The sequence below is a fragment of the Hemibagrus wyckioides genome, linkage group LG11, assembly GCF_019097595.1.
Source record: "Hemibagrus wyckioides isolate EC202008001 linkage group LG11, SWU_Hwy_1.0, whole genome shotgun sequence".
Taxonomy (NCBI): domain Eukaryota; kingdom Metazoa; phylum Chordata; class Actinopteri; order Siluriformes; family Bagridae; genus Hemibagrus; species Hemibagrus wyckioides.
In genome coordinates this window covers 30,197,828-30,319,723 of record NC_080720.1, presented here as the reverse complement: position 1 = coordinate 30,319,723, position 121,896 = coordinate 30,197,828, and the positions used below count along the sequence as shown (strand labels likewise).

At 38.8% G+C, this 121,896-nt stretch overlaps 6 protein-coding genes across 9 annotated transcripts; 3 read left to right on the top strand and 3 right to left on the bottom strand.

Moving 5' to 3' along the window:
* Positions 1 to 218: 218 nt before the first annotated feature.
* Positions 219 to 15,028, top strand: ldlrb (low density lipoprotein receptor b). Its single transcript, XM_058403324.1, has 18 exons — positions 219 to 439; positions 5,194 to 5,316; positions 5,442 to 5,564; positions 5,645 to 6,013; positions 6,179 to 6,301; positions 6,441 to 6,563; positions 7,187 to 7,306; positions 7,557 to 7,685; positions 8,079 to 8,250; positions 8,600 to 8,827; positions 9,044 to 9,162; positions 9,402 to 9,541; positions 10,171 to 10,312; positions 10,399 to 10,551; positions 10,906 to 11,103; positions 11,206 to 11,280; positions 11,382 to 11,545; positions 11,764 to 15,028. Exons 1-18 carry the CDS (start codon positions 355 to 357, stop codon positions 11,803 to 11,805), a joined length of 2,628 nt encoding a protein of 875 aa, XP_058259307.1. The 5' UTR covers positions 219 to 354; the 3' UTR covers positions 11,806 to 15,028.
* A 5,021-nt stretch (positions 15,029 to 20,049) lies between these two features.
* ap1m2 (adaptor related protein complex 1 subunit mu 2) lies at positions 20,050 to 34,976 on the top strand. Its single transcript, XM_058403848.1, has 12 exons — positions 20,050 to 20,287; positions 25,378 to 25,534; positions 26,092 to 26,159; positions 27,043 to 27,173; positions 27,487 to 27,634; positions 28,444 to 28,570; positions 28,708 to 28,850; positions 28,957 to 29,028; positions 31,061 to 31,219; positions 31,855 to 31,980; positions 33,450 to 33,525; positions 34,641 to 34,976. The coding sequence occupies exons 1-12, from the start codon at positions 20,246 to 20,248 to the stop codon at positions 34,661 to 34,663; spliced, it is 1,272 nt and encodes a 423-aa protein (XP_058259831.1). The 5' UTR covers positions 20,050 to 20,245; the 3' UTR covers positions 34,664 to 34,976.
* Positions 34,977 to 35,266: 290 nt separating this feature from the next.
* cdkn2d (cyclin-dependent kinase inhibitor 2D (p19, inhibits CDK4)) lies at positions 35,267 to 38,640 on the top strand. 3 transcript variants are annotated; one of them, XM_058403850.1, is made up of 3 exons: positions 35,267 to 35,455; positions 35,895 to 36,063; positions 37,825 to 38,640. In XM_058403850.1, exons 2-3 carry the CDS (start codon positions 35,923 to 35,925, stop codon positions 38,194 to 38,196), a joined length of 513 nt encoding a protein of 170 aa, XP_058259833.1. In that variant the 5' UTR covers positions 35,267 to 35,455; positions 35,895 to 35,922; the 3' UTR covers positions 38,197 to 38,640. The 3 variants fall into 3 exon arrangements, with proteins under 3 accessions (XP_058259833.1, XP_058259832.1, XP_058259835.1); XM_058403849.1 differs by having other exon boundaries at positions 35,269 to 35,450; XM_058403852.1 differs by lacking the exon at positions 35,267 to 35,455 and adding an exon at positions 35,461 to 35,573.
* A 3,487-nt stretch (positions 38,641 to 42,127) lies between these two features.
* si:zfos-323e3.4 (volume-regulated anion channel subunit LRRC8E) lies at positions 42,128 to 49,101 on the bottom strand. Its single transcript, XM_058401906.1, has 3 exons — positions 48,893 to 49,101; positions 47,389 to 47,534; positions 42,128 to 44,671 (listed from the first exon to the last, which is right to left on the bottom strand). The coding sequence occupies exons 2-3, from the start codon at positions 47,527 to 47,529 to the stop codon at positions 42,383 to 42,385; spliced, it is 2,430 nt and encodes an 809-aa protein (XP_058257889.1). The 5' UTR covers positions 47,530 to 47,534; positions 48,893 to 49,101; the 3' UTR covers positions 42,128 to 42,382.
* A 3,690-nt stretch (positions 49,102 to 52,791) lies between these two features.
* Positions 52,792 to 70,590, bottom strand: keap1b (kelch-like ECH-associated protein 1b). 2 transcript variants are annotated; one of them, XM_058402858.1, is made up of 7 exons: positions 70,438 to 70,590; positions 65,758 to 66,924; positions 61,826 to 62,071; positions 59,757 to 60,433; positions 57,791 to 57,996; positions 57,159 to 57,335; positions 52,792 to 55,177 (listed from the first exon to the last, which is right to left on the bottom strand). In XM_058402858.1, exons 2-7 carry the CDS (start codon positions 66,067 to 66,069, stop codon positions 54,987 to 54,989), a joined length of 1,809 nt encoding a protein of 602 aa, XP_058258841.1. In that variant the 5' UTR covers positions 66,070 to 66,924; positions 70,438 to 70,590; the 3' UTR covers positions 52,792 to 54,986. The 2 variants fall into 2 exon arrangements, with proteins under 2 accessions (XP_058258841.1, XP_058258842.1); XM_058402859.1 differs by lacking the exon at positions 70,438 to 70,590 and adding an exon at positions 68,707 to 69,502.
* A 5,291-nt stretch (positions 70,591 to 75,881) lies between these two features.
* Positions 75,882 to 80,016, bottom strand: s1pr5b (sphingosine-1-phosphate receptor 5b). The gene is made up of 2 exons (XM_058404217.1): positions 79,864 to 80,016; positions 75,882 to 78,483 (listed from the first exon to the last, which is right to left on the bottom strand). Exon 2 carries the CDS (start codon positions 78,207 to 78,209, stop codon positions 77,043 to 77,045), a length of 1,167 nt encoding a protein of 388 aa, XP_058260200.1. The 5' UTR covers positions 78,210 to 78,483; positions 79,864 to 80,016; the 3' UTR covers positions 75,882 to 77,042.
* Between the last annotated feature and the right edge of the window lie 41,880 nt (positions 80,017 to 121,896).

Below are 121,896 nucleotides of genomic sequence, written 5' to 3'. Positions count from 1 at the left end.
ATCCTCACGTTATTGTCAAGGGGGCGTGGTGCAGAGCGGAGAGGGCGGTAACTCTCAGCCGACTCTCATCATTACGTGACGTATTCCAGTAACCCCGCCCACAACATCACCAAACGTACTTTATTTCAGACATCACGCCACTGACTAAGCACCGCCCCCTTCCCCCCGGCACGAGCTCCTCTTATGAGATGGATGGGATTTGATGCGAGAAGAATTTTGCACTGTGCGCTCGCGCTCTCTCGGCATCACACTAAATACTACACTCTTCAGAGAGGCGTACTGTAAGATATATTCTGAGTATATATATATATATATATATATACCAAAAAAAACCCTTATAAATAAACCTGTTGAATGCGGGGGAAGATGCTGTTAAGGAAAAGCTGCAGTCTAGTTTTGAGCTGCATTTTGCTCGGGATCATCTCTCTACCTTTAAACCGTAAGTACCATTAATCTGTTAAAATTATTCCTAGTGACTGAATATTCATCCACATTTAATGGAAAATTAAATTCTGTATATGTGACATAAGTTTTATAGCATTATAAGCATTATATATTTGCTACAGTTTAGTTAAACTTTCCACTTCTACACACACACACCTATATATGTACTTATTCTTGCGTATGCATCACTAGGTTTATTGATGACATTACATATATAATGATGTCATTACATAAGCTGCATTTGATATATAATGAAATATACAATATATATATATATATATAATATATGCTTCTTTTGCTAAAGGTTGACTGGGACATTTATTTCCGGTCATAAAATTTTAGTGTTTTCTACTAATTCTAGTGAGCGGTACTTGTTGATAGTGAGCCGGACACCAGGTATTAAATCTGTAGAGTAAACATCCCTCAATCGTTCAGATTTCACATCAATTTTTACATAATGAAAAATGTCTTTAAAAAAACCCGGACCTAAATAATAAACTATGGATCTTAAACTATAGACAAGAATGAATGGGATTCATACCGACAGTTTTGATTGGTTAGGCGATGACAGCGTGTGCTGCATCGTCCAATCAGAAGAGAGCTCTTAGTTTGGTTGCGTTAAGCATGATGCGTGAATAACTAGAGGGCGTGGTCCAGACCGGTTTCATTGACTCGGGTGCGGCGTGTCCTGACTTTTCCTTTACAATTCATTCTTGTTAGATTCTGCATTATAACATCTCTAATCCAGGTTACAATAGTTATTTTAAGCTACATGTACTGTAATAATTTGAGCTGAACCATTATGATTAGTTACACTGATACTGTACTTCCTCACTTTGAGGATTGTGCAGGATTTTTAACAGTTCAGTTGTTACTGTACCACCCAGATAATTTAATAACATACTGTCATTACTGATAAAAGACAATCTCATCCTCCCTCCCTACCTCTGCCTCCCTCCCTGTCTCTCTCTCTGCGCCCCCCTTCCTCTCTCTCTGTTCCTCTTGCTGCCCCCCCTTCTCTCTCTCTCTCTCTCTCTCCCTCTCTCTCCCTCTCTCTCTGTTCCTCTTGCTGTCTCTCCCCCCTCTCTCTGTGCCTTTCTCTCTCTCTCTCTCTCTCTCTCTCTCTCTCTCCCTCTCTCTCTGTTCCTCTTGCTGTCTCCCCCCCCTCTCTCTGTGCCTTTCTCTCTCTCTCTCTCTCCCTCTCTCTCTGTTCCTCTTGCTGTCTCTCTCCCCCCTCTCTCTGTGCCTTTCTCTCTCTCTCTCTCTCTCTCTCTCTCTCTCTCTCTCTCTCTCTCTCTCTATCTCTCTCTCTCTTCTTCTCTCTCTGTTCCTCTTGCTCTCTCTCTCTCTCTGTGCCTCTCTCTCCCTCTCTCTCTCTCCCTCTCTTCTTCTCTCTCTCTGTTCCTCTTGCTCTCTCTCTCTCTCTCTCTCTCTCTCTGTGCCTGTCTCTCTCTCTCTCTCTCTCTCTCTCTCCCCCTCCCTCTCTGAAATCCTGCCTTGTCATCTTTTGTACAAAGTCGATAAACTTGTCTGAGCAGTGCTGCCACTTCAAACAACATTCAGAGCATTCCTTTCTCTCACCTTACAGATGCACCGAAAGACAGATACCTAGATCTTCAAACCTATTGTAGAGTACAGTCTTCCAGATGCACTGCTGTTCCAAAGGTTTTAAACACCATTATTTTAATTCCTTTACAATGAAAAAAGTAAGGCCAAGGTCCTTAACCGTCACCTGCTCAGTTGTATAAATGACATCAATGTAAATGTCAATAGAAGGGATGATTTTGATGAGTAATATCTTTCCTTATTTGTTGTCATACTGTGAACACATTATGAGAGAGTTACAGTATGATTGCGTTGCTTTCTGGGTTAGTAAAGCGGTCGTGTTCAAAAACACAAACATATTCAGTGCACAGGATGGTCTGGTTTTAAATTTACCTTCCAGCAGAGAGATAGGCAGTAGTGCAGTAAACAGAGCGCTCATGCAATCCCATAAAAGGCAGGGGATGAGGCTGAGAAGAGGATTGTTATGGAAGAAAAACGATGTTGAGAAGTGTAGTCGGTCAAGTCTTATAGAAGCCATATTCACCTTTATAAGCAGTCTGTGAGCATGGGTTTTTGCGTCAGGTGGCCCGAAACAAAATACACTTTAAATCAGCCATATTGTACCTTACAAGCAGAGAAGGTCACTAAGTAGTAGATTCTGATTGGTCTTGATTAATTCTCTATAACAGCAGTTTTGTTAATAGACTTGCCTGCAAAGTTTATATTAATGTCCTCATGCCCAACTAACACGGAGACATATATGGTATAGCAAAGTTTGCTTTTAGCAGTGTAAGAAAAATAAAATCTCTTGAGAGAATGCCTGTTTCTAGCAGCGACACCATATGTGATAACTTTCCAAACCGTTAAATGTAACTATAAACGGATAAAAAGTTTGACATACTCCTGTAATACAAATTTTAACTGTTGCGAAATTGCTGTGGCAAACACTAAATAATAATAAAAATAAGAATAAAACACTCTGGGAAAACTTTGTTACCATTAACAGCCTGTCTTGCTGTGTTATTCGTTACTTAGCTGACATGTAGGTTCAGGATTAAGGTTGCAAACCTTGTAGGACCCTGTGATGCAACTTTAGCTTACTTGGGATAAATAACCCGGCCGATTGCATTGCTGTATTCGGCAAATAGAAAATAGATCTTGCGAAGTCGGTGTTTTGTAATTTGTAGCTGTGCATATAAGAAACTGGGTTTTGTCTTCAGGGAACAAATGAAATGAAAGGTTATTTTGAGTGAGTAGAGTTTACTTTATCACACAAAAGGTATATAAAAATAGTTCTCGTGTGACGTAGATGCCAGAAGTCAGAATGGCGTGTAAAAATAGAGAGAGATTTTCAATTGATTAAAAGCGCACGAGGTTCAGTGGTGACATTTTCCTCAAGAACCAGTTTTAATACCGTTCAACAGCAAAAAACACACAAACTGAAACAAAAGCCCATTTTTACAATAGAGCAGATTTTCAACATTCACCTGATTTACCTGGTGCAAAGGGGAAGTGACTCTTTCTGGGTGGAATCTTAAAATTCCTTGACTCCCTTTACCTCTCTCTATGGTTGAAGGTCAGGTTTACGCTTAGTGTTTTTTTATAGATTAGGACATGACCTTGTTTTTTTTTGTATGAATGGAGGAATGAACATATGGAAATCCCCAAAGTGAGCGTGCGGTCTGTGGAAAAAGTGTGCTATATTTACTTTTTGCTTCCTGTGTGAGTGTATAAAGCTGTGGGATGTGGAGAAAAGTAAGCATGGCTTTGTGAGTTTTCAGTTAAATAGAAATGAAAAATATACCTCATACACAAATCTTTCTTTCTTTCTTTCTTTCTTTCTTTCTTTCTTTCACCGCTCTTTATAAGTGTAGCTTTGAAATGCAAATTTTTCTGCAGGCTAGAAGAGGACAACCTCAAAGCCAGGGATGGTCACTGTATTTCCTGGATTTGACGCACCAGTTTAATCTCGGGTTGTTTTTTATTGCGAAACACTTTTGACTAATACCCCGTCTGCTGTCATTTGCCAGGAATTCCCAGGCTTTAGAAAAACTCAGATCGCTACAGCATCTGTCCAGTTCCCCGATACAGTCCAGATAAGGTTACCATTCCCGAATTTCTCCGCCTCCACCGTTGCCTGCGTAGTATTTAAATTATGCAGAACATCCTCTGAGACAAATGAGCAACTGGTGGGGTGATTATTAAACTCCTCCTCACACCATTGTCTTAAAGAGGCAGGCAAAAATGGCATTGGCTTAAACAAAAAGCTTAATACTGTAACCAAAAACAAACAAACAAAAACCCATAAGAATGTGGTTGTGACGGTCTGCTTACTTCTGACCTGAGCAAACCGTGCCCTCATTCTCTACTTCAGGGTTCTCTCTCTCTCTCTCTCTCTCTCTCTCTCTCTCTCTCTCTCTCTTTCCCACATTCTCTGTTTCTCATCTTTTCCTCATGCTATCATGATACTTTAGGGCTTCTTTAGGGTTCTCTCTCTCTCTCTCGCTCTTTCTCTCTCTCTCTCTCTCTCTCTCTCTCTCTCTTTCATCAAGTTTTTCTTAACAAGCAGTAATTCATACCAACTGTCACACCTGGCTGCCTGGTTACATTACTGCAACAGTAACAACAGTTACAGGACGTGGAGATAGGGTGTGTGTGTTTGTGTGTGTGGGTGTGTGTGTTTGTGTGTGTGGGTGTGTGTGTGTTTGTGTGTGTGGGTGTGTGTATCTGAATGTGAGTGTGTCTGGACTTCATGGTCATCTGAGTCCAGATAAACTTTATAGCTTCCCATGATTAAAGTTTGTGATGTTGTTAATCATTAATGCTTCAACATCATTAGACACTATCAGCTTCCTGCATGTTTTTTTTCCATGCTTTAGAGTCGGACTTAAAAACACAGGAAAATGTAGCTATTGAAGTGTTTAGAAAGTAAAGCAGGACGCTGTAAGTGATTATTTAAAGGTGCAGTGTGGAATATTTAGCCTTTCTAAAAACAATTTACAGCTTCTGGAATGCAGAGTTTTCTGGGCCAGAAATAATATTTGCCAGCCATGTAGCTTCTCTCCTAGGTTTTAATAGTTTCAGCATTGGGAGTATGGTTGATTTATGGGAAGGGGGAAAAAATGTTTTGATTGCAGTTCACCTCACAGACCACAGAGAGCTGAAAAATAACAAATCGCTCCTTTAATGCTTGCTTTGCTGCAGATGCTGCTACATGTACAGAGAGTCAGTTTCAGTGTGGGAACAAGAAATGCATCACGAATCGTTGGGTGTGTGACGGGATGGACGACTGCGGCGATGGAACCGACGAACTACCGGCCTCCTGCAGTGAGTCACATGTGTTTAATCTCCCATTGTTATTAGATCATTAGATTAGAGTCATTAAACTGCTTGCTAAATTTCTGTTTGTATTTAACAATCGCTGTTCTAACGATGACTCCTCTCATGACCAGATGAAAAGAAATGTCTGCCGTCGGAGTTCACCTGCAGTGAGAGCCCTGTTCAGTGCGTGTCCTACAGGTGGCGCTGTGACGGAAAGGCCGATTGTGAGAACGGAGCAGATGAGCAGGGCTGCGGTATGTCTTCATCGATCATGTACCAATGTCGCTTATCCTTTAACATCAGTGCTCACCCCTCACCTCATATCTCTCCTCAGCCTTGAAGAATTGCTCAGCAGACGAGTTCCGCTGCGCAGACGGCCAGTGCATCTCTTCCTCGTTCGTCTGCGACGAGGACGCCGATTGTTCGGATGGCACCGACGAGGCCACTTGCCCCAAGCCTACCTGTACAGCTGGCTCTTTCCAGTGCAACAGCACGGTGTGTATTCCACAGCTGTGGGCTTGTGACGGAGACGCAGACTGTACAGATGGCTCAGATGAGTGGAGTGTCCACTGCGGCCACAAACCGACACCAAGCCCTTGTAGTGGACAGGAGTTTCAGTGTAGCAACGGCGAGTGCATCCAGGGCATATGGCGCTGCGACGGAGGCTTCGACTGCCCCGACCAATCAGACGAACACAACTGCAGTGAGTCTTAACAGACACATCAGTAATGTATTATTCTTTAAGCTACAGGTAATGGGGTCAGATTTATGGACCCTACAGTGAAATTGTCAGAGATGTATATTCCTCTTGTAAGCTTTTTCATGAAAACAGTCAAGTCACCTTCAATATGTTTGTTTTCACTGGTAGCTGTGGCCACTTGTCAACTGGATGAGTTTCACTGTGGTGATGGTAGCTGTATCCCCGGCATCCGCCAGTGTGACGGCGAGTTCCATTGCAAGGACCAGAGTGATGAAAAAGACTGTGCCACAGGTGAGAATATTTTCTCTCATGGATGTGACGCTACGGCTACGTACATCCTGCTTGCTACTGCTTATTTGCTACTACGCATCTTTCTTCAAACATTAATGTTTAATAACGATTAATATCTGATGCTCTTGTCTGTCTCCAGCGAGTAAATGTGACGGTCCGGACACTTTCCAGTGCCGCAGTGGGGAGTGCGTCAGCATCGATAAAGTGTGCAACAAGCAGCGTGACTGTAGGGACTTGTCTGACGAGCCTGTTAAAGAGTGCAGTAAGTGCAAAGATCGTATAACCATCTGCATATATACATACCAGAGTCTCAGAATGGTTAGCTTACTGGAACTTTACATCACACAGACAAGGCTAAATAAAGCCTAGATGAAGCAACAGAAAGAGAGAAATGTGCAGACATAGGAAGAATGATTTTGAGTCAGCAATTTTATGCCAGAATAGAATTCTCAGATTCCAGGAAAGGTGAGGAAAATATCTGCTCAGGAGAAAATCTTCAATCCCAGGAGAATAAAACAAACTGCAAACCACCAACATCCAGTCAATCAGAACTAACAGACAATAAGCCTAGAAATGTGTTCTCCTGGGACTCTTTAAATAGAAGAACCTTACATCTTTTTATATGTAACCTTTATTTATTATAGAGGGTCAATCCTGAGGTCAGTTTGTGCAGTGACCACCTGATTTTGGACTAATATTTGTATGTTGTGGCTGTGTACGTAGCTTTGAAGGAAACATTGATGGGAGGGGCTGAATTTGTTTGGCTTTTGAGTATCAAAACAGCTGACTTCGCCCAAAATCGCCGACTCTATCTTTAAGCAAAGGAGAAGCACAGAGTGATGTCAATTTCTAAATGAAACAACTCATTTTTATCCTTTTCCCCAGATATCAATGAATGTCTTGAAAGTAATGGCGGCTGCTCTCACATCTGTAATGACCTGAAGATCGGCTACGAGTGCCTCTGCCCTACAGGCTACCGCCTGGTGGACCACAAACGCTGTGAAGGTAACTCCACTGTTCTAGCAGTCCAAATTTGACAACCCCGATGTAAAGAAATGGTCAAAAGGAACAGGAAATACAATGATAGTAGTGCTTTGCTTCACTCTTGCTCCATTTCCAGATTAGCTTAGATTTTTCCCTGTTACATGATGAATAATAATCCAGGTCTTTGTTGCTTTCTTTGCTGCCTAAGAAGAGTGAAATAAGTGGAAGCTCTAGCATTTGTATTTGACATCAAGTCTGTTTTCTGCTGCAGACATTGACGAGTGTGCTGATCCTGACACCTGCTCTCAGGTGTGCCTGAACCTGGTGGGCAGCTTCAAGTGTGATTGTCAAGATGGCTATGAGATGGACCCCATGACCAAAGAGTGCAAAGCGGTTTCTGGTACGTCAAAAACTTTCGCTAGAATATCCCTAGTACACTAGAATTGGAAACTGACAGGAAGCTGAAAATAAACCAGTAAATTGGCTGAACTGGAAGCAAGTGAGAGTGGGTCAGTTTGCGTCAAAATGCTTGAAACTTATTTACACTTCTGCTTTTTCTGAACACGCGTAAACGAAGTCCTCACTAGGTAGCAAACGATGTGTTATTAGCGTGGTCACATACCGAAATCTGTGATAAGCAAACTTATGAGCAAACACGAACCAGTGGTCTGGGATTCAGAGAATTCCATCACATATCATTAGTAGCATTTTCGAAGCACCACCTTAAACGATATAAAATGTGAAGAATGCATATTTATCTCTAACTCCTAGCATTTGGTTTCTTGTCCTGCAGGTAACATACCTTACCTGTACTTCACCAACCATCACGAGGTGAGGAAGATGACACTGGATAAGAAAGAGTACACATGTCTGATCCCACGACTGAAGAACGTGGTGGCGCTTGACATGGATGTGTCCAGTGGGACAATCTTCTGGTCTGATCTTTTCCACAAAAAGATCTACAGGTGAGTGGGTTCATCATATCAATTAAGAAAAAAAACCCTATTATTTAATATTTATATGTGAATTTGTTTAACTGGTTCATTTTATTTCCCCAAGTGGTTCAAATATTTTAAGCAACAAAATGATTAAAAACATATCAGATTCCTGACAAGCCCTGAATGCTCTCTGCAGGTCCTTAATGCAAACCTGGGCTTTATTTGCTTATTCAAATCCAATACACTTTGATGTGTTTTCAATTTGTGCCTTGGTCCACCAGCCAAAGAAATGAACACAGCCTGAGATACAGCTTTGACCCTTATTGTGCAGTTAAAGTAAACTTTTGGTCCTAAACCTGATTTGCTTATTTCCCAGCTCTCCCATAGACAAGGCTGCTTATCTGTCGAACCACGTCACCTTGATTGGCAACCAAATCTCCTCTCCCGAAGGCTTGGCTGTTGACTGGATTCACGGCAACATCTACTGGACCGACAGTTCCCTTCACAGCATTTCTGTGGCAACAAAGGACGGGTCCAAGCATAAGACTCTTATCAAAGAAGGCTTGGACAGACCACACGCTATTGCTGTAGATCCAGTGCACAAGTAAGCTATGGTTCCTATGCTATAATATAAATAAACGTGATGGGTAATGATAAACGGGTCTCAAGTTCTTTCCTAACACACCAGATCCAGTTCATCAGCTAACTATCATGTTGTTCATGAGCTGGATCAGGTTTGTTGGAAGCTGAGGAAACTTAAAACTGTGGAGATCCCCTGGTCTATTAAGGTAATGACCTGTGTGTTTTATTGCCACTGTAGCTTCATGTACTGGACCGAGTCAGGAAACCCTGCCAAGATAGGGAAGAGTGGCTTAAACGGGGCAGATCGTACAGCTCTGGTAACTGACAACATCGCCTATCCCACTGGCATCACGCTAGGTGAGTAAAAACCTACTTTCTTTTCACTTTGCAACTTATATACAATGCATTAATCATATGAATGCTCCACTGTAGCTTAGTTTATATACTATATAACTGGAGGGTTTCTATTACCTACTACCACTGATCTATATTATATTTAGCATTGCTTTTGGGCTCATTGTGGCTTTAAAATCTGAGAAATACTGGAAATGGTACATGACTGTCTATATGATGAATGTGCGTCTGTTTTTGCTCAGACTTGGTGAATCAGCGACTGTACTGGCTGGACGCTAAACTGCACATGCTTTCCAGCATCAGTGCCAACGGTGGTTTGCGTCATGCGCTCATCGTTGACGAGAGGCAGCTGGCTAATCCGTTTTCGCTGACTGTTTTTGAGGTGTGAGCATGTGTTATCTTGTGGGGCTTTAAAGAAGCTGTAATCCATGCTGTTGCAAAAGCATCTACAGTAAATGAAACAAAAGTTCCTGTGAGAATGAAATTTGAGGTCCCTAATTTTCCACTTTCCTATTTGGCAGAAATAAGAAGTCATCAGCATTCACGTTTGCTATGTTTTGTTAGCTCACCAGCTAGCTAACCTGCCACATTTGTGGGAGAAGATTTAAGTCATCTTTTAATAAATATTATTACTATTCACTGTTACTGTTAACAATGCTAGCTAGCATAAGCTAACCTGACAGGATTTCTTAGAGGATTTTTAAAAGCTAGCTACATTGTGCACAGGTTAAAGCTTGCTAGCTAGCTATCAAGAGCTAGCCTGACAGAAGTTTAGAAAGTATATTTACGATATGTTCATCAATTAATTTTCTGTTTCTTTTTTTTTTTTTAAAGATAAAGCTAAGTAGACAGTGAACACGAGTTAACCTGACAGGAAGAGGCTTTTTAAGTTTTATTATCAAGCTAGCTAACATGAAGTAACCTGACAGGAATTCTGATTCAGTTTATTTAGGGATGGATTTTATTTATTGTTTGTTTTTGACCCTGGGTCTTATGTACTGTGTTACGCAGGAGAAAGTGTTTTGGACAGACACATTCAGCCAAAGCATCCTGAGTGCTAATCGTCTGACTGGAAAAAACATAACCAAAGTAGTGGAGAACCTCATGTCTCCCAGGGACATTGCGCTGTACCACAACCTCAAACAGCCCAGTGGTGAGGGATTTAAACCTATAGTCACAACAGAATACCTCCATATTGTTTGTTTTGCATGTTTCATTAAATGTTGGTTTGCTGTCCAGGTACAAACTGGTGCGAAGAAGGCAACCAAGTGAACGGTGGCTGTGACTATCTGTGTCTTCCGGCTCCACAAGTCAATCAGCAGTCCCCCAAATACACTTGCACTTGCCCCGATCACATGGTCCTCGGCTCTGACATGAGGAAATGTGTAGAAGGTATGTGTGCCATTTTGTGAAATGATTTGGCAAAGAATCTAATGTACACTGTTTTTGCCTTATGTTCCATATGGTCAAGAATCGACTGGTGTCCAATATTTGCTTCATTATTTTATGTAATGTAACAGCTGACCTGTTAGAAGGGTGACATGCTAGCAGGGTGGATTAAAGCATAAATTATGTGGATTATAATAATATGCACACACTTAGAACTTTGCTACTTTACTATTATCTATACGTTTACTATTACAGAAATGTTTCTTTGTAAATGCGTGAAAAGTTAAAATAATATTTCCAGAACATTGTTTGGCTTTATATCAATTTAACGTTGTGTTCCCACATTTGTTCACACAGCTGTAAAGCCAGTGGCCACTACAGTCGTGGTTCCACCCCCAGTTCCAGCTAGTACTGCACCAAAATTGCCCACCACCACACCTGCCCTAAAGACAACCAAACAAACACCCAGAACTACAGGCTCAATGATTTCCTCAGGTGCTGCTGGGTTTCGCAAGAACGTCCCAGAAACCAAGACTGAGATCACTGCAAATGAAGGTACTTTCTAAATGTACATGCGTGCCAAACAGCACTGTCTCGTATATCACGTGTTACAATGCTATTACAGTATTGTAATAGTATTTTTTCTTTCTCCTGTAGGTTCAAATGATGTGCACATTGCAGACACCAGCCCTTCACAACACTCTGTTGCTCTCTATATCATCCTCCCTATAGGTTTGTATGCAAACTACATGTTTAACATATGACAAATGATATATACCCATGCAGTTTATTCCATTTCTACAATATTTCTGTCCTTTTCTCCTGCTGTGCAGTGGTGATATGCCTGACTGTGTTTGGCGGTATGCTCATGTGGCGTCACTGGAGGCTGAAGAACACAAACACCATCCACTTTGATAACCCTGTGTACCAGAAAACCACAGAGGACCAGGTGCACATCTGCAGGAGTCAAAGCCAAGATGGCTACGTCTACCCGCCGGTAAGATGACATAATATCTCATTTAGACATCCTGCTGCGATGTATTTGTCAAACACAAACAGATTCAAGTTACCATATATGGTATTACAGTAATTCCACGTTAATCTGTTCATTTTTACATATAGACAGTAAGATACTACGTCTAAATCTGCAAGACACGATGGAGAAATCTTTACCTCTTTATGACCTTTCCAGTAAACTCCCTTCTCTTTTCTCAGCATCAGATGTTATGCTTGGACGATGAAGAGGACATTGCGTGATGTCTCTCACGGAATGACGCAAACAACCCCATCGGAAGTCTAATCTGAAGTACAAGAGAGACTCAAAGGTTAGCAACGGACTCTGGATGATGCTCACATGCTTTGAGTTTCTTTTTTTTTCTGCTGCACAAATCTGAATGTGAAGGAAAAATCCACTACATGAAGCTTTCTTTTACTCGAAGCATGGACACAGAAGAATGTCATCATATATATATATTATAGGGTTTTTTTTAATGCTTTCAAACCAAAAGCCAGCAGATTTTCTTGTCTGTAGAAGATATAGCATTGACACCACATCTTGCAGCCAAAATGTAGTGACATATAGATTAGATTCCAGATTAGAATATGAAGAACCTCAGCGCCTTGAAAGAAGTTTCGGGTAAAACTTTTTCGAGAAGCCCTGCACACGGATTTGTGAATTAGAAGCTGCAGAATGCATATACTTATGAAGAGCCCTTGCTCTGACCGCATCTAGTGCACGTTAATGGAAGTATATTAAAGGAATACTTTAGAGTTGATCAACGTCATCTCTTTCCACCTCATCTGTACCATATATCTGATTACCATGGACAAGAATTTAAATCTCTCTGTCCTGAAAAGAGAACAGAAAACCTGTTTACTTGAAACCGGACTTGTTATGGAATTCTAATAAAAAAGGGGCAGTTGCTGAATTGTGAAGCTTTAAAACAGATTTAAAACAATTACAGTAAAAACTAAAGGCAGAAGATTCCATATATAAATATTAATTGATTATTTGACTGTCCTATCAACGGCAGCATGGTAGCTCAGTGGTTAGCACTGTTGCCTCACAGCAAGAAGGTCCTGGGTTTGAATCCCGGGGGCCTTTCTGTGTGGAGTTTGCATGTTCTCCCTGTGCCTGTGTGGATTTACTCCAGTTTCCTCCCACAGTCCAAAAACATGTACATTCGGTTGATTGGTCATTCTAAATTACCTATGTGACCCTGTGATGGACAGGTGACCTGTCCAGGGTGTACCCCTGCCTTTTGCCCAATGTGTGTTGGGATAGGCTCCAGCAGACCCCGTGACCCTAATTAGGAATAAAGTGGGTATAGACGATGGATGGATGTCCAACTTCATTATAAACATGCTGGGCATTTTTATCAAGGCGGAGAAACGTCAGAAATCCTTGTCTATGGTAATCACATATTTTCTACGGACACTACAGATAAATTTTGATAACCACGTTGAATAACTCTGGAGTATTCCCTTTAATGGAGTGTGTGTGTGTGTGTGTGTGTACATTTGCAGAGTGTAAAAATGTCTACAATTGTCCACAGATGTTCATAATCACTAATTGTGTTTTTGTATTATAGCCATTGCTGGGCTTTAGACAAAAAGTGTTACCTGCATTTAGACCTTGAATTGTAAATAATAATTTTTCTCGATGTGAAGATTTAACTTTGCCTTGCACTACACTTCTTCTTTTTTTGTTTTTCCCCCGATCGTCGTAACTTTCTGAACGACGAACTAGATCGCAGTACGAAGATATATTGCACAGTCAGAAGAGACCTCGTTTAGAAGTTTATATAGAGAGAATTGAAGCATCCTGAGCCATGACAGCCATTTTATATATATATATATATATATATATATATATATATATATATATATATATATATATATATATGACGGTACACTACCATGACTTGCTTGGCAGGACAGTCTGCTGTCCAAAGTCATCTAGTCATCTTTCCAAAGAACTATTCAGGGATAAATAAATAAATAAATAAATAAAAGAAATCCATACAGGTTTGTTTTTACGATGCTCGCACTTGAAGAGAACAGTATGTTACCTCTCGTTGAAGAAAATGCAGACAGAACAGAAGCTTTATGATATTCGTGGTTTGCCGAATGATTGACAGCATGCCAGCTCATGTGCTTTTCGGAGAACTATGTGCCTGTACGATGCCTTCCTCTGTAGATTCGTTAGATAAGTGTCTTATCTGTTTGTTCTTGATTGAAACATGATTTACAATTGAGAAGAATTTTTTTTGTGCGCCTTAATTCTCAGGTTTTCAGAACATACTACAGATTAACCGGGCCAGAATAATACAACTTGATCTCTTTAGTATATGTAAAATTTTTCTTTTTGAGACTGTGTAATCAACGTCAACTCATGTATATCGACTACGCTGCTGCTGTTTTGCTTTGTTTTTTTGTACACTCCACAAATATCTATTTTGCAAGCTTGTTACAGTAGAAGTCGTAAACTGAAGTCAATGTAAAATCTGTACATAATGCTTGTGTATATACCTTTTCTGTCATTCATTTCTTTTCTTTTTCTTTTTCTTTTTTAAGTTTGTATATTTCAAACCAGAGATTTTGTAAATAAGGAGAAAATGCTTTATTTATTGTAACATATCTATAAGTGTCATTTTATTTTCTCGACTATTTGTGGAATACAAGGCTGTTCTTCGGCCATAAAAGCGGTCATACTTCATTTATTCTCTAATACACAGGTACCATACTCGAGGGTGTACAGTCCCTTTTTTCTCTAACTACTCAGAATACTTACACTGTTATAGATGGCTTACATGACAAGCATATCTTCATCAACTTCACTTTTGGCTTGTTACTGTATGGAGTGCTGCTTTTCGAAGGTTTTTTATTGTATTTTGTGTGGAAGTTACACCGCACGCGAACGGAGATACTAGATACTAGATACGGTTATTTCGATTCTGTAGGCATGTTACAACTCAAATAATATCTACAGGAATCCTTTTTATAAAGTTCAACTGTAATGTGCTAATCTAAATCCATCTCTAACAGCACATACCATGAAATTCCAGTACTTTATAATTTCTTCGTGTTTCACTTTATGTGTACCGCTAACGTGAAATGGCACGAAGAAATCCACAAAAATACTACTATACTGAGCCATGTTAACACCAGACATGTCATACTGAATAAATGGCATCAAAAACCATTCGACAGAAATGAACTTGTAACAACGTTTGTGCCTTTCTATAATCTTACCAGGCCTTATCTAAGCTGAAGAATTTATTGTTATTATTATTGTTATTGTTTTTGCAAAGGAGTCTGCAAAAATCTAATAATAATATCTAATTAAGATAAATGAATTTTGCTTTAGCTTGCTTTAAGAGAAATATTAGTCTGTTATAGACTAGACATAAGTATCGGAATGGTTCGAACCAAGGAAACTGTGTTTTGTGTTTAATAAATGACTTTATCAATCTCTGAACGTGTTTAATATTCATGGATTTTGTATAAAGATCCTTTGCTGATCCAGGTTACTTGTTGAAATAAAAACGCAACACAGGTTATGAAGTACAGCTTTAAGTACAGGGAACTCACACTGAATTATATTAATATTAATTTTTTTTTTATCATATTCATCATATCAGCAATCATATTAATTGCTGGCAAAAAAAAGAAGAAGAAGAAGAAGAAGAAGAAGCAAAAGCTGGATGTCTTCTCTGGTTCTGGAGTCTATTTGTCTAAATTGTATTCATTAGCCAAACTCTTCTCCTTTAACCTTACAGATCTAATCCAATCACAGATGACCATGCGAATTCTAGTGATATCATCGATGATGTTTTCCTATCATGTCACACCTAGCCTTAAACCTAATGCTAATTCTGGAATTTACTCGCAAACTTTCAAAGAAAACTGAAGGCACATGAGCTAAAAGCCACCTGCTAAACATTTTCAGTAGGAAAGTCCCACCAATACCCACACATGGACATTTACCTTTTTAGTATGAATCTACGAATCACTTTTTGTTTCAACTTTTTTACTGATTAGGTTTCGTATGCTAGTTTATACGGTTATTGCTGTCATACCCTAATTAGCATACAAAGTACAGAAGTAGCCATGAAACCTGTTTCTTTTCTGAATAGAGTGGGAAAAAAAATCTGTGGTTGAACCTAATGGCACTGTGTGTTAAAAACCTGATGAATAATAGAAAGGTAAGAGGATGTTTCACCCAAAGAGACCCTCCCAGAAACCCCTCTTTCCCCTGACACTCCTTTCTTCTTCCTGTCTGTAAGCAGGATAATTGTAAAAGAAAATCATAGACAGTTTTTTAAACCATTACAAAAAATATCACCATGTAACACCATGATCCTGAAGGAACTGACAGAATATTCTACTTCACTTTTCCTGCTAACAGACAGGAAGAAGATTGAGTGGAGGGACGGTGATTCATCACTACTGGGCTTCTGTGTGTGTCTGTTTTGTCAAAGCATCCTATCGACATGCTCTCAGCCCTCTATTATTCATGAGGTGCCATTAGGCTGACCCCCAGTTTTACTCCATTCAGAAATGGAAGAGGCTTTGCTAATTACGCTAATTAGAGGTTGCTACTTCCATATTTTGTAGAGCTTCTGCTGATTTGGCAATTATTCCAATAGAAATCCTGAGAGACGATGTTGTGAAATGTGTGAAGTTGTGAAATGTGTGAAACGTTTAAACAAACAAACAAAAAAAAGGGTTTTATTTCCCCTTTTTAGATCTAAAAACTGAGCATCTATTCACAGTTTCAATGGTGAGAATGTTTGCCAGGCGTCGGCTTTCACTTTATGCACTTTATTTTGAAAATGTTTTTAACTGATATATTATTTTATCACAAAAATAAGGGCCAAGGTGTATTTTCTATGAAATACTGTTAATACCCCCAACTAGCATGAGTGTTTGACCCTTTTTCACGTTTATTATTCCAAGTGTTCATCGATTGTGATTGCTGGCCTTGTCAATGCGTCAATAAGGTTCCAAACAGAAACTAAAAAAATGCCACACTTTATGTACTTTCAGGTGGCGATAAGCTGGTTAAGACGGTCCAGTTATTTTACTCATCTCTAAGCTGATACTGCTGGACCAGTGTGTTCTGTGAACATGGTCACGGTTGGAATGTAGTCAGACGAGAACCTCACTGAGTCACACATACTTCCAGATACGGGGTCAACGTGCCTTCTTAAATGCCTCGCTGTTTTAAGGTTTTCACCGCGAACATATTTCCATCGTCATCAGCAGATGTACCGATACATCCATGCAGGTGGACACACTGCTTGTTCAGCATTATGGCTTGATTTGCATATTCTAATCTTCTCGTCCCTGATTGGTCTGCTTCCTTGCCATGGGCGACTCTTAGCCCTCACGCCACTTTGGAAGGTGTGTGCTCGTTAACTGCCATCGCAAAAGAATCCGTTTCGACACACTTCAGAGCCCTGAGCTAAAGCACTTGTGGTTAACTAATAAATCCCTCCTGTGCTTATTAATCAACCCTGCCTTACAAACAACACAAAATATTCTGAGGAGGAGTGCAGATGCAGTGAATTAAACAGTTGGCCTTAGTCAATGTTTTACCCTTTACTTTCCCCAGAAGAATACGTGCCCTAAACGTGCTCTAGGCGTTATTTAGTTGCTATAGAGGTGTGGAGTTATGAAAAGCAATTGTGTGTCAGGTGGCCATCATGTGGGACTGTCTCTGCACCCGGGGGAATCCGACTCGACCCCGGCAGCTGACTGAGACCCAACTCCAGTTTCATTGCCTCTGAAATGTTAATTACGGTTTCCACGGACACACGGCTAACAAAGCCATGATATTAGCAAGCCATTTACTGTAAGAGTTTACTATTGCTGCTCTTTCTTCCTGGTCTCAAATGTCATTAGTGAGGTTTTTTTTTTTTTTAACTGATCAACAAACAGATTGGTCTGGAAGGAGAAATTTGGATACTGTAATAATAAAAACTGAATGTTATATTTAATGAGTGTTCACAAAGTTTAAACACTTATAGAACTAGACTTAAATGCCCTAAAAGTAAGAATGCGAATGAGACAGAGCCACTGAAAATACCTCAGGGTCTGCAGCCATGTGTAAAGTGGCTACAGGTTGCTAATCTCTACAATTTAGTGTCCTAACTCACAGCCATTCAAGCATTTGTCCCCATACCTGTCACCATCTCCAAATGTCATTCTAACTGGAACCAGTTGTTCCAGATCTCAGCTTATTCACCAGCCAAAACCCAGTATTTGTGCTACAAGAACCAATTACCAACACAGCCTTTTTTAAACTAAGCTGATTATTTGCAAATAAAAACATGAGATGAGGAAGTGCAAAAGCAGGGAAAGCAGTGGATGCCTGTGATATATTGGATGTATTTTGCATATAAGCGCAGGAAACCCAGATGGCTGGTTATAGAGCTGGAGAAAAATAAAGCCATAAAGTTCACTACATCACAGACACAGTGCATTAAAACAATAATAAACTGTGACGTGTTATCCTAGGACTGATAAAAAACAAATTGATTATTTGTAATTCGGTAGCAAAAGTAAAAGATCTTGACAGCAACATTAACAAGCCTCGGGTAATGTTTTAGATATTTTTAAACCATATCTTGTTTATAACTCATTTGTTGACGCACGAAAGGCTGAAGTTTATGACTCCTTGTAAAAGTAGCCATAAAATATTACACGCTTCTGCAAAGAAAAGAAACAATGAGCTCCACTCCTTATCTCTGTGTGCTGGGAGAATATCTACCTGGGAATCAAGGATGTTTCTTTATGATTTTAATATTCCATATCTGCCCTGGGGCCTGTTAGTTGGCTCATATTTAAATGAACTTGTATATATTGTGTAGGGAAAAATTGTTCTAATTTCACTTTAATCACTTTAAAAACTTGTTTATTTTGTTTTTGTTCGAAATGACTAAACATTGTTTGTGTTCTAATAAACAGCCTTTGCACAGATGAAAAAAAACAAAAACAAGAACAAATAAGGAAGGAGAAATAGGACAGAGGACATGGAGCTTAGGTTAACAGTGTGATAAAGTGAAGTGATCTCAGTGTGAATTAGCTCATAAACACTCTGAGACCTTTAGGAAAATGGAAATTTCCACTGCAGATCAGTTTAGTGTTTGGACTAAACTAGTAGCAGAGTGTATTTGTAACAGCACACTGCCCCCATGTGGCTATTTATATGTACTACAATGTTATTTGTAAAATACCATTTAATTAAAATTTATTTAATAATAATAATAATAATAATAATAATAATAACAATTAACACCAATTAATTATTACTTATGAATAACTATTATTAATAACAATTAGCAACTAATAATAATTATTATAGTATTCTTATTTATTTTTCGTAATAATAATAATAATAATAATAACAATTAACACCAATTAATTATTACTTATGAATAACAATTATTAATAACAATTATTATTATTATTATTATTATTATTATTATTATTATTATTATTATATTCTTAATTATTATTCATAAAAATAATAATAATTATTATAAAAAATATATTATTATTATAATTATTATTATTATTATTTAATTATTATTCAATTATTATTTAATTGTAAAATCTGTAAAATCAAGGTCCTATCTATTTAACTATTTGATGGATAGCTTATATAGTGACCTTTTTTCCCCAGGTCTGAGACATTGAACGACAGTTTTGTTAATTGATCGAGAGTACGTTTATCTCTCACAAATCAATCAGCATTCTTATTGTGCACAGACAGACCAAATAACCTTATAACAACGTATCTGTAATTTAAAATGTCAATATGCAAAAAGAGAAATTAAACGAAAGTTCAATGAAGACAATAACACATATAAAAATGTTTATTGCTAAATCCACAGGTACCAGAACTGAGGAAGAATTCATTTTTAGTGATGTACCAATCTATGCAAAAAATTAGTTAAAGAAATAAAAAAAAGGTCAGCATCAATAAGTAAATAAAAGTAAACAAGGAACATTTCACATCTTTCATCAAACCCAACTCTTTCAAGTTTGTACATAAATATGTATTGCTAAGACATTTCAATGACTACATCGAATTATTTCCCTACTGTAAATAATTACATTTAAAGCCCCTTCTTTAAGTTTAAAGATGCCATATAAAATGTTCATTCAATTAAGAATAAAATGGCACAAGGGTTTTTTGGTGTGTTATTTCCCATATATTTAATTATTAAATAATTATCACGTTATTACCAAAGGTATTATTCATTATTACGTCATTAATAATAAATATAAATTGTAAGAGGCGAATTTTTTATTTTTATTTTTAATTGATTTATTAATATCAACTTCGTGCTCAGTTTCATAAACAAAAACCAATCAAACAAATAAAGCAAGCAGACAATAACCCATTACCTGTGAATTTACTTCCGCATCAGCGATGACGTGGCTCTCGTTGCCGCCGTCGCGCGCAGGACAGGTAAGCTCTGTAAATGTTTTACCTGACGTTAGGACGCGTGACGTCAATACGCTGCACGCAGGGGAAAAAAAGAACAGAGGAATTCGCGATTATATTCACAGTTTTAAGTTAAATATAGGGTTTGTTAATGGACGTAAATTGTTTTTAAGTTGCTAAATAACCCAATTATAAATTAGATATTTTTTGTAACACTTGTTTTTGGACGGTTTCGTCATGTCTGCTTCAGCGGTCTTCATACTGGATCTCAAAGGCAAGGTGAGGACTCGAGACTGTTACAGAAGTAACGCGAGCAGGTCAGGGCAGTCCAGGCCACATTACACCTGTTATATACAGTTCTGCTCCGTTTTTTAAACAGGTTTGTGTCTAGACATGTCGGAACTATTTTTCTTCGCATAGCAAGTTAGTTGTAAAGGTTATATATTAACTTGCTTGTTAAGTCATTCCTGTAACATGGCGACCGCTAGGACCACTGTGGTGTCGTTAATGATAAATGTTTCATAAAGTGTTGTATCCTTAACCGTAATGTCCAGCAAATGGCTTTCTTTACTCTTTACAGTAATATAAGCTTACAGTAGCTACGTCCATTACTTCTATACTAACTTCAATACTAACATCAGTACTAACTTCTATACTAACTTCCATACTAACTTCTATACTAACTTCCATACTAACTTCTATACTAACTTCCATACCAACTTCAATACTAACTTCAATACTAACTTCCATACTAACTTCAATACTAACTTCTATTCTAACTTCAGTACTAACTTCAATACTAACTTCCATACTAACTTCAATACTAACTTCCATACTAACTTCTATACTAACTTCCATACCAACTTCAATACTAACTTCCATACCAACTTCAATACTAACTTCCATACCAACTTCAATACTAACTTCCATACTAACTTCTATACTAACTTCCATACTAACTTCTATACTAACTTCCATACCAACTTCAATACTAACTTCCATACCAACTTCAATACTAACTTCCATACTAACTTCTATTCTAACTTCAGTACTAACTTCAATACTAACTTCCATACTAACTTCTATTCTAACTTCAGTACTAACTTCAATACTAACTTCCATACTAACTTCAATACTAACTTCTATTCTAACTTCCATAATAACTTCTATTCTAACTTCTATTCTACCTTCCATACTAACTTCCATACTAACTTCAATACTAACTTCCATACTAACTTCTATTCTAACTTCAATACTAACTTCTATTCTACCTTCCATACTAACTTCCATACTAACTTCTATTTTAACTTCCATAATAACTTCTATTCTAACTTCTATTCTACCTTACATACTAACTTCCATACTAACTTCTATTCTAACTTCAGTACTAACTTCAATACTAACTTCCATACTAACTTCTATTCTAACTTCAATACTAACTTCCATACTAACTTCAATACTAACTTCCATACTAACTTCTATTCTAACTTCAGTACTAACTTCAATACTAACTTCCATACTAACTTCAATACTAACTTCTATTCTAACTTCCATAATAACTTCTATTCTAACTTCTATTCTACCTTACATACTAACTTCCATACTAACTTCTATTCTAACTTCAGTACTAACTTCAATACTAACTTCCATACTAACTTCTATTCTAACTTCAGTACTAACTTCAATACTAACTTCCATACTAACTTCTATTCTAACTTCCATAATAACTTCTATTCTAACTTCTATTCTACCTTCCATACTAACTTCCATACTAACTTCTATTCTAACTCCCATACTAACTTCAATACTAACTTCTATTCTACCTTCCATACTAACTTCCATACTAACTTCCATACTAACTTCTATTCTAACTCCCATACTAACTTCAATACTAACTTCTATTCTACCTTCCATACTAACTTCCATACTAACTTCTATTTTAACTTCCATAATAACTTCTATTCTAACTTCTATTCTACCTTACATACTAACTTCCATACTAACTTCTATTCTAACTTCAGTACTAACTTCAATACTAACTTCCATACTAACTTCTATTCTAACTTCAATACTAACTTCCATACTAACTTCAATACTAACTTCCATACTAACTTCTATTCTAACTTCAGTACTAACTTCAATACTAACTTCCATACTAACTTCAATACTAACTTCTATTCTAACTTCCATAATAACTTCTATTCTAACTTCTATTCTACCTTACATACTAACTTCCATACTAACTTCTATTCTAACTTCAGTACTAACTTCCATACTAACTTCTATACTAACTTCCATACCAACTTCAATACTAACTTCCATACCAACTTCAATACTAACTTCCATACCAACTTCAATACTAACTTCCATACTAACTTCTATACTAACTTCCATACTAACTTCTATACTAACTTCCATACCAACTTCAATACTAACTTCCATACCAACTTCAATACTAACTTCCATACTAACTTCTATTCTAACTTCAGTACTAACTTCAATACTAACTTCCATACTAACTTCAATACTAACTTCCATACTAACTTCTATACTAACTTCCATACCAACTTCAATACTAACTTCCATACCAACTTCAATACTAACTTCCATACCAACTTCAATACTAACTTCCATACTAACTTCTATACTAACTTCCATACTAACTTCTATACTAACTTCCATACCAACTTCAATACTAACTTCCATACCAACTTCAATACTAACTTCCATACTAACTTCTATTCTAACTTCAGTACTAACTTCAATACTAACTTCCATACTAACTTCTATTCTAACTTCAGTACTAACTTCAATACTAACTTCCATACTAACTTCAATACTAACTTCTATTCTAACTTCCATAATAACTTCTATTCTAACTTCTATTCTACCTTCCATACTAACTTCCATACTAACTTCAATACTAACTTCCATACTAACTTCTATTCTAACTTCAATACTAACTTCTATTCTACCTTCCATACTAACTTCTATTTTAACTTCCATAATAACTTCTATTCTAACTTCTATTCTACCTTACATACTAACTTCCATACTAACTTCTATTCTAACTTCAGTACTAACTTCAATACTAACTTCCATACTAACTTCTATTCTAACTTCAATACTAACTTCCATACTAACTTCAATACTAACTTCCATACTAACTTCTATTCTAACTTCAGTACTAACTTCAATACTAACTTCCATACTAACTTCAATACTAACTTCTATTCTAACTTCCATAATAACTTCTATTCTAACTTCTATTCTACCTTACATACTAACTTCCATACTAACTTCTATTCTAACTTCAGTACTAACTTCAATACTAACTTCCATACTAACTTCTATTCTAACTTCAGTACTAACTTCAATACTAACTTCCATACTAACTTCTATTCTAACTTCCATAATAACTTCTATTCTAACTTCTATTCTACCTTCCATACTAACTTCCATACTAACTTCTATTCTAACTCCCATACTAACTTCAATACTAACTTCTATTCTACCTTCCATACTAACTTCCATACTAACTTCTATTCTAACTCCCATACTAACTTCAATACTAACTTCTATTCTACCTTCCATACTAACTTCCATACTAACTTCTATTTTAACTTCCATACTAACTTATATTCTAACTTCCATACTAACTTCCATACTAACTTCAATACTAACTTCTATTCTAATTTCCATAATAACTTCTATTCTAACTTCTATTCTACCTTACATACTAACTTCCATACTAACTTCTATTCTAACTTCAGTACTAACTTCAATACTAACCTCCATACTAACTTCTATTCTAACTTCAGTACTAACTTCCATACTAACTTCAATACTAACTTCTATTCTAACTTCCATAATAACTTCTATTCTAACTTCTATACTACCTTCCATACTAACTTCCATACTAACTTCAATACTAACTTCCATACTATCTTCAATACTAACTTCTATTCTAACTTCCATAATAACTTCTATTCTAACTTCTATTCTACCTTCCATACTAACTTCTATTTTAACTTCCATACTAACTTCTGTTCTAACTTCCATAATAACTTCTATTCTAACTTCTATTCTACCTTCCATACTAACTTCCATACTAACTTCTATTTTAACTTCCATACTAACTTCCATACTAACTTCAATACTAACTTCTATTCTAACTTCCATAATAACTTATATTCTAAATTCTATTCTACCTTACGTACTAACTTCCATACTAACTTCTATTTTAACTTCCATACTAACTTCTATTCTAACTTCCATACTAACTTCAATACTAACTTCTATTCTAACTTCCATAATAACTTATATTCTAACTTCTATTCTACCTTACATACTAACTTCCATACTAACTTCTATTTTAACTTCCATACTAACTTCTATTCTAACTTCCATACTAACTTCAATACTAACTTCTATTCTAACTTCCATAATAACTTATATTCTAACTTCTATACTACCTTCCATACTAACTTCCATACTAACTTCAATACTAACTTCTATTCTAACTTCCATAATAACTTCTATACTACCTTCCATACTAACTTTAATGCCTCCTAATTGTTTTGCAGCCTATTTAAGAAATACACAGAATCCTTAGCCTAAGGTTTTTAAAATGTGTGTATAAAAAATCATTTCCTGGCTACATAGTGAAGCTTTTGGATTCCTGAAATTTCTTCAGAAAGGTCCAAGTTTCAAAAGAGATTTGCCTGTGGTTTCTTACTCACAGACACGATGGCCTCGTTACACAGGATTCACACACAAAACCTTCCAACTATTTATTTATTTATTTATTTATTTATTTATTTACTGGACAAATTTTATTGCATGAGATAGCAGCGCCTTCATTTCAAACATCATTCAGAAGACGTCTGCTGGATTTGTAACACGAGATGAGTTGGCTCTGTTTCTTTCACAATGGGCTAAGGAGGGCAGATGAGAAAACCAGAGGGGAGGAGTGCTCTTTACAGTAATCTCAATTGCACATAATCCAGTAATGCAGGGTAACCCTTTCGTTTAAGAAAGCTTTGCAAAAATGATGTAAAACATTTAACACTTATGTGGTGTCTGCTTTATCTGTACAGACTTTTGAAATTCGAAGAAATCTTGTGCTTTGATGAGAAATCATCAGTTTCCTAAATTATTATACTCATTTCCTGAACTATTCTACTCATTTCCTGAACTATTGTACTAAAATTCTGAACGATTCTACAAATTTCCTGAATTATAGTATTAGGGCTGACCGAACAATTACGTAAAGCAACCTTAGCTTGCTTTTTATGTGAAGATGCTTTTAGGGGAAAACTCATGAGTACAAACCTTTAAACAAATTATTTGATTTTTACTCTATTCAGGTACTGATATGTCGCAACTACAAAGGCGATGTGGACATGTCGGAGATTGACCACTTCCTGCCACTGCTGTTGCAACAGGAAGAGGAAGGGCTAATGTGCCCTGTTATTTCACATGGCAGTGTGCACTTCATGTGGATCAAACACAGCAATCTTTATTGTATCCTTTCGTCAGTCGTTTTGAGTGGCACTCTATTGTAGAAAATGTCTCTTGTAATTGCCTGGCCTATGTGAATGTAATTTAAAGTGCTGGAGTGGTGTTAAAAAAATCCATGCCAGGGCAGGTTTGATAGTGGTTCAGCATGGAGAAGCACCGATGGAAGAACTGTCAACATAATATAGCACTTATGTGAAATAACCCAAGTGCCCTTGTCACCAGGGTGCATCATTAATACCTTTTAAGAATAATTTAAGAGTAAAAAACTGGACCTGAAGGACCACTAATATGCCTCTTAAAAACTAATTAAAGTTGCACTTTGCCAGGGGAAAGATACGTAGCACAGGTACAACAGATGTTCACCCCAGTGAGAAGGAAAACAACATCTGGGGTACCTTTTATTTCTCCTTCAGTTAATTATAGCTCCAATCTAAACCAATATCTGCTCGTCCAGTACCATTTCTAAACTGCACTGAGATGATCTGTAAACATCATGAATTTGGAGAAATAAAAACAAATGAATAATATTCTCTGTGAGACTTAACACGATCACCGTACAGTGGTGGCTACTACCAACAAGAACTCCAATGCATCTCTGGTTTATTCTTTTCTGTACAAGCTGGTGGAGGTAAGACATCACACACCTTCACTATAGTGCAGGAGGAAAGCATATCTGCTTCTTATATCTGGGTTTATTTCTAAATTTGATACTCAAAGCCTTGACAGTGTCATAATAAGAAAATATTATAAGTTATGCTTATATCTCTGTCTCTCTGAATATGCATTTGAACAATATCATATGAAGTAGCTTCATGAAAATGTGTCATATAGTCCAATTTGCAACGAAAAAATCAATGAGATAGACTTATTGTATATTAACATTTCTTTAACTAAGATATGGTGGCCTGTAAGTGCAAAAAAATAGCGAATAACAAAAATACTACAATAAATATGTAAAAGCAACAGCAACAATATACCCAACATAGAATAATGGGAGGTCCTTTTTGAACATCTCATTGCTGATTGGCTAAAGCACACATCAGCCTGAGAGTCAGTGGAGAACACAGAGCTGTACGATGTTTACAGAAAGAGGAAATATGAGCCTGAATTAATCTACTGACGCTTTATGGAGGGCACTAATACGATGCTATATTAGTTATGCTGTTATTGGAACACAGCATTGATATGAGTGTGCCGATTAGAGAGGTAAGAGGGCATTGGTTTGAGCTGCTAGGAAGGCTCCGGTAACTCAAAGAACCACTGTTTACAACCGTGGTGAGCAGAAAAGCATCTCAGAATACACAAGATTTTGTCAGATTATGAATTTACATGGATAAAGCAGTTCCTATTAAAATGGACAATGAGCGTAACCTTATATGAATTTTTTTGTTTCATTAGGCTAACTAGTCTTTTGCACTTTATACCAGACACCATATGCAGATCTCTAGCGCTAAACCAAGCCAAACCAGACACCCCATGTGTGTGTGTGTGTGTGTGTGTTCTTTGTCCAGGTGTTCACAGAGTACTTTAAAGAGCTGGAGGAAGAGAGCATTCAGGATAACTTTGTTGTGGTGTACGAGCTGCTGGATGAGCTCATGGATTTCGGCTTCCCTCAGACCACAGACAGCAAGATCCTGCAGGAGTATGTGCTTAGCCTTCTGTTCCCATCAACAACCCAAACTAAGACTTAATTGCTACAGCCAGCGCATCTTACAAGCCTTGCGTCAGTGTTATATAGATTAGTTTTTGTGAAACAAAGGCTAGACTTCATGTCAACCTATTAGTCAAGAAGAAGATTTCAGTGTTGTTGGGTGGGAACGTTCTCCTGTTTGATATGTGCTGAGTGTGATGGCTTAGCATAGCTGTGGTCTTACAGGAGATTGCAACAGATGATTTGTCAGTGAGTCGGGCATGATGAATGATTTAACTAGATCGAATCCTTTAATTCTATTTAGATACATCACACAAGAAGGCAACAAACTGGAAGTCACAAAGGCCAAAGTACCCACAACAGTCACCAATGCTGTGTCCTGGAGGTCTGAAGGCATTAAGTACAAGAAGAATGAGGTGTTTATAGACGTCATCGAGTCTATAAATGTTCTGGTGAGTGCTGAGGTCCTGCAAGAGAAAGCTAGTAAATAATACAAAAATTATTTTGTAGTAAAATATTAGAAGATGAGGAACTTATTCAATTGATTTTCATAATACACTTATGGATAATTGTGCAAAGTGATATTTGATAACTAAAGTTATGTCACATGTCTGGTTCCTGTTTTCCATGGGAGTGGCATAGCTTGTTATTACACATGTGCAATATACTCTTACTGAGATGCTTTATGACTACATAACTGTAAAACTTTCAGCTGTATTGCGTTTATGCTGTTCTAAATGAATTTATGCAGTGAAAAAATAAATGTACACAATTTTCCCCAAATCCAAAGTCCCGCTATCCTAGTCATTTGCTCTTATATAATATAATATAATATAATATAATATAATATAATATAATATAATATAATATAATATAATATAATATAATATAATATAATATAATATAATATAATGTACAGCTAATTTGTAGCTGGAATATGTAATGATCACATAATCTCTTTTTCATAATGATCTGCCGCAAACCACAGCTAGCCCTTAGGTAATGTCAAGCAGACTTGCTTTTCGGGTTCAGTAAACTTTCTGTAATCCAATACACCAATAAATAAGGGTTTGGTTATCTCCAGTGCAAAAGAAAAGAAGAAAATCCGAGACACTGAACATGTCTTGGCTGATCAGCTACATTTGGGATAAGTGGAAAATTATGTTCAATTTATTTTTCACAGAACTATTTCTTCAATGCTTTTGAGGCATGTGATGTTTTGCGGTGCAAATAGCCTAAGTGATTGGTATATGGCTCACAGGTGAATGCCAATGGGAGTGTAATGAGCAGTGATATTGTGGGCAGCATTAAACTGAAAACCATGCTCTCCGGAATGCCTGAACTCAGACTGGGCCTCAACGACCGCGTGCTCTTCGCCCTTACTGGCCGTAAGCAACAATTCCAATGCACACATTCTCAGTTTCACACAGGAAAATCTCATAAAGGACTAAAGTTGCAGTGTATTATTCGTCACAAAGAAAGATAGAGTATACATGACCACCTTGTGCTATTTGTGTTTGTGCAGGAGACAAGGGGAAGACTGTAGCAATGGAAGATGTGAAGTTTCACCAGTGCGTACGTCTCTCACGCTTTGAGAGCGACCGAACCATTTCATTCATCCCTCCAGATGGAGAGTCAGAGCTGATGTCTTACCGCATCAATACTCACGTGAGACTCCATTCGTTGAATTTTACCCATCACATTGAGAATGTGTTATTGTTGAGCTAATTATTTCACACCAAGAAAAAAAATTCCCTAAACCTTTATCATGCAGGTAAAACCTCTGATCTGGATCGAGTCTGTTATTGAAAAGTTCTCTCACAGTCGAGTGGAAATCATGGTAAAGGTGGGTTAAACACAAGCTTTTGCAGTGTTTTCTTGCTCATCATCTTCCAAGTAAAAGCAATAACATCTGTGCACTGTGATTAGAAGATTTAATTAGCAACCACCATCAGTGCTTACTGCCTATCAGAAATCAGGGTAAAAATAGCTGGCAACTGTCCCAAAATTGCTATCAAATTATTATTTGTGCTTCAAATTGAATGCAAATACTTTGGTTAGAAAGCTAATACTTCCCTTTAATCTGATATAAATATATACAAAAGTTGACCATCTTCTGAGAAATTAGTTCCCAGAGTCAGCCCAAAATATTTGCACTTCCTGACGAGCTACAGCCAAAACGGTTATATATTCTGAAAGTAGACTTTTAATGTAAAATTATTTTTAGAAACGAACACTATGCAACTCGCATTTACATCTAAATCTGTGCTTCCCGTTCTTTTGACCCTGTGCCTTGGTGGCCTCGATTAGCGAGAGTCGAGCTTCATTTTGTGTAAACTACTTTGCCGGCATAGGCAATACATCCATTCGTTGAATCAGGGAAAATCTGGAGTGAATCAGCATCAAATTATTCAGTAAGAAAATATTGTTGATATATATATATATATATATATATATATCAATTGTTATATATATGCAATTATTTATATTACTATATCAACAAACCATTGATTACAGTAAATAAAAGTAGAGCCAGCATTTCTTCTTGCCTCTGGTATGATCCCAGAATGTATGAATTCTGGAAGGCAGTGGTTTTTCAATGACCATGTGAAACATCAGGAACTTTATACATCATATAGAGACATGTTACTATAATACTATAAAAAGTATTTACAATATTGTACAAGACACCTTTATTAATTGTTTATGTGATGTCATTTTATATGTTGAAAATGGTCTAGATGAGTTGATGGTCATTCGTGAAAATAAAAAATAAAACATGTACTGACTTTCTACTTAAAAATCACTTGTATAGAGTGGTTGTATGTTAGAAACATACATTTGAGTTCTATAGAAAAAATCCATTGGAATGCAAAGTTGGAAGGCAATATCTCTTCTAGATCAAAAGTTATAGAAATTTAAAGGCAATTTTTACAGACTCTGGTCCGCAAACTCTGCGAAAATTCTCTAAAATGGTCATTTTTTTGTTGTAACTGGAATTGTCTCAGTGAGATCTTTCAGAAACAACCATTAAAATAAGAAAAATACTAAACTGAAAATTCGATGGCGGTTGCTAATTTAATAAAGGAATGTTGCGTTATTCCCAGTATGGCCCTCCTAGTACCACAACTTTAATGTGTTGAAAGCCACACTATAGAGTGAAAATTCAAGTTCAGTTTGCACGATTATTTCTAAATAATTATTTCCATTATTAATAGCTAATCCCTAATAGCCCATAAATGCCCATAATAGTTTGCAACAAATTTGTAAGTAAGGTTCAGCTGAAGAAATTACAGTGTATATATCTCTGGTGAGACAAAGTGGATTTGCTAAGTAGGTGTGATTACCACAGATAAGAATTTCATCACTGATAAAAGAAATGAAAACTCTTTACTGCATACTTCAGCATACAGCTAATATAATTCTGGGATCAAGTTTAAAATCAGGTCCATTACATTCTTACAATAATGAGATAAATCTTTCCAAGTAATTGTGTGCAGTCAGGCCAAAACCTACACCTCAGTTTGTTAAGTTATTCTCACTGTATTGGTAACACAAGATGATATTTCTGTACAATAAATCTCTGAAAAAACAAAATATAGATTTAGAGCTTAATTTACAAGTACCTTTCACTGACGATTTTCAGAAATATTTAATGCTTGTTCATGCAACTAGCGTGATAGCAATTATAAGTAAAAAAAGACTGGTTTCTGGTCTTTACTCACTAGTTTCTGGTCTTTTATAGCTATATAAGTTTAGTTCAAAATTTTGGAATATCCCTTTAATACAATTTTGTGATGATAATGCAAGTGATGAAAGTTCTTGGCAATGTAAAAATTGCATATCGGTCTTTCAGTTATAATTTATTCTCCCTTCAGGCTAAAGGTCAGTTTAAAAAGCAGTCGGTGGCTAACAATGTGGAGGTGCGTGTTCCTGTTCCGAGTGATGCAGACTCCCCAAAGTTTAAAACTAGTACTGGCCATGCAAAGTATGTCCCTGAGAAGAACCTGGTGGTGTGGACCATTAAATCCTTCCCGGTGAGTAATATCTAACAACAATGCCTTCTTGTTATATCATTTTTTTTCATGGATTCTTCTTCTTCTGGCTTTTCCCTTCAGGGGTGGCCACAGCGAATCATCTCGCTCCACCTATCCCTATCTTCTGCATCCTCAACACTTGCACCCACTAGCTTCATATCCTCATTTATTACATCCATATACCTCCTCTTTGGCCTTCTTCTTTGCCTCCTGCCTGGCAGCTCCATGTTCAACATTGTCCTACTAATATACTCACTCTCCCTCCTCTGAACATGTCCAAACTGTCTAAATCTGGCCTCCCAAACGTCCAACCTGAGATGACTCTGATGTACTCGTTCCTAATCCTGTCCAACCTTGTCACTCCCAAAGAGAACCTCAGCATCTTCAACTCTGCTACCTCCAGCTCTGACTCCTGTCTCTTCCTTACTGACACTGTCTCTAAACCATACAGCATGGTCTTGTACACCTTCCCCTTGATTCTTGCTGATATTTTTCTATCACAAATTGTTTTTTGTGGATTGTACAACATTATAACATGCAGGTTGTATAGTAACAGAACATTTTGCTATATGTTAAGCCTATTAACTGTACACCACTCAATTGACTTTTTGTCTGTATGTCATGTGGGTGTGTAGGGAGGGAAAGAGTTCCTGATGCGAGCCCATTTTGGTCTCCCTAGTGTGGAGAACGATGAAATGGAGGGAAAACCACCAATTACTGTCAAATTTGAGATCCCATATTTCACTGTGTCAGGAATACAGGTTTGTGTGTATGCTTGTGTGAATGCATGCGTCCATGTGTGTGAGTGTGTGTGTGTGTTCCTATAGCTACACTATATTGCCAAAAGTATTCGCTCACCTGCCTTGACTCGCATATGAACTTAAGTGACATCCCATTCCTAATCCATAGGGTTCAATATGACGTCGGTCCACCCTTTGCAGCTATAACAGCTTCAACTCTTCTGGGAAGGCTGTCCACAAGGTTTAGGAGTGTGTTTATGGGAATTTTTGACCATTCTTCCAGAAGCGCATTTGTGAGGTCACACACTGATGTTGGACGAGAAGGCCTGGCTCTCAGGCTCCGCTCTAATTCATCCCAAAGGTGTTCTATCAGGTTGAGGTCAGGACTCTGTGCAGGCCAGTCAAGTTCATCCACACCAGACTCTGTCATCCATGTCTTTATGGACCTTGCTTTGGTCACTGGTGCACAGTCATGTTGGAAGAGGAAGGGGCCAGCTCCAAACTGTTCCCACAAAGTTGGGAGCATGGAATTGTCCAAAATGTCTTGGTATGCTGAAGCATTCAGAGTTCCTTTCACTGGAACTAAGGGGCCAAGCCCAGCTCCTGAAAAACAACCCCACACCATAATCCCCCCTCCACCAAACTTTACACTTGGCACAATGCAGTCAGACAAGTACCGTTCTCCTGGCAACCGCCAAACCCAGACTTGTCCATCAGATTGCCAGATGGAGAAGCGCGATTCGTCACTCCAGAGAACGCGTCTCCACTGCTCTAGAGTCCAGTGGCGGCGTGCTTTACACCACTGCATCCGACGCTTTGCATTGCACTTGGTGATGTATGGCTTGGATGCAGCTGCTCTGCCATGGAAACCCATTCCATGAACCTCTCTGCGCACTGTTCTTGAGATAATCTGAAGGCCACATGAAGTTTGGAGGTCTGTAGCGATTGACTCTGCAGAAAGTTGGCGACTTCTTCGCACTATGCGCCTCAGCATCTGCTGACCCCGCTCCGTCAGTTTACATGGCCTACCACTTCGTGGCTCAGTTGCTGTCGTTCCCAAACACTTCCGCGTTCTTATAATACAGCTGACAGTTGACCGTGGAATATTTAGGAGCGAGGAAATTTCACGACTGGATTTGTTGCACAGGTGGCATCCTATCACAGTTCCACGCTGGAATTCACTGAGCTCCTGAGAGCGACCCATTCTTTCACAAATGTTTGTAAAAACAGTCTGCATGCCTAGGTGCTTGATTTTATACACCTGTGGCCATGGAAATGATTGGAACACCTTATTCTGATTATTTGGATGGGTGAGCAAATACTTTTGGCAATATAGTGTATATTTATATCACATTTACATGTATGTATCACTCATCTAATACAAAAATCTTTAATAATTTTTAAACAATCGTTATTACTGTGTATTTGTTTAATTATTATAATTGTTATCGTGTATCATAATCTTGTCTGGCTGTGTTTTATTTTATAAGGTCCGATATATGAAGATCATTGAGAAGAGTGGCTACCAGGCATTACCTTGGGTTAGGTACATCACACAGAGTGGAGGTAAGCTGGAATATTTGCATGTTTGCACATAGCAGGCCTGTGTCTAGGTCAATGATTTGCATAGAATCTCAATAAAGGGTCAGAAAAACATCACTGTGTTAAAGAGCCACAACAGTGGAATGACTGGACAATATGGCAACAACATGGTCTGAAATTAAATATTTATGTCTGCATCCAGACCAAAAAAAAGTTCTTTTACCAATGTATCCGCCCCCCCCCCCCCCCCCCCGAAAAAGTTGTGGGTTGATGTTAGAGTTAAGCCACTTGCTGTGATGTTACCATAAACCAGGGGTATGGCTTGTTTTCCTGGCAAGCTGTCAAAACACATCATTGTTCTCATCTCTGCAATAAGGCTCACATATGTGCAAAGACATATGACTTTGAGGGGGTGTTTACATGTCTTTAGGTTCATTATGGGCAGTACACTATGTGGCAAAAGTATGTAAGTCCCTGACTATCACACTGATCCCAATCTAGAGTTTGTTCCCTCTTTGCTGTTACAATACGCTGCACTCTTCTGTACACAAAGACTGTCCACTAGGATTTGGAGTATGGCTGTGGGGATTTGCCCATTCAACCACAAGAGCATTAGTGGGTCAGGCTTTAATGTCGGACAAGGACGTCTGAGCTTCAGTAAGTGTCCCAGTTCATCCAAAAGCTGTTCAGTGGAGTTTAGGTCGACAACTTTCACACCAGCCGTGGCAAACCATGTCTTAATGGAGCTCACATCATGCACAGGAGCATTGTCAAGGAAAACTGTAAAGCTACAGCATACAAAGACATCCTGTAACGTTGTGTGCTTCCGTCTGGGGAAGAAGCACATGAGTGTGATGGTCAAGTGTCCACAATCATTTGGCTATGTAGTGTATTCGATTGAGTTGAATTTTATCTTCCAGCAAATCTTCTAGTTTTAACCACTCTAGTTAACTTATAGCTCCACTACAGATTATTGAGTGACTCAGACCTTTTCCTGTGGGCACAACAAGGAGTTTACGCAAAGAGTTTGACCAAAGAGGATGTGACAAAACCACTGGACGTCACTGGAATCGCTACTACAAAATCTTAAAAGACAAACGAATGTGAATTTAATATGCTTTTTCCCCTTCACCTCACAGATTACCAACTCAGGACAAACTAAGGGACGCACTTCCCGAAATTGTTCGAGCTCCCAGGCAAAACAATAGTCTGAGGAAGTCATCATCTGCGTGGAAAACTGTCTTGATATTTCATTTTTTATTCAAGCATAAGGAAAATAATCTTATAATAATCTTAAGATTTCATTGAGGCTGAAGTGCTTAGCTTTAAAGATGTCACTGTTGCACTAGTTTATGGTTTGATATGTTCAATCAAAACACTGTTTTCTTATTATTATAATAATAATAATGATTGATAATGTGATGAATTTATGTTTTTGGTCACATGTTTGTTTCATGAATTAAATTATTAAAGTTCATGTACTGACTCTGTATTTTACTGACTTGAACCTAAATGCCCAGAAACCCGCCTTTTTTCGCCGATTATCGCGCTACTGAGGGGAGAAACATGAATGAACGTCCCGGGGGTGCAGAAGGATCCTTCTCAAATCGCCCGCCGTCTGCGCCCTTCATTCTGATTGGCCGCAGGCGCAGTTACCATGGGGATACTATAGCAACCGCACGTGCACTCCGCCCCTTTTACCAAATATGGTGCGTTTTGGCCGCGTTTGTAGCTTCTGATTGGCGGAGACTTTTTTCTCCGTCACCGCTTGAGAAGTCACGATTAGAAATTTTGTCACTGTTTTTCCAAGCGCGCAAATTAAAGGTACTGGCGCCCAAGGAACTTTGTTTGTTTTGATGATTTCATTTAAATATTCATAAACATTATATAAGGAGGCGATTAGGAGTCCGCGACTAACGGTCGGATAAACAGCAGATTAAAAGACCTAGGTAAGGTAAGGCGACACGGCTTGCTTGCTGCGTTAAGCTACTTTCATTTCCCTATTCTTTACAAAAAAAAAAAAATTCAAAAACGCTCCCAGACTACTCGGGATTATTCTCTCACTTTCTGCTGTGAGTTTTTCTCTCTTTCACGTCAATGATATTCCGTTTTAATTCCCTTTCCCCGTCGCCCTCCGTCGCTCCGTGTTTGACAGCTAATCGAGTTATAACCTAGTTTATAACACTGCGGGTAAACAAGTTAGCCTGTTAGCTTAGCGCGAGCTGTCCGCCGGCATTTAATTAAAGGCGCTCGAGACCTAACAAAGCGCACCACTACAATACAAAAGAGCCGCATTTTTTTTGTGGTTATTTCTCTCTCTCTCTCTCTCCCTCTCTGTCATGTTTCGATAATAAAAATAAAAACGCATCTACAAGGTTGTATTTTCTTTGAAGGACCGTCATCATAATATCGGCAGTGATAATGGTGCTGAGTGAGAGCGACGCCGGGAAGAGCCTGACCGCGGCGGCGGCGAGAGGAGACACGGCGGAGGTGCGCAGGCTGCTGGAGGAGAGGAGAGTGCACCCCGACACCAGGAATGAATTCGGCAAAACAGCCTTACAGGTAACGCAGAACAACGACATATCAACACACCGTTCACATCTATCCGTATTTACGTAATAATTCATAGATAAAAAAAAAATATCGCAAGTCGAATCACGAGGGATCGTGATATGCGGTAATTAGTAATGATGACGTCATGGCACAGAGGCGCTTTACAGTACTGGTATAATCTATATTATTTATTATAACTTTGGCTCAATGAAATATTTACGCACGCACGCACACATACACACACACACACGCACACACACACACACACACACACGCACATAAATATATAAAGTGATGGATTAAGTGTCCTGCAAAATTAATATTTTTATTGTTCTATACACATCACATTACGATGATGGGTTGTCAGTGTATATATATATATATATATATATATATATATAGAGAGAGAGAGAGAGAGAGTCTATAAATATCAGAAATAAAGCTGCTTAAGTTATAAAAGTGATGATCTACAGTGCTGTGTGTATATAATATAGTATACCATTACATATTGTTAATGAATATTTGTCTGTAGAATTGTATAAAACAAGTCTTTCCAGTCTTTCCTAAACGTACAAATGGCTATGTGAAAGCTGATTGTGATGACATTGTGTAAAATGGTTGTAATGAAGAACGGCTGCCCAACCCTTACCGGGTAGTTCCAGCTTTGGTCGCGCACACCTGATCCAGTTTATCAGGGCCATCAAGTGGCATCTGAGTTTAAAGAGTCAGTGTTGTTGGTATTTTACTATACAGGCTGGTAGCTCTTCAGGAATGAGGACAAACCCACATGGTAACTGAATGGCTTATGAGTTGACTGTAAATATTTAGCACACAACAGTCCTGCCTGGCCTTATTAGTGCATTTACATAATATACAAACAGTATACATTCACAGGTATGGATATATATTTGATCTCTAAACATACAGTTGTTCCAAATAAAGGTCAAAGAGCACAGCTTCACCGTGAATCATGGTAAGGTTGCATCAGCTGCTGTTACTTCGGGTGAAATGTAAACTTGACTCTAGGGGTTTTAGTAAGTAGTAATTAGCTTGTAAGTAGCTATAATATTTTTGAATATTATAGAATATCCACCTAGTTTGACGCTGAGTCCCAGTACAAGTCTTGAATTGCATTATCATATTCTCAGTGAAATATATAATACTTGGCAAATACTCTATATTGCCAAAGGTTTTGGGACACCCCTCCAAATCATTGAATTCAGGTGGTGTTTTTTCAGGGGTTGGACTCGGCCCCTTAGTTCCAGTGAAAGGAACTCTTAATGCTTCAGCTTCATACCAAGACATTATGGACAATTTCATGCTCCTAACTTTGTGGGAACAGTTTGGGGATGACCCCTTCCTGTTCCAACATGACTGCACACCCGAACTCAACCCGATAAAACATCTTTTAGATAAATTAGAGTGGAGACTGCAAGCCAGACCTTCTTGACAATATCATTGCCTGACCTCACAAATGAGCTTCTAGAGGAATGGTCAAAAATTCTAAATTCTAAAACTTTCGGCAATATAGTGTATGCCAAAAATATACCATTATGGTGCACTATCGTGTCAAATATACCATATTAATTTCACCCAAATACTGATGCATATGGGATAAAATATGATGGGGTATGCTGTTATAGGAAAGTAATAGTGTGGGGTGGTAAGAATCCAGAATTCAAGTCAACTATTCAAGAGGAATGAGGTCTTTAAAATGATAATTTTTTTAGTACGGGGGTATTTAAAGACACTGTGCCGTGTTCTTTGCAGGTCATGATGATGGGTAACACCAACGTTGCTTGCTTGCTGTTGGAGAACGGTGCCAACCCAAACATCCAGGACCGTTTCGGTATCACCCCGGCCCACGACGCTGCCCGGACAGGCTTTTTGGAAACATTGTGTGTTCTGGTCGATCATGGCGCCTCGGTCAACATTCCCGATAAATCTGGTGCTCTGCCCATTCACATCGCCATCCGAGAGGGCTACAGAGACGTGGTGGAATTCCTGGCACCACGTTCGAACCTCGGCCACCAGGACACGCGAGGGGATACGGCGTTAGACATCGCAGAAGCCTCGTGCACACCAGACATGGTGGAGCTGCTGAAACGGCAGCTGGAATCCTCCCTGGCGTTCCAATCATAGAAAATTTAGGTATAATTGTGAATTATAAGCCACTCTAAAGGGCTAGAAGCCCACAAAGAACTTTTATTTCTCATGTTCAGGACTAGCATACATTACTACAGTTCTATGTTTATTATAGTTTATTTCGTCGTTTTAGTTAGACAGTTAATACTAGATGAAGAATGTAGCAGCAGTTTTGCACAGAGCAAAAAACTCTTTGCCATGCACAATTGTAGAACAGCTCTTTTTTCATCCTTTTAGAAGCGAAGTTACATTTACTGCACGGGTTTGTGTAGAAAACTTGAACTGTTAACCAATTTTTTAAAGAAAAAGAAATCTCATGAAATTACTGTTGCCTTTTCTCACCTAGTGAGACTATGCAACATGCACTGATGAATTTGCATGATCATTTGCTTAGTTTGTATTTGTGTGTGTGTGTGTGTGTGTGTGTGTGTGCGTGCCTGTGTGTATAACACTTTAGCATTTTGATGTGTACATAGCATTTTATGAAAAGATCGATTTATTTATTGACAGATTGTAAATAGTTTTATGTTTTAATGTGGGATTTCTGATGTTATTTATAAAGGTACTTATTCATATCCCTCTTCCCTGACCCTGCAAAAATGTACTGATGTTATGGTATTTGTTATTACATGAATTCTTTGAAACACAAATAAATTTTTAAACCTAAAAGTATAGACGGTCTGTTGTATGTGGTGTGTGTAAAATTCCAAATCCTTTTACCACAAGAGGGCTCTATTCACAACGCAAACCTGAAACTTTTGTGCTGAAAAACCTTTAAAAAAATTCTCTAATTAAATCAGGACTTGAGACTATAGAGTTGATTTGGAGTTTTTAAAACTTAAAATGAATAATTGGCCAAAAATGCCCTCCCAACACTCAACTGGTGACCCGACGTCACACTAAAGCAGGAATTCCATAAACGTTTTTCTGTGAACAAAACTACACACTGTTGACAAATGTCAGCAGAATGATGCATGATGGACAGTGCTGATAAACCAGATAAATACTTTCCCACTTTTGTACCTTAACAAATGCTCACCTTATGTGTGTGTGTGTGTTTGAGACCAAGGTGAGTCAGCAAGGACGTTTATAATTACTCCATAGAGGAATGTGCTTTACAGTACAGGCCTGATAGCGTGCCATCACTCAGGTAGACCACAGAATAAAGCACTGGGAACAGGAATCTTATTTGTCTGCAACGTTGCTGTTTAAAGGACACCAGCACAATGGATGTTATTGTTGGCTCTTCTGCTTTAAAGCCAAAAGACTAGACTAGGCTGCCTGTTGCATTTTGTAACACGATCTCCAGTGGCATTCATTCAGATCTCTTTCTGGTTGAAGCTCCTTTTGCCTTAACTGGACAAATAAAATGTGTCCAGATTACTAAAGGAAAATTTCCACCCTGAACAAGTTGCATATTCAGTTGATGGATAAAATCCTCAGTTGACTAAATGTCTCCAAAACATCTTGTTCTGTTTACACTTTGGTTCATGGAGTTAGACGTCTTGCTCAGTGGCACCAATGGGAATTCATCAAACTGATGCAGCAGTGCTTTAGTCCTCAGAGAGTCAGCTTTAGAAGTCAGCACAAATATGTCACGTAGCTGCATTGCTGTCTGCATTACGCTGGATTTCTCATTGACATGATGGAAAATGGTGAGTAGGAAAAGCAGCTCATTTTTTTGTGTGTTTTAAGAGCTAACAGCTAATAACAGTTATCCATTATGACAATAACAATGTCCCACTATGACATCTGACCAAGGATCGCTAAAGAACCCTCTAGAGAACCTTTCGTTCTGTTTCCGTATATAACAGCACAATGTTTCCTAGAGTAAAGCTTTTAAGAAGCTAAGAACCCGTAAAAGTCCCGTAAAGAACCTTATTTCTGTGAGTGTACATTTAGTGTTTATTATTCAGATTAATTAATTAATTAATGCTTATTCAACCTACTTAACAGCTTGGCGAATGTGGCTATTTTTTTTTAGCACCAGAAACAAAATATAGTCGTGTTTAAGGCGACCGTCTTGGCACACCACTAGAGGGCGCCATTCAGAACACTGGGTCTGATTATTTTGGTTATATCATAGAAACTTGTTCCAGCATGTGAGTCTTTTTCAAGGACGACAAAAATAAAGTGAGAGGACAGAGGATTATGTCACTGCATGCATTCAAGGGGAAATTCAGAACACATTACATAACACTCATGCATAGGTTTTCAATTTAAATAATGGCCTTGTCTTGTATTTCTGACTTTGTACAAATCATCAGCTTGAATTTTAAGTTTGAGTTTTAAGCAAGCGAGTGTCTTATAATCATGACTAGTTGCTTGTTTTGTTTAACAAAGCAAGAACATGCCATAGTATCACACCCAGCTATGACTAACACTAATCATAAAGAAAATTTGCTTTTCATATATCTGACTTTCAGACCATGATATCCACAGGACATGGGCAGAGACTTAACCTGATTGGCTAAAACTGGTGATGTGATTGGAGCAGACTCCCTTTAAGGTGGAAATGTCCACTTAGGCTACGTGAAACCAAAAACTTTAGCAAGTGGCATCTTTAGACTCATTAGACAGCAGTATGTGATCCAATGCCATTTATTTCAATATCCCTGGGGTGTTGATCCAAATATTTTCACTAGTTACTTCCACTATTATTTCGAAATGAACTTTAGAACGAATTGCACACTACATGCCAAATGAAATCATCTGTGTAGGCACTTCCGGCTGCAGGTAATACCTGCTGCAGGTTACATCTTGTTGTTCATTCTTTTTTCAAGGGCTAGCTGAACTGCATTCCAGTACTTGGCTGGTTGTCTGATTCTATAGCATGTACCTAAATGGTTTAGGAGAAGATTCTGCAAAATAGAAGAAATAGAAATAATTTGTCACATATACATTACAGCACAGTAAAATTCTTTCTTCGCATATCCCATCCTTGGAGGTTGGGGTCAGAGCACAGGGTCAGCCATGATACAGTGCCCCTGGAGGGGAGAGGGTTAAGGGCCTTGCTCAAGGGTCCAACAGTGCCAACTTGACGGTGCTGGGGTTTGAACCCCCAATCTTCCAGTCAACAACACAAAGCCTTAACCACTTGAGCCACCACCGCCAGCTTGTCCAATTTTGCATGTTTGTGTTGCCGAATATGCAATTTAGGGCAAGTGGAACTATACAGGTATATGGCCGAAGGTATGTGGAAACCTGGCTTTCCCAAAGCACCAGCAATCTCCACTGTTATTCAGTTGAGCAAGCCTCCCTGCTCCAGGGGTGCTGTATCATAGCTGCCCCTGTGCTATGGCCCCAACTTCCTCAGCTGGGATACACAAAGAAAAGAATTCCATTGTGCTGTAATGTATGTGTGGGGATAATAAAGGCTTCTTGCCCCCAGTTCTTCTAACTTTTGCCCCAAAGCATGTTTTTGTATCCTGTAGCATTAATATTTCCCTTCACTAAAACTAAAAGGACCAATCTCGTTTTATCATGACAATGCCCCTGTGCGCAAAGCAACACGGTTTGCCAAATTTAATGTGAAAGAACACGAGTGTCCCAATCCTTGATTGCAAACCCAATGAATACTTTTGGGATGACCTGGAACTTGAAGCCAGGCCTTCTCACTTGACTCCAGTGCCCAACCTCACTAATGCTCCATTTTGGTGAAGATTCATTGTTCGAAGATTCATTTACACATGCAACATGATGTACTAAGCTTAAAATTTCCTTTAGGAAGGATGCCCAGAGACATGCATTAAATAAGCAGAATTCTATTTTGGAGAAAAATGAAACCGTTCACTAGGTTTTAAAACGGTCATTATGTTTCTTGAAATAATGATTTCATATAAATATACTAATATAATGACCATATATAAAGTGTATAAAAACATTTTTTTATTTCAAAAACAAGTACAAATGTTTTCACTTCGAAGGCACTTGAACACAGCAATGAAAATAAATAATATCCACCATTTCACTGCTTAAATCTGAAATGCATTGTCTTTGTGTCAAGACTGACTAAGATTTATTTGAAACATTTTGGTTTATGTCCCACACAAACAGGTAAATAAATACAAATAAATTAGTCAGACCCATGATATATGACATTTCAACCAACTTTGTATATTTCTTTGTTACTGAAGATGTTCCGCTTTTTCTAATTCATCTCAAATGTGCTTGTGTCTTTAAATCACCTCTCCTTCATTTTGTCCTTTACATACGAAGGTAACATATCAATCAGACTGTCCTCTATGATGAGCCCACTCAACTTCAACAGGTTGCAGTCACCTAACTCGACAGGCAAAGTCTCCAACCTGTTGCCCTTTAGTTCCAGACACACCAAGTGAGCCAAGTTCCCAATCCTCTGAGACAAAAAGGCAATTCTGTTATTCCCCAGTTCAAGGGTCCTCAGCCTCTTACAGGAGAACAGCTCCTCCGGGAGCACTTCCAGTGAGTTGTAAGCTACAGAAAGATGCCACAGACTCTGCAGGATGCCAATCTCAGGAGGCAGCGAGGTGAGTTGATTGTGGGAGAGATCCAGGTGTCGAAGCTTGGTGCAGTAGCAAAGGTGAAGCGACAGCTTATGGATCTTGTTCCAGCTCAGGTCAAGTGTCTCGAGCGAGCGCAGTTTGTTGATGTGTTCAGGGATGTAGCGGATGGAGTTGTGCCATAACTTGAGTGTACTCAGTCGGCGGCAGTGCTGCAGGCTGAGGATTTCCTCCACAGTGGTAAGCCTGTTCTCCTTCAAATCCAGCTGTTGCAGATTGGTGAGGCTGAAGATAGCACTGGGGAGGCGCTCCAGTTCGCAGCCAATCAGCTCTAGAGTGGCCAAGTTTGCTAACTTCTTCAGACTGCTGAAGGAGTGCAGCCTGCTGCCCTCATTGTGCACGCATAACCTTAGCAACTGGCCACCTACATCCACCACACTGGAAGGAATCTTAGCAAGTTTACCACGCAAGGTCAGAACACGAAGGTTCTTGAGCTCCCGCAAGGTGTCTAAGGTAGCACCACGATGGAGGTCATTGGTGAGTGGTCCACTCAGGTGGAGCTCTTCCAAATTTGTCAGAGTATACATCCACAAGGGGACCTGGTCTAGGTTGTCAAAGGTGATGCGGAGGACTTTCAGGTTCTCTCGTAGGTAGGCGAGGGCTTCTAGTTGAAGTCTGGCAGGACAGTGAATGAGGGAGATCTCCTGTAAAGCTGAAAATTGAGTCACTGTGCCAGGAATGATCACATTATTGACTTGTTCCAGCTTCAGAGATTCCACTTCAGGTATATCAAACACAGTGCTGGGTAGACCTGGCAACATGAACAAGTGCAGTTCTAAGCGGTCGCTGGCATTCCTTACGAGACGTGTGCGGAGTTTCTTGATGGGCCACTCGTGATTGAGGTTCACCTGACTCAACCTGCTCTCACTCACTTCAGAGAGAAATACAGCAAAACGTTTAGAGTAGAGAGGGTCGTACTGATCGCTCAGGTGCAAGAGGAATGCAAAGTCATTTTTTACATCAGGTATGTCGTTGATCCCTGTTTCCAGACGCACATGCTCAAAGGAGTATGCTTTCAGTGGCCGATGGAAGAGCCAATAGAGAGAATAGATGCATAGTAGCCCATACACACCAACAAATCCAATGTAACAGTAGGCTAATTTTGAGAAGAGATGTGCCTTGTTGTTATTACAGCAGAACAAACTAAAACCAGTCAGGTCAGGGGGCACTCTGCAAGTCACAACAATCTGAATATTTGGCACAAGGAAAACACTATAAATAGTTATGATGGCAAATTTTAGAACCTTGAGTGATGTCTGGAGAACATACATGTGGTAGAGGAGATCTGCCTCTTCTACATGAGTCTGAAATTTTCTTACTTTCTCAAACAGAGCCTTGGCTTGCTCGCCTTCCTTTTTGTCCAAGACAGAGGCAGCATGCTCAGGCTCCAACACATTTGTCTCCCGGTCAGACACAATAGATGTAGAGCGAATAAAGGCAGCAGATTTGTCCTCCTCATCAGGACTGTCCACTGCAGATGCTTTTGCTGTGTAATTTTTCTTCCACGTGACCATGTCTTCTCTTTCCTCAGATACCTCACTGATTGCTCGAGTGGTCCAGGGGGAGTCAAAGCACTTCCCCAGGATTGACACAAACAGCTCGATCTTGGACGATGTCCCAGGGAATTTGAACCAGAAACTGCTTGCGACCATAAAGACCATAGTGTGGATGACCACCAGGTAGGGGAAGTACTTGCCGTACCAATGCACTGCCCTTTCATAGCAGAAACTGTTTATAAAGATGTACTGGTGAATGTCCAGGTTGTTTTTCCGGCCGAACACCTCTACAATGTTTGGGGCGATGTTCTTGGTGATGGCATGCTCCCATAGGCTCTCGTTCTCTCTGGGGTTTTGGAGGTAGCTGCAGTCCATGCTTTCATCGGAGTCTCCAGTAATGCGATCAGGGAGACAGGAGATCTTTTCCTGTGTCAGCTATCAAAAGAGAGAGAGAGTTGTCAGTGACCTGATACCTGAAACAAGTCATATCAACACATTTATCATATATCATTCCATTTAATTCTACCACAACGTTATTGCATTCTTAAATCTGAAGTTGTCTCACACCTCTGACAGTATAGATCTGGCTGTAATTCAAAGATATTTAACTAAGAAAAACATATAATGGTTAATTCTGTGAAGCAGTAACTCAGTAACAGTTTCTAGTTTCTCAGTAACATGACTAGCTCTGTCCTTTTGTCTTATTAACTTGAAGACAGAAAACCTAAAGGCTGGTAAGGGTTACGGTTATTTATAGCTGTTAAAAAGTAAGTGATAATAGGAACTAACCTTCCTCATGGGCAAAACATGCATGTAATGATAAACCGTTAAAAAAATTTAAATTATAAGAAAGTTATAAGAAAATTATCTTCAATATGCATTTCTTTTTTTATTTCTTACATACATCTAAAAGTGAATTACTTCATTTTATACCTTTTCTGGAATTGTAATGGACGTATATTGTTAATACAGCCACACTACTGATTAACACTATTGTTACTCACAGTACTAGTCTGCTAGCTGACGATGTTAAAACCTATTTTTATTTGATTCAATTTTGAACGCAGAACCTAACAAATCAATTCCTAAAAATATATAGTTTTCATTTCTAAACTGTAAAATGGTGCAATGGCTGGCACTCAGTATCATGATACGCTACAAAGTATTGTGAAAACATCTTTACGTATGGTAAGCTGCTACTGTCTTCTCCTATCGCACATCCCTACAAGACGCAATTCAGCCAGCAAGCAGCATTTGAAACCTGGAACAAATGACTTGCAACTCTCCGTTTCTGCAAACGCAGGAATGTTCGGAAATAAAATAAATCTGCCATACTCCATCACTTGGATGGAGCAGGCTTATAATAGCTAATATAAGATTGTATGAATGAAATATTAAGCCCTAGAGAGCGTCTAATCCAATTCTATTTGAATCTAGGTCAGGACAGTGCAAAAAAAACAGGCAAGACGGTGATGCCTTACATGCATTAGAAGGTCAGTCTCACCAATAAGAGCTTATGAATAACATTAAAATACTGGGAGCAGAAAATTTTCCCACAAATTACAACACTGATGTGGCTTAAAGTTGTTTATATTTCAGTTTTTGTCCCACACTCTCTCTCACTTTTTGGCTTTCGTTACTTTATTCTCCTTTGTCTCTTGCCAGGCCACCTCTGTAAATAATTTGTTCAGAAGTGGTTAACCTGGTTACATCATTACAAAAACTCCAGTCCAGCTCCCATAGTAAACACATAGCTTTAACCATTTCACATGAAAGCAGAAAAATAGTCAAAGTGACGTAATACGAGTACACGAGAATGCAATGAATGTGCAATTATAAGAGTAATATAAACCACAGATCCCACTGTTTTTTAAGGAAATCAGTGCATGCCTATGTAACGGGTCTTACTGAAAGAAGGTCATAGTAGAATGACTCACATCTGCCAACATGTTGAACCTTAAAGTCAACAGTACAACCCTTAAAGGCGCCTTTCTGACTGACTGGCACATAATCACACAAACTGCTGTTTTGAAATATTAGAAGTAAAAAACTTCAAGTGCTGTTAGAAACTAATGGCTGGTTAATTTTAAAAGGACGGTTATGCTAAAATGAGCTCAAACTATTCCAGTCCCCACCAAAGAACCAAGAAGTACATGACAAAAATTCAGAATTGAAAGAAAGCAATATAAGCAAGAACAATTTAACTAATCAAACTAAAAACAATCTACATTTTGACAGAAATTCTGTTATTGAGCCACTTGTCTAAAAGAAAGACAAAAGAAAGAAATTTAGCTAGACTGCAGCCATGATTTAATAACTACACTATATTCCCAAAAGTTTTGGGACACCCCTCATTGAATTCAGGTGTTGTGTTTTTCAGGGGTTGAGCCCCATAGTTCCAGTGAAAGGAACTCTTAACGCTTCAGCATACCAAGACAGTTTGGGGATGACCCCTTCCTGTTCCAGCACCAGTGCACAAAGCAAGGTCCATAAAGACATGGATGAGTGAGTTTGGTGTGGAGGAACTTCACAGAGTCCTGACCTCGACCTGATAGAACACCTTTGGGACGAATTAGAGCGGAGACTGCAAGCCAGGCCTTCTCGTCCAACATCACTGCCTGACCTTACAAATGCGCTTCTAGAGGAATGGTCAAAACACACTCTTAGATCTTGTGGAAAGCCTTCCCAGAAGAGTTGAAGCTGTTATAGCTGCAAAGGGCGGGACAACTCTATATTATATTCATGTGCATGAAAAGGCAGACGTCCCAAAACGTTTGGCAATAGTGTGTTTAAGATATATGCAATTTCAGGGGAATAGAGTATATGCTGTAATATCCTCAATTTAAATAGCTTAAATGGTCAACTGTGAACCTCACTAATATTGCAGTGATTTTTCTTTGACATTTTTATTAACAGGTTATTAACAGTTCTGAAATGACTTTCAATTCCCCTTGTCTTACACTTTATGATTGCTGATAACCAGAAGGGAACAAACCTGTTATTATGCAATGGAAAAGTGAATCTAATCTATGAATACTATCTGAATGATTAAACAAAACACATGGTCACATGACTCGCTCTCTTATCCGAACTGAAATGCACGAGCAATGGGGAGGAAGTATAAATGCATGTGAAAGGTGATGGTTTTGTACCTGCATGGTGCATCCAAAGACACCGATCATTAGCATGGCGATGCACAGGTACTCCGAGAAGACGTCCCACCATGGCTTTAGAACTCGGAACCGCGGATTTTGTTCCGTGGCAATGTTTCGGAACTCGTTCACCGGAATCATTCTGCCTGTCAGACGGAAAGACATGATTTAAATGATTTAAGCTTAGTATACCTCAATATGAGGTACAGATAAGATAACACTTTCCTGTTAGGAATCTCTGTAAATCTCAGTATATTTTACGCAAGTTGTTTTTTTAAATATGACATTACAATGAACAGTCTTTATTTAAGTTCAGGAAGCAATTCAGTAAGAATATGTGAATTTTTTCCAGAACAAGAGCATTTTGGGTGGAAAAGAGGCTTGTGTAATGCAAAGGAATGCTGTCTATCTGTTAATTACAAAAAGAAAACATGGTCAAATACCATTACCATCCATTAGAGTGGAATTACTGGTTTTCAAAGACTGGCAGTGTTCAGTAGAAGATTCATTCATTCATCCATCCATCCATCCATCCATTCATTCTCAGTAAGAAATTCAACCTCTGGACATGTAAATAGTGTGGGTGAGGTGGGATTTCATCCCGAATGGAACAACAGTTCATCACAAGGCACTGTGCACACCCTCATTCACACTTAGGATCAATTTAAATGATCCAATCCACAGAAACATGTTTTCGGGAGGTGAGACGAAACCTGGGTGAAACCCGGAGGGAACCTGGGCGACACCCAGAAAGTCACGGTGAAAACATGCACGGAAACTCTGTACAGACTGTAACTATAGCACAGCATTGGTTCACATGTACTGTATAATAGCTCGGTAGCAATATTTACCATCCATCCATTATCTATACCCGCTTTATTCCTAATTAGGGACACTGGGGTTTTGCTTTTGGGCAAAAGGCAGGGGTACACCCTGGACAGGTCTCCAGTCCATCACAGGGCCACATATAGACAGACAACCACACACACAGTTCAGAATTCATCAACCCAATGTACATGTTTTTGGACAGGAGTACACCCACATAGGCACAGGGAGAACACGCAAACTCCAAACAGAAAGGCCTGTTCGAACCCGGGATTGAACCCAGGACCTTCCTGCTATGAGGCAACAGTGCTAACCACTAAGCCACTGTGCTGCCCACTAATATTTACCATCAGTGAAATTTCACATGTACGGTATAATAGCTTGGTTTCTTTATTAAAAAACTTACATATTGCCGCTTTAAGCAAGTGATGCTGAAATGTGAAAATTTACTCTATACAATAAAGATATCCTATTTAAAATAAGTCACAAGAACACTACCAGAACACACACAAAATATACTACCAAGAAACCACAGTTATGGTCCAGGGATAGTGTTGTTTAAGTGTATATATATTTCTTCAGAGCATCAAGTAAATCTATACTATATCAAGTAAACGACGCCTCTAACGTTGCTAAATGAGATTTAATAAAACACAACAATCCTCAATGATCAACTTACCTGCTTTTTCTCACGTGTTCACCATTTTCCCAAGTCCCGGTGCCTTCATCTAATTAGTGCTGCTCCATTTCTGTTCTCTCACTGAGTCTTGGGGACCGCCGCCGGCGCTATTATAATTCCGGGTTGCCAGATTGGTTTCGATGGCTTTATAACCCAGTCTCGTTGCCAAAATTGACACGAGCTCCGTACAGAACGGTAACAAGTGTATACTGATGTATGGATATACATAGTAGATATATAGTACCCAAAGGTACTATTTCAGTACTAATTACAGTTATAAATTGAGTATAACTTTATTCTTTTAAACCAAAAAAATAACTGGCAACCAGGGTGGTTATGCATGAACAGTAGGTGTAGCTGTGAGCTACGGATACCATACGTTTTTACCTGTTCATCTGAGATAAAAAAAAAAAAATGATGTCATTTGAAACTGTAGAGCTACTTAGGTAATCTACAAACCAGGATGGTTTCATTAAAGCACTGTTGAGAAACAAATGATGACTCTGGATATTTTTCTCTCGTCATCACTGCCCTGTCGTGCTACCGTGAAATTCACTCAGGCTCTGTGACTAACAGGCTGATGTTGCAAATAACAAATTAGTCACATTAGTCACACATCCTGAAATAACTTTTTTAATGTTGTAATACAAATTCCCAAGAATTTCTCACTTGTTGAATTGTCACAGTGCATGGTGAGTGGGTGAATGGCGCCATCATGTGGTGAAATACATCTAGTTCTTTTCTCACGCCAGGAAAAAGGTGCCTGACCTGAAGAACCTAACATGATCTTCATGATTTTCTATGGCTTGTATTTGCATAAGGGGAAAATAATTGGCTTGTATGTTTTTATGACACAATAACACTTCTCGATCCTGTTCAGTGCCAGCTCAGATTTTACAGTGAGGTTTATAGCAGCACCAAATGTGGTAGAACTGCTATTCTGACGGTTTTCACACTCTGGTCAATGTGTGGACTTCACTTAATGGGGGGATGGCCCCTTCCTGTTCCAACATGACTGCACACCAGTGCACAAAGCAAGGTCTATCAAGAGCCCTGACCTCAACCTGATAGAACATCTTTGGGATGAATTAGAGCAGAGACTGCGAGCCAGGCCTTCATGTCCAACATCAGTGCCTGACCTTACAAATGCGCTTCTAGAGGAATGGTCAAAAATTCCCATAAACACACTCCTAAACCTTGTGGAAGGGTTGAAGCTGTTATAGCTGCAAAAGGCGGGCCAACTCCATATTAAATTCATGTGTATGTAAAGGCAGATGTCCCAATTTTGGTCTGGCTCGCAGTCTCCACTATAATTCATCCCATAGATGTTCAATCGGGTTGAGGTCAGGACAGGCCAGTCAAGTTCCTCCACACCAAATTCCCTCATCCATGTCTTTATGGACCTTGCATTGTGCACTGGTGTGCAGTCATGTTGGAACAGGAAGGGGTCATCCCCAAACTGTTCCCACAAAGTTGTGAGTATGAAATTGTCCAAAATGTCTTGGTGTGCTGAGTGCATTCAGTGAAGTTCCTTTCACTGAAACTAAGGGGCCAGGCCAGGGTCACAGAGCTCAGTATCAGTGGGCGTGCTTTTACCTCTACCTTTCTGTTCTGTCAACCCAAAATCTTTTTCTGCAAAGGTTGTGACTAACACTTGAGTTTTTCTAACACAATCAGGTGGTTGCCAGATATTGGGAGCCACTAAACTCTCAATAAGCCACTGACCAATCCCTTGAAGCGCTGATGCAACAGTGTTGGGAAACTTTATTAAATAGCTCACATGATTTTACCGTAGCATTACCTCATCTAGTCCTGAGGAACCCCTAGAGCCTCCACATTTTTGTTCTTTCTCATTCAGTGTTCTCATATTACTAGGCTCATGGGGCTGGGAAAAGCTCAAATGTTTACTCTGAAGGGATTCCCTGTTATGGGAATCCCTAATGAAAAAAAAGGTTTCTTTATCTTTTCTTTCTTTACTGAGAGAATGACACAGATGAGATTACACTATTCTATGTTCTCACATAAACTGAGTCTTCAATGCAAAGCGGTAAGCATGCTCATTATTAGTTACACAATATACAGACAATATGATATTCATCGCACACACTGTTGCACTGATCAACAATTTTACTGTAATCCTATACAGAGGCAGCATTTTGGCATAACATTAAAATCACTGAGAGGTGAAGTGAATAACACTGATGATCTCCTCATCATGGCACCTGTTAGTGGGTGGGATATATTAGGCAGCAAGTGAACATTTTGCCCTCAAAGTCGATGTGTTAGAAGTAGGCAAAAGCGGCAGGCGTAAGGATTTGAACGAGTCTGACAAAGGGCCAAATTGTGATGGCTAGACGACTGGATCAGAGCATCTCCAAAACTGCAGCTCTTGTGGGGCGTTCCCGGTCTGCAGTGTTCAGTATGTATCAAAAGTGGTCCAAGGAAGGAACAGAAGTGAACCGGAGACAGGGTCATGGGCGACCAAGGCTTATTGATGCACGTGGGGAGCAAAGGCTGACCCGTGCGATCTGATCCAACAGACGAGCTACTGTTGCTCAAGTTGCTGAATAAGTTAATGCTGGTTCTGATAGAAAGGTGTCAGAATACACAGTGCATCACAGTTTGTTGCGTATGGGGCTACATAGATGCAGACCAGTCAGGCTGCCAATGCTGACCCCTGTGCACCGCTGAAAGCACCAACAATGGGCATGTGAGCATCAGAACTGGACCACCGAGCAATGAAAGAAGGTGGCCTGGTCTTCTTACCTGGGGAACACATGGCACCAGGATGGGAAGAAGGCAAGCCAGCGGAGGCAGTGTCATGCTTTGGGCAATGTTCTGCTGGGAAACCTTGGGTCCTGCCGTCCATGTGGATGTTACTTTGGCATGTACCACCTACCTAAACATTGTTATAGACCATGTACACCCTTTTATGGAAACGGTATTCCCTGATGGCTCTGGCCTCTTTCAGCAGGATAATGCATCATGCCACAAAGCAAAAATGGTTCAGGAATGGTTTGATGACCACAACAACCAGGTTGACGTGTTGACTTGGCCTCCAAATTCCCCAGATCTCAATCCAATCCAGCCTCTGTGGGATGTACTGGACGAGCAAGTCCAATCCATGGAGGCCACATTTCACAACTTTCAGGACTTAAAGGATCTGATGCTAACATCTTAGTGTCAGATACCCCAGCACACCTTCAGGGATCTAGTGGAGTCCATGTCTCAATAGGTCAGGGCTGTTTTGGCAGCAAAAGGGGAACACCACAATATTAGGCAGGTGGTCATAATGTGTTGGCTGATCAGTGTATTTGGCTATATATTTTGCTGGATGTATCTTATATAATATGTAATATGAAATAGTGCTCATGAGTCTGTATTTATTTTTGTTTGTTTTTTAGTATAGTGGTTAAATTTCTCAGTTTTCAGTGGGCTTCAACAGTGTGGATACACGCCTAACCAGAGATATAAACAAGCGATGAAGCTCTCCATTATATTCCTAATTTGATCACCTGCCAAATGCCACCTATAAATTAGCACTCCTTATCATACAGCAACTGACAAGGAGGGGGAGTGTAGGCCAACACATACTTCCTTTGAGGCATGTAAAGCTAGACAACCATCTTTAACTGCTGCTAATGTGGCACAGGGCCATGTAAAACAGTAGCCATGTATCCTTCCGCATACATGAGCTCACATACACAACTGGCTAGTGTCACGGTGGTTTGTGGGGGAGACAGAGAGTGAGAAAGAGTCATCTCTCTCCGATGTAGTCCCTTCTAACCAAGGATGACTATTTGTGCTTTGTTTGTAACCAAATTTTTCAATTTCATTCATGAGGAAGTTGAGACTTATCTAATTCACGTAAATAACTCAGCATCAAGGACACAATGAAGTACAATAAACAGATCTTTAATACACAATGTACAATACATTGATTGCTGTAAAATGTACAAAGCAGTCTTTAAATTATCTCTCAATGTTAGTAATAAACTGTTAAAGCAAAAACTACTTCCTTTTTTTTTTCTTTTCAACAGACAGACTTAGAAAAAGAGAAGTCACAAGTTGCCGTCGCGTCTCGAAATACGGCTCATGCTCAGTATGCAACGAATACAAAAGGGGGGATCGGTCATTTATTCCAAAGTAGAATGTAAGGATCAAGCACGAAGGGGGGGGGAATAAAACATTTAATTCAAAATAAATAAAAGAGATATCCAGACCCTGTACAAAACTCCAAGAAGTTTCTAAAATCTTGGAAAACGTAGCCTAAAATACTGTAACAAATACATTAATCAGATTTTTCTGTCCACTCACGCAAGACGTCTGTCCTGACTATAATGTTGGCCTCAAATGGCACTTTTCTTTCCCATCAGGTAATGCTGCATCCAGCATCGACTGACGGTCAGAACCCACGTTCTTTTCCATTACTTTCCAAAAACCTTCATTTCAAATATCAGTCTTCTTTCATTTGTGCTCTTGGATTTTAGATACTGTTTTTCCTCAGGTCCAGACTGGACCCTGAAACACTTTTAAAATGAGACGCTATTTAGACAAACATCTGGACAAACACACAAACATGAATGGGGTTTAGAAATTAACAAAGTGACTTCGGCAGAGAAAACACTAAACTGAATCAAAAAACCAGGGTTATGCATCCGTGGATCCCAGCATTAACATTAACACCTTGTGTAAGCTGATTCGACTCACTGGTTAATCACAAAGGCGGCGTATCGCACCCAAAGAAAACACCCTGAGTGAATAAGTTCATGAAATGAGCAATCGGCTAATACACGACGAATTGGGAGTCTTACAACAGACATGGATAATTAACCAAATGAGTTGAATCAAGCATTTCCCCTGCTTCAATATGCCTGAATCTGTCATACTAACCTAACAGATCGAACCAGAAAAATAGGCTTTAGAAAAAATTTCCCCAAAATGTACTCAATCAGCTGAAACATGTTTGATGTCTGAATCACGTTTTGCACTGGAGTTACAAACCTCACATAACACATGACATGAAAATATCTGCTTCATATGTAAGCTGGAAGATACGCGATGTCAGTTTGAAGCAAATACGTTTGCAAAAATAACAGGGATGGAGCACACTTCATAATGGAAATATATTATCATCCATATAACCTCCAGACAGAGGAAGAGTCCTGTTCTGGATCCTTAGGTCCGTTTCCCAAAATATAATGATCTTTAAATATCTTTTTAAACTGTGGTACACTGAGCAATGAGATGAGACCAAATATTTTGTTCATCTAATGTAGGACATTTCACAGCCTTTTCCTGAACATTTGACAGAGCAAAAACACAGAATTTTGGTCCCCAGTGCACAGCTCTAGATTAAAGTCTGGGTGTATTCCCATAGACTAGTATTCATGAAATCGGATTGATTTTGAGATACTTTTCTTACTTCTTAGAACCATTAAGCTCTGGTGCAAAACTAAAGAAGCAAACATCAGGAAACATGACCCATGTTTTGGCTGATCAAATAGATTTAGAGTAAATGGAAGCTTGTTTTCTCTAAACCAACCCACAGCTGCGGTTCCCTGCCTCTCCGGAGCCTTCGGCCCGTCGTGACGGTTCTATGAAGCCCGGTTCAGACAGAAGGATACTCGAACGTGTTGTGAGATATAATAATGGCACTTTAAGATGTTGACATCCATGGTCCACGTTGCTGAGCTGCAACTTCTGCTTCAGGAAAAAAAAATAAAATGTTCAGCTTTAGTCAGTTTGGTTTAGATAGACAAGGCTGGTCAGTAATACAAACAGGAGACACAGGCGCTGATTCACATTAATGATCCCGATGCCTGTATTTTGGCTACAAAACCAGCAACAACAACAACAACAACAAAAAAATTAACCAGTCCTGTCTGGAAGCATCTCCTGGTCTATTTGCGTCTCTCTCTTAAGTCACGGCTTTGTGTGAACCCTGTAGATGTCCAGAGACCCGTTTGCTCTGATTCATAGAAGACTGATAAATGTTGTCGAAGCACCAGAATTGTAATCACTGATCATCCTGGCCGAAAGAGAAAGGAATAGAAATATGAAAGGAAAAAAGAGCAGGAAAATATAGGAGGCACTAGAATTTCTGACACTCTTTCTGACAATCTTTCTGGCAGTCTTTCTGGCAATCTTTTTGGCACGGCTCCATGGTCACTGCGACACCGACCCCGCTCCGCCCGGAGGTCATCCTTGTGACCTCGGCCCATGTGTCCGTTTCAGGGTCGTAGCACTCCACACTGTCCAAAAAGGTGTTTCCATCATATCCTCCTGTTGGAAATAAAGCAGAGGACTGTTACATCTCTTACATAAAACTCTTACCTCTAAAGATTACCTAGTCCATGGAAACCCAGTCCACACAGTCAATGCTAATAAATCTTTTTGTACTTACCAACACCAGAGTATTGATTGACATTTTCCCTGTATGATTGCAACAACTGTTTAAAATAAGGAGCTAAACACTTGGGTTGTGTTGTTATAGGAAAATAATCCAAAATGGGGCCTAATGCAGTGTCACTGAGTCACTGTTACCACTACCGAGTGGATTATTTTATTATGAATACACATCCCACTGTGATTTATTCCTCTTATACTATTGGAATGATTCCTTTTCTTAATCGTTTATACATTTACTCTTGTAAAACGGCAAGATGAGTTCAAGTGATCACTTTATAACGGCTATAAACAGTAGTTCCTTCACCAGCCTCTCTTTTTATCCCCCCATCTTGAAGTTAATAAAACTGTTAAAAAGATCTAGAAGCTGTAAAAACTTACTCTCCCATAAATGCTTGTCTCCATATCAAGGTTATATGTCCATCTTTGCTAAATATCAACTCACCTTCATAATTCTTTATCCTAGGCATAGATTATGTAAATCGTCCACCATACAAGTGGATTAATGGTTACTATAGAGTGTCATATAAAAAGGTTGTGTAACACATCAGTGCGGTCTGACCCCTAGCCAGAAAGTAGCCTGTGATCAACATTACACAACTATAAACACACACTTGTGCCAGATCCATTTGCCAAAGAGTACCATAAGGAAATGTTTTCCTGGCCTGCACACTAGCAACTTTTTTTTGGCTGAAACCAAACCCCCAAACTCATAAATATCATCTGAACTAAATGACAGCAGTGTCACCTCCCGGTCTCCAGAGGGCGTTCATAAAGTACATTTTTTTATGTTGAAGAACTGCTGCTTCAGGTCATACTCAAGCCCTTAGGCATTATGTCATTTAAGACACCCGATTCTTCTTCTCAGGGTAATTAGCAAGGCCTTCATGAGACCGATATACGGTGGGCTAATAGAGTCATTTTTGTGTAGCCAAACCTGTAGTACCTGAAGTCCTGTTTGAGATCCTTAAATGGTGAGATGTGCAAAAACAAGACTTGGAACAAACCCTGGTGACTAATATGTACTGATGGATCTGGATTAAAAAGAAGAGACGGATGGTGATGGAGGCTCTTGTTGGTTTTGGCGAGTAACAGAAATCCCTGCATAAACACGGGTGGAGTTCAAGTCAGATTTACTCATCCAACGGCATCGATTCTCATCCAAATGTGTAAATTCAATTAAAGAGGGGGTGGGGGTAGGAGAGGAGTGTCTTTTTTTAGATGCAGACGACAATTTACATGCTGCAAAATAGAAAAGTTGACATTCTCTACTTGACCGAAGTTTTCCCCACAAAGAGCTTGATAATTACAGTACAACCCTGGATATGTGTACTCCAGTTCTACTGCAACATGCGGAGGAGAAAAGAAATCTTTCAGTCTCTTTTTAATTATCATTACCATTTAAATGATTAGCCTTACATTTACTTCATTGGAGTGCTCCTTAATCCTTTATTTTATCTCCTTAGTCAAACTTCAAGGTTGCCAGGTCTACCTAACGCTAGTGTTAAGCTTACATCTCCATCAAGAACTTCTTGAGGTTTACTCGCAAGTCCTCTAACATGAGTCTAACCCAGATACTGTACAATTAGAACCAGGAGCCAAGATCACCATCAAGCTAAATGAATAAATAAAATCCAGAAGGGGATGTTTGTAGTTCTATAATTAATTCAAGGGCCAAATATGTTGGTCTAGCTTACTCTTAAATATTATATTGTTCAGTTGAAAATATAAGGCAACTTCCTGGTCAAACTGAACAAAAGCGGTCTGTATGCATGAGGATAGGATCTAAGAGCTGATGAGTTCTTCAGCTAATCATCTAATAAGGAAGGTAGAAATATGAGCAGATATTTCCCCATACCGAGAGCATAGATGCGTCCTTGGTGGGTAGTGACGCCCAGCGCGCTGCGCCGGTGTCTCATTGATGAGATGAAGGTCCAGCTGTCCGTCTCCACGTCATAGCGCTCCACAGTGTTCAGCTGATTGGTGCCGTCATAGCCTCCCATTACATAGATGTGGTTACTCAATGCACACACACCTGAGGAAAGCAATTACAGTGAATGACTCTGCTCTACAAAACAGAGTATTACCTAACACACAGTGCAGGAATAAAATTAATGGACAACTTCCTCGTTTATTTCTGACCTCCAATGACTCCTAGACTATCTAGAATTGTTACTGTGATTGGGGAAATACAGGCTTGATGCAGACGAATCATGACTATGCAGAAAGATATTGTCAATGATTGAATTAGAAGAGTCATGGTTATTGAAATGAAAACAAAGGAAGGTCAGGAAGTGCATAGCAAGTTAAACTTTCTGCTTATGGTAAACAAGCAGAACTCAGTTGTGTCACTATGGACAGCTGAATATTTCAATAAACAGGAGTCAATATTTTTAGGAATAACATATGGAAAGGGTGCGCTGTTCCAGGAAACGAAGTCTCCTAAACCAATAACTGCTCAAGGGGTCCAGCAGTCCAGCATGGACTCACCTGCTCCGCTGCGGACAGTGTTCATGGGTGCCGTGCTCCTCCATTCGTCTCTCTCAGGGTTGTAACACTCCACTGAGCTCAGACGATGCGTTCCATCAAACCCACCCACCGCGTAGAGGAGGCGGTTAATGACAGCCACGCCCACCCCTATTCGCCGGGTCAGCATGGGGGCCACCAGTTGCCATGAGTCTCTTTCCGGGTCGTACCTGCAAGGAAGACATATGCATGAGAACACACACACAACAGAACTCCAATCAGCAGAACTCCAACAAAGACAAAGTGCTTGAAAATATCGAGCCCTGCTTAAGTATTCACCCCCCCTTGACCTTTTCCTCAGTTCCAGGAATTAGGGGTCAGTCTTTCATCCTGGCATTTACATCGACTTAATCAGGATCTACACAAATAATCAAGAATATGTCTATATTATAATAGTTCCACATCCTACAAGTCAAACCATAAACCTAAAATATAACAGTGAATGGTGTATTAGTGAAGCAATCAACCACAAGACCAAAATTAACTGAATAAGCTGTATACTACAAAATGTGGGAAAGTTCAAGGGGGGGAATATTTAAGTACAGCGCTTTGTTTCCATTCTCTTTGTCAGTGGATTGAGGACACTTCCTTTTTAGCCAGGATGAATGTGCATCACGTGATTCTCGAAACAGTGGAACGTTTCCTTCATAAAGATGTGTTTAATAGATTAACAAACCACGTAGTGTAATCGCTTTTACATGCAATTGTGTTATGATGTATAGGGAACTGTAAGGAACGACACATGTAAATGGTATTAGGAACTACACTGCAGTGACAGACAGATGCTTTGATAGGAGAGCAAATTCCTAATCATGACTAGTTTCTCTTCCTTATTCTTTTAAAAAAAAATTGGCTGTTTCATTATTAGAGGCCCATCACTGGACTTATAAAACTCACTTCCTCTTCACAGATCTGTGGATGACACATAGTGAAAAAAGGTATGTTGTGACCAGAGTGAGAGGGAGAGAGAGAGAGAGAGAGAGAGAGAGAAAGAGAGACAGTTGTTTCAATCATATATATCTGAGAAAGAGAGAGAGAAAGAGAGAAAGAGAAAGAGAGAGCGAGAGAGAGAGAATTTCATCAGGTGAGTGAATGCTTATGGTAAACCTCTCTCTTTCACTCAAAATACATGAAAAACTTTATCAACTGAAGGTATGATTTTTCCTGAGTGTACATCATCTCCACCTTGTCCATCAGTGAAATGGGACATTCCCAGACCCAGCACTGAACAGAAATGATTTTGCTGGTGGCTCATTTTTAGCAGTGACGTATAACTGAAAAAGTACAGCGGTGTTGTAAGAGCAGACACGCCACCAATGCTAGAAAGAACATCCTAGAAGGCAGAGAGTAAAAGAGAAAGCGCACCAAGAAACAGTAAACAAAGTCTGATGTGACTGCTTCTTAATAATAAGCAACTCCTCCATTTTTTATAAACTTAAAAACAATAGTCTCGCTCCATTTGCTATGAAATGACTAAACCGAGGCTGTTAGTTCAGTTCAAGGTTTATGTAAATACTGTCTGTGTAAAGCACAACACAAGATAGTGACAGCTATCTCAAGCAAATGTCTGGCTTTAACGTCCCACATGCTTTCCTCTTCGGTGAACTGCCTACTCTGCCTGCTGCTTTTGCTGAAATGTAGTTTTCAAATGTCTCCCATAATGCCATGGGGCCAAAAATCAAACACTAAGGTTAACCATAATGTGCAGTGCTGCAAGTGTATCAGACACATCAGCGCTTGGTTTTTACTCCGGGACTGAAAACAATCCAGGTTCTCAGTGCTTGGTTCAGAAACTGACAGAGATGGATATTAAAGTCTATATCTACTCTCTTTCCTAGAAGTAATTCCTCACTCCTAAGATCATAAATGTTGGTCAAGATGACCTTCTTTCACAGTACACAGTTATTAACTCTTTAACCACGGTCCTCACCTCTCTACACTGTTATGATGGATGCATCCATGTGAGCCCCCGACGGCGTAGATCATGCCATCGATGACCCCAACGCCAATTCTGTTCCGGGGTACGCTCATCGGGGCGCACGGGAGCCAGCAGTTGTTCATAGGGTTGTAGCAGTCCAGCGTATTGGAGTCCATGTTGCCATCAGGTGCGTTGTTCCTTCCTCCGACGGCATAGAAGAGCCCGCTGATCACACACGCCGCCAGGCCACTGCGAGGCACCTGCAGATCTGCCAAACGCAGCCAGGCGCCAGTGGTTGGGTTAAACGCCTCGAGGTAGCAGAGCGACTGGCGGAAATAGCCGCCCGCCGTGTAGATAAGCTGCGGTACCTTGGGCGTGCGGCATGCCGCTGCCTTGGTGGGCTTGTGCAGCGTGAGGTCCTGAAAGATCTGTGCTAGATAGTCCTTACTTTGCGCATCCCACTCAAAGTGCTCGAGTTGGCGCTGAAGGAAGTGCGGCGGAAGAGAGTGGCATCTCACGGCCTGTAGCAGCGCCTGCACGTAGGGTCTCCGCTCGTCACGCTCGTACTGCACCCACGCCACGCACGCATGGTATACCTCGGACTCGCAGCGTACATTCAGCTCATCACGGCTGATCAGCGTTACCAGCTGACAGGGAGAGAGATTGAAGAACTCCTCCTGCGTCGCAACCTGATGGAGCAGAGGGAAAAAACAAGGGAATGAGTACCACGTTCGAATCTTATGTGCAGTTCATTACAAAATAATATATCATTCAGTGCATGTTGTCTATTTTTATAATAAATGTAAAAAAAAACGATGATAGTCAATTTTTTCCAGCGATGTACTACGGAAGAGAACAGTGAGGCAAAAGTTTCATGTGAACATACATAATACTAAACAGCTCCAACGTTTTCATTTTCACTGAAGTGAAACTAACCTCCATCAGAAACTAATTTTTTCCCTTTTCAATGAATAAATGTCTATTTTTGTTTGGTTTCACCACAGTTTCTTCCAAAAAAAAGTCCAAAAACAAACAAAAAAAACCCCAAAACAAAACAAACAAAAAACCCTGAAAAGCCTTGATTTTATTTTATTTTATTTTACTTTTTGTGTGTCATGTGACTTCAAGTAAATGGCTTCACTGGACACACCTTCATCCAGCAGGCAGCATTTCCAGGAACTTGTACAATGCAACACTACAGGTATGACTACCTCTAATCACACACTCGCATACTCGTGTGTGTATATACCTCCACCACATTCACTGAATTCCTAGACAATAACTCATCTGTCTTCACCACAAGGTGATGCACACTCTGATCTTCAGCACATAAACTCTGACTTAATAAAATGATCTACCTCAGTGATATTGAATTCTGGATTTTGATTGGTCAGAATGATTTTGAGGATTTACCTCTGACAGTAACGTAGTTGAGAGACAAATCACTTTACACTAATGCTTTCATTCTAATATGTCAACATTTTTACATTTTTTAATGTTTACCACGGACATGAATGGCTGACGCTCGACATAAACTGATTTTGAAAAAGAGTGTAATCATTGGTACAGTGGCTTTCTGTAAGGAGAAGTTTCTTTCATATTTATGGAAGGAGTCTCCAGTTTCTGGGTCTTGTAATGGTCAGACATAAAGCTGTACGTTTTCCGCCATGGGAAAGTTCTCAAGATAAAGGCGTTGTGCTTTCTGTGTAACAAAACAAGCTGGATTTCTTTGTCTTACTAAAAGAGGAAACAACTATATGGCTATACCTGCCGGGAAAATTAACTTGTTTATTATAAGTTATTATTGAAAATTATAAGTGGATAAAATGTACAGGCTGTCATTTAGTGTGCAAAAATTGCTGTGGTATAAGAAAAATAAAACTACAGAGTGGTCACAGTATCTTTGCCTTTTCTTCAGGTTATATTACACCACCTAATCGTTGATGATGATATTCCTTTAAAATCATGCCTCATTATTATCTAAGAACTATAAGACTAGCGTATAGAGTTTATGCATCCCACAATTCCTCAAATCATATGACTGTACACACTGAATGATCTGTATCACATGAGAGTCTGACCTGGCTGAAGTTCATGTAGATGTACTCGCGGGCTTTCTGGTGCAGCTCGGTGCAGCCAATCTGCTCTGCGAAGTTAGCGATGCCGATGGCGTTGCTCGGGTCCAGCTGCTGCACCAGGAAATCACAGCAGGCCTTCACCACGCTGTCGATCTGATACATCACCGCTCCGTTCATCACGTGGATGACGCACTTCTCTCCGACCGAGATGCTTGCCGTGTAGGCGAACTCTATCAGGCGGCCCATTACCTGTTGATACAAATCACACGATGTTGCACGTTTAGCAGGATGATGTTAATGAGTGAAGTCTAGCTATCAGTGACCATCTTCCCTGTCAATCTCAGCTACAGTGGACTTTAGGCATATGTTTATAGATGACATGTCATAGGGAGAGCTGGTTAGTGGGTGGAAATTGGCAAAGAACCAAATTTGTTAGTGATAGTTGATCATATGGTATGGTATATCATATGGTATTATGCTTTGATATTGCAGGAAAGTGCACGGAAAAGTGCGCTAAACTATCAGAGAGCACCAGCTTCTTGAAATGAAATAAAGCAGATGTTAGCACTAAAGCTTAAATGGTTTATACGGTAATACATTTTTATTACCTCCCATTTATGTTACTGTAAATTGTTTTAACAAGTATGACGCACAAGCAAAGTGTCACCTGTTCTACCACTCTTAAGGATTTAAGCAACATTCTCCTCTTATCTAATCTTAAAGGAACAAGTTCTTCAAAAGTATTGCACAAATATATGGGCACCCTATTATCTTTGCATCATTGTGTTTTAATCAAAGTATTCCTCTAACTTTTTTATTTAATTAATCTAGAAATTCTTCTTATTTAATATATTTGACACGGCACGATGGGGAACGGTAAACCGAAGGGATTTGTTTGAAAAATAAATCTGTGTTAATTTCACAAATGTAGTCGCGCAGTCCAGACGTCTGTGGTCATCTTTTAAAAGTAACTTTCAATGAAAGTTTTTTTTAAACAAAAAATCCTAATTTTCATGATTCAAAGACGTTTTAAATAAAAAAAAAAAATTCAATACCAAAGCCAGTCCTATACCATCATCTGCATAGCTTTCAGGTACAATTCCATCTGCTGGGTATATACTTAGCCTCTTAGCTGGTAGCCTGCGATAGCCTGCTGTGTGCCTGTGTGGTGAATTTAATAAACTTCGTCTCATCTTGTGCAGTAACCCCAAAGAGCACTAATGAAAATGTGTGCTTCGGTCCAAGATGTTGATTTTGCAATATTAACCAATTTTCATCGGTCTTTTAAGATGCTGCCACACTGGGAGCAAGGATCCCAATAAAATCTTTCCAGAATTTTATAGCAATTTGTGACAGATGTCAGATGCCTCCAGCTATAGATAGACCTGTATTTTATGAAAATAACTACCTTTTTTTTGGCTTACGTTATTAGATAGCATGACCTGGCCTCGGGGAGAAAATGGGGCTATGCATGACCTACCTCTATGCAAGACCTATTTCCTCCACACAGAGTTTTAAGACTGATGTACACTTATATTACCAAACATTTTGGGACACTCCTCCAAATCATTGAATTCAGGTGTTGTTTTTTCAGGAGTTGGACTCGTCCCTTTAGTTCCACTGAAAGGAACTCTTAATGCTTCAGCTTACCAAGACATTTTGGACAATTTCATGCTCCTAACTTTGTGGGAACAGTTTGAAGATGGCCCCTTTCTGACCTCAACCTGACAGAACACCTTCGGGATGAATTAGTGCAGAGACTGAGAGCCAGGCCTTCACGTCCAACATCAGTGCCTGACCTCACAAATCTGCTTCTAGAGGAATGGTCAAAAACGTATACTTTGTGGCTATCCTGCGAGTTTGGATTTTTCCTACAATCGAAATGAATTCCATAGCAGTGGCCACACTTTGAGCAAAAAATTCTCAGTGTGCATGTCATATCATGTGTTCTAAGACTGCTGACCTCAACTCATGACCACAGAATTCTTCTACAATGCTGCAAATTATTTAGCGTAAACCTAGCGTAAACCTTTAGTGCAAAACTAAAGCAGCAAAGCGACACGTTGGGTAAGATGAACCAATCCTGTAATCCTGAAAGTACAGACCTGTGATAGTGGTACAAAGTCTAGAGTAATCAACCGAACAGACAAAAACAAAATACTGAAATCGACATCCTTATTGACACCTCTTTGTAATCATTTGCCACAGTCCACAGTTCCTCGGACACATCATGGCAGATCAGCATGAGGCATCTCTCACAGACCGAGATTAGATCTAATCTTTAGAGAATCATGACTAGTGCTTGGATATCACTGGCCATGGTGAGGACACCAAACCACAGGTGTGTAATGAGTGTGTCAAGTGATAATCAGTCTTTAAGAACAATGTGAACCACAGTCTTTAGTCATCTTGGAGGAAAAGGTTATACAAGACAGTATGATGCTTAGCTCATGAGTGGGAAAGTAGAATGCATTTTCAGTTTTAAGAGGTCAATCAATCTAACAAAGCTTACAAAGCTACTCTGCCTTTTTTCTTAATCCCAGGCTCTAGGGAATGATAACTGGAGAATGTAAATCATATTTAGAAAGTAAAGTAAGGTAATGGGGAAAAAAAAAAAAAACCTCAACTGTAAATGAACTAGTGATAAATCTGATAATATAATAAATGCAGCTTGCTAGTAAACCTACAAAGGAAAAGGAACGAGACATAAATTTCACATCACAAGATTTTTCTTCAGGGAGGTGTTATATTGAGAAGTTATCCTTTCAGCTAAATGCCATATTCATGCTGCTATTCAGTGCCAGTGAACCAAAAGAATAAAAACGAGCAGTCGATTGTTCTTGCTTGAGGACCCAATGGAGGAACTCACAACCTTCTGATCATTAGCCCCAAAGCCTTAATCACTGAACATTCCAGATAGCCAAGAGTGAGTGTAGAGTCTACACTTACCCTGCATTCCCACTAGCCAACATCACACAACAGCTTATATTCTATACACACACACACACCACAGCCATAATTTCAGAGATGGCGGCGACAGCACAACACTTAACCTGAGATTTTCTCAAATTTATGCAAATGAGATAGGACATGGAAACAATGCAACTTCACCAAAATGGAAGCAAAGCTGGTTTGTTGGTGCCTTTGATAAATTGTACAGTTTGCCTGTCTTTTCTAATCAGCCAATGGTCAGTGATATACAAAGGCCTAGCATGTAACATGCAAATCAAGCAACCAATTTTCACACCGATTAGTGCATTATATAACTTGTGTTTAACCAACTGGTTAAAAGAGCAAAGACATGGGACAACAGTAGTGGTCACTACACTCCTACCAGCGGCAAACTTCAAGCGACTTGAAGCTGGCTTGCTAGTATGAATGTATGATGCGCAGTCAAAGAGGAAATAGAACTCTGCATAACTGCTTTGCGTGTCTTGTTAACGTGTGTGTGTGTATTGAGCACTTGTATGTTATATCGTCTAGTTCCATCAGTGTTTTACTTCCTTTTGTTTTGTACCATCAGTGTGTCTGCTTTCGGAACTCAACTATAACGCATAGGTGAAATCCTCACCTGGGGTCAAGATGTTGACCACAGTTTTAATGATACTTGTCAATTTATTTGTCAAATATTTAAAGGGTCAGAGAAGGAACCAAAACATTTTATGGGGTTTGAGAGGGAAACAAACATTTTTGGAACTTGACCAAACCTTTTTAGGTCCTATTGTAAGATGAACAAGAGGATTTTCTGCACATGGTGTAGCTCTGCAGCAAATATTCGTTCCATCTGTAGCAGTATATTACTGTATGTTTTTTAATATTCAAATGCATCTGCATACAAAATCATGTGAGTGACTAAAATGATGCAGTTGTAAAGGAACTGACCAACTGGAATACACATGGCAATAATCCTAAGAAGGCACCAGTCATTTACTCACCCGTGGGTGGATCCCCTCGATGGGCACCACCTCCATGCCGCACTCCTTCAGACCGTTGGTGAACATGGCACGAAAGACAGGTGAGGAGGATGCCAGCACCACCTTATGTGCCACAAAGTCCACTGCATCCAGGTCGTTGTATTTTACTCGCAGTGTGACATCACAGAGTTGCCTCTCAAGCCGCAGCTCGTTCATGATGGTGAAGGCAGCGGCCGTGTGGCTCTCGAGCGTGTAGCTGAACACGCGGTGGCCATTGCGCGTTGATGGCGTCACCTCGGCCTTGCACTCCGTCATCCCTGACGCCGCGTACATGCTCAGCTGCGCCCGCGGCCCGGCGCCTTCATCTTCACTCGCCAGTGCGAGACACGTGCAGAGCAACCAAGAATCAGGGTTTACAATGTCCTGGCCAAGTTATCTTTCTTTTGGGTAAGTTGCAAACAACATTAGGAAAACACAATTCCTTTATAGTGCACTGGCTTTCTCGGTCTTACTTAAACTGAAATGTCCACTTTAATTTACGGCGTGCTATACGCACTATCAGGCACAAACTTCAGTCTGTGAATCACCTCCATGTCAACATGCAATTTATAATCCATTTTGGAGTTTCTGGAAACAAAACACGCCTTTATTAGAAAGTCTGTGATCGGCTTACGTCCTCCTGCTAAATATAAACGTCATCCTGTTACAGGAGGCCCATTGACCAGGAAAAAGAAACTGTAAATGATCTCAGTAGGAAGGAATCTGTGTTTGTGACTTGAGGTGTTGCAAACACAGTACTGGCAGCAACAGCAGAAACTCTGAGAGCTGGAGTAACAGGAATGGCAATTTGTAGGTGAACAGGAATCAGCTTAGGAGGCATACATTTTAGATCCTTCTAGACTGGGACTGTATCAACAGCGGCTTTCTAAAACGCCATTTCAAATAAAAGACTGTCAGGTCAGAATCTGCTAACAAGCCTTATTTCTAAAGGCTTGTAAAGAAGGCTTGTTAAAAGCTCATTGCCTCGTAAAGATTTTCTCACTCCGGTGATAAAACCAGGCCGAGTCACGTTCAAGTCAGCATGGAAAAAAAGTTATTTAGTCTGCGCAGTCATCCTCTTCAAGGTAAAGCACCGCTGATCACCACAGCACTGAAAGGTTGATCTTCATCTACTGCTTGCTTGAATACCTAAGGGACAAAAAGAAACGCACACTTTAACATCAAGTCAGCATGAACATTCCCAGCGATATTTACGTCCACACATTTCGCGCCACAATCATGTTACCAAAGCCAAACATAGCTGCATAAGGTCAAGTCAAACCCACATGGAAGTAAATCTCCACAGATCTCTCTCTTACGAACAGACTGCATGTTTACTTTAGTGTGTGTGTGTGTGTGTGTGTGTGTGTGAGAGAGTGAAACTGAGACGGAGCTGCTATTTAGGACAGGTGACTTTAAGTAGGACCTCGTGCCGCTCCGTCAGTGTGACTGCGGTGTTTCTTTGTGTCATGTGACTTCTCTGACGTCGATAGAATTGTAGCCTACTGAAGGTTTAAGAGTGTCTCACAAAACAACCTTTGGGTGCATGAACAGGGCTTTAAAGTAAACTGATATTTATTTCACCCTAGGATGACTAATTCAATTTATTTAAGTTGGTAGCGATATATAGATTCAAGAAATTGATTATAATACGTAGGACTGGGTGATGATACAATATCAATATTGTCATAAATTATGTCACAATATGAACTAACAGCAACTTATTTATAGGGGAAAAAATTGTACATAGTCTTTAAAATGGTAACTTGTATGACTTCTACATATGCAAGGAATAAAGTTCTTAGTTTGTTCGTTCTCATGGATAAAGAACAGTTAAACAATTGTGCAATATATTGAACATGAAGAAGTATATTTTCACAATGATCTGCAAACTTTGCCACCTATTTATAACATGTAATACTTTTTAATGCGATTTGATTACATGTGACTCAATAAGGTTTTTTTTTATTTCTACAGAAGGGTCATAATAAAAGTTTCGTTATCTGACAAGGCTCAAAAAGTTGTAGTTAAAGTAAGGTAATGACATGTAGCAAGCTAGTTTGCTATTTAAGCGTGTTAATACTGGCTAAGGAAAATGACCGAGCACAACTGGTGAACTTTTTGGCTATGAAACATTATATAAAGTCTGATTAAACTCCGGGCAGCATAGTGGTGCCTCACAGCAAGAAGGTCCTGGGTCCGAATCCCGGGGGCCTTTCTGTATGGAGTCTGCATGTTCTCCCTGTGCCTGCGTGGGTTTACTCTGGTCTCCTCCCACAGTCCAAAAACATGTACATTAGATTGATTGGTGATTCTAAATTGCCCATAGGAGTGAGTGTGTGTGGTTGTCTGTCTATATTTGTGACCCTGTAATGGACTGGTGACCTGTCCAGGGTGTACCCCTGCCTTTCGCCCAATGTGTGCTGGGATAGGCTCCAGCAGATCCCCGTGACCCTAATTAAGAATAAAGCGGGTATAGAAAGTGGATGGATGGATGACTAAACTCCATTCCCACAAGGCATATAAATACAGCACATTTATTTTGCTCGCCTTTACCAGCCAATGTACCGCATAGCCTACAGTGTAACGTGAGAAGGTCGCTTGCTTAAATCAAACTTTGCATTAATGGATGTGATTTTGCTACAACGGTGCCAAAATCAGAGTAAGCAAAACTGACCTTCCTTAAACGAGTCCCTGTGACATTTTTGAGCCCTTAACTTAACCATGAATTTAAACCATAAACTGAAACAATGAACAAATTCAATACAGTTTTCCCAGAGGGGCCTGTACTCACTGGCCGCCATCATCATTCATTTTGAATGCAGCCAAATATCCATTTCCACTAGCACTGCCAAGGCAAACTTTCACCACATTAATCATTAAAGCGCGGCGTGTATCAGGATGCACTTGCACTGCTTGTTGTATTGTTACCTGATGATCTTGCGAGTTTTCAAGTCGCTGATTCCACCTAACCCTGCAAGAGTAAGTGATCTGAGGAAGAACGGGGTTTAAAAAGGAACTGGAGTTATACTACAGAGCAAGTCGGGGGATTGCTATATAACTGATACTGGAGAACATTTGAGATTGGACTGGACCTTAACCTAATGACCCTTGTACAGATTTGCTGGTGTGTGTGTGTGTGTGTTTTACTAGATTGAAAGCAGGAGACACAGTCAGCAAATGTGATTCTGGGAAAAAAAAAGTTGCAAGTTAACGGTTTTGGCAAAGCGCCTTCAGCAGTGACTCAACGGGACACGGTGTTGACTTCACTAAAAGTGGGAGGAAAGAGGAGAACAGAACGCTTTGTACAACAAGTAAAACAGTAACGAGGTTAAAGCCATTAATAGCTGTTATGTACACCACAATTACACATTTGCTCTTTGCATATTAATAATTACGCGCACCGTGTGCTAAAATAAACAGAATTACAACAGCTTAAAACCACATTAAGCCAAAGCAGCACAGGATCTGTATAAACAGCACACTTTATGTGCACACAAATATGAACTTACAGCACAGTAAATGCACAACACACAGTGTGTTTACTAGGAGTAAAAAAAAAATTCTTAACCCTGACTTGCACACTAAAAAGGGCAAGTCTAGAGAGAATAAAGAGGTGTTGAGCTTTACGTTAAGTATGATTAAATATGCATATATGATATATACACATACACACAGCCGAACTATAACCACTTTATATTAATCTTCACCATCATTGCATCAATAAACTATATTAACACACACACACACACACACACACACACGATACTGCAGAGCTCCAGGGTTTATAAAGCACTCCCCTGAGGGTTCCTCACGTCCGAGGGGTACGATGCAAACCGGTATAAAGTAAAGTGACTGTTACGACATCGCAAACTATAGCAGGTCATGTTAAACAACAATGTATTTTATACTGCAGACTTTCACTTGGTGGAAAACTTAGTGGGGTGGGGGGGGTTTTACTGACACTAGAGACTCCTTCCATAAATGTGAACTTAAACAGCTCCTTACAGAAAACATTGTCCTACCAAACATCAAGCCAAAACAAATTGTTAGGACTAGATTATGATTAGATTATGTACGCTGTGTACACTATTGCTATAGAAACGACACGGAGCGCATTAATATAAACCTAGTGATTTAACTTCTAGCCGGAACTACTGTCAATAGACAGTATTAGACGATCAATCGATCAGCAGCACCTGATCGATCAGAAACACGAATTCAACAGCAAAACAGGAAAATATATAAATAATGAAAAGCATCCTGACACAGCAAGAAGAAGTGATGTAAAAGCCTCGGGAAAGAACAAAGTGTTCATTTTTTTCTGCTCCTGAACCTAGAGCGGTAACTGGAAAAAAGAAAAGCAAGTGCAATGTGTCTGTAAACGAGCTTAAAGCATGAATTATTCCTGTTCTTAACTGCTGACTGTTACATGCACTTTTTTTTCTTTTAGACGAGCGGCACAAATCAGGCTCCAAGAGAAACACTTGCGCTGCACAAAAACATCCCGCAGTCTTCAGCTCCTTCTTGTAGAGTCAGGGTGCAAATCTGGTTCCTTACCAAACACACACACAGCCAAAGACGATGGGACAAAATAAATGCATAAAAGCACTATACAAACACACACCCACGCAAAAAGTCTCATGGATAATCTGTACTCACAAAAGCTTCCTATTCAATATGACACGGCTGAATTCTTTCATTGCTCTCCGAGCGCCAGATGAGAGCGAGGGAAAGCGATAAAGTCACCATGACTAAGCATTGCGATTCGGAGCGCCAAAATAAAAGCTGGGCTGCGTCCCAAATACCTGCGTGGTCCCTACACAGGAGCACTCTTTGTCTAACAAGTTTCAAAAGCCTCAGTTTCACTATACGGGATTTAATTACCAAACCTTTCTTTGTTGGGTGTGAGTAAATTTACTAGTCAATTCTGAGAAGTTTTGGCATTATTTTGACACACTTTTTAGTGTGTGCGTGCGCGTTTTTGGAGGTAGCCCTAAGCCCTCGAAAATGGTGGTTGCGTAACGTAATTGAACATGGCGGCGCACAGGGAGAAGCACAGTCGCATTTGGTAAATAATTGCGTTGAGGCGAAATTCCTGCATTTAAAGTTCATGTTTGTTGACTTGTATTAATTGTAATTAATTACTGTAAAGCACAGATGCTTGTAAACACATATGGGTTTATTAGCGAGACCTACCTGGTTAGTAATAAACCAAATAAACATAAACACTTCCGCAGTGTCAGTTGAAGAGGACTTTTATGCAAACAAAACAATAACAATAGGAGGATAGAGAAAGCGCTCATATACTTTCACTTTCTATTGTCAATCAGCTCAACACAATGGTTTTTTTTATTTGCACTGGAAATAATTGTGATTCGGAGATTTATAATGAAGCTCGTTTATGCGATATTATATTCAAGCAATAAGACACTCGAAGCTTTTATTTTTGTCAACAGCGCTGTCGAGTTCTCGAAGCTGATTGGACAAAATTGTTGATCAATTTTCGAAAAAACAGTAAATTTGCTGCTTTTTTTCTCTCTCTAACTGACGTCAAAAGAGTGGGAATTTGATCTGGGGAATTTGGAGGCCAAGTCAACACCTCAAACCCGTTGTTGTGGTCATCAAACCATTCCTGAACCATTTTTACTCTGTGGCATGATGCATTATCCTGCTGAAAGAGGCCACAGCCATCAGGGAATACCGTTTCCATGAAAGGTTGTACATGGAAGTGATGTAAAAGAAAACGTAGTTTGAATGCTGAATATGATTTTTTTTCCCCCAGTCATGCACTATGCACAATGCACACTGCATGATATTGCATGTGATTCACACCTATGTTTTCAGGTTCACACGTGGTTTCCTGCACTTCATTTTTTGAAAGTACCATGCAGTGGAAGTGGGCGATATGTGGTAAACCGGATGCTTTCAGGACTTCAGAACACTTCTATTATAGCTCAGTAATTCTTTTCATGTTTAATCTGATGCCTGTAAAAGCACGCGCAAACATAAAAGAGCTGGAACCCCAATCTTCTGGTCAACGACCCAGAGCCTTAACCACTTGAGCTACCATTACCCCATATAGCTGAGAAAGTACATAGTGAGATGAAACAACGTTTCTCCAGGATCATGGTGCTACACAGAGCAAGACAGAGCTAAGGACTTAAAGTAACAAGTTCTAGCCACATAAAATGCATCGTGTGCAACCGAGTGCAAGACAAAATAGGGCCGACCAGTGTACATTCTGTTTATTGTACAGCACACTGTGTAAAAATAAGAGGATTTTAAACAAACAGGGTTCTTGTAAACACATATACACTTATATAATAGCAGCAGTTGGTGGCAGTGTTGAAATGTGGTGCAGCAGAGAAGTGAGAGTTGGGGGGTGGGGTTAAAACGAATGTTTTAGGAACTGTTGCTACAAACATTAAAATATTTTACACTGGAAACAATAATATTTCTGAAGTAGCTTGAGTTATAATTAAGTTCATTTGTCAATTTGTGTGCTATTACATTTAAGTAATAAAACAGAGTTGTGTTACAGCTGCAATGTAGAACGTCAACAGTAAGCTTTGGTTGCTAAGCAACCTAACAGACAATGAATAGGTTCCTCTGCACTGAACGCATGCTCCATTTAATCTGTTTATTTACACCAGAGCGTTACTGAATTCTTGAATCTGATTGGTCAGGAAATGCTGATTAATTTCCTGCAGTTAATTGCAGTTCTGACAGAAATGCCATCTGTATGTGTTCATAAGAATGCTCTCATTTCTTTCTGTAAACCCTTAGTATTAATAAAATATGAATGCAATGTACACAGATCAGGCATAACATTATGACCACCTGCTTAATATTGGCGTCGGTCCCCCTTTTGCTGCTAAAACAGCCCTGACCAGTCCTCCACTGTGTGTTCTGACACCTTTCTATCAGAACCAGCATTAACTTCTTCAGCAGTTTGAGTAACAGTAGCTCGTCTGTTGGATCGGATCATACGGGCCAGCTTTCGCTCCCCACGTGCATCAGTAAGCCTTGGACGCCCATGACCCTGTCGCCGCTTCACCACTGTTCCTTCCTTGGACCACTTTTGATAGATACTGACCACTGCAGACTGGGAACACCCCACAAGAGCTGCAGTTTTGGAGATGCTCTGATTCATTCTTCTAGCCATCACAATTTGGCCCTTGTCAACGTCACTCAAATCCTTATGCTTGCCCATTTTTCCTGCTTCTATCAGCCTAATATATCCCACCCACTAACAGGTGCCATGATGAGGAGATCATCAGTGTTTTTCACTACACCTGTCAGTGCTCATAATGTTATGCCTGATCGGTGTATGATTGATTATTACACGTGAAGTGTAAGCATGTGAAACGTACGATTCCTTAAATGAACTAAATGAATTTCTTCTACACTGATGTGTTATGTTTTGACAAAGGTGTGAGAAAGGTGGGAATCACTTTCATTTCACAATAAAATCTTATAGGTTTATTTGGCTTTGACTTTGTTTGATTTATGAACGGTGCTTTTGATCGACTGGAGAAATGCATCATGTTCTTTCATCCAAACTCTGACTCATCTAATCTATGATCACATTTTAAAAAGTGTCTGCAGTCGTCATAAAAAAAAACAAAACGGAAAGGTTTGCAAAACAGGTTTGCTGAATGCTTTCTCCATGTCAGCAACATTGAAATGATTGTTGGAAATAGTCTGATGCTAATCACACGGCGAAAATCTAATGTGGTCAGGTAGGCACATGTCCATGTAACAGAAGTGGCATTGCAAGAGCCAATCATCAGGCTGCATAAATCATAAACCCTTAACTTAAAGGTAAAATAAATAATACAGGGATACAAATCTTATAAACTCCAACTTAGTGTAAATGATAGTAATCGGTTATTCAAACGTAATATCCTGAGTTATTTGCATCTTTGGTTGCAAATGAGCTGAACTCATAAGCTCATAATAAGATTCTTTCTGTCAGCCAATCAACATTCAGGATGAACGCGGCCTTGACCACGTTCTGTGTACACTCTGATGGAGAAGAACATCCCTAGTAATAATGGGAAGTTCGGATCATTTTAGTGAGTCGGATCTTTGAATCTCGTCCAGCAAAATGAACGAATCTTTTATCGAGTCATTTTGTTCATTTCAGCATAATTACGATGTCTTTTGTCACGTTACATTCTCATAGGCTGAAACCATTTATTTTGTGTTTGTAAGGAAGGTTCGGTATTATTAACTATTAATTGTTAATTAATAGTTGATTAATTAACTAATCAAGTTTCCCGCACAGAACCTATGGGATGTTGCGCATGCACGGTCAATACAAAATGAACGAATCGCTCTCTGAGTCGACTCGTTGTTACCGAGTCATATTAAGGATTTCTTTCCAAATGAATCAATCGAACCGTTCACTAGAAAATAGATGTACATTTAGGTGTAGGTGATATTCATGTTATGTTTCTTGAGAATAATAAAACATAAGTGTGCAAAACAGATAAAGTACATGTCTGTGGTAATTTGCTAACTTTACTGTGTATAAAAGATTTAGCAAACATTGAAACAAGTCTTCAAATAGGTTATATTATAAATATGTTTTGTATTTAAATGCTGAAGAAAGTCTTCGGCACAGCGGAGAGCTACTTCTATGGCTAAGGGAAATACATTTAACTTTAATTGTAACTGATATTTGCAAATTGATGTGCAATGGGCCTAGCATAGCAGTAATACGTCTTTCTGTGGTTGCAGAGAAACCACAGTCTCTAATCAGAGATTAGAAACATCTAATCTATACATAGAAAACTAAATCTTCATCGAACATAACCAAAAATACGAGCAAAACAGAAGCTTTCTAAATCGATTGCTTAACTGGACATTCATGTCATTCTACCAGTTCAGTGTGATTTCAAGAAAGATTACAGCTTAATCTAAATATTTTCCCCAGATAAAAAAAAAGAAAGAAGATATGATATATTACAACCTTTTCATAAAATTTTTTCCTGTGTAGGTGGAGTGACGTCAGTCTGTGATTATATTTCTTTATGATTCAGCGAGCAACAAACGACACTGTAAAATTTTCAAATATTAAAAATACCCTTTTTTTTCTTAGTATGTTTCTGTTAGCAAAGTTATACACTGCAGAACATTATTAACCTTTCCTTATTTTAATTCTAACCAGTTTCTGAAAACATTTCCACTTGATTATAAATATATGGAAATGTCTGTCTGTACCGCTTATTTGACCTATCCTCGGATCTCAGGCGCCATCGGGCATCAAGGCAGGATACACCCTGGACGGAGTGCCAACCCATCGCAGGGCGCACACACACACACACACACTCACTCACGCAATCACACACTACGGACAATTTAGAGACTTATATAGAAATGCTTGACAATAAAATTCCAAATTCCATCGTATTTTGGGATAGAAAATATTGCTTTCAGATTGCTTTTTTGGAAAAAGTCATCTGAAGTGTATAAAACCAAACCTATTTGATTTATAGAATAAGAAAATTCTCTCCGGGTGTGGCCAGAGGTCGAAAACCGATGTTTTTCAGAATGTTTCAGAATTTCCGTAATGTAAATTTGAAAGAATAGGTCTTGTTGAGCTGTAAATATACATTTCAGGAGTTTTGCTAGCTAGATGAAATCTTTAATCACACACACACACACACACTCTTTACTTTGATAGAACCACATAACATACACAGTTATGATATAACAGTCAGTTTTCTTCCAAATTTCGTTATTTTGGATGAATTCAGTTTTTGTTAAAATCTTATCCAATCAAAGGCCGTTTTTTTAGGCTTATACATTTTGACCTATTGTGTTAAATGCCAATTTGCTCATCACTAATCCTTCACTGTATCCTTTAGGGGTCACGGTTTACTACAGCAAGCTGTGTTATTTATGACTGACACACTTTTACAGCCTCTGGTGGGCTAAGATATGTAGGGCAATGCCTATTCCAGATGTGCAGACGGGGTGGCTACACTTCCTCTGACATCCGCCTTATAACGGTTATAGCTTTTTCTGCTGTTGCATTCAAACACGTTTTCTTTTTTCCGAAAATTTTTTGTCACTAATGAAAAAAACCCAAAACCATCAGTTCTGGTCACATGACATTTATTATTGTAGGCATAATGCAAAAAGGCACATAATTTAAGATCATTTGGATGTTAAAAAATAGAAAACTTCTCTACAGTTATAAGAACAATATAAAATACGTTGTAAGGACAAAAAAAACCCCCAAAAATACCTGTACACAGTGACTGATTGACTTGTTCGAAACATGAAATACATTCTACACACAGAGTGGTCATTTTGGTAATCAGCGGCAACAGGAATATTTACATGTGCATGAATTATAAAGATGTGGCAAATTTTCATTAAGCATGGAACATCACATGCCTCGAATGCTATGTGGATCTGAATGCTAGCTTGCCTAGATTTCTACTGAGAAAAGGAAAAAGAAAAAGCCTAGATTATCATTGTTCAGGGTGATCTGATTGTAAAGTCTATTTAGTTGACCGTAGCTACTACTGGACTGAAATTCTGGACCTTGCAAAATAAAGTACTAACTTCTTTCCAAGTGCTTGCAAAAGGAGGGCTTCATTTACCTTCAGAAATTCCCACAGGTTTGTTTTTATTAGCTTTTGAATTTTCCGCTGAGGATCCTGCATCTGGTTGTGTAACAGGACGAAACATACACACCGCCTATTGCGTACCAGCTTATTCTCCTCTCTCGGTACAGTAACCTTTCTGACTCTCGAAACTTTCAAAACAGTGATACAGATTTAAAGCCACAGTGTTGTATAGCAGTCATATGTTGTCCATGACAGTAATTTGGCCCCGCATTAGGTGCCACATTCAGGTGTTATAACCCTGTAGGCTTTTGTTCTCATGATACCAAGGTCTAGGCATAATTCACAATTTAAGCACCTCTGTTGATCCATGACTCCATAAGTCTGACGCCAAGTTCATATTTTAGTCCCATAGGGGATACAACGCTGTGTGTTTGAACTTGGGCATGCTCCGACTTTTTTGCGTTAGATAGATGCTGACAAGGCAGTTTCTCACGCTGTTTGCCTTTTGACATCTGTCAAAATGACTTAAGCACGAACCTTATCAGAGCTCCCGTTTTGCCTGTGACAGCTTGTCCCGAGAACCCTCAAGTGTTTATTTCATTCTCAAAGAGTGCTAGTAGCTTCAGGCAATCTCTGGTGCATTGGCATCATGTTCCAGCACCTGGTGACACAGAGTTTTCACAGTTTGACAGCTTTGATTTTTGGAGAAATGATTCGAATTGGGGAGGATGTGCCATTCCCTGAGGACATGGTAGTCTCAAGGCCACGGTGAATGGCTGTCTCTGGTTTGCTTAGGCTGCACTCCAGGAACGGTATTCCGATCTTCTTTACTTGTCCATCTTCGTTGATCAAACACTGATGACAGAGCAGTTTAATAATGGCCTTGCGCATGTCCTTGCTCGTCAGTGTGTATATAATTGGGTTGATCAGTGAGTTGATCATGGCCACCCCAAGAAAGTAGTCCGCCTTGAACAAGATGGAGCATTTACCAGTTTGGCATACAAAGTCCAGCAGTAAGAGCAGAAAGAGTGGCATCCAACAGACAATAAAGACTCCCAGGACGATGGTAACCGTCTTAAGCAGGGCCATGTACTTCTGTGAGCGGCGTGCCAAGCCCTTGCGCCGTAAGCTGCCTAACCTCTTTGTATTTCTCTTGACAGTGTGAAAGATGCGTCCGTATAGCACCACAATGGCAAGCAGAATGGCACTGAAGACAGTGACGCAGAACAGGACGTAGCTCTTGGCATAGAGCGGAAGCACAGTAGAGCACAGTTGGAGTTCATGCATGCAGTTCCAGCCTATGATGGGCAGCACGCCGAGCAACACAGCCAGCGCCCAGCTGGCACCAATCAAGGCAAACATGCGGTTGCGCTTGGTCCCATGATAGGGCTTCATCTTCACCATGGTGATGTGACGCTCAATGGCGATGGCCAAGAGGCTGATGACTGATGCGGCCAGCGTGATGAAGACACCACCCTCCCTCACAAACCAAAGCAGTGGGGTCAAATGAAGAGTGTTGTGCCCTGATGTGATAATATTGACCATGTACGTGAATCCAGCCAGCAGATCCGACAGGGTCAGGTTGCCTAGTAAGTAATACATGGGCAGGTGAAACTTTTTGTTCTTCCAGATGGCCACCAGCACAATTGTGTTTTCCACAACAATAAGCAGGCAAATCAGAATGAATGCGATAGCTTCTGGTTTGAGCCCATACTTGTATTTGTCCTGAGTCAGTTTCCCTACGCAATTATAGTGCAGCAAAATGACACTGTTGTTATAATAATCAGCATAAAAGCTGGAGAAAGACTGTGAGGAGGACCTTGAGGAGGAGGAAGTACAATTCATTTTTTTTGTTTGATTGAAAGGCTAAATCGTCCTCACTGGGCTTTCAGTGCTGGGTTACTTTCATACTTTCAAGTTCTTTGGTTGGGCATTGTGCTGAAGCTGCTCAAGGTCAAAGAGCTTGTTTTGCTTTATTTTCGTTTAGTCGATGTGGCCATTAGCCGAGTTAAAAACTTATTCCTTGTTTTCCAGTGGCATCCTGTAGCGTCCCAACACCGTTCTCCACTAGAGAGCAGAAGAGAGCAACTCTGATTTCCAGACTTAATGTTCCACAGACCTACAGAGCCAAAACAATGAAAAAAGAGAGTCAATGTGGATTCAAGAAGAAAGCAGAATAGAAAAAATAACATGGTGTGTAGAAATCAGCCCACTATGAATTACACATAACTTAACCTATGTGTTAATTTACATTGCTCAAGCTATGTAAACATTATGCTGTTAGATTGAGATATTTATAGAATATTACAGTAAAAAAAGGGGGATTATTTTTCAAATGAACTCTCTCTGAACCATTTTGTAATGCAGTTAATAAAGGCTAGCTTCAGAGTGCATGCTTAATGCTTAAAGAAATTTCAGGCTTCCAAAATAAATAAATAACCTGCCCATTCATTTCATCCTAAGTTTAAAAGAATGTAAAGAGGCAATGGCTTTCTATTTATTAAAAAAAACAAAAAATGTATTCCTTTGGATGATCTTACAACATGAAAATGCTCCGGGATTTTTCAGCATTCCAGTGCCTCAGTCAGACACATGGTAACATTTTAAGATCTCAGGTTACACTTGCTGAAGTTCACTACCCCGGGATTCCAGCGACAGAAAGTGGGGGGCTGCGTAATGCATCATATGTTAATCATTATTGTGATAGAAGTCTTCGCTAGACATCTTAGAAAGCTACTTATAAAGTGCAAAGTGCTAAAGAGAGCTCTAACCAGTCTGCAAAGTGGTGTTTTGTGCTTTATCGAGACACCAGATGAGTATTATGGATGAATCAAAACAAAACAATGTTTGGTTCAGGACAATTTTGGATCATCTCGTATCGGACAATAGATTTATTTTTTTTTTGTTAAATAGAATTCAAACCATACTGCAGTCGCAATGTGTGGCAATACGATTGCAGTGTATAATGCTTACTTTGAGAGAATTTTTCATCTGTACATCACTTCAATGATTGAACTGTGAATTAAACCTTTTGTCCTGGATTCATTGCAGCCAAAATAATACATAATACTAAATAATAATACATAACACTACATGATAATACATAATACTAAATAATAATACATAACACTACATGATAATACATAATACTAAATAATAATACATAAAACTAAACAGAAATTGCCTTGAATTACAAATTTACACTTCTGAACATTTGAATGAAAGTGTTTCTTATGTTCTTCGTTGCGCTGTCACCCAAGCACAATAATCAAGTAACCTCTTAATTATTGTTATGTGTTAATGCATACCCATAACAAACCGAATTTATCAGTAACTATTAGTTCCCTAATCTGATATTGTGATGCATGTGAACCTGACAGTTATGCAACGAGACAGGTTCTATGGCACTAAGCAAAACCTTTTACAACAGCATATTCTTTTTTACACTGCTAGTGATATTTTCTCATGAAGAAAAGAAAAAGTGGGAAATTTTACTCACCACTGTTATGACAGCTGGAGGTGGATATTATCATGCAGCGTGTGAGGAGTAAAACCCATTCTGACCAGACTCAATACAGTTCACACGCTGAACTAGAGTGGGCTGGGCTTGATCTCTTTCTCCTCCTGCTCTTTCCACCCACTCTTTTCTTGCTCTTTGCTTTCTGCAGAAACTCTCCTTTTCATTTAGTGGTTTTGAATTGAATGAACTGAATTCAAACAAGACCATAATTCAACTTGACATACTTAAAAAGATAACTAGAATTGCCATTCAACGTGGAGCCTATATTTTGAGGCGTTTTTATTGCCGCTGGCAACGCAGTTTTTCTTGTTGTCAAGGGAAATTAAACCTACATAAATTCCCATGTAGGAAAAAATCAGCCAGGAAGTTCGGTGTCTGTTAGTTTTACACTGGCGCGCCGAAGCTAATGCAATTAAAAACGAAAGAAAGGACTGAGCAAAGTTCATGGCAAATTAAGTGAAGTAATCTCAAACGGCCTTTCGACACTGTATGGCCATTTTCCGTGCATAAAAATGGACAAAAGCATCAACTAGAAGTAGCCTGGAGCACATAGTTTATTGTAATGCTATCCGTGTAGTTTGCACAATGCTTAACTGCTAGCTATAAACTTCTTTTACATCTTAGCTACATAAACCTCTCAGAATAAAGCTAAGAAAAAGTTCACACAACAGCTATATTTTGAATGTTTTGGCTAAAAAGAAAGGTACTTTTTCTAGTTAATTAAAATGATAAGAGTAAAACATGCAATGTAAGACTAATAAGGCGTACACCACATGAAGGTATTGTAGGAAATGATTCTCGGTGCATTTAAAATAAAAATAACCAAAAAATTTTTTTAGAAATTCCTCAGCTAGTCATTTCAGCTACTTAGTCAGACAAGTAACAATGTAGTTGCTTGTTACACAAAATGAAGGTTGTGCAGGGTCTATAGTCCATGCAACGCAAAAAAAATAAAATAAAAATGCAACCACAAGCTAGAACTGAATAGACAGAAAGCTGAGCAGCACCATTTATTGTGATGCTACTCACATAGTATATATACACATGTGTGTGTAAGATAGCAGCAAACATAACAGGCAGTGATTTTTATTTTGTTACAGATTTGCACTTTATCCATAATTATAGTGTTTTTCATTACCCACAAATCTGAACGTGAAAAATAGTAACATTACTTTATTAGAGCTTTCCATAGTTGACTATTGAAAGTATATTGCCCTAGTAGTAGTTCTGACTGTCTTTCAATCTGCTCATCATTGTGTGGTTTCATTTGTGTGCGTAAGCTCCTCTGTAAAGTCAGGTTCAGACTTGTTGTCATGCTTTATCTCTCTTTTATAGTGCTTCTCTATAACGCCTCGCTAACACAGCAGTATTTCCCGTTAGGAAACTATATCCCTGTGAGAACCATTACCATAACCAGTGCCTACAAGTACTACCTGTTTACACACCTATTTGTGTGTGTGTGTGTGTGTGTGTAGTTACATTGTGCCAATGCCGTCTGATCTGGACATCATAATTCACATTGTACAGAAGTAGACGGGTATGTTTAACTTTAGTAGCCGGTAAACACAGGTTGACGGTTTAATCTGCTGAACGTTTAATAGTCAACAGCCCTGCCTGTTTATTCACTTCATTTGTTGTTCTGAGTGTCTGTTTGTGAATGCCTTGAAGGAAAACATCACCCTTAACATACTGATCTTTATAATTATCATGCAATCTTCAGTTATATGTGTAAATAAATATTTATTTTGTCATCAAAGACTAACTGAGTTTAAACTTCTTTCATAGACGTGGTCTTTTCTCACTTTGGGTACCGGGTTCCTATGTTACCCACAATGCTGTGTTGATAGTAGCACTTTTTACCTTACTATGCTGTATATACAAGTATGTGCTTGTTATAAAATCTTTAACTATAAGAAAAATACTATAGGAAAATATAACTATAGGAAAAAAACTATAGGAAAATATAACTATAGGAAAAAACTATAGGAAAATATAACCATAACTATAGGAAAATAGACCATGACTGAGGTTTAAAGGTAAGTCGATTTTCCTCACCTGCCTTAGCTATAGCTTCATCTCCACCTAAAGAGAGTGATGCAGCGGTGCTTTAGTCCTTTAGTCTGTCCCACTCACTCAACTCCTTGGATTTCATCAATTATTGTACTCTTAATCTTATCTAATTCTAATCTTACTTAATTCCTACAATTTATTATTGCAAAATTGGGTTTGGTTTGAATTCGTTGATAGCCAACATACATGTGTACAATATTTGCTTTTTAATTTCTCTCTAAATGTTTTTTTTTCTTGTATTTATCCCTTTCCTTGTCCTCCTCCTCTCTCTCTCTCTAAGGAGTGGCCTTAATAGGCCATAAAAATGTAACTTTATACATTTTAATAAGCACTTATTGTTCTCCGAAGACGGATATAGTGTGGGTTCAAACAAAACATCGAACAAAAAGGCTTTGAAGATAGATTATTTTTATGTTTTATAATGACATGCCCATGAATAAACTACTAGATGGAATGTCACAGTCAGAATCTCTAGCAATCTTTGTCCAGGGCAACTTAATGGGCAGCATTTAAAGTTTAACATCACTTCAATTATAACACTCTGGAGGGCAACAACTACAAAATTGACTAAATGCCACTTATCCCCAATATAACTGCTGGTCAACTTGTTGGATGTATGTTACTAGGTTTTAGGGAGAAAAAAACAGGCGTGTTAATCAGAAGATAACATCTACCAACAAATTCTGCCCCCACTGAGGATAAGGGAAGGAACAATTTCACTAAGCCTAGTTCTGAATGACATTTGGAGACCACTTGGCTGATCCTGTGGCTGCTGACCAAAAAAAAAAAACTGTAGAAGTCTGGGAAGTCTAGAAGCCTCGGTCTAATTCAAGGGTCTCTTACCAGTGACTGCCAAGTAGATTAACTGATTACCGATAGAAACGTGCTGATAACCTCTAATCCACTGAGGAGCAGAGAGTAGGGATTGGGTCTGGCTCCTATCCTCTCACTAGACCAGTGTTTGGTCTGGTGATTGTAGAGTGTCTTACAGAAGATACCAAGAAGCTCAGACTGTCCCATAACATTAGATGATGAAACATGTCCAGAAAAGCTTTATCAAAGCCATACAGTGTAAAGATGTATCTACATCCTCATATAACACTCATATACCCAGGCTCTGTAGTTTTTTTTATTTTATTTCATAAAGAATTTTTAAGTAATGTGGAAAAAACTTGTTAAAGTGCATTTTCCAGTTGATGCTAAACTGATTCACACTTTGAATGAAATCCTAGCACGCTACGTCCGAGAGAAAAATTCATACACTGCATTTACACTGTCTGTATAAAAGACTGAATAGTTACCACTTAGCTAGCTAAACCATCAACATCAGCGATTAGCTAGTTCATATTTCCCAGCTGTCTAGCACCACAGGTTCACATGGCTGACCTCACAGGAAAGTCACACAAACTTATCAGACGATTCACGCATTACATTTACATCTGTGGAATTTTTTTTTTGCTAGATAGCTAGCTAAATCATTAGCACCAGACACTAGTTTAGCTGTTTACCAAGAAGAGCTCTCACAGGGCTTTTCCATGATTAAAATTTCACGCAAGTTAAAGGGTTAATATCCAACACTACGTGAAAAAATAGTGAAAAAAGTAGTAAAAGATAGAATTAGTAAAAATAATAGAAACAATAAAATAAATCAATGTGTAGTTAAATGTTAAATTTACATTCGTGGACTATTCTAGCTAGCTTTGGCATAAGTTGTTAGCTAGCTGATTTTTATATTTTGTCTATTTTATATTTTGTCTATTTATTTTTCCTCTGTTCCAGATAGCTAATTCCATTTTATTTGACTTTTCGTACTGCGTATGGTTGAGCATGTGACTAATAAAATCCGAATTTGAAAATTTGCAGGTGAATTCGATTGCCCGATTATCTAGCAACAAGAGCTCTCACAGGGCGTTTCCCTTCCAGAGACGTCACACGAATGTAACATGTGATGCTTGTTTCACATGTGACATTCCTGGAATGGTTGGCTTCACGTGCATTGTGTGTTCCCAACTTCCCAATTGAAAATGCAATATTAGGGAAGTGCAACTTCAATAGACTGATCAAAAACAAGCGCAAGTGACCATTATTGCTCCAGTGGATTCTAGATTTCCCCTTCCTGGTTACAGAAAATAATTACTGCCCTGTCCTTCTGTCTTTAAAGAACTGTGGTCTGGAGCTGTAGCCTTGTTAGGACGTCGTTAAAGCAGAGTTAGAGCAGACATCAAAAAGCCCGCGAGAGAGAAAGAGGAAAAAGCCTGTGTCTCAGGGGATGAACGATTCTGCAGATGCTGCCGGACCGGACAAACCCTTCTGCTCGGTCACCCAGTGAACGTTGTCACTCATTTTTCTCTCTTCTTCAGCTTCTTCTTTGAGACGATCAAAAATTGTGAGAAAGTGGTTTTACTAACAGAATATTACCTCATGGGACAAAGAAGGTCCTTTTGCAATAGATCTGTTTACTTCAGCAGAAACCTTTAGCCTGAGCCAACAACCCATCCTCCAAAAAAAATAAAAAAACAAAAAAAGCAAAAGAAAACCATGTTCGGTTGTACTGACATGAAGTCTGTTATTAATATTTACCTAAGAACTGAATAAACAACCAGATATATGTTGATTGGGTGACAAAACCAGTTGAACATGACTCAGGTTGCTTGGAAAAGAGCACCTTCTGCAAACAAACCATCAAACTGCACCTGAATTTATTCACATTATTTGTTCTTTTATTACCCATCTAGTCTGAAAAGTGATTTTTAGTTGTCTATTTTTAGTGAATTTGATGGCATGACACCGTTTCCAATTTGCATCACTATAGATTTAGTTATTTATTTTTATTTATTTATTTAATGAAGCAGCATTTTTAAGTTCATCTTTACATACTGACCTCAGATCAGTTTTGCTACTGATGAATGAAGTCATACGCGTATTCATCTTTGTATAATCGTGAGTCTTTTGAAAGGAGATGAACGTGAATAGAGATGCTATAGAACAAAAAAATCATCTAGGATAAAGACATCGTCCATGGCTGGGTGCCAAAATTTTTCCTGGCACCTGTGTGTGTAGGTTTAAACTCAGTGGCGTGCGTTTCACACTTAAGCCTTCACTGGTGTCCTTTCTGAATTAATCCACCTCTATACCATCATTATGACGCTACGACAATAGATACTAATCAACCGTTAAATACCACACCTCACAAAGAATAGTCAATTTTATTACAGTCCGCCTTGAAAATGCATTTGTAAGGACGTCTGCGACCAAATCGATTTCTTCTCCTCTGTCAGCCATTGTGAGTTAAAATATATATATTTTATTTAGTGCGGTTCGCTGCCTCTGACTACTCCAATTATCCAATCAAAGGGCGTGAAATTGCTGACGTAATCGTATGCCTGCTAGAGTGACGCCAACTCGAAATCTGATTGGTTAATGGAACAATTTCATTGCCACTTATTTTAAGCTCCGGGTGCCTGCACTATTGATTCTGAAGGCCTTAAGGCAGATTTCTTTCACCCTGGCAACACATGATGTCAGCCACTGGCTGAAATATGATTGGATAAATACTCTTATCATAAATATACACTACTGGAAGCAGTGCAACCAAGAGAAAAGATATGAAATGTAGAGAACAGACTATTGGGAATAATTTAATACACATTCATGGAAAAATATATTAAATATATTAAAATGCAAGTCAGTGATTCAGATCACTGCTGTTTAGGGCAGCAGAGAAGGCCTCGCTGACCCTGAGGGCCCACCACTGTTTAAACTAGAGGTCTGGCCTTCATCCTTCTTCTCAATCCATGTTATTTATTCACGTCTGAACAGCACTGACATCAATATCAAATTCCCGGAGCAATGAAACTTGCTTAGTTTGTAATGAGATCTGCTCATAATTTAGATAATGACATACCACTGATATTATAACGTGACGTTATGTTATTTTTCCACTAATTTGGGGCTTATTAGTTCCTTAACTAAATTAAAACCCTGAGTCAAGGGTTGCTGTATCTGTCTGGCCAGGTTCTTCAATTATAACGTACAGAAAACAGAGTTTAGGAATATGAGCTATATTAGGAGTCCATGTGAACAGCTTAAGAAATGTCACATGGAAAGTTATACTATAATATACTATAATATACATAGTTCTGTAGCTTTATGCAAATTAGGGCCATACTGCAGGGACCATGGTCTCAGATTTACATGTTCATTGTATCGGGAATTCATGATGAGGAAGCTATATAGTAGAAGTAATAATAATAATAATAACAATGGTAATAATTCATATAGTGCCTTTCTCATACCCAAGCTTGCTTTACAAATACAAAAAAAAAGAAAAGAAATAAAAACACAGAGTTATCCAAAAGTTGCTTATATCCCCACTAAAGAAAGCAGGGTTTAAGAACATTATCTGTATTACCTCACAAGTCCATGTGGCCAGCTTAAACTACTAAAAATATTTTACAGATAAAATTCAGTGTAATTACGGCATGCACAGACTAGCTAGAAAGTCTGAAAAGTGTGACTGTGTTCTAAAATATGCAAGTCACTTATGCAAATCAGGGAGATAAGGGACAAAAGATGCCTATTGTATTCTATTGGTTCTAATTTTTATGTTCACTGTATCGGGAATTCAGGATAAGGAAGTTATGTGATATGTGTGTGTGTGTGTGTATAAGACTGTCAGTGGTGTACCAGACATTCAGCACAGTTGTAAAGATTGGATATTTGAGTTACCTTCCTGTCAGCTCAGACCAGACTGGCCATTCTCCACTGAGCATAATTTCTCTCTTTCTGACAGAAATTATGTCTGGTTACAAGGACAAAACCTTAAACGCACAATTTCTTTTCAATGAATTTGACTTTCCTCTACTCTTTCTTTTTTATTTTTTTTTCTTTATAAATAGACATGACATCATTGACTCCATGCAGAGGATATGTTCATTTATTTTCATCAAGTGTCCCTTGTGTATAATACGTTTTACAACACCTAAATGTGATAATTATTCAGACACAGAGCACTCTTTTACTCATGACCTCCTCACCCTCATACCTTCAGTCTATCTCTCTCTCTATCTCTCTCTCACTCACACACACACTCACACACACCAGTTCCTCCCTGCTGATAAGTATTCAGACTGTGTCACAGCGGCCGAGATAAACACCACATTCCTCGGTCGACTGTTACCACTTCGGATTTTGTGTGTCACTCTCATTCTCTCCCTTTCACCAAACCGTCTATAACGGTGGGCTCATGTTTTGTGCATTGCTCTGCCATCCGTTCGTTAGTGGACCAGTACCAGAACCGTGTTGCATGACCTAAGATGGTCCGATCATTACGACCTTTCTTTTTCTCTTTTTTTTCAGCATGAGCACACTAAGTCTTTGAAGCTATGCATGAACAATTTATGAGGGTTTATTTTTCTACACTGCGGTTTGGGGTGGACTCCCGAAACTGAGAAAACTTTACTGTTCTTGCAGCTTTACTGACAGACAGAGAAAGAGAGAAAAGTGGTAAAACAATCCTTTTTGTGGGTATGAGAAGCATTTGTGAGCGCTGACTCATGAAAACGATCCCCCTACATCAGGAAACCAATGCTGCATTATCCTAATTACGGAGATAACACCCTACAGAGAGGTAGATTGAGACAGAGCAAGGACGTGGGTTATGCTAAAGGTCACTCGCCTTACTCAAACTCAAACCCAACTCTGGTTATCTATAACATGTCTTTTGGTTTCCTGTTTTTGCTGATCTGTTTCTGTCCATCTCGACTCACTCTGTCTTTCTGGCAGGAGATAAAGAAAGATACCGACCAAAAAGAGAGAAAAAGTGTATGATGGAGGAAGTCATTATTCTTTCATTAATGAACGATAGTCATTTTTACACAAGGACTCTTGACATCCTCATTTAAGTAATATTTGAAGATGAATTAGATGTAGCTATATACAGGGGTTGGACAATGAAACTGAAACGCCTGGTTTTGTGGCTAATACAGCATCAATTCGTCTTGGGAATGACAGATACAAGTCCTGCACAGTGGCCAGAGGGATTTTGAGCCATTCTTCTTGCAGAATAGTGGTCAGGTCACTATGTGATGCTGGTGGAGGAAAACGTTTCCTGACTCGCTCCTCCAAAACACCCCAAAGTGGCTCAATAATATTTAGATCTGGTGACTGTGCAGGCCATGGGAGATGTTCAACTTCACTTTCATGTTCATCAAACCACTCTGTCACCAGTCTTGCTGTGTGTATTGGTGCATTATCATCCTGATACATGGCACTGCCTTCAGGATACAATGTTTGAACCATTGGGTGCACATGGTCCTCCAGAATGGTTCGGTAGTCCTTGGCAGTGACGTGCCCACCTAGAACAAGTATTGGGCCTAGGGAATGCCATGATATTGCAGCCCAAACCATCACTGATCCACCCCCATGCTTCACTCTGGGTGGTACGCTTCTTTGGGGCTTCTCCACACTGTAACTCTCCCGGATGTGGGAAAGACAGTGAAGGTGGACTCATCAGAGAACAATACATGTTTCACATTGTCCACAGCCCAAGATTTTCGCTGCTGGCACCATTGAAACATATATATAGATAGCTAATTGTAATGTATATATATATACACATTTTATATATATATATATATATATATATATATATATATATATATATATATATATATATATATATATATATATACTGTCAGCATATTTAATACTTGATTTTAATTTCTAGATCATTTTATATCATGACAGTAGTAACGATTTATTTAGCTAACCTCCCACAACAATTTAATTGCATGCTAATTTAATGCAAACAGTCTAGTTTTAGAATCTTGCTTCCCCACATTTCTTAATAGTTTATTTGTTTCACCGCATGGTATCATCTGACATGTAGTAATTCACATGAATGATTTCAGCTAATGGAACAGTATTTATGAGGTCAGGCTGAACTAGCACAGCAGGGGAACCAACTCAGTCACCACAACAAGCCCCTGTTCTGATATCCTTTGGGACTAAAACATTCAACGCTCTTAAAAGTCACGCTTGAAACTCGAATGTAAGATATCAGGGGTTGGCTGACGTCCCTGCTTTATGTTCTCTGTGGAACAACACGACCGTAATAATATGGTGTATTTACAAGTCTGGAGCAAAAGTACTAACTTTGGAACTTTTGACAATAATGAAAAGGGTTGAGGAAAGAGTTAAGTAAATGTAGAACTTAAAAAAAAGAACCTGTTTACGTCTACAATTAACACAACTAATCCAGCATATGAGGAATATATGCAATGAGGAACCAATATAGGAGGTTTTCTATATAAGAGGAAGGAATTTTTGAACAATTATGTTAGCTAAACAAGTGCACTATACTGATATAAACTTAGCTTGATCATAGGTTCCTGTATATTTAGCTTGTTTCCATCTGTAGCTTACAAAGATGCCCCTTATACATGACCCTGAGCTTCCGTTCTGTAAAAGCTCTAAAGATCTGTCTGATTAGTCGAACTGTATGTGTTTTCGCAGGTTGGGTCATTTGAGATCATTATCATACTGATTAAGTCATGCTCACTGACTCAGACATTGCTGCAGCTTTACCAGCACTGCTTCATGCATGAATGCTATCTGTGTTATCTGTGTGGGTTTTCTGTCTATATCTGTTGTTTACTTCTGCGCTTTTCAGCACAGGTCCACTCTGAAACCCTGTATGTTGATAACCCTGCTAGTTGTACTTGGATTGAGATATATTCTCAAATATGTTTTATATTTTTCTGTTATAGCCGGCACTGAGGCGCAAATTATTTGCTGTTAACGCCACATTATAAACATTCATGACTGGAGAAGTCATATTCCAAACATCAAGCTCCAGTGTGATTTATTCCTCAGTCACATCTTTCTTTCTTTCTTTCTTTCTTTCTTTCTTTCTTTCTTTCTTTCTTTCTTTCTTTCTTCTGCTTAATTCAGCTCTTTCTTTCTTTCTTTCTTTCTTTCCATCTACATTTTCACTTCTTGCCTTCTTTTCTACTCCTCGAGGAAAGAAGAATATGTTAGAAGTCTGAATGGAGACCTGATGAAAGCTGATCTATAAACACCGGCTTGTGTTTTTCAGAACATTCACTTCGCCGTCATGCCATAACCATCTGTCTTTCACACACTGCTCCTGTAGCTTTGCCATCCTCTGGTGCAGCAGAAAGTTGTATGCGACACAATTCTTCGGTTATTTCAGCTGTTACTCTGTGGCCTGAGCTCGCTGATAAGCTCTGTCATTCTGTCTGGCAATAAAGAGCGTAGATACTCTGATGCATGCGTCACAAATAAAGGAGTAGCCGCGTGTGTGTGTATGTGTAGTGTGGGTGATACGTGTGTTAGCTGAGTCAGTGGATTGTAGATAGCATTTTGGTCTAATTTGTCGTGTTCTGGAGACAATCATCATCAGCTTGCATCATTTGCCAGCTCTCGCATGGCCTCTGGCACTCTGTTCTGCTGTGAATTAAATGAAAACACCAGTAATGAGCTAAATGAGCTCCAGACATAGACAGCGTGTTCGGGGCCTTCTGTTTGAACAGTTCATTGGTAAAGTCTGCAATGGGAAATATCTAGAGCTGAACCGGTTTCTCTTCCATCCTCAATGATTACACTGGTTTTCACAAAAATTCAGGATATAATGTGCAGAAGAAGCTGCAGTCAGGTTGTGTGAGCATTTTATAATCCATCTACCCGATTCCCTGGAATGAAGTTATAAAGGTGAAACAACATTGTAATAAAAATGACAGGAGTTTAATCAATTAATATTATTAAATTCAGTTCAATATATAGCATTAAACAGCAGACTGACAAACTGTAATGGTAATTCATTCCAAATGAAGCCATAGCGTTTTATCAACCAAGTCACTTCCACAAAACAGGCAAACAGTTTTAAAGTGACTTGTTAACATTGTTGGGTGAAATGCCAATGAAACAAATGAGTCTGAAAACTTGGCAACACCATGATTATTCTTCCTTAACCAGTCTGGTTGACTGTTTATCTCAGTCTGTCATTAAAACTATAATAATAATAATAATAATAATAATAATAATAATAATAATAATAATAATGATCAGTATTTTCTGACTGATCAAATTCATCAAAGTTATTGCTATAGTCAATGTAGAACTTCAAATTAGTGCTTTGAGCTCAGACTGCTGCACTTCAATGAATAAAGTTCTTTCTTTCTTTCTTTCTTTCTTTCTTTCTTTCTTTCTTTCTTTCTTTCTTTCTTTCTTTCTTTCTTTCTTTCTTTCTGTCTGTCTGTCTGTCTTTCACTTTCGCATATCTTTCTTTCTTTCTTTCTTTCTTTCTTTCTTTCTTTCTTTCTTTCTTTCTTTCTTTCTTTCTTTCTTTCTGTCTGTCTTTCACTTTCGCATATTTTTCTTTCTTTCTTTCTTTCTTTCTTTCTTTCTTTCTTTCTTTCTTTTTTTAGCATATTTAACTTTCTTTCTTTCTTTCTTTCTTTCTTTCTTTCTTTCTTTCTTTCTTTCTTTCTTTCTTTCTTTCTTTCTTTCTTTCTTTCTTTTTCTTTCTTTTTTGAATATTTTACTTTCTTTCTTTCTTTCTTTCTTTCTTTCTTTCTTTCTTTCTTTCTTTCTTTCTTTCTTTCTTTCTTTCTTTCTTTCTGTGTCTATATTGATTTCCAATGTCATTTCAAATCAAAATTACAATACAATAATTGTTAAAAATGTTATAGGTGCCCATGAAGTGCCTGTACAAAACTAGAACTAGGTGCATCCTATATCTGTAAGCTTTTTGAAAACTTTAGACACCGAGCTAACACCCATTAGGTGGAAGAATTTTTGTCCCATGCTTGTGATTATAATCCCAGGTTATTGACTCTCAGTAAACCTCTCAACGCATACAGGAAAGCAGATTGCTAATCTTCCCAGCTAATCTGCACTAGAGATGGAGCTTCTTTGGAGCTTCTTATCTGGACCGGTCTGGGCACTCATCTAAAACAATGCAAATCAAACCTGACTGATCAACTGATTCCTCTCATGAGTCAATACACTTGTGAGAGCGAGCTGAACTTTCACCCTCGCTAATTTATTGGTTTAGACTTATCATTATGTGAGAACATTAGCTGAGCAGTTCTTTATAAATACCAAAGAAGCCAAGGTAAGAAAATATAGCTGTGTCTCAGGGTCTCAGAGTCTCCATTTAGCGTTTTTTTAGTTTCGATATGACTGATAACGTGGAACATAATAATATTTACAGAGTCATCTGCGATATATTTCACACTCCCCTGACCTACTTCTGTCATCGAAGGATAATGCTGAGACTGCTTCTCAAGAAAAATGTGCTACGATGAGTAGACGTCAGTAAACACAGTAAACAGAACCACGGTTTTAAAACCTGTATGGAATTTAAAGACAGAGCTCTAAATCCTCCACATGAGGAAGATGCCAAGAGCACACCGACTCAAACGGCTCCTAGAGAGATCTAGTTGCAGAAACGATGCATGGTGTGGAGTTTGCAGGAGATCCTGCATCTTGGCCAAATTCTTACAGTGGATGAACTTCAAAAAAGCTGCGCAACAGATCAGAACTCCCCTATGATATTTCTGCACCGCTGAAAACCGCAACAGTTTTTTATTCAGAAGAATTGGAAAATGCTTTCAACTTTTAAGCAGGATGGATGATGGATGTTTTTTTTTTTTTTTTTACACGTCCATCTACCAAATATAAAGTGTGAAAGTCTATGCAAAACAGGAAATGCAGAGCGAGAGGCTTCTAACCACATACACATGAGCTGCACACATATGTGTCTATACCAGATGCAATGTACTTATGCAAAAAAAAAGAAAAAGAAGCAACCATAAGCACTTCTGCTTGGCAGTGGTCTGGTGGTTTCAGACATTTTTTTTCTTAAATTAACAAGTAACCTTAGCCATACCACTGACCTAAAATAGTTAGAGAAATAGTTAGTAGGTACATTTTACAGGCTTTCTGTCATACATTTAACTTTCACACTATTCTACTACCAGATGAAGTCTCTTCCCAGCCTGGATGAAAACTTCATGTTATGTTTGGAGCAAAATGCTGCTCCTTTATTATTTCAGGAGACGTTTCTCCCCTCTGAAACTAAAGATATTCGGTGAACCATCCAATCCATGTGCGTTAATGTGGATTTCTTTTCTTGCCATCATCAAATGCTTGGGTAAATTTATTTAAAACATTTATCCGTGAGAGAAGTCCAAGAGAGAGAGAGAGAGAGAGAGAGAGAGATGAGGAATGAGGAGTCTAAAGAGGAATCAACTATTTATATTTAGGGGTTCTACTCTGCATTACAACAACTACAACAACTGTTCCATTGTCAGTTTCCAGTAAACAGGCTTTTATTTACTGGCTCTAACTTGAGTATCAGAGTGACATGAGTAACTGGATGCTTCCTTGCCAATACAGTCTATGTGCTGAAAGGTCATAAAGGATATGGGCTATTAGTTGAGCCTTAAAAGCAGAACATTATCACCCATTAATCTGAGTAACCCACGATGAGAATGCATCTCACCTGGTGCTGCTGTTCATCAGATTTCAGGAGTGGCATTCAGGCTCATTTTGTCATGTTTTTTTTCGTCTCTGGGAGCCATTGCCGATTTTCTGGAAATAATTATTGTTCCAGTGTCTCATCTGTGGTGCGTGAACATTCTCGAAAAGCTTCAGAGACTCCAAGCTGCTGTTTCCTCCAAGCTTTTCACCACCCTGAAGTTTTCGGTCCTAGCCAAGCTGCGTTACTTTGCTCTCCTCCTAATTCATCAGTAATCCTCTGACTGGAACCAACCCCCCCCCCCTTTAAATACACTATCATACCTTCATCAGGGCCCGTTTGATTTGTTCAGACGGTAATAATGGGAAACAGCTGTCGAGCTACAATTTGTCTGAGGAACGAGAATGTAATCGAAACTTCACTGAGCGGGTCTCCCAGCCCTTTTCCGAGACTGGCAACGAAGCTTCCTGACCACAAATCTTAGGATTTCTGAAGTTGCCAGCCAAATGGCTTCATCAAATCGTGAGTCTTCGGACAAAACAAGGATGTAGCTTATTAAGTACAAGGAACTTTAGGCACAGAAACCGGTGAAATCAGCCAGTGTGATGGAAGACAGAGAGACAGGAATATGGTGGTAGCGTCTCAGTTACATACAGGGTTAAAATTGCCCAGAGAATGCCCACTATTCCAAAATCAAGGCCTTTGTAAACCATTGCATGAATGTAGCATACAAATAGAATGATATGAATTGCTAGTAATAGTTAGCATGCCAATAATTACCTCATAACACAGTATACAGTGCTGTGAAAAAGTATTCACTCACCTGTGAACTTTCCCTTTCTAAATACAATTGGCCATAATTGGGATTTTTTTTTACCAACATTTGAAAGAGCACAGGTTAAATAAAGCAGATATTTTTGGGTGCATAAGTATTCACTCCCCCGGGGTCAATATTAGGTTGTATCAATTACAGCTGCAAGCCTTCTGGCATATGTCTCTCTGAGCTGTGCACATCTGGATGCTGAAGCTGATCAACCGAGACATACTTATGGATGTTGGACTTTTAATGCTTCAGTTGTGCACAGGTGCGACAAGGAAGTAGTCTCACCTTTATGTTAATAGCATATCCAGGCTTCGAAGACATTTGGAAGTTAATAAAATACAGTGGTTTTCTATATTATCATCTGCAGAACGTCTGACATGATCCTGTCTATACAAAATATATATCAAATAAGCATATCATCATCATATGTGGGGAGACATATGTGGTTGTGATTCCAATACTCTGAACCCATAATCCATTTTTTTTATTTTTATTATCTCTATTTATGTTTGTGTGGATTATATAGTGGCCTTGAAACTATGCTCATGCATTTAGGTTACTAGGATTGTTCTTTATGATGTTAGCTAGATGACCTACATTGAGTTACGTTAGACTGAATAGAGTTGCAGAGTCTGTTCACATCTGCACATCTTTCTTTCTTTCTTTCTTTCTTTCTTTCTTTCTTTCTTTCTTTCTTTCTTTCTTTCTTTCTTTCTTTCTTTCTTTCTTTCTTTCTTTCTTTCTTTCTTTCTTTCTTTCTTTCTTTCTTTCTTTCTTGCTTTTACAGGTTAAAGTACAAGCACCAGCAAACATTTGAGTACATAGAAGCATGTGTAAGGTACATTTTTCCTCCATTAACCTTTCATATCATTTTGAATAGAAAGTCATCTGTGTGAGAGAGAGAGAGAGAGAGAGTGAGAGTGAGAGAGAGAGAGAGAGAGAGAGAGAGAAAGACGCTTTGGCTTGGTTTTGTTATTCTGTCCCATTAGACCCACATATTTCCCTTAAGAGCTGTCTGTCACTAGTCAGACGAATTGATTTCACAGCTTAAGAAAAGACGACTTCGTTTAAGTAAAAAAAGAAAAACAAAAAACAGATTTATAGTATATTTTTCTTTACTCCATCATTTCCAATATATTTGACTCACATCCAGTAGCTTGGCTCTGTTTTGTTTGTTTTGTTTGTCATCCGTTGGTGACTTCAGGTCTCGCCTTGGTCAATCTGCAAACAAATCACATTTGAACTATTGTTTTAGTCACAAGAAATTGATGTGATGATTACTGCCCAGCCATGTCAGACCTTTTTTGTTTTTAAGTCAGACTTAGACAAACTCGGCTGAGATTAATTGCCTGGTTAGGAGCCTAAGCGTGTCAGCCCTTTGACCTTGCATAACTTAGAATGTTCACAGTGTGTTTGTGTGTCAGGGCACTGTAGAAATATCTGGAAAACGAGACACAGCAGGGCCAGAGACAAAGACATAGATGTCTACAATAGCACTGATTTGATTTTGTTTTTAAAGGGCAGATGAGGCAGGGGCAGTGATTCTGTTTCTAAGTGACTTATGATGGTTGTTGTTTACAGAAACCATGTTGCCAAACTGACAAAATATAAAGGTCCAACTCCCCTAGGGAGGTTACGGGGGCGGCTCTAAGAGCACTGGGGGAAAAAAAAATGCTGTGTTGCTACTCACTCGTTTCCGTCTCTCTGCATTCTCATTTACATCATAGATATTTGCAGCATTATTTGCACCTTCCACAGCAGCAGAGGGTGAGTCACAAGTGCAGAGGATCCAAACAGATGCAGGGTAGCAGGATGAATCAGGGAGGAGAGATGCCTGATTCACAGACTTGCACATGGAGAGAGAGAGAGATATTTATGATCTATGATTTTAGACCTGCCAATACAGTTTACACATAAACATAAAATGATTTATTGTGATAGATAAACATGACAACCCATTACCTCCTAGCAGAACAAAATAACCTTGCTAGCACAATTACAGTTTTCTAAGATTTACAATGACGAGAGGCAGAAATGGAGAAAGATTTACTTTAAGAACTTGAATTTGTATATGCATACTATTGTACAAAATGATTTAGGTGATAAAGAAACCACACTGCTTATCAATGGGATGTACTGTATATATGAAAAATACTTTAGGAAAAACTATATCTGATTGTTAAAAACCCTTCAGTACAATACTAGGAAAGCATTCAAGGCATGTTTTAGTTATGCTACCACATGTAAACTTTTTTTTATTATTATTATTATTTATCAAAATCAAAAATCATTCTTTATGTTACAGCTGCTTGAAAATATGAGTGGAAAATGGCTGACTTGACTCAAGACCCCTTGATTACTTCCCTTAAACATTTCAAGAGACGCCATATGTGCCATATTGCCTCACACGTGTGCACCTTGAGGTACTCTCATTGACACCCCCCCACCCCCCACCCCCCCACACACACATACTGACATGTTCATAAAGATGGTAGAGTGTAAAAATTGTTTAGATTGGAGCATAAGAGAACTTCTATAACTGATGGCTCTTGAGGCATGTCTCATTTTCTCCTTTCTCATCTGTATGTCATCACATTTAGCTGCACACACACACACACCCACACACACACACCCACCCACACACACACACACACACACACAGACACACACACACACACACCCAACCATCCACCCACACACACACACACACACACACACTTATTTCAGAAAGCCATGCCACTTTAATAACCGTTTCTGGCTTATTTTAATGTCATTGCCTCCAAGCTCCTCAGTTCCTTTGCTGTGGAACCCAATCACCGGGCCAAATATGGACATCCTCAAGGGTGTTTGCTTTTGCAAGTGGGCTCTGATAAAGCTAGAAAATTATTACCGCATTATCTTCTGCTGATGATATACAAAAGAAAAGCGATTTTGTGATGGGGAAGATTCCGGATAATTAGTGACAAATACCTGCTGTTCAGCGCTTCGGGTTCATGAGGCAACCGAGCCGATTTATATTAGAAATATTTACTTGTGCTCCTCGGGCCAATATCCGCCAAGATCTTGAGGGTTTTCGTTTTCCATGAAGTCAATGGCAACATTTCAGCGGAAAACAAACCGAGCTGAGTGTGTTATGGGATTTATAATGCTCTCACAGGCTTATCATTTACACTTTTTATTTCTTTTAAGGGTATATCTTGGGGGCTGCTTGATTACGTTTATTAAACACACTAAAGGGTCAGCCATGTTGGTGAGAGGTGAATTGTGGTGAATGACCAGGAGCAAGAGCTAAAGAAAGGCAAATACACACATATGTGTCTGGCTCATTCACAATTTATCTAAGCAATACACAGAAAAAACGGTCACTACTGATGTATTATTAACCGAAAACAAAATTTTACTGTAAAACCGTAGACCTGTACTTGAAATTCTTAACAAATATACAGTTACTCATTGTCTTCCATGTGTATATGTCGAACTTACCATTGCTCACACTACATTTTGTGAAAACCACACCAAAAAACCCACAAATAAAATGCAAACCTCACAGAACTGAAAACAACAAAATGATGACTAAACAGTAAAGGACTGCCTCATAAGCACTGCATGCTTTAAGAGCTCTAGTAATGCAGCTTGGTCACTGCTGCTAACATAGACACGCTAACACACTAACATAGACACACTAACTCTCCCTCCTGGTATAGGGTGCCATTTTGTCTTTTGTCATAAAAGAATCGCAAGATTAATTAGTCTTTATTTATGGATTTTTTTTTTATTTCTTTCATTCAGGTCGTTAATATGAAATGACCAAATTGCATAAAATTATTTGTTGTTTAAATGTACACAATTTATAAAATTATTGTCATTATTTTAACATAACATTTTTATAGCACAATTATATGATTTGAAGCTGAAAAGTCTAGACAACAATTAGAGATTTTTAAAGCATTTCATGTTACCTGTATAAATATTCCTGTGAACATTTTGCAAGTAAACTGATTTGTATTCAGTTTCATAAATGATGGTGTTGAGTCTTGAGGTGCTGATCTTAGACAAAATCTGTGGGATTTTCGACTCAGTTTGTGGAAATGGACAAATTGTGAAAAAACAGCAACATTTCATCCAGCATCTGGAGTGATTATACTTCCTGCCATGTCAAACCTCTTTCCTTCTCCAAAGCAGGTCAGAATCACAAGGCTTGATCTCCTTGTCATCACTAAAACACTTGCACCATCAGTTTTAGCAGATTCAGTCCATCTGCAACTGCACACACACACACGCACACACACGCACACACACATTTCTCACATACTGCACTGTTTATTTATCACCATAACTGCATTTTACAAGTTTTGGAAAATCCAATTTTTCCTTTCCCTGATAATGGCTGATGTTGCAGTAAGTTGCTTGGTTTGTGTGTTTTTTTTCTGCAGTAAGTCTGGAAGTGAACAAGGTTAAGAGCGTCATTCGGCAGCTTGATTCAACCACAGCCTTTAAAATTTACTTGATGGTGACTAGATTTCCTTCCGTTTAATATGAAAGTCGTAAGATGCTTATCCTGAACCATGGGCTTAAATATTAAATAACTTTCAATACAAAATTTGAAACCTTGAACCTTGAGTGTGTAGACATGTGCCATTGCCAATTTTACTCAAGACAAATTGCTGTTGTTAATCATTTTGTCATCATTCTGGACGGTGTGTGTGCGCACTTCCTTTGGCAGCAGAAGTGAGAATAATTGCAAAGACTCAGATAGACTTGCTATATTATCCGTTTCCTGAGTGCTTGCTACTTATTCCTGTTTTTACATATTTATTTGATAAAGTCATATGGACTAGAATCTCTATCTTTTGCTCTCTAACCACATTCTATCTCTCCCTTCCTGTTTGTCTTTCACATATTATAGCTGTGTCTGTTTGTTTGAAAAGAGAGGCCGGATGTACTTAGTCTTGTTTAGTAATTCAATGCTCCAATACTCATAGTTGCATCATCCTTTGCATGCGGATTTCTGATTAATGCTACGTCCGTCTTTAGTGCTACATCAGTAATGCTACGTTCTCACACATACAGCAACTCTCAGTGGCAATGCAACCAGAGATCATTCAGTGAGAGCTGGTGACATGAGCAACAGTGCCTTTTGGTGACTAGAGGTAGGTGTGACTAGCTATATGGCAAAAAAGTTGGGAAAAGTTTACCTTTATGCTAATATGGCAGTGAAAACCTTCGTCTTGTATGATTTGAGACAGATGTACACTGCTAAATATTTTTATATTCAAATCACAAATCTGTTTATTTTTACAGGGGAAGTAGTAGCTCAGTGTTTAAGGTATTAGCCTACTGATCAGATGGTTGTGAGTTTGAATCCCAGGACCAGCAAAATGCCACTGCTGGACTCTTGAGCAAAGTCCTTAACCCTTAATTGCTAAGCTGTATAAATGACATAAACAGAAGTCGCTCTGGATGAGCGTGTCTGCCAAACGTAAACGTAAATTTTAGCAGCAAGAAAACTGTTTTGGAATGCCACCCGCTAATGAATTGTTATCCCAATTAACAGAAATCATGACTGAAATTCGACAACAGTTTTATTAACAATTATCTAATGTGTAGGAATCTATATTTTATAGTGGTTATGTTTTGTTTCACAGTGGTGCTTCTTGTTACCATGTTAAACTAGCGCCATTGACTCCAAGCAGATAAGGCCCAATTTATTTTGTATTGGATTATTATTCTTTGTTCCAAAGTACTTTTTTTTCTTTCAATTCTATAGACAAGCCATGCTGTCAGTTTACTACTCAGACCAGACAGGCGAAGAAAAATTTACCCTTAGTGAATTAAGATTTCTAGAAGTGTCTCTGGTTTGATGAGCTACCTTCAGCTAAATAATCTACATGCGATTGCAATAGCTAGAGCAGGGCAGTTACTTATTCTTTATGCACCAGGCAGGGTCAATACCTTGATCAAGAAGGTGGTTTGCCCAAAGCGAGACTCAGTTGCACTCAATTGAGTTATTGCTCTCCTTTCACAAGAAGCAGAGGGGGCTTAATAGTTAAGGTTGTGAGTTACTACGGATCAGAAGGTCTTGAGGTTCAACCTGCCACTTTTGGGCCCTTCCCCTGAGCGAGGCCCTTAACCCTGTCTTCTCCAGGCTGCTGTATCATCATCATCATCCTAACTAGCTGGGTTATTTATTGTATGATTTACTGTATATGTGACAAATAAAGCCTTCTTATTCATTTTTATTTTTTTTATTTTTGTTGTTTCAGTTATTACACTGAAAATTTTGGATATACTCTAATCAGGCATGGTGTTTGCTTTGTTTTGTCCTTTAATTTTTCACCCACCTGTATATTTTCTTTATAGTATAGCATGACTACAAGGTACTAACCCAAGGATGTGAGAATGTTGTGCATGCATACATGTTATTGATTAAAATGTGCTATTTTGAGTTCTGGAAAGAATTAAATTTGTGCTGTTGTAAATTTGTGCTCATGTTTAAATACTATGCTTAATAAACAGTAATAAACAACAGGTTAGACTCTCTCTCTTACTTTCTATTTCTCTCTCTCAGGCACTTTTTCTATTTCTCTGTCTATCTGTCTGTCTTTTGTGTCTTTCTCTCACATTTTTTCTGTCTGTCTGTCTGTCTCTCCCTCTATCTGTCTCTTTCATTCTCTTTATTTCTGTCTGTCTCTCTTTCTCTCTCTTTCTATTTCTTTTTTTGTTTGTTTGTTTCTCTCTCTCTTTCTCTCTCTCTGTCTCTCCCACTCTGTCTGTCTCTTCTCTCACTTTACTTCTGTCTGTTTGTCTGTCTCTTTCTTTCTTTCTTTCTTTCTTTCTTTCTTTCTTTCTTTCTTTCTTTCTTTCTCTGCCTGTCTGTCTCTTCCCCTCTCTCTGTCTGTCTCTTTCTCTCACTTTTTTCTGCCTACCTGCCTGCCTGCCTGCCTGCCTGCCTGCCTGCCTGTCTGTCTCTCTCTCTCTCTCTCCCTCCCACTCTTTCTTTCTTTCTTTCTTTCTTTCTTTCTTTCTTTCTTTCTTTCTTTCTTTCTTTCTTTCTTTCTTTCTTTCTTTCTCTCTGTCTCTCCCACTCTCTGTCTGTCTCTTCTACCACTTTACTTCTGTCTGTCTGTCTGTATTTCTTTCTTTCTTTCTTTCTTTCTTTCTTTCTTTCTTTCTTTCTTTCTTTCTTTCTTTCTCTCTCTCTCTCTCTCTCTCTCTCTCTCTCTCTCTCTCTTAAATTCCTTCCTGCTGTGCATGTTACAGGAGGAGTGCCGCTTGAGCATTATTTCCAGCTGTGTTCATATCATCACACTTTATTAGGTTACTAAAGCATAGCTCATATGAGAAGCTGATGAAGCGCATGTGTTCATGCGTAAAGACGTAATAAACAAAGGATTGGATGTCTAATTATCACTCTTCTGTGCTCTTTCAGGATTAGGATGGCTTTTCTGAAGGAATGTTAGCATCGGCTGTTAACGTGGAAATGATCAGTTCCATCCGCGGCGTTCACTTGGCTTGTGACTGTATGAATCGTTTGCAGGAAACAAGGCTTAAAAAAAAAAAGAACACAAACATAATTACAAGAATTACGATAAACACCGGGCAGCAGGGTGGCTTAGTGGTTAGCACTGCTGCCTCACAGCAGGGTTCGAACAGGCAGGGGCCTTTCTGTGTGGAGTTTGCATGTTCTCCCCGTGCCTGTGTGGGTTTACTCTGGGGTACTCCGGTTTCCTCCCACAATCCAAAAACATGTACATTAGGTTGATTGGTAATTTTAAATTGCCTATAGAAGTGAGTGTGAGTGCGTGGCCCTGCGATGGACAGGCGACCTGTCCAGGGTGTACCCCTGCCTTTCGCCAAACGTGTGCTGGGATAGGCTCCAGCAGACCCCCGTGACCCTAATTAGGAATAAAGCGGGTATAGACAATGGATGGATAGACAATAAACACCAGAGCCTCAGATGTGTAGAAGCTGTTCTTATGGCTTGTGAAAGCCAAACACCTTACTAAGGCATTGTATTTTCTCTTATATTTCCTCACCTCTGTATAACTAAAACTGAAATGAACATAAAACAATAACCTGAAATATGAGCACTGTGGTATTGAAATATTAAGTAAACATCCCAACATAAACGTTTAAACCAGGGGTGTCCAATCTTATCTGCAAAGGGTCGGTGTGGTTGCAGGTTTCATACCAATCAAGCCGGCGCTACACCCGATTCCACCTTTTTAATCAGTTGATCTTGGCTTTCGGTAGACTCATGTGTGGCTTCTGCTCGGTTGGAATGAAAACCTGCACCAACACCGGCCCTTTCCTGTTAAGAGGAAAGGACACCATTGATTTAAACTCTTTGATTTTACATTTTAAAATCTAATTTTAAATAAAAGGTTTTTCATTTAATACAATCAAAGTACAGTAAATGTATTTAAACCAAATAACAGCCTCTAATTCTGTTAATCCTTGTAATATATTTTTTTTAAAAATCAACCCTTCATGAGATTTTTAATTTACAAGAATAATGTAACTTGATAAAAATGTCTTTCTTCCAGAGAAATTCTGTATTAAGTCCTGACCGTTATTTACTCAGTTTACTTGCACATGCCTGTGTGAGCACGGACACGCTCTAGATATTTTGTTTCAGGATCGTTCAGAGTGATAACATTTCATTCAAATGTCTCCCAGCCAATTTTTGTGGATATGTGTGTGTTTTTTTTACTCGTTTACTTGTGGTTGAGGCTCCATAGGCTCCTTATAGGCAATTTACTTCTCATAAATCCTAATCGGGCTGTAACGACGCCTGACAGAAGACACCTGTTTGTTGTGGATTTTGTTTAATTCCTAAATGAGCTCATTAAGGAATTTATTTCAGTAAACTGTGTAAAAAGGGTTTTAGCTTTAAAATCTCAGTGAAGTCACTTCCCTTAGACATCTTTGTTACAGTCTCATCTGGAATAAAAATCCAAGCATAGCCAATGATTTAATTCACAGTGATCGAATTAGAATATAGGCAAAATTTCCACCATTCTGTATAATTCATTTTTACATTACATATTGTTTCCAGTCTCAGTGATTCCATTTATACACAATTATATATCAGAATTCTTTATTTTTCACTTCAGAAAATCCAATTCCGCCATCAACCTGCATTCAAACTTGAGTCTGCTGTTTTTCGGAGCTTCAAGATGAAACCTACTATAAATCTTTATAGCTTTATGGCCTCCTTTTGTGTGCATTTTCATTAACAGCAATTTGTCACAAAGTGTGAGAAACCACATTAGCATAAGTCTAAAGGGATACTGAACACATCGTTGATTTTTGAGGTGAGTGTGTGATGATTTAAGCCAGCAGTATTCAAAGAATCAAATTTCTTGGTTACAAACACACAGTTACCATTTCATGCTTAACCTATTAGCTTTATGTTAACTAGTGCTATGGAATAGATAAGATATGTTAGTTCTGGATTAAACACATGCATTTCAGTCCAGTCGTCATGAAACATTATGGTTTTGTTGTTCTTTTTAAACAGGCCATGTCATCACATCACTAAAACAGACCAGGAAGACTAAATAAAATGGAAAATAAAATCATAGCAATGTCTAAACTCTTCCTTTTTGTCCTGTAGCTACTCTTTTGTCCAGTTAACTTTACATAAACACATTTCAGTGGATAAGCCACAACAAAGGATCTGCCACAGAAGCTGTAATTGGTTCATATTTAGAAAACTAAAGTCTCTTGTCCTTGTACGTCATTTTTTATGCTTGGTCTGGATCTATAGAAGACCTTATTTAGGCAGTGTGTATGATGCTAAACTGCTAACTATAGCCTTGTAGATCTTATGCAAAAATAAAATCAAAATACAACCTTAACTAACAAGTTGTGTTGACTGTTTACATTTGGGGTCATGGGAAAAGGGTGTAAATTGTAAAAAGTAAAATGTTATCACTTTAGAGAAGGTATAAGCATATATTTATAAGAATAAGAAAGTTGGATAGTGGATTTTCCTTTTTTTCCGTACATAAAATCTAAACTAAAAGTCATGATATATGGCAAGTCATAACTGATACATACATACATACATACTACTACTACTATTACTAATGTTATTTATTTATTTAATTTATTTTTACTATCCGATTCTTTGCTTCTTTCCTTTCCATGTTCCTGCCCTCATCCCTCTGCTTTCTCTAGTCTAGCCCTTGCCTGCTTTGCTCATCTATGTCTTTCATAATCTATCCCTTGTCCTCCTGTTAATGCCGATCCCAGATATTCTGTCCGGAACACACCGAGTTACACAGACCCAGACTTGAAACTGTTTACTATGTTGTTTACAATCAGTCTGCTTTCTTTTTTCCCCTCTTCTTGCTGACTTTTATCTCCCTTTCATGTTTCTCCTTCTGTCTGACTTCTCTCTCTCTGTCCTGTCTACTTTGACATGTGTTTGACTACACAAACACGCCTCTGCATTTAACTGAAAACCAACAGCGAAGATCTGATGGAAAGAAGACCCCCCCTCCCTCCTTTCTCCCCCCTTCCAGGTCAGACGGCAGTAAAACCACAGTCAAAACACACACAAAACAGTTCTCTAGGCAGCTTAGATTTCATTTTTGGTTCAAATCAACCAACTTGGTAAGGAAATGTATCTATTTATTTTTCAAATTGAGACAAAATTGTAGACTATGTGATCCTGAGGTTTTACTCATTGCCTATTTCTTTTATCCAAGCCTTATGATAGTTGAAAGTAAACCAGGGAGTCATCTAAATAACCGAAGACCACATATGCATACACACAATGATCTAAAAAACTTCTTAAGAAGAGCACCCACTTAAAACGGACTGCGAGGAAACTTTCAGGTTCTTGTTAAGATTCCGAACAAGCTGTGTGTTCTGAGATGGTGCATGTATTTGGCAAGTGACTTGGTCTTTCCTAACGGCGGATTTGTTCCTAAGAGCTGGCATCATACTTCTTCCTGGATCAACCTAAACACGGGTATAGTTGCTTAACCATCATGAAACTTTATCACCCTCCAGGATTTCAGTCCAACGCTTCTGTCATTAAGACTGACATCCACTTATTATTAAAGTAATGGTCTGCCAGATTGACTTCTCTTCTCTTTTCTTGACTTCTCTTTTCTCTTTAAAACCACTGCCAGGCTAAAATGTCAGATTTTATAAATAAAGGTGATCTCATGTATGTCTTCATCATCTTCATTCTTATGTCAAGCAATCCGCTTACCAGCATGGAGCGTGGCTTACTGGTCCGTTCATCTGACTGAGATCGTACTGATCTTTTTTTGTAACTACTATTCCATCCTAATAGATGCACGCTCAAACAGATCCATTCTTCCAAATCATACATTCTTTAAAAAAAAGGTTTTGTAAATACTCCTAAATAGTTCATTGTGTTGAGTCTCTGGAGAACCTTTCAGAAGTAAAGACTCTTTAGAAAGCAGAACTAATAACCATTAATTTCCAAAAGTGTGCCAAAACATTTATTAAAATCGAAACGATCCATTCCCTGCAAAGGTCTAGTACTTAAATCCATACTAATCTCTGATACTAATACATTACTCAAACACTTTGGGTGTTTCACATGGCTCGTTCGGAGTGTTTGTTTTAGAACCTAGCGCATATTCTCCCTCGGTTTGGTTTCTTGAGACTTATATTAAACAAGGCAATTACGCTCAAATCTACACCAAAAACGATCTGAACAAGGACAAGGTCTGAACCCGATAGCAAACAATCTCTGGAACAGTTCGCTTGTGATGAGAAAACGATCCGACCGATTGGTAAAAAAGCAACGCATGATGGGAACTGCATTAAGTGTTTGCTCAGCTAATGGAGTGCAACACAAATCACGGGTTTGCGTCTCGTTGGTAAAGAAGAATTTTGTGGGTGAGTAAGTCGTGGCAGTTCAAAAGCAAAGCAAGCAAAAAAACAACGACTCTTCTCGGAAACAGGAAACTGAAGCAATGTCACTACATGCAAACCGTAATTCCTGCTCAAACCTGAGATGATAACCGATAATAACAATAAACTGTTCACTCTGACCAATTAGAGGGCACTTTACTCACTTGAATAAGCACATTTTGGTACACTTTGGAACGATTTCCAGAAGACGGCAAAGATCTACAGGTTAAATGAGGAAGAAAATAAAGTTTTGGTTTTGTTATTGCTTGAAATTGTCAAACTACTCCCTATTGGTTTGGACAGACGCCTGAAGTTCCTGCTCAGTATATGAAAAGAACAAGACATTTCAATGCAAGTGACTAAGACTTCACCTGAATTGTTTGGAAAAGTCATAGTTTGATATTTATTTAAACAAGCCCTGAAGTGACGACACCATCTACTTAAATAAATCTGATTGGTATGGACTTGAATAATCATGCCAGGTATGAAAGCCGCCCCCATCCTTCAACCTACGAATGATGATTCATCTTTTCTTCCTACAAATGATTTTTACAATGCCAAAAATTCACTGAAACGGCCTACAGAAACTCCTGCATGCATGAATAATAATGTGAAGCTCATTGAAAAGGATTCTGCATCTGTTGGCCTTGGTGATGCTTTAGCTTTGGACCTCACTTGCACTTTAGTTTTGATTGTTTGCTCTTTTCTTGTCTTGTTTTTTTTCCCCCCACACTCCATTATAGAAACAGGCCTTTATGAACTAGAAATGATTTAGAGATTGCTTTAGAAGGGTGGATGTAAACCTCAAGATGACTGAATCAGTGATACTGCCAGCATCCTGTGGTCATCAGTTAATATCTCTCCTGCTTTAATAAAGCAATGTCTGAGTTGGAATTTAAATGTCACTGGAGCCACCAGCACCGACCACAGAAAATGACGCCCCCCTCTATTTAACCAGGATGGTCAACTCCGCCCCCAGCTGCCGCCTCCTGTCCTTCACCACTACTTCATCTCACTTTTTAGCCATTCCAATTCTTTGTGGGTTATGAGGCTTGGACTAAAAAGCATCATTAATACTAATTGTTCTGTTGCACACACATTTTTACTCTCTCTCACACACAGCCGTTAATTTTAGGGCAGTCGTGTAGGAGCCTGGAGTTAAGCCCATACCAAAGCAAGTACTGGCCACTGTGTTGTCAAGAAACAATGAGGGAAATATCCTTTCTTTTTTTTTTTCTTTCTTTCTTTCTTTCTTTTTTTTTTTTTGCTGCGAGGGCTTTGTATTTCAGCACAGGAAGCCAGGGTGGATTGTATGCGAGTGGTGCCGTGCCAAACCAATGTGGAGGGATTAAGTGGGGTGCGGTCCACATGAATTCTTGCATAGGAGATTCGAAGCAGAGGAGAAGTTGTTTTCTCTGCCTCGGGCTCTTAATTCATCCCAGTTTTTCACTTTACCTTTACAAGTGAGACTGAACAATAAAATAAGCCACGTTGGAGGAACATCTGCATTACTGAATCCGCACTTTTCCCAATTATGTTATTACAGAAAAAACCCCACAAAGAAAGTAATTTTTTTTTTGGTCATGATTCCGATCAGCAACCTTAGAACCAGTAGAGGCTTGTCCATTGGGACAGGTGGGGCAGATATGTTCATTTTAATAAAGTTCTCTTTCACAACATACAACGTTTACCTCCTTGGAGTGACTAACAATTAAAAAAATATATATTAGACAATATTTGATTGATTTGCTCACCTTTCTAGATGGTGAGCAGTCAGGGGACGGCATGCTCATTATCCTATTGCTTATTAGAGAGTTCAGCTAGTGATCAGAAAAAGGACCACAGGGGACGGAAACACACTGCCCCATTCCCATAGTGCTAATCCAACTATAGGGTTAATATAATTACTGTTATTGAATTGAAAGCTAAAATTCACACACACACACAAAAATGCAAAATCAGTTCAGTAACCTAGCTATTAATTCAACAATAATTCAATTCAAACTCTTTAAGAACGACTTCAATACATAACCAACGTTAGATGTGCGAATTGTGTAATGTTGTGTTGTATAACATCAAATTGTAAATACACTGCAAGGCTATGAACTCATTCCTGTAATCCTGCAATACAAACATAGTTGTCCAGATTAAACCAAGGGTGGGGCAAGGGATGCATCCTGGGATTTCCATGTGATGTAACTCATGTACGGGTTCACATGATTGAGATAACACTGTCTGAAATTTCTTATGCAGGCAATCTCAAACAAGTGAGATGGAGCCGGTGATGGTGTCTATGGGAATGTCTGAGCGACGGACTGTTTGTTGATTGCGCTGAGTGATGAAAGCGCTGCTGAGCTCGTCGTAACCTTGCGCATAGGAAGGACAATGAGCTGAATGTCTTCTATGCTTGTTTTATTTCTTTATTTCCTTTTCCTTCCCCTTCAGATTGCTATCCATTGAAAACAAAAAGAAAGAAAAATGACTGTACAGCAAATTTTAGAGCATATGCTCACTTCCTGTCTTCGATGGAAGGTCTTGTTGTGCGTCTGCACGCTCTCGTGAGATACTACAGGCTGCAATTCTGAACTGGCTTGTTGTTTACAGTCTATTATGTTGTGTACTAGCTGTGCATTATGGGAAGGCCTTTAGTGCAGAGAACACATTTTATATTTAATACTTGAACATAACCAGATTAAAGTCTAGTTATAATAGTGTATTGAATAATGAGCTGAGATGAGATCAGATGGACTTTTAATAATCCCCTGTAGGGAAAATGCAAGTTGAGAGAGCAGTGCAAGAGTTATATTTAAAGAAAGAAGTGTACAATATGAGAAAAATAATAGAAACAATATAGTAAATCAGTTTGTTTGTACACATAGGGTCCTTCTATATATAAAATCTACTAACCACAAAGCATGAGCTACAGGATTGGCCACTGAGGACTACAACCACCAAACTCTCTCACGTACACACTCACCCGATTACTAATAACAAACGCTTGTAATCACTCAATTCCACCCCAGCACACCCCCAGTACAGGAAAAACACAGAGTGTATACTCTCTGTTGTTCATCACCAGTTGTGGTTGTGTTTGACTGCCTCGTGTGAACTTGCTTCTGTATATCTGCATTTTGCCTAGCTCTCATTGACCAGTGCCTGTTCCTATCTGCTTGAACTGTAAAATTAAACTGTTTTATCTACATGTGTGTGTGTGTCTGGCTGTTTTACCTACATGTATACATATTTGTGTGTTCAATATCGGTGGTATTGAAGCTAGGTCCTAACCTAACAAAAACAGTTTAAGAAGGAAGACAAGGAGGGAATTTTTTTATTTCACTATTTGTGTTTTTCAAAATGGTTCATTTCTAGAAACACTAACAGGACCTGAGTTCAAACATTCAGGACATAACCTCTGTCATAGTTTACTGCTTTTATACCATTGAGCATTATGGCAGCTCTGAAACCCTCATTCTTGGATGAAAAAAAGTCAGACGGTCACTTTGCAGTGACTTCAACACTGTGAAGTGTATACTCAAGGATCTCAAGCGTATGTAGCCTTCTATTGTTTATTGTTCTACCTGAACTGAAAAACCAGTGGTGTAAGGTGAAAGTGTGTCACGTGGGTTTATACTCACCCCCTGTTTCGCCACCCTATCAAGTCTTTCCATCAAACTTGACATCCACATATTGTGTGCTTGTGCGCCTGCTTCTGAAATAAAAAGGACCTTTACGAAAATGCCTTCCTTCTTAAACAGTTCCTCGCTTTTCTGGAGCCTAATGGAGCAAGCTTAATGTGCTTTTTTCTTTCAGTTTGGTTTCTGTGTCATTTAGCTGCTGAGTTTAAATCAATCTGACTTTTGTTGCTGATTGGGGCATTGAAAAGGACTCACAGGAATGACAGGGATATTTTAGCTGGCGTCCTGCCCATATTTGAAACATCATACACACACACACACACACACACACACACACAAAAAAACCCTGAATTTTCTCTTTCATTCCTATGTCTCTAGTTTTGAAGGTATTTCCGGCATTGAAAGGTTACAGTTACAGTTTATTGGGTTGCGTAAATCGATCTTTCAAGCTAGGCTTTCCTGCCTATTTATCTTAGTTTATATAGGTATTATCTTGGTTTTATTAACTTCCATAGCACACACCCTCACCCCCTCACCCCAACACACACACACACACACACGTATCCACTCCTTTTCACAGGAACATGAAGGTGGAAAAAAATGTAGTGAGGTAATTATTTAAGCTAAGCTATGTCATTATGTTCACTTTGGGGTTTTTCCTAATGTCTTGTCTTTGCATGTTTTAGCTGCATGTGTAAACAGCAGGCCCAAAAATTTCATTGGTAGTATTAGATCTCAGTGGAATGTTGAACTTTCCCATCTCATATTTTTACCAGTGCAGCCTCAGTGCCCAATGTGTTGGTGCATGTTTATATGATGTAAGATATACTTTTTTGTAAAAAAAACCCAAAAAAACCCAGGAACAATTAATTCGTAGATTAATGATAAGTTGCTAAATGTTAAAAACATTATAAAACTATAGGAACAGCCATTCTGGGCATGCTTTATTTATATCTAAATCATTTCCTGCAAGTTTTCTATTTTCCCCCACTACACTAAATTGCTCCTAGGTGTGAATCAGTGTGTATTTGTGTTATTCTGAGATACGGGTGGTGTCACATCCTGGTGTTAAATCAAATTCTCTCACTGAGAGCTGGACCTTATGAGAACAATCTCTACTATTTTACTGTACCTATTACATGACTTAATCATGTCATTTGAAGCAAGTTTCTGACATTTTGGGCAGACGTTTATGGAACAAAGGGTTTGGGCGAGATATGCCTTTATTACATTAGTAGCTAGATTAGTGTTGCATACTACTGTGTATTATTATTATTATTATTATTATTATTATTATTATTATTATTATTATTATTATTGTTGTTAGTAGTAGCAGTAGGTAAATGCATTAAAAATAATTAACAGTTTGTGTATGTCTTTATGAAAGTGTGTGTGTGTGTGTGTGTGTGTGAGAGAGAGAGAGAGATAAAGAGAGAGCTGTGTATTATGTCATCTGTCCTCTAGGTGTTTTGAACTACAGACAGAAGAGCTAATTATATGAAGTCAGCAAATTTCCATCCAGTGTTTGTGTCTTGGAATGTTACTGAGACACCTGAGACACAAAGCATTATATATTATGCATCATGTCCTGGGAAATCCCTTTCCATTACATTTTCTGCTATATACAGTATATATATTTCTGCAGTGGGTTTTTTTTTAAAGTATGTGAAGGTATGCGATGCTGTTTATGTCGCCCCTATTTCTGATTGCACAAGCAAAGCCATGCATCAACTCTACTGTATTATATCTGTCATTTTTTCAAAAATATTTTTTTCTTAGCTAACAGGCTGTGAAAAGCAAACACCTGTACATTACAAACCGAATAAATGACATCAGAGAAGTAGATGTTTTATAATCGTTTTTGGTACATTGCCAGCATTCAGCCACGACAGGTTTTCTCAAGCCGCCACATAAATATAAAGGCGTTTCATTGCCTGAGCTTAATTAGACTGACCTGACTCACATACACACACACAGACAGACTGAGACACCTGTTCTGTGACAGATCACAGAGCTGTTTATGTGATTTGAGTCACTGAGTACACCTGCGTCTGCATCTGGTTCTGTCTCACAGTCAGTCATTACAATAAAAAATGGTTTATATCTGTTTTGAGCAGGTAACATCACTGCTGCCTTGGTAACGCTACTTTATGCTGGAAAACTAAACAGAAAATTAGCTTAAAGACTAGCACTGACTTAACTGGGTATTATTATGTAGTCGTTGTTATTGTCATTGGAACTCAGTGACACAAAGAGATGACAGCAAAGATAGCATAAAGCTTTCTTAGAACCAGAGGCTAAGGAAAACACTCACAGACACAGACAAAGACACAGACACACACACACACACACAAATGTTCAACGTTCAACGGCTGCTGCTTATCTGTATCCCCTGTCTCTCTATGCTTTTTGCAGTTTTAGTGCTGTGGTTTCTGCTTTCCTCTGCCTAATCTAATATCAAGATGATGACACAACACAAATGCAATGCATTATCATCGAATCACAGATATTACCCTGTATAAGTGACAGTAGCAAGCCAATGCAAAATTGAACATTTGTTGCTGCAACAATCAGAAAAGAAAACTGAATAATCCAGTGGCCTAGTGTTTAACATGGCTGTTCATGCAGTAAAAATCATGTCATTTATTTTATTTTGCACTTGAGGCTAATATTGCATGCAATATTGCAACGTCTACTTTAACCCATATCATTTAGGTGGCATTCAGTTTTTCAGTAATGAAGCCTGAACTGTGGGTCCATAGATACTTGCATGTCTATTGCAGGCATACATAGATATTTGCAGAGTCACTTTTCACTAACACCACCTTCTAAACATTAATATTCACAACGCAGGCCCTAAATGGCCATTAACTAGCTTGCTAATTATCACCTTGTCAGTGGAGGAAGAATCCATTTAGCCAACCCATGAGCATGTTGCTGGTTGAGCGGTTTTCTCTTGCTATACTATTTTTGCCATGATGTTTTAGCTGAGCCTGCTAATACTGCCAGAAATCTGTTCAGGTTTTCCCTCCATTCATACTGCACTCTTCCAGACAGTTCAGGTTCTGAGTTATCTGCTCAGGCTATTTCACATCACCTGCTGTCCAGCTGACTAGAATGCCTGTGGTTATGTACCGCAATCGAGTTGGCAGCCACTCCAATTACAAAGGAATTCACAACACCACACTGCATGGATTTAATTGAAAACTGGAGATGGAGGATACATACCTCAGATGTGCCTGAGCTTGGCGGTTTGCTACAGCAAATATACCGGGCCAGATACTTGCTGTTGATGCCGACAGAGCACTACATCCAGATATACAATGCACAGACATTTAAAACAGATGCAGTGAGAATTTGTTGCATGCACTGTATATGTTAGCTGTTTTATTTCTTGCATCAGTTAATATATAAGAAATAAAAACGTGATCCCTCTAATAGGGGATGTGGTCCACACATTACTCTTAGGTCAAGATATAGGTATCTGTGACTGTCTGCCCACACAATTGTCCTTTACTACAAGGATTAGCATGATTTTCTATACCAGACATGCACAGATGCAAAATCCACCCAGTGTGGCAGGTTTGCTGATTAAATCTGATGCAAAAATAAAACCCTTGATAGCAGAGTACAGGTTTCAGATTCACAAAACCAGTATGGTTATATACACATGATTTCAAAAGGTCCCCCCAAACCGGCATGGCCGTTCATTCCCAAAACCAGACTGCACACTGTTCGCATGGCACTCCTAGGTCACAAGAACTTGATCCAGAACTGCCTCACATAAGTCATAGGCAGGGAGATTTACATCCTCAGGCACTTAGCAGGAGCCTAAGTGCATCCATTTCATGCCAGAAATATGTCTGTCCTCCTATCCCCCATAACACTTGGCGGGCGGCAAGAACATCAAGAACTTTTCAATATCAGAATCTATAAAATTTGCTCCACTGATTGAAGATGCTTGATCTTTCTTGGACAGAGACACAATCGAGAAAGTGTACCTAACATAATTAGCACAATTCCATGCTTCAAAAATTAGATTAGAAGTTAGATTTTCCATCCAATTTAGAGTTCTGGATCCTTTTAGAAGGTTTGTTAAGACCACCGCTTTCCATCATCATGTTAGTGAACCTGTGCAGCTCTGATTCTCATGTTTCTATAACCCTACAACACAAATCATTTTTAAGGTTTGCCTTCCAGGGACAGACATTCCAGTCTAGCTTACTGGATACTTTAGGCGTTTCTAACAAATGGGGTCCTCTTGTAGCGGTGCACCACAGACTTTTCCTTAAAAAATATAATCTTAACCGTATCTAAATCACATATAAAATACGAGTGAGTGTAGTTGTGCACCACATAAACAAATCTGTTTGTTTCACCATGAAACAGTTTGATGCAAGTCTGTAATGATGCAAGATAGGTCAGTGTAGTGTAAGTTTTTCTTACAAGCCTAGCCTGAAGCATTTGTACTGAAATCAGTGAGATTAAGCTGTACAATACTGATCCACACCTGGTCAACAACTATGTGACCTGCACTGACCAGCCCCTGTTTTGGTTTATGTCTAAGTCTTCTCTTATGTGAAAAGTGAGTGTGTGCATGAGTGTGAGAGTGTGGGTCATTCCCCATCAGTGAAAAGGAAAGCAGTTGTTGGTGCTGGTTGATGGGGTTCAGTGACTGGCTGACCTCTGGGACCAGTGCAGGTCTCACATCCTCCTCAGTTTAATGTTTCTAGGAATTTTCAAGGTCCCTAGCCGTCTCACCCCTGCCCTTAACGTCTCGGCATTCTGTAGGCTTTGGAATAGGAGCTGTGATCGATGAGCGTGGGTTTCTGTTTTCTCTGTGCAAGTCCCTCACACTGCAGGAGATTCACGAAAAACAGAACTTTGAAGCAACATCCCTGATCTTCTCTCCAGGTTTCCATGTGAGCTGCTCACGTTTATTTATATGGCAGATGCTTTCATTCAAAGTGACTAATAACCTATAGGTCCAATAGTGGCTTTCAGGTAGGTTCACAACCTAGAACTCACAACCTAAGAACGGGGTGTTATATTTTAAGCTATGGTACAGATCCTTCATGTTACATGTTTAACCTTTAAGTGTGTAAAAAACAAATGGAGGCAAGTCATATTTTTGTTTTGTACTGAAGATTATGTGCCTGACAAATAATGGAAATTAGTCTCATTCAAATCCTTTCTGCAAATACATTTATATTCCATGGTTTAAACTACATCTACAAGCTACTTAATCTAAGTAAAAGCTGAAAAGAGCTACTGGTTAGTCTGTGTCTATAAAGTAAAAAGCACCTTGTGGATCAATTGAGTGAACAGATCTAAGGAAATATCAAAAATTTCAAAATAAACCCCTCACAACATCCAACATTTCACAAAAATCAGACATTAATACGATGTAGAGTTACATTTTTGGTTACCAAACAGGGTAATCTTTTTTTTTGTTGTTTTTGCAGGAAATCTGTATGATATTATTGATGAATATAATTGTCTTCATGCAGATATTAATAGAACAGGTAGATGTTCATTACTTGGCTATATTACCGTGAAACCACTGTAAAATTAATGAAGCGAACTTTGGACACAACAAGCTTTCACTAAATGACTATACTGTATTTTGTTAAAGTGGAAAAACTATAACATACAAAATGAAAAAATTTAATTCTGAGCACATTTATGTTAGTGTTAGTTATATTGGTGTTAGTGTGTTCTGTTAGTCTTCACTCTATTGTACACAGTTTAAATTGACTCTGTGTGCTACACAGGCTACTACACCTACGGAAAATATGTTTATACTGTAGTTAAAGTAGTTGTATTCTAAATTTATGGTTCATTTGTGCTTGATTTTTTCACATGATGACTAAATCTCTTTCTTCCAGTCGCCCACACTTTTCGCTCGTCACGCACATCCCGCCTCTGCACGTAGCCACACTTCTGATCCACCCACTCACGTGCCTCCTTTAAATCGTCAGAAAAGGTCAAAATGGATTTTAAATGTGACCTATTTAAAAAAAGGTATATGTTATGGACTGTATTTATTTATTTTGGAATATTTGTGTAAGGGGAAAATAAGGTTAGATGTGAAGTTAAAAATCTGTAGTCATGCTTCAAAGCACTCACTGCTAATGCCTAATATTATGTATATAAAATCATAATCTTTTAAACCTAAAATTTAGCGTCTTGCTATTTACAGCAACAATCCAGTTGTAAAGTGATTATCGGAATTTATGGTAGGTTACTTTAAACATTTCTAATCAGTTAAATCCCATGTTAATAGGCAACACAGCATGTCACGACGTGTTCACAGTTCACGGTTTGTTCTTTTACGCTAACACACTCTTCTCCCTGGAGGTCCAGAATTCCTCCCCATAAATCTGACCAGGCTTAAGTTTTTATTTCAGGCCGTTCCAGACCCGCTGAGGGGAAAAGTATTCGAGAAAGGTGGGAAATAAATCTGTACAAAGCAGAAGAATTAAGTCTTTGTTTAAAGCTGGAGGAGAAAAAAAAATGCTGACTGTTGTTGGCTGCGTTTCTCCTGAAAGCTGGAGGGTAACTTTAAGGAGATTGGTTTAGGATATTGGTTGTGGGTAACACCACAATCGAGCTTTTTATGTGTGTTCTTGCATGTAGGTGGATGAGCGGTATGAAAAGCACAAGAGATGAGATCAGCTGATGATAAAAATACATACAGCCAGAGGCTGTTCTGGGAAACTGGATCTTCAAAACAAAACAAAACAAATTTATTAGTATTAAAAAGTACAATTCCCATGCCTTAATGGAGCCTTCTAAAGTAAAGTTTATACAGCATGTCAAGTCAACCAGTCAAAATATATAGTGCCTGAAGTTTGCTTGTTTAGTTATGGCCTGGAACTACAACTACAATGGCCTGGAACTACAACAACTACATTATTGTAGCTTACATGTACAGATGACCCAACCTATGGTACTGACCTATGGTCAGTTGGCCAAAACAAATGTGAATGAATTTTGTTAGGAGGATACAGGACATTAAAGGTTCATTTGGTTACCTGGACCAGTGAATTCATGAGTGGTCATTTGAGTTGGATAAATAAAATGTAGCAGCTGCTTATTAAGCAAGTAGTTATCTTGGTGCACATCCGAAAAAAAGTCGCCTTGTTGACAAATGCCAAACGCTTGGGTTTGCTGGTAAATTTATTTATTTCATTTGATTTCTCTGTGTATGAAAAGCATTTGCTGTATTGTTTGGAAATCCTGGACGTGGCTTGAATCCACACAAAATTAGCAGTGCTCTCAATGGGAAGGTACGGCTAACATTCTCACACCTGTCAGCTGTTAGCTTATGTATGTGGAAGAGGGAATATACAGATGTCCGTCGAGTGTGCTACACTGGCCTTGTTTTGCAGCAATTCCAAAAGATGCAGAGGAAACACGTGTTAGTCTTCACCCTCCCCAGCTGATAGTTAATGTATCACAGGGAAGGGTTAACAGGTGGGTGGGAAATAACATTTGACTAAATTGGGAGAAAAATGGGGGAAAACTTTAATCCTGAACAACTGTCCCAGGCTTTCTATTCTAGAAAATAAATCAACACCTTCCGACCAATCGGAATCGAGAATTCAACAGCAATTGTGGTCTATTCGGCATCAGCTTGTTAAGCGACTCTGGAATTTGAACTGGTGAGACTGTTGGCTGCTGTTTATTGTTCGACCTCAAACAGCTTTGACCAGAGAATGACCTTACCAAAGTATTACCTTACTTTAATTATGTCCATCTGACTTCTGCATGGCTTTCCTGCTGCTGCCACCAAAGCCACCCTGTCAAACATATTTAGCCATCAGAGCACGCTGAACAGGACTTGAAAGGTGCTCAAGGATCACAGAAGATCTCGAGCTAGCATCTCTCCAGTTGCACTGCACACAATCTGAATTTATATCAAACTCATGTCGAACTCAGTCAGCCAAGAAATGTGTTTTTGTTCCAGTCATTCTCAGGATGGTGGGATATGTAGTAGCAAGTCTGAAATAAACTGCTTCCAGTTTGTGCTTTAGGAGCTTGTAACTAGATCTCTGATGCTTTGAGGTGCTGTGGTGCGTAGCGTTACTGTGTGCTTCCAGGTAAAATTGTTTTTTTTTTTGTGCTTTTATTGCAGATTATTCACTATTACCGACACCGACAAAACACAGAATTGTGCAATTAAATAAGGAAAAATATGAAACAAGTGCTCCACCAAAAAAACAAACAATTAAAAAAAAATGATATATCAGGACTGGCCTCTCTGTGATACTAATGGGATTCTTTATTAAATTTGTGCTGTTGTCCAGCCATAATGTGGACACTTCAGACCACAACATACTTCAGGACGTCCTGCATTTCCAGCAACTGCACTTTCTTATCCTGATACGTTTCCTCTGAATTTGCTTGTTATATAAATTATTCTCACTCACATTGTTCTCATGGGCATGATCTTCACTGTTTAATGTTTTGCTGTTCATTAAAACCAAATCAAGTTAAGTCAAGTCAAGGCAAGCCTAGAAGCTTTTATTTTTATTTCAACCACATGTAGCTAACACAGCACATACTGAAATGAAACAACGTTTCTACAGGAACCTGGTGCTACATAAAACAACACAGAGCTACATAAAGCAACACAGAGATAAGGACTTAAAGTAAGTTGTCCTAGCCACATAAACTGCATCGTGTGCAACCTAGTGCAAACGGTGCAAGATCAAAGACAGTGCAAACACAAAACTCTACAGGACAGAGACACAATATATTCATTCAGTACACTGTGCAAAAATAAGAGGATTGTGAACAAAGAGGGTTCTTGTAAGCATATATACACTAACTATGTGTAAACATACAGTATATACACCAAATCATCTCAACTCTGCAAAGTGTGATGTCATATATCATTTATTTTCTTTCACCGTATGTGTTTATGGCTAATAACAATAGACATTGTCAAGAAAATTGGTGCTTTTATAAATTGAATTAGTGGTCAGTGCGGTGGGAAGAAACTTTCTCTCTGAGGTGACAAAAGAAAGTAACCTTTAGATGAACCGGACTCATTCTTTACTGGGGCAGTGGTTCTCTAGTGGTTAAGGCTCAGGGTTGTTGATCAGAAGATAGGGGTTCAGACCCCAAAACTGCCAAGCTGCTACTGTTGGGCCATTGAGCAACAAAGCCCCCCATTGCACCCCCACCCCCTTGCTTAGCTGTGTCCCCAAACACTGTCTTAGATACACTTTGAATAATTCACTGTAATCTGCAGTCTTCTAAAGCAATCCTGCCACAACCTGCAAACTCGAAATGATAAACTGTGACAAGCTGCCTCCTATTCTACTGCACCAGCATTGCGGGAGTGTCAAGGAACTGCATCAGACGACATTGTGGTGTGGGTTTTTTGAGACCGTAGCGGACATGCTCTAACCTGACTTCACTTATCGACAGTGCTCTTGCATGATACCACAATTTCATGCAGTAAATATTTCTGTCAGGGTTTCCTGTAAACACATGGCATATTCCATCGCACAGTCATTTTGGGCACTACCGAATAAACCACATAAAGCTCAAACGCTTGCTGTGATCTCATGGAACATGCACATCCTTAAGTCGAATTAATAATAAACAATGATGGCAACCATACATACAGAGAGAGAGAGAGAGAGAGAGAGAGAGAGAGAGAATAATTAATTAAAACAACTGGCATTTTATTAGCATTTAAAATGTTTCCATTGTCCCATTTCTTTTTTCTTTGTCATGTCAGATTTGTGAAATGGGATAGAAGTGTTTGCTTCAGGCTTACTTAAGGTGACTAGTTTTTAATAATAATAATAATAATAATAATAATAATAATAATAATAATTATTATTATTATTATTATTGTTGTTGTTGTTGTTGTTTTAGACTGCACTTGGTAGGACATGATTGTTCATTTACTCCTTTCTCATTATATCCATTAATAAGTTATAAGTAATGTCTTAAAACAGTTCTGATATAATCTGGGTGTGTAAGTGGAAAACAATCAAGCATACCAGTTCAATGCTCTTTTTATTCATATATTAGGGTTAAACAGGAAATAAAAAATCTAAAGAAAGTCCATTACATCAGTCTTTTTAGTTTCTGGTATCTTATTAACATTTATATTTATAGTTTGTAACAGGAGCAACAGAATTATCCTGAGAAACTTATAGAAGTGCTTTATAGTCCACATCACAAGGGCAGCTGTAAGAACATTGTTAAAACAGACATGATTTACAGGAGAAGGTCATCACTTTTCAGTCTTCTTTCAACTTGTTTCTGGCTGGGGGCGGATCTGTCACACTAAATGGTTTTAAAAAAAACCCTCATGGAACAAAGACAAAAATCACACTGGACAGGGTCAGCAGCTTCAGCTGTCTTTCACACCACTGTGGAGGAATTGTTTTGCTTTAATTCAGCCACATAAACATCAATTCGGGATTTCTAACCCATTTAAGGTCATGCCACAGCATCTCAGTGGGGTTCAAGTCAGGACAAGGCTACTCCAAAAATTTTATTTTGTTTCTTTGGAAGCATACAAAGGAGGATTTTTTTCTTGTGTTTAGGACTGTCGTCTTACTGTATAACCCAATTATGTCAATTACAGCAAGTCACCCAAGCCCTAAGGTAGGAGAGTATCCTGTCACCGTGTTTGACTGTTTGTATGATGTTCTTATTGTGGAATGCTGCCTCAAGGCCCTTGATCAAGGCCCTCAATTGCCTAGTTGTGTAAATGAGATAAATGTAAGTCACTCTGGATAAGGGGGCGTCTGCCAAATACCTAAATGCATAAATGTGCCATTTGTATTTCTTTTCACAGATGTGAAACAAATATTTATGTTCCTTTTAGTTAGCAGTGCTTTATCACCTTGCAACTCTGCCATAGACACCACATTGCTCAGTCTCTTTCTAACGGTGGGATCAAGAATGCTGACCTTATCTGTCCTGATTAAGGCCTGTAATTCTTCTATGTTCGTCTGGCTTCTTTTGTGACTTCTTTGGTGGAATTTCCGTAGGCCAGCCACTTCTGTAAAGATTCGCCGAAGCTTTCTCCATTTGCAGATAATGGCTCTCCTTGTACTTTCCTGGAATCCTGGAACCTTTGTAACCCTGTTCAGGTGATTTCTTTTTCATCTCTTCTGGAATTTCTTTTCATTGTGGAATAGTTTGCTGCTTGTAGAGACCTTTTAGCCTAACTCACAATGCTGGATTTTAATTAAGTGATGTTTAGATGAAAGGTAATGACAGTAATCAAGCACTGATGTGTCGAGTTTAATTAACCCCTATTATTATATACAATTTGATTAATTGGTTGATTGTGTAACTAAGGGGTGATTATTTACTCAGCTTGTATTAAATTAAATTGGCTGAACATCTGAAACACTTAATTACAACTGGTAGCAATCGAGCGACAATAGAGGCAATCAAGAAGGCGGCAAAAAATGTTTCATAAACAATTCCTAGAATAAAAGCAGGAAGAAACAGGTGAATCCAAACTGCTATGGGATTTTTATGGGAATCATAGATATTTTAAGAGGAAAGGTTTGACTGTTGTATGCAGGTTTCTTCTCTTGGAATGTGGTGTGGTTCTCTTGTTTTGATTTCCCTCCATGTGTTTTTTTTTGTTTGCATTGACATATGCCTTGTCTCTGACCCTGTCCTGCCATTGGACTGTTTCCTGATTGTGTCCAGGTGTTGTGAGTTTATCTTCATATACCCTGATAATACATTGTCTTGATCTGAAGTCTTATCAATGCGAGTGTGCAATCGTGCATTTACCTTTTTAGGTTCTGAGTCACACATTTTCCTGTTTATAATCATGGATTATCCTTGTGTTTTTTTTGTTTTTTTTTTTTTTTGACTGCCTGGGATCTGATTCACGCCTGCGATTTTGAAGATGGTTACTGGATTAGAACAGACTATACTATTATGTTGATCCACACCATCTTCTACAGAACTGTTTTATTTTTAAATGAATCTAAATTTAACTTAGAGCTGATGGTTGAGGGTTTGTGTGGAGAAAGCCAGTCGAAGAAACTGCACAAAAGGTGGTAAAATACAGG

Bases quoted from the DNA above. Each gene is read 5' to 3' on its own strand.
- cdkn2d (XM_058403850.1), top strand. From the start codon at position 35,923: ATGGTGCTGAGTGAGAGCGACGCCGGGAAGAGCCTGACCGCGGCGGCG. The intron at 36,064-37,824 runs GTAACGCAGAAC...TGTTCTTTGCAG, and splicing joins TCGGCAAAACAGCCTTACAG to GTCATGATGATGGGTAACAC.
- si:zfos-323e3.4 (XM_058401906.1), bottom strand. From the start codon at position 47,529: ATGATTCCGGTGAACGAGTTCCGAAACATTGCCACGGAACAAAATCCG. The intron at 44,672-47,388 runs GTACAAAACCAT...CTCTTTTGATAG, and splicing joins TCTTTGGATGCACCATGCAG to CTGACACAGGAAAAGATCTC.
- s1pr5b (XM_058404217.1), bottom strand. From the start codon at position 78,209: ATGAATTGTACTTCCTCCTCCTCAAGGTCCTCCTCACAGTCTTTCTCC.
- ldlrb (XM_058403324.1), top strand. From the start codon at position 355: ATGCGGGGGAAGATGCTGTTAAGGAAAAGCTGCAGTCTAGTTTTGAGC. The intron at 5,565-5,644 runs GTATGTCTTCAT...ATCTCTCCTCAG, and splicing joins AGCAGATGAGCAGGGCTGCG to CCTTGAAGAATTGCTCAGCA. The intron at 11,281-11,381 runs GTTTGTATGCAA...CCTGCTGTGCAG, and splicing joins CTATATCATCCTCCCTATAG to TGGTGATATGCCTGACTGTG.
- ap1m2 (XM_058403848.1), top strand. From the start codon at position 20,246: ATGTCTGCTTCAGCGGTCTTCATACTGGATCTCAAAGGCAAG. The intron at 26,160-27,042 runs GTAAGACATCAC...TTCTTTGTCCAG, and splicing joins TTCTGTACAAGCTGGTGGAG to GTGTTCACAGAGTACTTTAA. The intron at 28,571-28,707 runs GTAAGCAACAAT...GTGTTTGTGCAG, and splicing joins GCTCTTCGCCCTTACTGGCC to GAGACAAGGGGAAGACTGTA.
- keap1b (XM_058402858.1), bottom strand. From the start codon at position 66,069: ATGTACGCGGCGTCAGGGATGACGGAGTGCAAGGCCGAGGTGACGCCA. The intron at 62,072-65,757 runs GTGAGTAAATGA...TTGTATCAACAG, and splicing joins TCGAGGGGATCCACCCACGG to GTAATGGGCCGCCTGATAGA. The intron at 57,336-57,790 runs GTGAGTCCATGC...TGCTTTCCTCAG, and splicing joins CACTGTCCGCAGCGGAGCAG to GTGTGTGTGCATTGAGTAAC.